Source organism: Haemaphysalis longicornis, unplaced genomic scaffold, assembly GCF_048455015.1.
Source record: "Haemaphysalis longicornis isolate Haplotype H1 unplaced genomic scaffold, Haemaphysalis longicornis Haplotype H1 scaffold_13, whole genome shotgun sequence".
NCBI classification, from domain to species: domain Eukaryota; kingdom Metazoa; phylum Arthropoda; class Arachnida; order Ixodida; family Ixodidae; genus Haemaphysalis; species Haemaphysalis longicornis.
In genome coordinates this window covers 95,086,135-95,230,313 of record NW_027526233.1, presented here as the reverse complement: position 1 = coordinate 95,230,313, position 144,179 = coordinate 95,086,135, and the positions used below count along the sequence as shown (strand labels likewise).

At 48.1% G+C, this 144,179-nt stretch overlaps 1 protein-coding gene across 4 annotated transcripts; it reads right to left on the bottom strand.

The window, feature by feature from the left end:
* Positions 1-59,850: 59,850 nt before the first annotated feature.
* On the bottom strand, positions 59,851-105,671 carry LOC144164416 (aftiphilin-like). Of its 4 annotated transcripts, none has more exons than XM_077694943.1 (7): positions 105,512-105,671; positions 101,900-102,640; positions 89,919-90,076; positions 83,501-83,615; positions 80,721-80,858; positions 66,414-66,579; positions 59,851-62,813 (listed from the first exon to the last, which is right to left on the bottom strand). In XM_077694943.1, the coding sequence occupies exons 2-7, from the start codon at positions 102,587-102,589 to the stop codon at positions 62,581-62,583; spliced, it is 1,500 nt and encodes a 499-aa protein (XP_077551069.1). In that variant the 5' UTR covers positions 102,590-102,640; positions 105,512-105,671; the 3' UTR covers positions 59,851-62,580. The 4 variants fall into 4 exon arrangements, with proteins under 4 accessions (XP_077551069.1, XP_077551071.1, XP_077551070.1 ...); XM_077694945.1 differs by having other exon boundaries at positions 89,919-90,073; XM_077694944.1 differs by lacking the exon at positions 105,512-105,671 and adding an exon at positions 105,406-105,424.
* Between the last annotated feature and the right edge of the window lie 38,508 nt (positions 105,672-144,179).

Sequence of the window (144,179 nt, the reverse complement as noted above, 5' to 3'; positions counted from 1 at the left end):
TCGAAGGAAGCGATGGGCCGGAGGACCCACGCTGCCTTTTCTGTAGTTGACTATAGCTGACTTGGAGTCGCTTAATATGGTGGTGATTGTTGGAGCACTCCTCAGGGCTAGCGCGATCGCCGCCTCTTCCGCTTGTGTAGCGTTGTCCGCTGCGAAGCTCGCCGCACTCATGGTGGTACCGTCCGTGGCTCGAATGACGGTCGCAACGTAGGCTCGGGGTCGGCGCGGGTAGCGGACCGCGTTGACGTACACCGCAGTGTTGTCGGTGCTGTATGTTTCTGCCAGCGTCCTAGCTCTCGCCGTTCGCCTTTCCCTGTTCCTCTCTGGATGCGTATTACGAGGTAAGGGTGTGACGACTATCTGTTCGCACAGCGATCGTGGTAGTCGTTCGCGTGGTCTGGCGGCGTCAGCCCCGCCTTCCACATCCTGCCTTTCCCGCGGAGCTGTTGTGGTGGCGCGGTTCGTGCTGTGGTAGTGTCCGGTCCTGTGTAGTATCTCTCTTCCGGTCGGCGTTTCCCGGAGGCGTGCGATTTGTGCAGTTCTCTGCGCTTCGCATATTTCGTCCAGGGTATTGTGGACTCCCAGGGCTTCGAGCGCCCTGTTGCTGGTGCACTGTAGTAGTCCGAGGGCGACTTTGTAGGCTTTGCGTATAGCAGCATTGATCTTGTCTCGCTCCTGCGCCAACCACGCGTGGAAGGGGCCGGTATAGGAGATCTGACCAACGACGAACGATTGTAGTAAGCGGAGAAGGTTGGCTTCGCGCATGCCTTCGTTTCTTGTGGATATTCGGCGCACCAGTCGAGCGGCGTTGTCTATGCTAGTCAATAGCCTGCTCAGGGCCGTACGGCTGGTGCTTCGTCCTTCGTCAATGTGGTACTCGAGAACTCTTATGCTCTGGACGTGTGGTATTCGTGTGCCGTCGTGCGCGTGGAGGGCGATGTGGGAAGCGTCCTCGGCGGCTTCCTTCGTGGGCCGGGCGGTGTGAGTATTAGAAGCTCAGACTTTTGCGGCGAGCACCGGAGCCCGGTGTCTGCGAGTCCGGCCTCGACCTCGTCTATCGCCCGTTGTAGTGACTCTTCTATGTGTCCGTTGGTGCCCCCAGCCATCCAGATGGTGATGTCGTCCGCATACATTGTATGTCGGACTTCTCGGATTCGTTGTAGGCGTTCTGCCACTGGTATGAGGACCAGATTGAAGAGGAGCGGGGAGATAACGGAACCCTGTGGGGTACCCGTGCTTCCTCTCTTGCGCTCCTCGAGTTGCGTGTTTCCAATTTGTATGCTTGCGGTCCTGTCCGTTAGGAAAGCCAGAATATAGTTGTAGGTTCGCTCTCGCAGTCCCAGCTTGCTGACCTGCTGGAGGATGGCTGAGTGGCGGACGTTGTCGAAGGCGCTTTTGAGGTCGAGGCCCAAGACGGCTCTGCAATCCACCTTGCTCGGCGCTACGATGATGTCGTGCCAGATCTGTAGTATTGCGTCTTGGGTGCTGAGCTTGGCCCTGAAGCCCAGCATGGTCGTGGGGTACACGTCGTGGTCCTCCATGTAATGTTGCCATCTGGTGTTGAGGATGTGCTCAAGGACCTTGCCCACGCACGATGCGAGTGATATGGGTCTGAGGTTGTGAATTCCCGGCGGCTTGTTCGGCTTTGGAATCAAGACCGTCTTTGCGGCTTTCCATTGCTTGGGTAGTGTTCCGGTGCGCCAGCACGCGTTGTAGTATTCGGTTAGCGCCTTGATGGCCGTGTCGTTTAGGTTTCTCAGCACCTTGTTGTGTATGCGATCCGGTCCCGCTGCCGATTTGCAGTTCAGGGCTTGCACTGCACTTCAGACTTCCCACTGTTGTATTTCTGCGTCCAACTCGGGGTTCTGCGGTCCGCGGTAGTCGGGGTGGGTGACGGTCGGTGTGTCCGGTAGGTACTGTTCGTTGAGTCTTTTCGCCAGTTCTCGTTCGCCGAGCGTTTTGGTCGCCGTGTGCAGGATTTGGTTGAGTCTGTGTTGTTGGTAGCCCTTACTTTTCGACTCGTCTTTCAGGTGTCGGAGCCACTTCCAGGCCTTGCTAGTGTGCAGCTTCCCGTCCATCTCGTCGCACAGGGCGTGCCACTGCTGTGTGTTTAGTTGTCGACTGTGCAATTCAATCTCTCTACCGATCTGCGCGATTTTCTTCCTCAACGATCGGAGGTGTCGGCGCTTTCTCCACCGCTTCTGCAGGGATTGGCGGGCCGCGATCAGGTGAGCGAGTTTTGAGTCGACGCTGCGGATGGTGTTGTCGGCGGTCACCGTCGTGGTGGCCGCCTCGGCCGCCTTAAGTAAGCCGCCGGTCCACTGTTCGATGTCTTGCACTTTGGGTGCGATCGTTTGTTGCCTGAAGGCGTCCCAATCCGTAATTTTGTGTTTCGTTTCATGCGTGGTTGTAGAATTTGTGGCCCGTACCGGAATCTCCACCTCTATAATGAAGTGGTCGCTGCCCAGATTCACCCCGGTGTTTCTCCACTTGGCGGGTCTGCCGTCGGGTAGGTAAGCGAAGGCGAGGTCTGGGTTGGAGTCGGGCGAGGCGGACGTGCCGATGCGCGATGGCTGTGCGGGGTCCGTGAGTAGATCGAACTGTGCTGCAGTTGCTTGTTCGAGTAGGTTCCTGCCCTTGGCTGTAGTGTTGTTGTAACCCGTTTCTCTGTGGTGTGCGTTGAAGTCACCCGCGATGACGGTGGGCGCGTTCACGACTTTCCTGAGTGTTCTTTGAAATAGCGTTCCGAAACGTTGGCTTCTGTGCTTTGGATTACTGTAGGCGTTGACGACGAACAGTGTCTCCTTCTTCTTCCCGACAACCACCTCGGTAACGCACAGTTCGAGGGCCGTGTTGTTTCCCAGGAGGTTGTCGTGTGGAATGTGTACGACTCCCTTGCGGATGAAGGTGCATACTCCTTGTGCCGTACCGGTGGAGCTGGTGCGTGCGCTCAGAGGGGTTGCTTGCGTCCGATAGCCGGGGATGGTCGGCGCTCGTTCGCTGTGCGTCTCCTCTACCATCACGATGTCCGGAGGGAAGTCGAGGCTTTGGATGTATTGTTGTAGGGCTGCTCTTCGGCACTGGAGGCCGTTGGCGTTCCAGTGCCATATTTTGATGCTGCCGTGCGTTTCTCTACCCATGGTGTTGCTGTTGTGTGGGTTGTTCGGGCACGGGTGTGCCTGTGATCTTTGCGCTCAGTAAGGCGAGCGTTCGTTGTATTTCGAGTAGGGTTTGCTCCACCCTTCCCATGCGAGCGTCCATGCGCGCTTCTAGGTCGCTCATGCGTGCGTCCATGCGTGCTTCCAGGTTGTCCATGCGAGCGACAATTCTTGCCTCGAAGTCGTCTTGTCGTTTGAGTAGGTATCCTTCTAGGCCTTTCATTGCCCTGTTGTGTGTGATGGTGCTCGTGGTGGTCTTCTTTGCGACTCTCCCAGTTGTGACTTTGTGTATTTCTTCTATCTGTAGCCATTTCCTAGGAGGCTCGATCTCCTGTGTCTCTTCTTCGTTGATTTCCTCTTCCTCCACCTCGTTTGTGGGTTGTTGTAGTGGTTGTTGGGGCGCGTCATCTGCTTCCGCGTTTTCCATCATTTCTGCGGGAGCGTTGTACGTGTCGTGGCTGTCTGCCGACCGGGATGAAGCTGCAGCGGTGGCATTAGTTTTGCCTTCGATCTTGAGTGTGAGCGTTTCTATTCGTTCGGTAAACGTGGCATTGGTAGCCTGTAGCGTTTGTATGATTTTCTTGAGCGCTGCAATTTTTTATTCTTGGTCGTCGCGCTTGCGGGTGGCAGAGCGTTGTCGTTGCGCGCGCTTCGACTGCGCGGTGGCGTTCCCTGCGTTGGCCGGAGCAGCTGTCGCTATCTTGGCTCACGTCTTCGTATTGTTCTGAGTAGAGTTCTTCAGAGCACTCCGGACCGTGCTGCCGGATCTCTGGCGACTCGCGCTTCTTGCGGACGGCGAGCGATGTGTCTTTGTTACCCCTTCGTGCTTCGGGAAGTCGTCCCTGCGTGATGGTCTGACCTTTGGTGCTGTGGTTTTGGTGGCCTCGACTGCCTTCTTTTTCTCTTCTCGTGCGTGTTTCCTCGTCTGGAATTACGTTTTGAATTGGTTCTTGCAGCGCGGGTCCCCGGTGGGGTGAGCGCCGTTACAGAGTTTGCAGTTCGGCTTGCAGTCATTGGTGTGGTCCAGCCCCGGATTACGTAACCCACATGCGAAGCACGCATTGACTTCGGGCGTGGGGCAGACGTCCCGTCTGTGCCCAACTTGGCCGCAGATCTTACACACTTCTCTGCGTTGTTTGTACGCCGTGCACTTGACCGCGACTCCGGCGTATATCACGTATTGTGGTATCTTGTCGGCTTCGAAGGCGATGACTACCGCTTTCGTCGTTCCTATGCGGCGTGCCGCTCTAAATGTGGAGTTGAAAGGGTAGCTGAGGTTCTGAATGATGTCCTCTTGCGTATCTTGTAACCCGATGTTGTGGATAACGCCCTTGACCATGTAGTCAGGTAGGGATCCGTATGCGAACACTTCGTACGCCTTGGTGTCGATCACGATGCATCGTATGCGGGCGTACTTCAGGGCTCTGTCGTCGTCGGGGGTGCTAATTACGACGATGTTCTGTGCCGTGTTGGGGTATAGTGTACCTTCCGTTGCCGTCTGACTGTCTATGCCTGCGGCGTTTACGATGGCTCGTTTGAGCGCTGTAGGTTGGAGGTCGGCTATGACTAGGCCGCCCCGTGGTCTGACTATTACTTTGGCTTCATCCCTGTACATTACGCTGGGCATGCGGGCTGCCTTTTCCATTGTAGCGTTAACTTTCTTGATGAATTGCGCTCGAGTGAGGGAGCTTGTCGACTTACATTTGGCTGCGTTGCCTTCGGCTGCTGTAGTAGTTGCTGTTGAGGGGGCCGCTTGGCTCGGCCTAGCATCCTCCCCAGTGGTGTTGTTTGGTCGACGATTGCGGCTGCGTCTGAGGAGGAGCCAGTTTGCCGAGTCGCTTGCATCGCCAATTAGCTGTCGTGTTTCTTGGACAGTGCCCTGGACAGTGATTGATGTTCTTCCTCCGTGCTGGCCTAGCAGGGGGGCCGCGTCGGAGGCGGCGGCGGGCGTCGTGTCCATCTCGACGGCGGCGGCGGTTGCAGCTGTTGTGTCGCCGGGCGCCATCTGGCGGGCGGCGGCGGCGGTGGCCGTGGCCGGTTGGTGCGTAGTCGTGGTAAGCCTCGTAGGCTTAGTTAAGTTCGCACGTTGTGCACACTTTCAGAGTCCGTGAAATGGTGAAAAATGGGTCCACTCACCAAAAATTGGTATCAACGTGTTCAGCTCGACGAACTGAATCGGCTCATAGTAAACATAAAGCCGTGAAAGTGGAATTGCCGGCAGAAATGGACATGATCGACGGAGCCGATGCGAAGTGCGTTGGGAGCGAACGCGGCAGCACGTGCCGCCCCCCAAAGGAAGACGAAGACTACACAAGCGCTTGTGTAGTCTTCGTCTTTCCTTTGTCCCGTGCTTCGCGCTGTTTTGTTAAAGTTCTCAAAGACTCAATACGAGCCATCGAAAACCTCGGAAAGGTACTCAATCAACTACCCATTCCCAAACCCATCCACGCGAAGGCTGCAACGCTTAGTTTCAATGTGAAGATTACTTGGGCCCTGGAACATCGACGCCTGAAGAGCGACAGGCGCATGCAGCGACTCGTAAACCTCCTACAACGCATAAACTGCGTACTTCTAGTTGACGCAATTTCAAGTTTGGTCACTGACAAAGAAGACGTTCGGTGCTCAACACATGTACTTATTCCACCGTGTGGATGAAACCTCCCCGGGGGGCTTACCCGCAGCGAGGAGATAGCGCTACCAAGGACTCGCGTCGGTGCTGCCTTGCACCAGCTGTCCCGCACAACTGGCCGCCAGATGGACAGGCTCCATTTGGGTGGTGGTGCGCTTTTTGCTCCACGTTGGCCTCGACCGGAGACATTCACCCTCTTCTGTGGACGTGCCGTGGCCTCCAGCATTCCCGACAGCAAGCACTAAGCAATATAACACTCAACAAGGCCGGCTTCCCGACTACAGACACTGGGTCTTTGGGCCGTATCACCAGGGCATTTTAGACTTCCTCAGTGAGAACTACCTACTCTCGAACTATTTATTTGCGTACTCACTCGTGTCGTGGCACGGGGCTAAGTGGCGGGCGGGGTCTTGACCGGACAATATAGAAGGTACCACCCAGCAATAGCTCTAGTCCTGTGTGCCTAGCGCTCCAGCGCTAGTCCTCGGCGGTCTGTTCCATATTGTCCCGTCTTTACCGCGCTACGCAACCGCGGTTCACAGCTCGAACACACTTACGCAGATTTATGAATTAAAAAGTATGCACTCATGTCCATCGCTTCATGCCGAGCAGCTAACGTTTGTAATAACAAACTCGGCTGTTAATAATGAGCCTTCATAGGCTGAAAGCTGATGGCACTGTGCCACTTACAACAACCGGGCGGAGCATATGTTGTTTTTTTAGTGGCGCGGCGTAAAAGCGAAGCAAACGCAGCTGTGTCGAGCCTTAAAACGCAAACAAGTGGAACTTGCCGAACGAGAAAATTTAATATTCTGCCCCGGCCCGTAGTTCTCGGTAAGAATAGCGAAGGCTTGCTGCCACGTTGCACGTTTGTTTAATATCAGAGGGCCAAGGGCGAAGCTATATATCCGTCTTATTGTCAGACAGCGATTCCCTTAATGGTTCGGCTGTGTTTAAAGTGGCCAACAAATTATTCGCTATGACGCGCGAGCAGCAGGTTTAGCAGCACCCCGCCTTCTCTAAAAGCCTGTAAAACTGGGAGCTTCAAATTAGAAAAGGGTGAACTGAAGGGCTTGTTGGTACATCATATCGTTTGAAAACAGCGCAGAAGACGGGACGGAGCAAGTAATAGACGACACAAGCGCTGACGAACAAATGAGCGATTTAATTCGCAAGAAAATATATACACGAAAAACTAGTAGAAGAGAAGGAAAAATACGACATAAAATTTTGACAGAAAAAGGTGTTAGCTACTGATTAGTAAGTATGACAACGACAATCTTTCGCCGCGTGACGATTTGAGGACAACTAGTCACGTAGGTACGCGATTTCCTTATTCAACAGTGCCACGGATGGTTCGCTGATACAATCGCTCCCTCTCCTCTTGATTTGGAAGGCCTCGAAGATCTCCCTCTCCCTCCGCCCGCGGTAAGAGGTGAGTGTGGCGCATTCAGTGAACCGAGGGGTGCAGCCGCACGAGGCGCAGTGTGCTGACAGCGTGCCACCGGTAGAAGACCTGACTTTGTTAGCATGCTCCCTCAAACGTTCATTCAGACAAACAGGCCGCTGCCTGAATGAACGTTTGAGGGAGCATGCTAACAAAGTCAGGTCTTCTATCGGTGGCATGCTGTCAGTACACTGCGCCTCGTGCGGCTGCACCCCTCGGTTTACTGAATGCGCCACACTCACCTCTTACCGCGGGCGGAGGGAGAGGGAGATTTTCTAGGCCTTCCAAATCAAGAGAAGAGGGAGCGATTGTATCAGCGAACCATCCGTGGCACTGTTGGATATGGAAATCGCGTACCTACGTGACTAGTTGTCTTCAAATCGTCACGCGGCGAAAGATTGTCGTTGTCATAGTTACTAATCAGTAGCTATCACCTTTTTCTGTCAAAATTTTATGTCGTATTTCTCCTTCTCTTCTACTAGTTTTTCATGTATATATTTTCTTGCGAATTAAATCGCTCAGTTGTTCGTCAGCGCTTGTGTCGTCTATTACTTGCTCCGTCCGTCTTCCACGCTGTTTTCAAACGATACTTCAAATTAGGGCTGCAGAATAGCGCACCATCTGTCAAAGCGTCTTGGCTCTGCATTTCTTGTTACTGGCTCTGCACAATCAACGATGTAAGCCAGAACTGTGTAGTTTATGCATCGAAGAATATCCTTCTCTTCTTTTTCCCGCTTGCTTGCAGGTGTGTGACGTTAAAGCGAGTCTGCCAACTTTAGAGTTTGGACTCGCCGCATTTGAAGCCACCTACGACGTCGGCGCATCTGCATGCGACCGTAAATTCCTCAAGGCCGGCAGCGACCGCCTAAAAATGATCAGAAAGCTGTTGAAATATTTTCGGGACCAGTTCAATACTTCCAAGAAGGCTGGATGCATCAGCATTAAATAATTGTAACTTGCTGCCTTCTTCGCATTTAGCTTTAATTATGTTTTGTGTCCTTCAATCTTGGAAAAAGGTTCACAGTGTGGGAGACAAGGACAAGGAAGAAGACAGGACAAGCGCTTGTCCTGTGTTCATCGTCGCCCTCGTCTATCGCGCTGTTTACCCTTTTCCAAAATGAGTCACCATTTCCAAGCTTTCACCTTGCTTGTTTCATTCAAGCTGCTGCGCTATACGAATTTATATTTCTCAGCACTCGTACAATATTTGTGGGATAAATTTCCAACATAAAACATTTGAATCGCTGTACCAAAACCCGTTACTAAACATTTGACCGAAAGCGAGAGTATGTATTGACGGAAAGAAAACTCTAAAGGTTCACTAACTGACAGCCACTGTATCTGGGCTTGTAACTTCCCCCACTCAAGAGCCGCCGTTATACTCGCAACCACAAAAATATTGGCAAAAGGTGCGCTCTATACCTCTGCAGCAAGAGTTTGACTAAACTTTTGTCGTAAGTTGGGATAAATTAATCGTCACGAACATTCGGTTCTCCCCGATCATCAGAAAATGTCTGAGCGTGTCTTGCAGCTCAGCGCAGCAGTCAATTTACAATTGTAGTAAACATTTCTTTGCGAAATATCACAAAAATAACATGAAATGGTGAAATTACCGGCAACGATACTCAACGAACTCAACGAACTCAATAATTTGGACAGCCAGACTTACTGATTGGAAGGCCTTCAGAGAAGACTCGCCTACTGAGTCAATCCAAAATACTGAGGATTGGGCCGCTGAGATTATCACGACATTCGCCAAGCACACAAAAGAACTTCCTCTTACCGAAGACAATCCGGCTATAGACAATCACCTCAAACACATATGGGATGCCAGAAACGGCCTTCAGAAGAGGTGGAAAAGGCGTAAGACCAACCGGAAACTATGCACTCCTATACCCTTACTCATACAAGAACCAGATGAACGTGCTCGACAACTAAGCCAGCAAAATTGGAACCAATTCTGCAATACGCTCTACAGAACCCTCGGAACCCGGAGAAGTTGGCGGCTTCTCCGTTCTCTCATGAGCTACAAAGATTCAAAAGCCACAACTGCACACAAGCCTAAAATAATAATCCATAACCACCCCGGAACAGATAAAGACCCGGCTGCAAGAGCTGCAGAAATGGATGAACGCGGGCATGGGGAACGCGAAAACTTTGAAGATACTTAGGTATCTCCTTGACCCTAGCACGACTAAGTCCGAAGCGCGACAGAAACTACAAACCCTTACTTATAAATTCGACGGGACCTCTAAAGAGTTGTTAGACGAAATCCGGAGCAGTACTTGAGGCCGTCCTCCCGAGAAAGTATTCCCTACTACGTGAGTTCAGTGAACGAGATTCTCGACGCCCCAATCACGATCGCGGAGGTTAGAGCCGAGATAAATCGCCGCAATACCAAAACGGCCGCCGAACCAGACAGAGTCAGCAATAAGATATTGAGGAACAGAAATGACGAATCCATCCGTGAACCCACCGGCTATTTATTTTATTTTTTATTTATTTCCGGTTTTGTTCAGACATACATTGTCTAGGATGAGAGTGCTAAAGGCAACAAGCTGCCTGACTAGGGCCCTGATACCCAAAGTACATTGCACATGAGCAATAAGCAGCAAAATGACCACTTCCCTGGCAAAAAAAGTAACATAAGCACGATGCAGAGATGCTGGGACAGGGGCGAACTTCCACCGGAATTGAAAACGGCTAATCTGGCACTCATACCGAAACCCGGCAAGAAACTAAGTTTAGACAATCTAAGCCCGATCTGCACCACATCGTGTGTTGGTGAGTTAATGTAACATGTAATTCAAACCAGACTCGGTAGGCATCTGGAATACGAGAGGATGTACCCAGACTCTATGATAGGTTTCAGGGCTAACCATTTGGTCTGTGATGTAATGCTACAAATCAAGGAAGATATAATTGACAGTACGAGTAAAGATACGAGAGTCATTGTTGGCCTTCATGTAGCCAAAGCGTTCGACAACGTCAGACATTCGGCCGTCCAGCGCCACTTGAGCGCCCTAAACGTGGGGACCAAAACATACAACTATGTCAGAGATTTCCTTTCAAATCGTACGGCTAACATAGGCTGGAACAATAGGCTCGAAAGATCGAACAATGTAACTGGGGTATGCCTCAAGGGTAGGTCCTATCTCCGACATTGTTTAACGTAGCCATGATAGGACTATCCGAGAGGCTCGATAACATAGAAGACCTGAGATGCACCATCTACGTGTACGATCTCACTCTGTGGACCAACCGTGGTAGTGACGGGCACATTGAAGATACTACAGCAAGCCATAGATGAAATTGAACACTACCTAGAAACTTCGGGACTCAGGTGCTCGTCCGAAAAATCCAAGGCACTGTTTGTCATCCGCGAGTACAAGTGGAAAGCGAGCAGGAACAGCCACAACATAAGACAAAGTAGGAGGACAGCAAATCCCCGCGAGGCACAAAGTCAGAGTACTGGGGCTATATGTCCAGGACACTGGCAGAAACACGGAGACCATACGTCGACTAGAAAATGCGGTGGCACATGTTTGGAGAATGATGAAACGCATCTCAAACAAGCATGGGGTGATGAAGGAGCCCAACCTCCTCAGGGTGTTGCAGGCCTTCGGTATCAGTAGGATCCTTTTCGTAGCCCCCTACATGAGGCTGACAAAATCCGAGAAGAATAAGTTGGACATAATAAGTAAGAGAATCACGTGTGCGCTAGGTCTTCCCCCGAACACGTCATTGGCCAACATTCTTAGATTAGGCATATCGAACACTTTAAATGAACTCATAGAGGCGGCAAATAAATGCATCGCAATAGCAGAGACTGTTGGGCAGCAGGACAGGTAGCAAAATACTCGAACGTCTGAGATACCAGACCAGTGAACTAGCCAGAAATACATGCGAGTTACCAAAGTCGATCAGGGAGAAAATTAAGGTAACACCCATGCCCAGAAACATGCATTCCGCGTATCACGAAGCTAGACGGAAGAGCAGAGCCGAAGCCCTGCAAACCAGATACGGTGGACAGACGGACGTCCTTTACACCGACGCAGCGGCATATCAGAGTAAAACCGCTTACGCAGCAGTAGCGGTTACTGAAAGCGGGGTCCCAGTCTCGTGTTGCACGTTACTGAGTAGGGACACGACGGAGGCCGAGGAGGTAGCCATTGCCTTAGCAATGACCCGGCCGGAAATTAGAACGATAGTGAGCGACTATAAATCGGCCATCAGAAATTTCGACCGAGGGAGGATCTCCAGCGCCGCTTGGAGTATCCTCGCAAACATAAAAAACTTTACAACCGAAGAGGAAACATTAGTGAGGACAGCGGCTCATCAGAGAGTCATTGGGAATGAGAAAGCACATGCGACCGCCCGAGGTCTTACAGTACGGGCGACCACCGCCAATGCCGCCGCTGCTGATGTCCAGTCGTTGGCCTCAGCCTTGAATGCCGAACCTCCTTCCCAAATGACGGCGAACCAAGGGCCGAGTGACTACAGTGAAATTACGCAATATTACAGACTGGAGAGGAAGACACTACCTCCTGCGGATCCGCAGCTAAGTAGAAAAGAGGAGATTTACTGGAGACGTTTGCAGACGGGAGTTTTCCAGAACCCAGTCCTATATAGTAAGTGGCATCCCAAACTCGTCGATTCAAGATGTAAGAAATGTAACGGTCGAGCGGACCTCGTCCACATGGTGTGGACGTGTCCTTCGTACAAGAAACCGCACCGAAACGTAGCATCCTGGGAGGCACTACTCCTCAGCCGAACCTCCGAAACCCAGCGCAACATCATCGGTCTCGCCCTAGAAGCCGCCAAGTCCCAAGGGATACCGGCCGACTGATGGGGGGAGGGAGCCCCTAACGCCCCCTTTTTGACTCGTGTGTAATAAAGATTTCACTGACTGACTGACTGGTCTGTCTGTATGTTTGTCTGTATGTATGTCTTTCTGTCTGTCTGTCACTCGATTCAACCGGCCTGCCAAAGTAAAATGCTTACTGTGCTATAGTCTTATGTACTCACAGTCAAATGTAAACGTCTAAGCCATATTTATATGTTTATACTTGTCAAATTTATTGAACAAGAACATGGCATTACGCAAATATAGGACAAGAAATTAGTACACAAGGGATATTTACAGTGTTCTTTTATTAAAATTTCTGGGTGCTTGTTGTTTTGATACCAAATGATATTCTACATCTACAACAGAAAACCTCCGCCTCCTGGCGGCATGTGAAATATCACGCGGCAACAGCAACGAAAGGTTCCACTAGGTTCCACGTTCTGCTTGGAACGCACGTGGAGCACGGCCACGGGGTTCTATAAACCTTGTAGTCGGCCGCCTCCCTTCACGCGCGTCTCCGCCGTACTGCAGCGCTGGCATCGACAAACCCCGCCTGTATCAGTGGAACGCGGTAAATTCAAATCGCCTGGAGCAAACCTTCAGTGTGTTTACTTTGCGATGGGTGCGACGGAACAAGAACAGCATGAGAGGTTAGCGGGAAAGTGAAGGGGGGCATTTCCTTGGCAAATGCCTACAAAACTATCGTCTTTTGACGGCATTTACAACGAAAGGAGCAAATAGGCGGCTAATTTTTTACATTAATGGTTTCTCGGGTAAGTTCAGTAACCTAGAGAAAAGCGCGAAACATTTTCGTAAAGTTAGCACAGGCTGCTTCGCAACAGCTTTCGAAATGAGTGCGATTATGTCAGCTTTCCGCCTGATCTTCTGTCCATACCCTTTACAGCAAAGTCCTAGCACCCCCCTCTCTTTCCGTTGATTGACTGATTGCGAGGTTCAACGCTCTGAAGCTACACAGGCGATGAAGCGCGCGCTGTAGTGGAGGGCTCCGCATTAATTTTGACCACCTGGTGATCTTTAACGCGCGCCGAAATGTCGAGCACACGGGCGTTATCGCTTTTCGCCACCATGAGAAAAGAGGCCGCCGGGGTGGGGAATCGAACCCGCGTCCTTGGGCTCGTAGCACAACACCTCAGTCAGTGAGCCACCACAGCGGGTTCCCCTCCCTCCAAAAAAATAATAATGGGAGCGTGAAATTGGCATAGCAGAGGTTTAGCAGCGGGAGCGGCCAATATCCATTTTATGCTTCGTTGTAGTTTTGACATTGTGCGCGTTCATCATTATCTCATTTCATCTTCCTTCTCGACGGGTGATCATCACCTCCGCTGCTGCAACGGTTGCTGTCCTTTTGCGGCCGTGCCCGGCGCTCGCAAATAAAGCAGTCCTCATGCGTTCTCGTCGACTCTCTTAAGTGGTGGAGGGGGCTTCTAATCCCACCCTCTACCTCTCGTGGTCGCAGCACTGGAGCTCCGATCAGGTCGGCGGCTACTACTGCCACCAGCTCTATGCAGCACGACAGCGGCCACTCGGGCAGCAACGCTGCAGCCCCGGTCCAGCCTTGCATCATAATCAGCAGCTGTCAACGTGATCCTCCGTCTTTCTCTGGCCTCCCGGGGTGACGATGTTGAAGATTGGCTGGATCAATTCAACCGAGTAAGCGCTTTCAAGCGAAGGGACGATACATTCAAGCGGAAGAATATCTCGGTTTCCCTGACTAAAGTGGCGAAGGCCTGGTTTCTCAAGAACGAGCAGACATCCCTGACGGGACCACCTTTGTAGAAGAGCTACGTAAAATTTTCGGCACGTCGTAGACTGGTTCTAATGCAGCCAAAAAGAAACCCGCGGCCAGGGTGCAGCACCCGTACGAGACCTACTCTCCGTGCATCGAAGATGTCATCGCGCTTTGCTGTCGAGTTGAAAAAGACAAGTCGGAAACCGACAAAGTACATCATGTCATGAAGGGCAACCCTTCTTTCGCCTTTAATGCTTTGTCGGTACAGAATCCTACCCCGATTGCTGACGTAGCTCGATCTGTCAGCGCATGGACGACCTGCAGTCCCATCTCATTCAACAAGATTGTCTCCCTAGCGGCTCCTTTTCGGAATCAGAGCTCCGTACTTTGATTCGGACTATCATCCATGAGGAGCTACAGCAGCGTGACAGAACCTGCCTCCAGAACGCCCACTTCCAGAACCGTCCTGCGTGACTTGATAAAGCAGGCCCTGGCATGTATGACTGCCGTTCAGCAGCCAGGTCGCCTTGCTCCCCTACACGCCCAGTCCCACTCTCAAGCTGTTACCAGACCAACCCTGCCTATGGAGCCAACCGCTATTCCGACTGATCACGGTCACTGGACCACTATTTCTGCACCTGTGCCTTCACCAACTTCCTTTCCTGCGTGGGGAGATACCCGGCCAACGAGTGAACTACCAGTGTGCTAGTATTGTGGCATACGAGGACACATTTTTTGTTTTTGCCGGCGACACCAGCTGGACGAGCGCCGAGGTTACGCACCATACGAACGCGACACCTACTTCGGCTACGCCCCTCATCAACGCAGCTACTCGCCACCTTCGCGCCAACGTTTTCCTCCTCGTGATGCTACCAACTTCTCTCAAAACTCGCACCAGGGTAAACGTCGCTCTCCTTCCCCCTACCGTCGCTCTATATCGCCATTGCGCCCGGCCTCCCGCGTTCGTGAGCACCGAGCGCTAAACTTGATGCGGACGTTTCTGGGGGTGAAACTGCGTCACAAAGGAACAGTGCAAGTCTCCCTTACCGGCCATGAAATACTCTGACTGTTAAATTTGAGGGAATCAGCTTTGCAGCACTTGTAGACACTGGCGTCAGTATATTGCCGCGAACCATACATTGGGTTTGTTTATTTGTGTTTTGCTTTTACCGCCGGCTGCGCCGGTCTGTGTTATCTCTGCGCCAAGGGAAGCGCGTGTTCCATTCTTTCTTTCTGTGCCGCATGTGTTATCTGTTGTGATAGGGAGAGCATTCCGATCTGACGTGAACAGCCCAGAATAATCTTCTTGGATCTACTATGTTCTCGATGCGAATCGACGTTTCGAGAACCACGCGCGCCAAAAGATAAAAAGCCTGCAGTGCGGACGCCGGGGCATTCGATTCTGCGACGCTCTCCGACGCACGTAACGTCACTTTGTTGACCACTGCTTCGCCGCCTCTGTATTCTTTTCAGTTGTTAGTGGAGCACAAGTTCGCTCCAATAAACTTGTTTCTTTTCCAAACAACTGCTTCGTCCTTGGCTACGTGACATCTGGTGGAGGTGCGGGGTACGCACCCTTCATGCCCACTACAACATCTGGAAGCCGCCAAGCCAGTCCAACAAGAGCCAGCCTCCGCGTGCAAGATTTACCACCCGAGTTCGGTCTACTGCCGGAGAAGACGAAGAAGAAAAACGTCGCAACCAGCACCATGCTCAACCAAGCCAATCCTCCTGTCGTTCTGCAGCAGCCACGGGAACCGCCATCATTCCGAGGAGCCCCCGCAGAAGACCCAGAAGAATGGTTGGAGAAACTGGAGCGCGCCCGGAAGTTCAACAGGTGGGACGACGCAGAAACGTTCCGGCACGTTTTCTTTTACTTGGAAGATTCGGCTCGCACTTGGTTCGAGAACCACGAGAGCTCCTTGACAAACTGGGCTCAGTTCAAAAGCGAGTTCACTAAGACCTTCACTACCGTCGTGCGGAAAGAAAGAGCCGCCCTTTTGTTGGAAACGCGCCCGCAACACCCCAATGAAGGCGTCTTGATCTTCGTTGAGGAGATGAAGCAGCTATTTCGCCGCGCGGATCCCGAAATGACGGAAGAAAAGAAGTTGCGCTTCTTAATGCGCGGAGTGAAGGAGGAACTGTTTGCCGGACTTGTCCGAAATCCGCCCAAAACCGTCGCCGAATTCGTGACCGAAGCCAGCACCATTGAGAAAGCCCTCGAAATGCGTGCTAAGCAGTATGACCGCAACTTTGTTGGCGCGGCCAATGCGAACGACTTTGGCAGCACGCGGATCCCGGCCGACAGCCTACGCGAGACTATCCGTGCAATAGTGAGAGAGGAGCTGCGGAAACTTCTCCCAACGCCGCCGCAGGCCCAAGTCGCTTCTCTCACCGACGTCATTAGAGAAGAAGTGCAACAAGCGTTGGGAACCTCTACGCCATCCGAGGTACCCCAAGAGCTACAAGCTATGACATACTCCGCGGCTGTTCGTCGACCCCGCCCTGCTCCAACACGCCGTCAAGAGGCCCCGCCGTACCGCCGCCCACTGTCACCCGCCCGACCCCCGGTAGCCCGAAACCAGACGCCGAGGAAGACGGACGTATGGCGAACTCCCGATAACCGTCCTCTGTGCTACCACTGCGGAGAGGCCGACCACATTTACCGTCGCTGCCCATACAAGAGGCTCGGTTTGCGAGGGTTCTCTGTCGACGCCCCACGCCCCCGATACGGCCAGCGCCCTGCTGAGATCGAAGAATACCTCTCCAACACCAACCGAGGACCAGCCCGCTTCAACCGTTCACCGTCGCCCTACCCGTATCAGTCACCGAACCGCCGCAGCACTGCTGACTTCTCACGTGGAAGGTCCCCCAGCCCACGCGGGGGAAACTAAAAGCAGCCACTTCGGGAGGTAAAGTTGCACAACGGCGGAAAAATGAAAACCCTCCAACGACGCAAGGACTCGCCGAAGACAGTGATTCACGACATGCCTTCATCCCGACGACCCGACCTAACCCTGACGAGACTCCCGAACACGACGACAGCTATACGCCGCGACGCTTACCCGACCTGACCGAGACGTCCGCTGAGAAGACGTGGACAACGACGACGCACAGTGCCCGACCGTCAACACGCACAAGCCGAGATGCGACGCCCCGACGCACCCGGAACTCGAGGAAGGCGGCATCCGACGTCAAGGTGTCCATCGACGGTTTTGATGTAGTCGCCCTCGTAGACACGGGAGCCGACTACTCCGTAATGAGCGGACCATTTGCGTCTAAGCTGAAGAAAGTTATGACCAGATGGGACGGTCCGCACATACGCACAGCAGGAGGCCACCTCGTGACGCCAAGTGGAACGTGCACATCGCGCGTCACCATAGACGGCACAACGTACCCTGCGGCGTTCGTCGTTCTGCCTAACTGCTCCCGCGACGTGATTCTCGGAATGGACTTTTTGACGGACAACGGCGCAATAATTGACCTGCAGACCAAGTCGATAACATTTTCCTCCGATCACTCCACGACGCCGCAGCCGAACCCCGATCACCGTGCTGCTGTCAGGATCGCCGACGATCACATCACCCTGCCACCCCGCGCAAGCTTGATGATCGCCGTCTACTGTGAGGATGCTGCTTCTGACATCGACGCTATCGTAGAGAGTGATCGAAAGTTGCTTCTCGACCGCGGTGTCTCCGTCGCAAGAGGCATTGCGCACTTTAAGCAACGCCAATCTCACGTTTTGGTCACTAATTTCACCGAAGAGTACCAGCATTTAAACAAGGGAGCTGCAGTTGCGTTCCTCGAAGAAACGCAAGAAGCAAGTGATGTGATCGCGGTCGCCGACTTTGAACGCACACCCGTAGAAACCTTCAAGCTCCCGCAGCCATTCGACGTGAATCCGGCGCTACCGCAAGAACAACGGAAAAAATTATTGGCTTTGCTGCGTCGCTATAGCGAATGTTTTTCGTCGAGCGCAAAACTACGTCAGACCCCTCTAGCGAAGCACCGAATAATAATCGAAGACGGAGCCCGACCTACCCGACAGTCATCGTACCGCGTCTCTTCACACGAACGGGAAGCCATCCGGACTCAAGTCGACGACATGCTCAGCGACGACATTATACAGCCATCGAAAAGCCCCTGGGCTGCGCCCGTCGTACTCGTAAAGAAAAAAGACGGCACATTAAGGTTTTGTGTTGACTACCGGCGACTCAACAAAATCACGAAAAAGGACGTGTACCCCCTCCCCCGAATCGACGACGCCCTCGACCACCTCTGCCACGCGAAGTACTTCTCATCGATGGACCTGAAGACCGGCTACTGGCAAATTGAAGTGGACGAGAGAGACCGAGAGAAGACTGCATTTATAACCCCAGACGGCCTATACGAGTTCAAGGTGATGCCGTTTGGGCTGTGCACAGCACCAGCGACGTTTCAAAGAGTCATGGACACTGTGCTAGCTGGCCTTAAGTGGCACACCTGCCTCGTATACCTCGACGACGTAGTGGTATTCGCCCGGACTTTCGACGAACACCTTGCAAGGTTGGAGTCTGTACTCGAGGCCATTCGTACGTCGGGGTTGACGCTGAAGCCTGAAAAGTGCCGTTTCGCATACGGGGAACTCAAGTTCTTGGGCCACGTCGTCAACACCGCGGGAGTCCTACCTGACCCGGCAAAAACATCAGCCATTGCGAACTTCCCAAGGCCGAAAGACAAGAAGGGCGTGCGAAGATTCCTCGGGCTGTGCGCATACTACCGGCGCTTCGTCGCAAACTTCGCACGAATTGCAGAGCCACTCACGCGCTTGACGAAAGATAGCACCCCTTTCAGCTGGGAAAACGACCAAGAAAAAGCATTCGGCGAGCTGCAAAAACGCCTGCAAAGCCCGCCCGTGCTCGCTCATTTCGACGAAAATGCCGAAACGGAAATGCACACCGACGCCAGTGATATAGGCTTGGGTGCCGTCCTTGTCCAAAAGCAAAGCGGCTGCGAAAGGGTAATCGCCTATGCCAGCCGTGGTCTGTCGAAGGAGGAGAAAAACTATTCTGCCTCTGAGAAAGAGTGCCTGGCTATTATATGGGCGATTTCAAAATTTCGCCCATACGTGTATGGAAGGCCATTCAAGGTTGTAACAGACCACCATGCGCTGTGTTGGCTCGCCAATTTGAAGGACCCCTCTGGCCGTCTTGGGCGGTGGAGCTTGCGCCTGCAGGAGTTCGACGTTACAGTTGTTTATAAATCCGGCAGGAAACACTCCGACGCCGACTGCCTGTCCCGCGCCCCCGTCGACCCACCACCACAAGACTCTGATGAAGACAGCGCGTTCTTCGGGATTGTGACGGAGAGCGACCTAGCCGCCCAGCAGCGTGCTGACCCCGACTTACGCGTCCTAATCGAGTACCTCGAGGGATGCAACGTTGCCGTTCCTAGGACCTTCAAACGCAGCTTACCAGCATTCAGCCTGAGAAACTCCGTCCTTGTGAAGAAGAATTTCAGCCCCGGAACAAGAGCGAATTACCTTCTCGTCATCCCCGCGGACCTTCGTGACGAAATTTTGGAAGCGTGCCACGACGACCCGTCTTCCGGACATCTGGGCACAGCCCGCACTATTGGAAAAATCAAGGCGAGGTACTACTGGCCCGGCCTTACCTCTGACGTCACCCACTACGTCCGGAGCTGCCGTGACTGCCAGCGACGAAAAACGCCGCCGACAAGACCCGCCGGACTTCTGCAACCGATCGCCGTCCCATCGAGACCATTTCAACAGATTGGAATGGATCTTTTAGGCCCGTTCCCTACGTCACGATCACAGAACAAGTGGATTGTCGTAGCGACAGACTACATGACGCGCTACGCAGAGACCGCCGCTCTTCCGAAGGGGACTGCACAAGAAGTGGCGAAGTTCTTTGTAAGCCAAGTTGTGCTGCGGCATGGAGCCCCGGAAGTCCTAATCACAGACCGTGGAACGGCATTTACTGCGGAGCTGATGCAAGGAGTATTACGCTACAGCAACACGGATCACCGAAGAACGACGGCGTACCACCCCCAAACGAACGGACTAACAGAACGTCTGAACAAGACAATCGCAGATATGCTGTCAATGTACGTTGACGTTGAACATAAGACTTGGGACGAAGTGCTCCCGTATGTCACGTTTGCGTACAACACGGCTATCCAGGAGACGACGCAGCTGACGCCGTTCGAGCTTGTCTACGGTAGAAGGCCGACTACGATGCTCGACGCCATGCTTCCGCACGTAGAAGACGACGACCTCAATGCCGACGTCCACGGATATCTTCAACGTGCGGAGGAGGCCCGCCAGCTCGCTCGAGTTCGTATAACGAACCAGCAGCTGGTGGATGCGGGCCGCTACAACCTCCGACGCCGAGACGCCGAGTACCAACCAGGGGATCGTGTGTGGGTTTGGACTCCCATCCGACGACGCGGACTCAGTGAGAAGCTCCTGCGACGGTATTTCGGACCCTACCAGATTCTACGACGTGTTGGCCAACTTTCCTACGAAGTGATCCCCGATGGTGACTCCGGCACATCACGACAACGCACGCGGCCTGAAGTCGTCCACGTGGTTCGCTTAAAACCTTTCTACGGACGATGACGAACTTTTATTTTCATTTGTTCGGACTGTCGCTTATGTTAGCATCGGGTCGATGCATTCTTAGAGGGGGGGTAATGCCGCGAACCATACATTGGGTTTGTTTATTTGTGTTTTGCTTTTACCGCCGGCTGCGCCGGTCTGTGTTATCTCTGCGCCAAGGGAAGCGCGTGTTCCATTCTTTCTTTCTGTGCCGCATGTGTTATCTGTTGTGATAGGGAGAGCATTCCGATCTGACGTGAACAGCCCAGAATAATCTTCTTGGATCTACTATGTTCTCGATGCGAATCGACGTTTCGAGAACCACGCGCGCCAAAAGATAAAAAGCCTGCAGTGCGGACGCCGGGGCATTCGATTCTGCGACGCTCTCCGACGCACGTAACGTCACTTTGTTGACCACTGCTTCGCCGCCTCTGTATTCTTTTCAGTTGTTAGTGGAGCACAAGTTCGCTCCAATAAACTTGTTTCTTTTCCAAACAACTGCTTCGTCCTTGGCTACGTGACAATATCTATCATTGATGAAAGTTTGTGCTCTAGACTACGCAAAGTGCGAACTCCTTACTCTGGTCCCGCTTTACGGGGTGTGACCGCCGCTATGCTTCAACTCTCATTACATTGTACAGCTCGTGTGATCATCAACGGAATTCCTCATCACATTCAGTTTGCAATACCCTATTCATGCCCTCATCAAATCATTTTAGGATGGGACTTTTTGCGATCCGCATCTGCTGTTATCTACTGCGGAAAGCCGATGATTGACATCACCAAAACTGACCTTGGTAGTCTCGCTGGCGATCCAGAGCTACGCTTGAACTGTAGTTCTGACTTTACCCTGTCTCCTGGCGAAGAAACCGTACTCTCCGTACCTTCAGCCGACATTGTTGATGGCAATTTGTTAATTGCACAAAACGGACATTTGTTCGTTAGAGGACTGCTAATAACTCCGTGCCTTGTATGTTTTTCAAATTGGTACGCCTTTCTAGCCGCGGTCAATACTACAACCGAAACCATTTTGGTACCTCAAAACGCCACTATTGCTTTCGTTCTCCGCCATGACGCTACATCTGTTCTTCCTCTCAGCTCCTTATCATCTACGAATATTTCATCGGATTCCAAATTGCAGTTATCAACCCTGACCTTACCACAGAGGAAACCGGACAACTGCTGACCCTGCTGGCCAAACACATCAAAATGTTCAACTCTCACACCTCGGTTCTGGGGCAGACTTCAGCGGCCACCCATCGGATTGAAACGGATGGTTCCTGTATCGTTCGCCGACACCCGTACCGCGTTTTTGCCTAAAGAGCGCCAAATATTCCAAGAAAACGACGACGACATGCTAAAGAGAAACATCGTTCGTCCTTCCGCCAGTTCCTGGTCATCACCCGTGATGCTGGTTCAAAAGAAAGACTGCTCCGTGAGATTTTGTGGGGATTATAAGGCACTCAACAAAATCACGCGCTAAGATGTGTACCCGATGCCTTTGATTGACGACGCTTTAGACACCTTGAAATGCACAGAATATTTTTCTACTTTTGGTCTTCGATCCGGGTAGCCGATCCCCATGCATGAATCCGATAAAGAGAAATCCGCTTTCGCAACACCCCATAGACCCTACGAATTTAATGTCATGCCGTTTGGGCTTTGCAACGTGCCGGCCACCTTGTAGCGTATGATAGACAATGTTTTTCATGGATTGAAATGAAAACGTGTGTGTGCTACCTCGACGACATTGTTATCTATTCTTCCACGTATAGAGAGCGCCTCTAGTGCAACTTGCCGCAGTAATGCCGGCCTGCCAGTCAATGCAAAACAATGTAACTTTCTAAGTACATCTATCAAAGCATTGGGTCAAGTTGTTAGCAAAGATGGGATTCGTTCTTATCCTATCCCGACAAAATTATGGCCGTCATAAATTTTCCCCGGCCTCTCCGTCAGAAAGCGCTGCGCAGTTTCCTTCAATTGGCGTCGTGCTTCCGTCGTTTCATTCGCAACTTTTCTACAATGGCTTCACCGTTGCGCAAACTCCTCGCCGCCAGTTCATCATTTGACGGTCGGAAGATTGCGAGACGGCGTTTACAACACTCCAGCAGGCCCTCACATCTTCTCCTGTGCTCAGCCATTTTAATGAAAACGCTACCACAATACTCCATACAGACGGAAGTGGCCATGGTATTGGGGCTGTGCTCTTGCAATGCACTGCTTCCTCTATGGAACAAGTAGTTGCGTATGCCAGCCGCACGTTGACGCAAGCCGAAAAAAACTATACCATTACCGAGCAGGAGTACCTCGCTGTCGTTTGGTCGATTCAAAAGTTCCGGCCCTACTTGTACGGACGCATTTCACTGTTGTAACCGGCCACCACGCACTCTGCTGGTTGTCGTCCACAATAAACTTAACCGGACGCCTTGGGCGCTAATACTTCGCCCACAGGAGTACAGCTTTAGCGCGACATACAAGACCGCCGAGAAACACGCTGATGCCGACGCTCTTTCACGTTGTCCACTGTCCTCCTCGGAGGACGGTTGCTTAGCGTCTGCTCAGCAAGTGGCAGCTATCCCTATTGCCGTCGCGGAACATGTTTGCCCGGTACTCCCATCTGATACGTACTATCGTCACCTGATGGACCTTTTGGACGGTTCAGCTCGACCATACAACAATCGTTCACGCCGCCAACTTAAAAAATTTAGACTGTTGAATGGTAGTGGCCTTTACTACTACAATTACCACCCTACCGGCGACAAGTGGGTCCCCGTCGTTCCGCGCTGTCTTCGGTCAAACATTTTGCGAAGTTTTCATGGCGACGCTACAGCTAGTCACCTTATCTTCCGGAAGACATATGACCGCATCAAAAGCCGTTGTTTTTGGCCCGGCCTCTCAACCAGCGTCACCTGGTATGTTGCGCCGTGGGAACCATGCCAACGCCGCAAACGACCCAATTCGGCCCCAGTGGGGACGCTCCAACCCCTTCCATGCCCTTCAGGTCCCCTCGATATTGTCGGAATGGACCTGTACGGATCTCTTCCTGTAACTGTAGCAGGCCATTGGTGGGTTGTCACAGCAGTGGACCACTTGACCCGTTACGCCGAAACTGCTGCTATTCCCTGGGGCAGCGCTTCATAAGTTGCAGACATCTTTTTGCGAGCAGTTTTCCTGCGCCCTCGACCGCCCCGTGTTCTCCTCAATTACCATGGACGAACGTTCCTTTCATTGCTACTTTCCAAAGGTCTTCCCGCTGACACCGCTCATAAAACTACGTCGAGCTACAACCCTCAAATAAACGGAGCACTTCCGTCGGACTCTTTCAGACATGCTTTCTTTCTACATTGGCCCTGACCACACCAATTGGGACACCATTTTACAGTTTGTTACCTACGCCTACAACACCACTGTGAAAAAACCACTGGATTCTTCCCATTTTTCCTCGTCTACGGCCATTCCCCTTCTTCGGTACTTGACGCGTCCTTCATCTCCGCACCTGTTGCGTCAACAAGGAATCTTCCCGATCAGTTCGTTTCAAGACTGGCTCACTGCCGCAGTCTTGCCCACTCGAACACGACACGACGAATACGACGACGGCCTGTCAAGAAAACCGCAAGTCTCGCCACGACGAGAACCATCGTTCGGTAGATTTTAAACGTGTTGAAGAAGTTCTGCGAGCCACTCCCTTTCGGGTTCCCCCGCGATACGTATGTGGTGCGGGTTGGGCTTTTATTTTATTCTATAGCCCTTTACCTTTGTCCGTTTCGGGTTCCTGAATTATCCGAGAAGCTCTTGCTCCGATCCATCGGCCCTTACAAGATACTGGAGCAAACCTCACCAATGAATTACCATGTAACGCTTACTTCCGGTGTCACTGACCGTCGGTGCCGTGCAACTGAGATCTTACATGTTTCTCGGATGAAGCCTTTCATTAGGCGTGATTCCTCTACCTGACAGTGACGGCCAGGATGGCCGCTTCAGCAGAGGGGGAGTATTAGTGTGAGCGTGAAATTGGCATACGAGACGTTTAGCAACGGGAGCGGCCAATATCCCTTTTATGCTTCGTTGTCGTTTCCACATGCTGCGCGTTCATCATCTCATTTCATCGTCCTTCTCGATGGGTGATCATCATGTAACCTGCTGGAATGGTTGCTGTCCTTTTGTGGCCGTGGCTGGCGCTTGCAAATAAAGCGGGCCTCCAGCGTTGTCGTCGACTTTGTCAATATACCGAATTTTGATTTTAAACAGAGTGGAGAGTGGTAAGTGATTGGAGTTTATAGCCAGGGAAGGGGGCCAACCCATTAGGTTAGTTATGGTGCAGCAAATAAGTAGAATAATACAGGCAAGTCGGTTGGTGACAACCGACGTCCCGATACAAATGCAGGCCCTCTAATCACAACCATCACTATCATGATCCACCTTAGACAAGCGGAACCCGCTAAATTTAAATTTACTTGAGCAATGTTCTATTGTCTCATTCTGCGAGGAACGAGACGGGAGAAGGACAGCATGACCGGTGAGCGGGAAATAAAAGGGAGGCATCAACTTAGCAAAGCGCCAGTCGGCTTTCGTATTTCGAAGCCATTTTCAACAAAAGGAGCAGATACGTAGCCATTTCTGTAGTTGTTCTTCAATATGTGATATCACTTAATTGTTATTGGCACTTTTGTGACTATATTGCCACGCCACGTGCGATATATTCCAGCAGTGCTCTGAAATATGTGTCTCAGTTCGGTGCGTGGATTTGACATGACGGTGAAAAAATACAGTACCTTTTGCAATGGATATTTGTGGTTCCGCGAAGGTGTCGTGGCTGCCTAAAATTGACGCCAGTGAGATGGAAAGTGTGCGTTCGTGTTAAGCGCCCAAGGAGTATCGTTTTCTTTATGCATCTGCCAGCTTGAAACTGTCGGCAAACTGGCTTCATGCGCCTCACATGACAAGACGTTTTAATTCTACGCAAGATACGTGCAAGTAAGAAAGTAAAAGCAAAAAAAAAAATGAAAATGGCCACTTTCAAGTGTTTAGGTGTAGCTATGTCTGGCCTTTACCATTAGTACTGTTTGGACTTTCAAAGGTGCCTTTTTGGTGCTAAAACGTAACCGTGGTGGTAATTTGCTTGGCCTGTTCTGTAGCAGCTTCCATCCTGAAATGTCACATTCATGCGAACTTTGAGCGATAATGGGTGAAGTGGTTTGCTGGGAATTGTTTTTTTTTTTTTCATGTGCGTTGCAACATGTGTGCTCCAGGGTGTTGCAGCACGTAAACTGTATGCTGCAACACCCTGCACATTTCTCATTAGGGAGAGTATTATACCTGTAGTTCATTGCGTATAGAACCATACTATTTGTAGCCAAGCCGCATGAAATACGAGTCCTTGCCCTAAACTGTCCTTGCGGCTGATCTGCGAATGCGTGCATGACCACAGAATTAGAGGCTGTTTGCACTCACTGAGATTTTATATCCACTCGTACTTTTAATTCTTCCTGTTTCTTAAGGTATGTTGGACATACCCGCAAAATATCTTAAACTGGGCACACGCCACCGTGGCTGAGTATTAGGTTTGGGAGTTGCACTCTACGACGGAAGCTCGCAAAGAACTATTGAGCGAGCAGCTGTGCACCCAGAATTTGAACAGTTTACGCGACCCTGTTCGAACGTTTAGGCTACCGCCCGACCAAGAAACCTTTGAAAAATCCGTCGAAGCGGCCGTGAGAGGAGAACGAGACGAGTGGGCTGTAAACAGCAGTCAGACACCTATTCTGAGCGCTCATGATACCGATAGGGAAAGAGTAGAACTACGTTCGCGGTTAGAAAATAACTAACGTCTTTTGTAAGCTAGAATTGAGCTGCACAACAAGAAAATGCAACTAAACGCCGGCCGTCAAGACAGCGCGCGGAGGCATGCATAATGCTATACTTGCGGTGTGTAGAGCTTGATATCTAGTGATTTCTCGCCGCGTGCACCACCCCGAAACCGGCAACAAAGGGCGAACAAGGAAAACCCCAGTACTAACAACGAAGCGGAAGCAGCGCAGAACTAGGGAAACCAGGGTGGCTCCTCCTTCTTCTCAAGGGGCCTAGGACTAAAAGGTGGCATTTGAAGCCCAAAGAAAATGTACGTGTCTAAACGAGCAAAATTTTATTCTGCCGCGTCACTGGGGCCCCTTTTGAGTGCCTTGTGGACACAGGGCCGAAAGGTAACCTTCTGCGAGAAACCTAACTCACTCAACACATCCCTTGGTGGCACGACAAATTCGGGAAGAACCCAAAGCGGTGCACCTCGTCGGCATCACCGCCGATGCCCTTGAGACGGTATCGGTTTCCGGTATAAATGTAACTCTAGGGGGACGTAACTTCACTGCGACGTTTTTTGTCTGAACCAGGTCAAAGCTTTCGCTTGACTAGCTACTTTCTACACGCTTGTGCATCTAAGGATACCCCAACTGGCATTCTTCGTCCCGTACGCCCAAACAATGGTAAGTCGTTTTTTGCTTTGTATATAGTGCCTACAAACACTGCGGAAACATAGCAGTCCCTTATTTCACATTTTACTGAGACCAACGTCTTCCTATGTGACTCGTAATTCCAGGACAAAAACTCTCGAAGAAAAAATTTCGAGCCATTACTGTTTAAAATCCAATTTAAAAGACGACACTTCACTGTATCTCACGAGAAGTGGAAAGGTAAATTTGATTTTAAATGTGGTACCGTAGCGGTGAAGAGATTGATATTGGAAACACCCTGCCATTACCCCGATCTGCACAAGACAAACCGGTGGTATCAGAACAACTATGATCAGATTGGCATCATGGGTGGCTCAAAGCTCCTGGATAAGCTCCGTAATGTGGAAAGGACTGATTGGTCCATAATAAAGTGTTCCAAGTGCAGCCTAGTGCGACGACTTACCTCTAAAACAATTCCGACACAATTGGTGTATTTTTCTTACACCATGTATTTTCAAAGCACACTCGCTCAGCAACAGCTCTGTCTTCTCTTTAACGCGAACGTTTCATCCTGATGAAAAGTACCTCCGGTAGAATAGCTTTTACGTTTGTATTTCTGATATTAAACAGGTTTCTTCAGTCCAGCCCTCTGGAGGGCCCCAATCCTAAAACAGCTTCGTGACCTAAATCTAGCCGATCTTGCAAGCGGGCAGCAACACGCCATTTGTCCCCTTCACCGTGGCCTCTGAAAAGCTTCTTATAAAACACCTCTATAGACTCTTTTCAGAAAAGTTAGCAACGTAGTTCATTCGCGAGCTTTCATGATGACAAAACTAAGTCATTCGCAAACGTCGGCCATGATAAAAAGGAAGTGCGGCTGCGCTCGCTTTCTTAGAGCCACTCGTAGTCACCTCGGCATTAAGTCTGATCGGATGGGTTTCTTAGCTTTTGCTTCGTGTTTTGATTTTATCACCACATGCGGTTACAAGTTCTGCAGGAGTCATGCCGACTCACTGCTGCTCCCTCCTCTGCAAACGGCACGGATGCGCTGGTCAGCGAGAGCAACGCATGAATTCCTGGACTAGGGTTCCACCCTCACATTTGAGCTCATTAAAATGTTTTCTCTCTCTCTCTCTCTCTCTCTCTCTCTCTCAAACGTGGTATACCAGAGAGGTTGGTCTCCCACCCGGTGATAGGAAAGACCAATCCCGGCCATGCAGACGCCATATCATCTAGTACCCCAGTATGCGAGTCCGTGAAGTCCGAGCTTAGGCGATGTGTGAGTGCGCTGAGCTAGACAGACAGACAGACAGACAGACAGACAGACAGACAGACAGACAGACAGACAGACAGACAGACAGACAGACAGACAGACAGAGAACTTTACTGAGGTCCAGAGAGAGAGAGAGAAACATCTTTAATGAACAAGTGAGGTCAGCCAGGCGGGGCGCCCGACTTGCTACACCAAATGGGGGTGAAGGTGTGATGAAGATTAATGAAAACTCTCACTTACACATGAATACTCAAACACACAAACTCGCACAAAAAGCACACACACAATCAGGCGATATAGTCATTTGTCTGAGAGTTCATAGCTCACTGATAAGTCCAGTGCTCCGGAGGAACGTTAGGAGCACTGTTGTTGCGCGACTTGCCATGCCGGTTGTAAGCCAGGGCCCAAGGAGGTGACTCGAAGATATCTGGGCGGACGCGGGAAGGCCCAGAGAAAGCTTTGCCGTGGTACGCTCAAGTTCGTAGCGAGGACATGCGCAGAGAACGTGTTTCAGGTCCTCGCGAACTGCACAGGTAGGGCACAGAGGTGAGGAAACTCGACGTAGTTTAAAAAGGAAGTGCTTAGTGTACGCCACATTCAGTCTTATTCGATGCAGGACAGCTTCATCTCGCTTGCACAGACCACTTGGCACCCGAAATCGACACTCTGGGTCTATTGTGTGCAACGGATAGTAGGTATTATTTGGGTCTGTCCACAGCAATCGCTGAGAACTCTTGGCAAGCGATGACGCCAGAGTCGCTCCGTCTCGCCTTGTGAAAGGCACTGGCGTAATAATTGGGCTGGAATGCGCTGATGCAGCAGCTCTGTCGGCTTCGTCGTTGCCAGCCACACCGCAGTGAGATGGAAGCCACTGCAGAACAATGATGTGGCGGTTGTTTATTGCCTGCGTGTGCAGGCCATTAATTTCTTGAGCAAGCTGCTCTTGTGGCAGCACCATGAGGTGCTGAAGGACTGCTCGAGAGTCGGTGAAGATTGCCCATGCCTGAACTGGAGCAGTTAAAATGTGTTCCAATGCAGCACGTAGGGCCGTAAGTTCAGTAACCATCGACAAAGTTTTGTGACCTAGTTTTGCGGTAATTTTTGTGTGGGTTGATGGGATCCATATTTCGATGGCAGATGACGTATCCATCACTGATCCATCTGTGAAAATGTGAGTATAATTTTGGTAGGTAGTAGCAATGTGCTCCAATGAAAAGAATTTAAGAGCAGGCAGAGGCAACTTTGCTTTGCTCTGGATGCCGGGAACGGTAATGTTATTTTCCAGGAGGCAAATCTCCATGGTGGCTGGGTATGCTCTGGTGGGCTCTGATACACTGCTGGTAATAAGGCACGTACCTCGGCTTCCGAGTCACAAGCCAGCGGATGGTCGACAGTCCTGGTCACAAACCGCAAGCGTGCACGAAGGAGTTCTTGCTGGCAGAGAACCGTTGGAGAGAGGCGCCTACTCTCCCTGAGAGTCCCAAGGGTTGAAGTATTTTTAGGTACCCCAAGGCACACACGAAGCACTTTCTCTTGTAAGCCTTCTAGTAGCCGTGAGTTCGTTTTTGTGAGAGGCTCGAGGGCAGGCAAGCTGTAGCGAAGCAATCCCTCACAGAGTGCATTGTAGAGCTTGATGAGAGACTCCACCGAGCAACCTCCTGCACTGCTGGAGATCATGCGAAAGATCGATGCGTACGCCTCAAGCTTGTGCCTCAGTTGTCGTATATGTGGGGACCACGTCATGTTCCTGTCAAAAGTCACTCCTAGAAATTTGTGGCTGTCAACGTAAGATATAGGCACGCCTCCGAGTACAAGAAGATACCGGGAGAGATCACGCCTGGTGAAAGCTATCGCAGCAGGCTTCTCCGCCGATATTTCGAGGCCACGTGCTGCCAAAAAGGTTGCCATTGAATTAATCGCCCTTTGAAGCCTTGCGCGCAAAATCCGCCGGTTGCTTCCTGAGCACCAAATGCATATATCATCAGCATAGAGAGAAATTTGAACGGATGGTGGCAAGCACTGCTCGATTCCAATTAGGGAAATGTTAAACAACGTCGGGCTTAAAATTCCTCCCTGGGGGACACCTCGACGCACAGTGTGAAGTCCAGTGTCACCATCCTTAGTAGACATGTACAGTGACCTGTCGGATAAATAATTGCAGAGCCAGGCATACATTCGGCCTTGAACTCCGACGGACTTCAAGGCTATCTGGATAGCTTCGTGCGACACAGAATCAAACGCTGCTTTAACATCGACAAACACTGCAATGGTGATGCGACTCAAGGCTTTGGCTCGCTTGACATGGCTCACGAGGGCGAGGACATTGTCAATGCTGCTCCTGCCTTTTCTGAAACCAGACATCTGCTGAGGATATATTTGTCTGTTCGTCAAGTCCCAATTGAGGCGTAGGAGCACCATTTTCTCCATTAGTTTACCGACACAACTCAGTAGAGTAATCGGTCTGTAAGAGTCCAGAAATCCAGAAATCCGTAAGACTGAGGTCCAGAAATCCGTGGCAGTCTTAGTGACTGCATCCTGCGGACATGGGCCGCACTTCTGCAGGGGGCGGAAGTCCTTGTTCCTCCGCTCTCTCGCAAGCAGTCTGAACAGACCGGAGTTGAGTCACGTACTCTTCACTTTGTAGGGCTTCTTCCCACTCTTCATCTGTTATAAAGTCACCGGGCCGTAACGCAGGGCATTGCCAGAGCATTTGGTGCTACTACATTTTTTGCAGTGTGGTTGGATGTCGTGTATGAAGTGGCTAAATACGCTTCTCGAGGGAAGTGTAAACGTTTGGAGCATTCTAAAGGCAGTGGATTGTGCTCGCTAAAGCTTGGTGTGGGGGGCTCCGTGTAGTGTGCCGTGATCTCGTTGAAAGTTTGCCGAGGATCTCTACACTCTTCCCAATCATTGGTCGTCGATCGTCCTACGCTACTGCGGCGGGTGATTTCACGTGCGCAGTCCTGGGCCATCTCGTTGGTGTTAAGGATGTTCTAGTGTATTTCATGTCCCATGTGGGCAGGGAACCACGTAATGTAGTGATAGTCGTCCTCACTTCTGTTGTTAATGATTCGCGCTGCTTGCTTGCCTATCGTTCCTTTGAGGAACACACGGACTGCTGCCCTTGAGTCTCTGTACATGTTCGGTCTCGAAGGGTCCGCCATAGCCAGGGCAATCGCCACTTGCTCTGCGATAGCGGGCTTGTGAGTAACTACGGATGTTGCGTTCAGTAGTTTGCCAGCAGCGTCGGTTACGACCACCACGTATTTGGTGAACGGCCGTATTATGCTGCATCCACGAACGTCGATGTTCGCCACCCTTGTGCGATTTTCAGTAGCGCCTTGGCTCTGGCCGCCCTCCTGCCTTCGTTGAATTGCGAATGTATGTTGCGAGGAATAGGCCTAGTTTCGAATGTCTCCCTGGTTTTCCCATCGAGTTTTACTTCGTAGGCTTCAAAATCTTCGGGGATGTGCCCCGTGGTGATGAGTATGGCCCTCCCTGCTCTCGTAGTTAGGAGTCGTTGCCTTTGGTCTTCCCTTTGTGCCTCGATGATCTCTGCTATTTTGTTGTGTACGCCCAGTCTTTCAAGCTTTTCTGTGCTGGTACTAATAGGGAGACCAAGAACCCTCTTGACGCATTTCCTAATAAGCGTGTCGACTTCGACCCCCTCGGTTTTGGCCCAGTACACCGCTGCTGCGACGTAGTGTACGTCACTCATTAGGAAGGCGTTGTATAGTCTGAGGAGGTTGTGTTCCGTTAAGCCCCCTCGTCTTTTCGATACTCGTGCGAAGAGTCGGAATGTGTGTTTCGATTTTTTGGCGAGCTTTTCAATAGTTATCATGTTCTGTCCTCGGGATTGTATCATTAGTCTGAGGACCCTCAGTGTGTCTATGATGGGGATGGCTTGCCCGTATTGTGTCACGATGCGTATGTTCGCTTGATTAGGGGGTGGCTGACCTCTACCGCCCTTTCTATTAGATCCGTACAGGAGTAGGTCCGGTTTCGCCGGTGACAGCTTGAGACCCGAGTCAGGGATGTAGTTTTCCGTTTTCTCAGGGCAGTCTGCAGGGCGTGCTCTGTTTCTGCTTCAGATCCTCCAAGGCTGCATACCAAGATGTCGTCTGCATATATGGCGTGGTTGATTCCTTTAATTGTACTTAATCTATCTGACAGTCTTTTCTTGGTCAGGTTAAATAGCAAGGGATTCACGACGGCCCCTTGCGGTGTTCCCTGCGGCCCCAGCTTGAATTGTCGTGATTGGAGGAGTCTGACCTTGATCGTTCCTGAGCCAAGCAGACGGCACAATCGCTGTGTTTCCTTCATCATGGCCGCGCGCAATGTTGTTCGACTGGCCTTCCGCTTATCCGCTATACCTGATAGCACTTTGAAAAGGGTCTCATAATGGTTTTCTGTTCCTTCACTTCGTTATCGCCACGGGTTTCGCGTCGAAGGTCTTGTTAGAACTTAATGTCCTTGGGAGTTTCTTTCAAAGCATCATGAAGATAACATGAACATTAGGTTTTTTTCCCGCTTTGAATTGCAAATTTGACGTAAACACCTTTTTGTGCACACAAAAAGAACAAATCCGGATTACGTTTTGTGTGAACCACAAAATATACAATGACGGCCCATTTACGAACCCAGATGTACAATATATCGTCTTAAATGCCAGCCAATTGTCGCAATAATAGTCCCACCTAAGAAAAGCGAGGGTGTTTCTTCGAAAAGTATAAAATAGTGATGATATCATGGTTCCATTCCTTTGAAAAATGTTGTCTCTTTTTACCACACCATATGATCTGCCGTGTATTCGTTCGTCCTTACCGTTTCAATGCAGCATAAGTTGCTGCCATATGTAGGCGCTGTTTACAGGAGGCGTGCCGTTAGCCCTCATTATATGGGGGTTTCTCTTATTAGTGTTCAGGTAATTTTTAACATTAGGTAAATTTAGGCAATGGATGAACACACAGGAGGTTCCCTTGAATAACAATTTGTATACCTTCCCGTAAGTGTGTGATGGTTCGTTGTAATGCGCTATGCATTATCAAGTACTTATCAGGATTGCGAGCCCATTATTGCAAGAAAGAGAAAACGTTTTGCACCTTTTATAGCTTTGAAACGGAGTAAAACGTTGCTTGCGCACGGAAAAATTATAACGGAAAAAACGTGCTATATTTGTTGTTTCCATCTTTTACGAGGTGCTGTAATTGCAGGTGTTCAGTTTTCGGGATTTAAGTTTAATTGCGGGAAACGTGTTACACTACATTTCGGGCACCTCCCGTTCAAAATTCTCTTGGGGTAATAAACAGTTCAGGTTTTTGCAGGAAACCGGAGTCTCACACGATCTACACGACAAAAGGGCCGGTAGAAAAGCTAGAAATTAGAAAAGAGTAGAAATTACGTCCTTGGCTTTCTTAAGTTTACATTATTTTTAATATAACCCAGCACGAGGTACAAAGTACAAAAATGCACCCAAAAAGTTCTGGTATTTTTAAAAAAAAGGTAGGTTTCGAACAAACTGTTTCAATAGGTACATGTTGCGTCTGAGACTTCGATTACAGAAAGTACGTTCCGAATGTTTATTGTGCTCTATCTAATGGCGGATTCGCGACCCTTAAGGAAATTGGGTTCGCCCCACTTCTGCGGTAATGCCGCGCGTGGCATCTCCTCAATGATTGCCGACATCATCAATTTTGGGAGCAGGTACTTCAACGAGGTAAGACTATAACAGTTCAGGCTAATTGGCAGAGCTAAGTCTTAAATGGGCGCTAAACAGAACTGCAAAGGTTGTGATTCACATTGAAATTCCCTAAGAACATGTGTAAGACATCTGCCAAACATTACACACCTGCAGACTTCAGGGTTGTACAAACATGCAAGTAAAAATATCTGGTTCTTACCCCGTTTACCGTTTTTTCCTTGTCGCTGTTCAAAAATGAAAGTGACGTGGTAGCCGCTACGGCTGTGACACCCCAGCCACTGCGGCACTACAGCGCTAGGTATTGTGGGTACATCAAACGCGGCAGTCAATTTTCATCACGAGGCTGGGACAGAGAAGCTTGTGGCGATTCCGGCTACCGTCTTTGCCCTACTCCCGTCGTTAACCCAGTCATCGAGTTTCTGCGTGAACGTGGCACTAACGAAGGTTCCGGCTGCTTTTCCAGTTCAGCTATAACTGAGGGAAGATATATTAGATTAGTTATTACCTCAATAAATCTTTCAAAATGAATGAATGAAGCTCGAGCTCATGAAGCGTTTCATTCTGGCAGAAATATCACGCACACGGCAGCAGTGGGACGGGGGTGCCTCAGCGCTGTCAACACCGCCGCATTCCCGCATGATGAGCCAGAACCGACTTAGCGGCTTCAAATTCGCCTTGTCGGAGCTCACAAGAATGAATCTCAGAGCAAAATCGGTTATACACGCATGGAAGTGGGGATATGGTCGCGAAAATTATCATAAGGATGAGCATTCGATATACTGGTGAAACCGTCGAATAAAGTGTTGCCGCAATGCGGAGCCACAGGTTCTCCCGGTCGGCTGCCCCCCCCCCCCCCCCCCCAAAGTATCTGTCGGATCAAAGGGCTTCGGAGCCGAGCCCTGTGCACACTGAGTACTTTCATGCATTTTCAATTTGAAAGCTTCCTCTGCTGCAACCAAGCTACCTGCGAGAAACTCAAGCCTGCCGAGGGCCTCTGGGTGTAGTTAGAGAACAGGAGAAAATCTTTGATCGCCCGCCGCCGGGAAGCGCTTGTTGTGAAGCATCAAGCTAGATTCTGTGTTCCCCTGCCATCTCACACAAAAATATCGTATAAGTCGCGATAGCAAATCTTTTTCTCGTTATCTATGGCTATTTGGTGGAAGTAGTTACAGCCGTTTATATGGCTGCCTTTAGCTAGTCATACCGACTTTCCTATAGGTGTCTAGCTTCTTTTATAGATGTCTTTAAATATTCCTATTGACATTATTATAGCTACTTTACCTCCTTCCTTAGCCGGTTCCGTGGCTATCTGTAGCTCTTCTCAAAATCTACTTGGGTATCTTCAGCTTCTTTCATGCTTATCAATGCTTCACCTATATTCGTTTTTATGGCTGTGTTTAGCACGTCTTATTTCCATCCCTATGGATGTCTTTTGCGTTTTCTATATTCCTATCAGCGCGCCTCTATAGGCATCAAAGTTTTTGTACACATGGCTGGCTAGAATATAATGTATTGAGGAGGGCCGCACCATCTGGTATGGACGCGTTTTAGAACCACAAAGGGAGACTTACGATACCGGAAAGGTGGCGGGATCAGAGAAGGGGAATTTATTGGCATTGCTTTTGGCTTTACCTGCTGGCCCACCCTTGTGCGACTCTTGTGTACTTCATTAGAATAATTTGTTGTGTGATGTCATCTCCCAACATCGAAGGCTGCCGTATATTTTAAAAGCCACGTGCCTCAATCTGAAGGTCCTACCCCCCCAGCAGCAAATTTTGAGAAAAAGTTAAAACAGTTTCTTTTTTGCACACTCTAGTTTTACTTCACCAAGCTGGTTAATTTTTGTCCTGTAATATTAGATGAACGATGACAGGGCCTAGTATCAAAATATCAATTGTTTAAAAATTATCACTAATTTCTCCTCATTTCAGAGCACAAATAACGAAGCGTGCAGTTGTAACATACGGCACCTTGGTAACCAATTTTGACGTGCCGTTTGCGAAAGCTCCTTGCATATGCTATTGAAATAACCTCCAGAATTCTCAAATTGTACATACTCGTCGGAGCTTTCTATCCTTCGTTCACATTGACATTGTTACATGCTTGGGTCTCAGCCATTATTAGCCTAAAAATGCAACTGTAATATACAGTAATAACTTGGGTGTCTCCTTATTGCCTTTTTATCTGCAAGATTGCTATCTAGGTTTTCCTTGTCCTCGCAGCATTGTCCCATTTTATTCTGGCTTTTTAACACTGTCTCTTTGGGGATATCGTGGTTAGTTAAACCTTTTAGTAAAGTTGGTCGCGCTTTTATTAGAGTTGGGGAAAAGAAGACAACATTATACATAGTACATGAGTAGTAAGAAAAGGTGGTTGTATTCAAACCCTTGGTAAAGAACCGTGCCCCTTTTTCAGTGCGCTATATTAACGCTTGAGACATGAAGACGCATGAGCTCCCTTCCGGCTGATTTGACGATCTCATTTTGAACGGGAAGGATCGTTACCTATGAGGTATTCCTACAACATTCTCTGCATATCTGCATATTAGGCTGCAGAGTATTGTCCGTCCATACCTGAACAGAACCCGTTGCACTAACTTAGCGTAAAATCTACTTTATTGTAGACGCTTCGCCGAGGATTTCAAATCCGAAAGAGAGGTTTCCATAACATTAAAAATTTCTTCTTCACGCTAGGCTCTAATTTTCCCATTTCAAATCATATGGCAGCTAACAGCATTTTTTTAAAGCTAGAAAAATGCAAGAACAGCAAATATCAATGGGAAGATGTTCTTTATAAAGAACTGTTTTTATGGTAGCAAAACAACGTGTGGGTTATGTAATTCAGTAAAATCGACAGTTTGGCTAGTTGGTGTTTGCACATTGTTAAGTAGCGCTCGAGACAGGACGAAAGATAAGGAGACACATATCGGCGCTGTCCTCTAATCATTTATCTTGTCTCAAGCGTTACTGAACAATGTAGCGTGTGGGATGCCTAATAAGCAACATTTCTTCCTGGAGTCAAGGGTACTGTTGCACGTGCGCCATGTATCAGCAGAGGTATTTCTGACAAACTATTCCATTCGATTAGGCAAGTTGCCTTTATGGGGACAAATCGCTGACTCTAAAATTTTCAAGTAATATTTTAAAGATATTGCTCTTACGCAATAACATTTACTTAGCCTCATTATTAGTTGTTGCTTCTAAGTTTAATAGTCTTAGAAACTACACACACATGCAACACTACTGGGCGTTATTTCTAGTCACTGTGCTGGCCCAATCCTAAAGAAAGTACTGCACATTTGTAATGAGTATCGGAGGAGAAGAGCATTTTGCCTGAAGGCAAGAATTTCTTGAGTGTCTGTGTAGCATTACCTCATTCATTGTTCAGGAAGAAGCCGTAGTGCTCCACATTACAAAGACGTGAGGCTTAGGCAATGGCTGTGAGGCACGTGGAATGTCACAGGTAATCGGAACGCACACCGAGATGCTCCCACAACGGCGGTGTCGAAGAGAGAATATGCCAGCAGCAACGATAAGGGGAAGCGCAGTGGAAGCGCTGTGGAGTAAGAGCGAAATGTCGGCGCCGGACCCGTAGAACGTAAGAGAGATGGTGGGAACATGCCCAAAGTGTGGTCGCGCTCCCTGCATGCTGTCGCTAGGGCTCAGAAATTCACTTCACATCGCTAAGGGCGAGGAGCATCAGGCCGTAAACGCGGGTAGTGAATCCAGAGAAAGTACGCTAAGCAATACCCGGAATGATAAGCACCCCTTCAAGAGAAATGACCTCTTATGGACAATCCTGTAGCCAGAGAGTTGCCCATAGGCGCTCACGTGTCAACTGCCGAGGCCGCGACAGCCTATCTGCCCACGCCAAGAATTATACAAAAACGCCGCACCGAAACGAGATACCAGTGGCTAAATAGAACTTCTTCCCCCGGCTAGTACACTGTACCCCGGCGTCAGTCGCATGCATTACCTGCCTTAAGGCGCGCCACCTGCCTACAGTAATGAAGACATCTTGCGCAAACCTCTTCGGGAGTACTAATTCTCTTTTAAGGACAGATCACAACCACACATGACCAGAGAATCAGTTTATGACATTAGGGCAGTCGGACATAGATAGTGTCCCCTTCTCTCGCAAGTCAAACTCTGCAACAAGGTCATTCATCTACTGCGTCCTCTTCCTCCTTCACCTAAAATAAATCATCGGTCACCACTAAGGGTGAGTAGTTACTGATGAGTGGCCCGAAAATAACAATACCCAGATGCATTCCAGTTATCACGTCCCCCCCTTGGAACAGTGGGGACTGAAGGGGCAGTCAATGTACCATTGCGCGCCGTTGCACGACTGAAGGCACAAGCTTAACAATTATTCTGCAGAAGAGTGAAAGAGATGTTGAATCAAGAAGAATTAGCAGCTGAGTGAAGAATGAAGGCAACTGAAGGGGACCATGTCCACTTACTGGCCTTTCTCGCTACTGAGAACTACCTCAGGGAGAAATGCTGGTGTGTGTTAGCATGGCTTAACTAAACCTGCCGTTGCATTCAGTCATTGCAATCAATAATAGCAACCTAAAATCCTAGAAATTGCCTTTATTTTTTGCCTAAGTTTCATAATTGTACGTCCTATGTAGGAAATGTCTGAAGTTCGTGCCGTCTTCTCATGTGCATATCGTCTGTTTCCTCCGTATCGCAACCTTTGCAGACTTCATGAACCCAGTGTTTTAACAGCACAAATGCAACTAAACCGCACGCAAGCACAACTTTGGGGATAATTTCCGCTTAATGCTGGGCAGGTACATTTGACAGTGGGATGTTCCAAACCGAGTTTATAATTCTGCTTTTGGAATGATACGGAATGATACGTTTGCATGTTTTGTATATTTTGGCCAATGTTTCTTAAAGAAATATGTCGATAATTCTGAAACAATGATCTATTTCTGTTATTTGCCTCTTTTCAGCTCGTAAAGTCGAAGAAATTCCAAAAATTTGAATACGGAGCACCTTAAAACAAAAATTATCTTGGAAAGGTTTGTATCATTACACGCAGTATCACAAGGTACTAATCAAGCATAGTTGCTGATTTTTAACTTATTTTGACATATTATAGCGCCTCGCAAAGCAGTTTCACATCCTTGGTTTTGTGTTACGCAGTAGAAGGTTTGACTTCGTGTGATTTCAGTATTGCTTGCACTATAACTATGCCCCGAAAGTTGGTTTCTTAGCTAAATTAACGATTAAACCTACTAGCCCAGGTAAGCAAAGGCATAAGGTCTTGGGTATAAATATCAAATATTGCTTAACGAGAGGGTTTGTGCTGGCGCAGGTGGTGGAAAACTCCTAGGAAACAATGACTGGGGTCGAGATTCTGCTACTCATCCTTCGCGATAGGAAAGAGTAGGTTAAAAAACTTTTATCACAAGGTTTGCAATGTAGGCATCTGAGGGGTAGTTCCATCCTTCTGAAGCTGACTTATAAAAATCATATGGCTGCGATTGTCGCACCCAGACTAGCCTTCCGACCTGAATAGTTTCATAGTTTCAAAACTTGCAGCTTCACTGTGGTTGTGCATAAATGTTCCAGCTTAAAGGGCTACTGAAGTGCTTTTAAAACCGGGCAAAAGTATACTTTTTACAATTATTACATTGGTCAGTTTATGCCTGTAAAGTTTTTTTCGTCATTTTTAGCTTGGGGACAGCGGTATTCGTCGTTAAAGTTGACCCTACGCTCCGCCCACTGCTCCCTGCCGCATCGCCGGAAGAGCGAGAAACTGAGCGGCAGCGACCGGAAGTAGCGTCATATTCAGAAGACGACCGGCGACGTGCGCCGCCGCTTCGCTGTGTCCCAGTTTTCTGGGCGAAGTTCCGAATTAAGTAGGCGTGCAATCTGCACTTTATTAATCATCATTGTCTAGAGTTGATTCCGCGTCGATTTTTAACCGTAATGGTACTGCGTGGTTCCCTGAAGCGACTCCTACATACCAGAGATTTCCTACCCGAGCACCCGTGGCTACGACGTTGCCTTCACGAGTAGTCGTGGGGCCGGCCGTGTCGTCGGGTGCTCTGTGCTTCAAACGCGAAGCGACGGGCTCATACAAATACGGAGGTACCCCAAGTTCCTGATCCATTATTATAAGGGAATTAGAAAATTTGTGGGACCACAGCGCTCTGGGCTTCCCGAACTTCTTGCTCGCTTTCCCGATCAACGTTGTTGGCTGTTACGACAGCTTCGCTGCATAGCTAGATTTTAAGAAGAAATCAAGCAAGCTGAAAGCATGAAGCGTTTTCTGCGCGCGGAAGCGCTCCGCACACTCGCCGGTCGCGCAAGCCGTGCAAGCCATTACGGCGCACGAAACGGCTCGCACAACACATGCCGCGGCAGCGACCGCTCTTCGCTACCGTCCAGAATCAAGGCCGTCGCGAAAAGCAAGGTAAACATGCAAGAGAGGATGATAGTGTGGGGAAAAATTGTGCTAGGGATTGTCATCCAAGGTGATTTTGAAAGAGGTGATCGAATTTGTATCGCGATGCGGAGCGCCGACCGGTCGCGGAGGCTCGTCGACGGCAGGCAAACGAACCCGAGCATGAGATGCGGCGAGAGGCCGATGGATGGCGTTACCTGCGCGCAAGAATGAGCACAGCACCGATCGCTAGAATGACTGTCAACGTAGGAATAAGGTTCCACATGCGAGAAAGGGGATGATAGTGTGGTGAAAAACTGTGTTAAGGATAGTCATTCGTAATGGTAGAGATAGCAGCGACCAACCATCTCCCTTGGTGCTAAGCCTGAAGTTCCCAACATAGCGGCGATCCGTGCAACCTGAGCCGGCAGGAGCTGTTGGGGAAGGCGTTCTAAAGCTCGTCGGGGACCAGCGTGCTGCGCTTGGGTTCCTGCACCTTTTGGTGGACGACCAAAGTTCGGCTCCCCTATTCTAAAACATGCGTATGTGCAGCAATGCCACGTTCCGCTGACCGGCCGAGCATCGACCCGGCACCACCACCTCTGCGCGACGCGGCGACGGGCGGCGGCTGCGCTGCCTGTGCGCATCGCAGACCGCTGCACAGAGCTTGTTGCCGCCTGTCCGATTGTGAAAACAAAGTTCCACATTCGAGGATGGGGATGATGGTGGGTTGAAAAATTGTGCTAGGAATTGTGACTAGCGCTGGTAGTGAAAGCGGCGAACCAATATCTGCGCAACTTCCCTGCACCCGAGAAACAAGTCGGCCATGAGTCATCGGGGGTGAACACCTTTCTAAAGCTCGCCGAAGGCGAACCTGTTGTGTTTATACTTCCCTCAGGCTCTCCTATTCTAAGGGAAGATTGTGTGAGCCCTCCATTCACGAGAGGACATTCTATAGCCCGTATCTGAACGGGAACAGAATGAAATATTCTGACCGAGCGGTCTCCGCAGCGCCGGCACTTCCGAATATGACGTCATCTGCCGCCAGCCAATCGCGAAAGGCAGCCAGGGCTCTCACCGTGCCCGCGGACGGGGGTCGTTTGTTTTGACGAAAAAAGATGGTTTTGGTGTATTTACACATAAAATAAACATGTTTTTCGAATTCAGCGTCAGGAAAACCATAATGTAATGCCCCCAACAAAATTTTTTTGAAAAGCTCTTCACCAGCCCTTTAAGGCATTTTCTTTTCACACAGCTATTAGAAAGGTTGTCATGAGTAGAGGCCGGAGTGTTAGGCACGCAAAATAGTCTTTATGCGCCCATAATGGGCACTAAAAACTGCCATTTGGATAACTATATGGTCTAAATATTGCTGTTTAAGCACGCGTATGCTCAATTCGTATTTACTTCAGCAGCATATATCACAACAAATGTTTGACTCGCAGTAAAAGAGTGGATGGGTCTTGTGATGTCGGAAAGTGGTTTTATTTTCTTGGTGAAATGGCGCCGCACAAGGGGGTTTTTGCTATTTTTACATATTTACGTGAAATTCAGGGTGATTCCACAACAACCGAGAGGCCTAAAAGGCATCACAAACCAGACACATCTCAATGATTCGCTGCTTGATGTTGTACAAACGGACTGTGCAGTGTTTGCCTTGCCTTTTTTTTCTTAAGTACAGCTTGTTTCTCGTCGTAATGTCGATAAAAATGTAAAGCTCTTGTCACTAAAGCGTAAGAGTAGAGCGAAGTTGGATTTCGCATGTCAACGAAGAACACTAACGGTGTGCGGTGGTCGTTCGCCGGCGCCTTTCCAAGCAAGGAGTAGCAGACGACGCGCCGAGACCGATCTCAACTATATATGACTTTAATCTCAACGCTACCGCAGCGCCACCGCCTGGTCGGCGACAGACCCGGCCCGCGCCGCTGTGCTTGGAAGGCCGCGCTCTTTGCCAACTGACCTAATCTAAAAACGTTGGCACACATCGAGCGCATTAATGGCCGATTGAACACCATTCCCATTGTGATGCAACTTCAAAACGGCATTCACCCTTCCGCAACACGCGATTAGAATGGAATCGCTTCGTCGTGAGGCATTCCCTTGAGAATCAACAAAAATGTCCGCAGCGGCGAGGTGCACGTGGTGAAAGATGGGTCGGGCGGCGGCCCGGATAGTATTTTTAAATGTTAGGCGGGTGCTACACATCTCCAACACTTCTCGATGACGTGATGCGCACGCTTTCTTCCATGTCAGGCGTTCGTTACACAGCATAGCAGAAGGAGCAAAGATGTTCGAAGCGGCGAGGTGCATGACGGGTCCAAGATGGGTTGCGCGGCGGCCTGGTTCATACTTGCCAAAGTTATGCGAGCGTTAGACACATCTCCAACACTTCTCGATGACGCGATGCACACGCGTCTGATGTGAAATAATGCTACAAGCTGTTTGCTTCTAGCCGTCTTCTTCCTGAACGTTCACAAACGCCAACCGCACTTTGATGTTTGTCGCCATATTGGCTACCCAACGAAGACTAACTCTATGACTATGGTCCCTAGAATAGGAGCTAGTCTGCCGTCCGCGCGCCTTCTCTATGGGGAGGCGTGTCCGCGCCGCTGATGCACGCACCGCGCTGCGCAGAGGGCGCTGCCAGCAATCGGAGCGCCCGAGCGGCAGGAGCGAGAGAAGGAGCGTGCAAAAAAGCTGTAGTGAAATGCTTTACCAAAAAACCCGTTCCTAAATACTTCTGGCCGAGCCCTCCTACTTCCCCTAGGGAGCGGGGATGTTAAAGCAAGGCATATGGTCATTGAAATAAATAAGCCTTAAGAGCTGATCTTTTTAATTTCAAACAGCCGCAAGTAAAATGATTGGACATAACACAGATGTTCTCCCTTGTTGCTTTCCCTGCGTGCGTCTCGCGATTCACTCCGAGTATGCGGGTGATCAAAAAAAGAAAAAAATAAAGCCCTGCGTAATGAATGCAAGCGCAGTTACTGTTTGGTAGCCTGATTCTAGTGAAAAAGTTTCCCGCACTCTTCAAGTTAGCGAATTTTCCAAATCGTGGAATTCACAAAAATTACAGGCGCGCAAAATAGAAGCTAGTACCACAGTTTCTGTCTGTTGATTGAAAGTGCCAAATACATCATATGCGTGCGTACATTCCTATTACTTTTATTCGGCATTTACATTTAACAGATATTCCCAACTGAGGAGGCAGCGTTCGGCGTGCGATGGGGCCTAATTAATGAACGATGCGAATTGGTCAGATTCCGTTCAAGCTTCAAAGCGTATACATAATTCCTCGTTATAACGAAGTCAGCAGAACGGCGGACAATTTCGTTATAAGCGGTATTTCGATATAAGCAACCGCACGAGAAGAGCTTAAGCAATTGAGCTTTAATTGCCCCACAACTGCAAGGAACCAAAACACAATGTATTCAGAGAACAACAACTTTATTCGGGTGCAAAAAAAATCCCCACCTCCCCGAAGGGGATCGTGCGGAAATGCGAATGCATTGGGTGCACCGATGAGTGCGGGGCGAGTAATTATTATTAATGGCGTACTTAATGAAGAGACACGAGAGTGTGAGTCCTCCAACCAATGATGACGTTGAAGCAACTGCAGTGACGTCACCGCCAGCGGGAGGTGTAATGCTCAGGTTGCATTGTGTTACACTCCGTGCTTGCGGTATCGTTGCCGCGAGGGATTCGACTTCACCGACTTCCATCGCTATCAAGGCGCCAGGCGCGCGCTCCACTGCATTAGACAGATTTAGTTGGGCGTTCCGGGCGTTAGCGTATTGCTGGGCGTAAAGCGGAGCGTACGCTCGTCGCGACGCGCCCATGTATAGTTTTAGTACAGCGTTTTTCGTAGCGTGCGCTAACGCTTGTGGCGCCACCTGTTGAACCCAACGCGAAGTACCCAAATTTAACTTTTTTACGTGGCTAACCAAGGCAAACTGTAACTGGACGGCGTTTATTATTTTTTTTTTTTTCAATGCGTTAACGCTGGTTTCGATTGTAAAAATCTTGCAAGTACGATAAAATATACCCTCTTACCTTGATTCAGTATTAGGAAAAAATGTGATACACCCGTCGCATTGTTTTGCTCAACCGCGCGACGCCGAAGTTTTGAAGCAACACGCAGTGCTCGGGATACTCACTTTATTCAGCGATGAAATACGGCAGGACCATGCGACAAATACAACTGAGCATGGCACGCGACGCTAATGCGACGCGCAAAATGAAACAGCGGGTAGGCTGGCACGGCGGTTTAGTGATACACTTCACCCGGGTGTAGCAACTCAATAAGATACACGATGCGTTCCTATTACTCACTTCCTCTTATTCGTGGGGTCCAACTAGAAATCCTTCACGTTTCACACGGTAGCGCAACGTCCTCGGCTCGCACCCGAGGGCGCGACGACGGCGCAGGCGAGAAAATTCTTGAATTCCCTAAATGGAGGCCGCCGATCTGCACCAATACTGCGCGCATTCCACCGCCGCGACACGCACACAAACAGCGCCGCCCGCTTCGGTAGCCATCCAGGTTGTCCTTGGTCGCTCATTTCTGGTCTGCACGCCTGTTGGAACTGAAACGTTGTCGCCTAACGAGAAAAACACGCGACGGTCCGCGTTTTCAGTCGGGGAACCTCCTGCCACGACCGGCCGCCGACATCGCCGAGGCAGCAGCCATTTTGAAAGCAAGGGGCCTCCCAGCAGGTCCGCAGCGCCCCGCAAGCGCCCCGGAGCATACGCTCCCAGCCGTTGCGTGCGTAGCACCGCATCGCCGGGGCGTTTACGTAGCGTACTGCGCATGCGCAGTCGCGAGCCGCCCCGCCGGGGCGTACGCTCGTCCGGAGCGCGCGCCCAACTAAATCTGTCTATTATATAGATTCCGAGCGTAGCGAGCGGAGAGAGGGTACGCGGAGAGGAGAGAGAGCCCGCCGAGCTCCGCGATGCGAGCGCCCTCACACGCCCGAGCGCGCTCCTCCTCTCCACTCACTCTCCGCTACTCCGCCCGAGCTCCGCGATGCGAGCGCGGCGGGTCCGCCGCGCCGAGACGACGACGACGACGACGACGACGAAGGCAGAACTACGAGGCGCGCGCTCACGTGCGCTCGCGCTGGAAGAATACAGGCGTACGCCGACGGAGCACGACAACCCCCGACTAAAAAATGCATTCGCATTTAAAAGGGAAGTGAGTTTTGGCTGTTTCAAGTTTTTGTCGTGCACGAGTATCCCCATCTCCGACTTGACCAGCAACGCATGAGGCCGTGGTCGTCGCCCATAAAAGTGGCAGTGGCTGTGGCCAATTTATAGGGAGGCATGCGGGCGCCACGGAATGATACGCGAATTTCGCGCTGGAAACCGCCGCAAATGCCGTGGCTAGGGTCTAGGGTTGTGCTTATTGCGCTCAAAAAACGATTACCCGGTCACTCTGGGTACACAGCGCAATCATAAAAACTGACGGTTTTCGCACTAGAGGCTTAGCATGATCACTGGGCAAATTTTCTTCGAGGTGTGCAGCCGTGAAGTTTGCAAAACAAGGGCTTTTCAGCGTTCCCTCGTCAACGACACTGCAAATTCTACTGTTCGAGTGTCGGTGTTCGCACACCGTCGCGCCCACGCCATTGACCAATGTCTAGGAACAAAGTTTAAGCACCATACCACTAAGTTGACACGTTTGTCTAAAGTCGGTTGACGCAAATCGAGCATGAACTGACTCCAGAAAATCGCCCGGGGAAAGACCAGTTAGCGTTGACCGGCTATGTTGACCGCTTGACTTGCCGACGGGATCGCCGCCAATGGGCGACGCCTCCGCTCGACACTTCGCTCTGTCTCTTCGAGCGCTTCGAGTAATGCGGCTTAAAAATCAGGCGTTTGGGTTGGGACCAGAAGAAATTTCGAATAAAGCGATATTTCGAATAAAGCGATCTCGTTATAACGAGGGAATACTGTATTTGACTCCCAAGCAAAGAGGAGTGAGGATGGTTCCAAAGCGCCTCAAAACAAATTACGGGGCGCCCACACACAACACAAATATTTTCACGCGCTATATATCCACGAGGTCGCGGGTTTGATTCCGGGCCGTGGCGGCCGCTTTTCTGATGGAGGCAACAAGCAAAAACGCCCGTGTGTACGTGATTTCAGCGCATATTAAAGATCCCCAGGTGGTAAAAATTAATCCGGAGCCCTCCACTACGGCGCGCCTCATCGCCTGCGTTGCGTCGGCGCGTTAAACCCTACAATCAATCAATTATATATCCACGGCAGTGTACGGCGGGGTATACACAAAAAGCTTCTTTGTTAGGTAACTTAGTCGAAATACCGCGTGATGTGCCCCAGCTAGCAAAAGGTTCCGTGCCGACAGTGTTTCCGATGCCCCCCAGAATGTGTCGAAACCTTTTCCCTTGAAGAGGATATTGAGGATAGAGCGCAGTGACACGATTCCATGGTTTGGCGGCTCGATCGTTCTTAATTCGCAAAAAACATACTGGCATTATTTCATGCTTCGGTAACAAACTCTTCGTATTCGTAGGAACCAATTTATTTGGCTAATCTGTTTTGTAGAGGACGAAAGTGCGCCCTTAAAACCGGCTGAAAGCGCCCATACCTACGAATGCAGCACAGCGAAGCGCCGTCCGCTGCACTGCTCCCCAGGCCGACACTGGCCGGCCACGCTCCGACTGCGTGCAGCGCCGCCGCTGCATGCATCACGGAGGAGCCCCCTTCGCGGCCGACGGACGGCAGACTAGCAAATATTTCTAGGGACCATACTATGACGAAGACCATGGCATGGCTTGGCTTGACTTCGTTGCAGTCTTTCCGGGTTAGATTTCTTGCTCTTCTTGCGGCCTCACAGGCCTCACAGGCGCAGCACTTTTAGCGCTCTTAGCTCCCATCAGCTCTTTTCATGTCCGATAGCAGCGCATTTTTTAGGAGCGAAAGTGAAAAAAAAAATGTTGACCTATTTTGCATAATAATTTGGTTAGAGATTTACGGAGATTTAAAACTGAACAATACGCTTCATAATGTTATACCAAATAAATTTTTCATTTCAACCTTTTGTCGCGTGATTTTCGGGAAAAAATAAAATTCAGGAAATCTCACTTTGTGGGTCCATTTGTATTAGTTTTTCTTTAAACCAATACGTCTCTACGTATTACACTCATACAAATTCATAGCTCTTAAAGGAGCACTGACACCAAATTTCGGGGTTAATATTATTGCACAGTTCGCTTCCTTCACTCAACAGAATACCCTGGCTGAAATATGAGCGGCCTGCGACGCGAAGAACATAGTTCAATTGGATATCATTTATCGCGCCGACGGAGGAGCGCGCGGAGCGGCACTCAGCAAATGAACATCAGCGTGACATCACTCCAGGAGAGGAAAAAGAAGTGACGCGACAGCGCTCGTCAAAAACTCGTGACGTCACTTCACGCGCGAGGCCCCACGAGCGGCGAGCGGGCGCAACACCCTCTCAAGCGGGCGCCGGTGACGTCCGCACAAAGCGGTGAGGTCAGGCAGGGAGTCTGTCATATGCGCCGTTCGGGATGAAAGCGTGGGAATTTGAAACAAACAATTATCAGGCCGTTCAATGTAATTAACAATCGCGCGCTGAAGTATCTGAAGTGCCGTTTCAGGTTGGCCAGACCATTAAGCATCGATAAAAGCAATAAAAGTGTAACATAAAATTTTCGTGTCAGTGCTCCTTTAAGTCTATTAGCGGTCTATCAGATCGATTTGTATTTGTAAACTAATACAACCTTATAGGTTCATTTGTATTAGACTAATACATCTTATACGCGAAACTTATAAAACTGATACAAGTTTGTATAAGACTTAATACACGTCTTATACACCCAATACAAAAATGTATAAGACTAATACAAGTTTCTATCAGAATTTTTGCTAGGGATACGAGTGTAATAGCCTTTCCTCCATGGTAACGGCAGCGTCAGACGTCCATACGGATTGTGATCCAAAAGAAGTAATACAACGGATCATCTAGGGATCATTCGCAATCCACTGTGGTCCAAAATAAGCTCTAGGATGGACCATTGAGGGATCATTTACAATATCTAACCCTGTGGATGTCCCCTGGACGCCCAGTAAAGGATCCAGGACGTTTAGACCATTTGAGGACGTCCTCAGGACGTTTTGCGTTTACTGGGTCATGTCGGCCCGCTCTGGGCTTTCTCATGCGGGCGAAGATTTTAAAAAATTACCCCACCTTCCCGCGAGAGGAACCCTGTGGAGATGCGACGCATCTTGGGGGTTCACTTGGTGTTTCCGTTGGGTTGATTCTCTAATTGCGTGAAACGTGTGAGGAACGCGTATGATGTATTCTTTAACACGCGGCGTAACGTTAACGATGACGGCCTTGTGGTCGCTGAAGTGTACGGGTAGTGGATGGTGAAGTAACGGGACCACCGTGCAATTTGCAGCGAAGATCAAGTCTATGCACGTGCCCGAAATCGGAACGCCGGTGCTGGAACGACCGCGGCTATGACGCAACGTGGCGCGGCTATGACGCAACACAATCCAACACAATCCACTTTAATCCAATCCAAGCCAAGCCAATGCAATCCAATGCCCCTCGCGAGAGAGTGTTCGCTATCGGAGAGGAGAGGGGGTGAGCGGCGAGGAGAATGGGGGAGGGGTGTGGACGGACAACAACAACGCCGTATGGAGGGACAAGGCGAGTGAATGAGATGCAGTCGCATCTAAAATGGATTTTAAGTATGTTTTGCTCAACGGCTGCTGTTAAAACTTTCTGGGAGATATCTCCCAATAAAAAGGCAGCAGTTATCCAAGCTTTGACATTCTGTGTCAGTACTCCATTAAATTACGCTCCATTCTTCTCAACTATTATTCCACCGGTTACATTCGTAATAGACTGCTAACTTAACTGCACCATTTATAAATCAACGAGCCCATGGGAAAAGAGCTGAATGAACCAGATGAATGCTCCAAACCGCAAGTGGTGTCGTGGCGTTCAACGTGTTCGTGCAAACTAGAAATAAATGTTCGCGTGTGGCATGAGAACGAAAAATAAAAAAAAATGGTCGCACGACGCCACGTACCAACGAAAAGCAAAAATTGTTAGCATGAGAAGTGCAAACGGAGACACCCGGTTTGCTACTGGCTGATTGATTGTATTGATTGATGATATTATCCCTTTGTAGTGGGGTGATGATGTGTGATTTAAGAAATAATCTAATTTATCTCTGTTGTACTCTTGGTTTAATTCCAACAGTGCTTCTCGGCCACGCACAAAACAAAATTTGTCTGTGGCATGTGATAGCTATCCTTGACAATATTATAAACGGCTTTAAATAACTTTACTAATTCATCATCTAACCTCTAGTACCACCCTTCACACCAGTCCTGTTTACATTCTCATATAATGTCCATAACGTTCCCATCATGAGCTATTCTCACCTTTCGAAATTTCATTCCACTGTGTTATCACGAACAAATTATCATCTAAGTGCCAGTCTTGGCTAAATCCATTCAGCGGATACCCTAGGATTTCATTTTCTTCCGTCCATGCTTGAATTTTTTGTTTTATCACCTGCAGTATGGAAGTATACACCTCTGTTACTGTAAGTGGTCTGTATGAACCAATACTGGCTTTGGCTTTGCTGCCAGGCGTTCCGGTGTCCACCCCTAGGTGTGACAATTTACGCCTGCTGGTGGTCTTTCCTTTCCTTTTTCTTGACAATAAATTCATTCATTGCTGCCTCTGCCTTTATGTTAATTCATCCTGCTCTTGAGCCAATCCTTTAACTGTAGGTATTAGGCCGCGCTCCAAGTGGCATATAGTTGTGCAATAGGACTGGGGTAAGCATTCGGTTCGACAAGAGCTTCACCGGTGCAGCATAGGGAAAACAAAGCTATGTGTCGTCCCCGGCCGAGCCTACTTTCACCATCAGAATGCTCAGTGGCAATCGCTGCGTGCAACTGTGCTTGCCATAGAGCTTCATACTTCAAAGTCTACTGTACTGGCCAACATGTACGTTTGTGCCGTTTCCTATAGAGCTCACTTTAGCTATGCTAAATGTGAAGCCCTATTCACACGACTACCTTACTGACGAGGGTGCGGCGAATGTTTATCTTCACACCCAAATTCAGAATTCACTTGCACAAACAATAGGGGCACGTTTCTCCTTCCACCTCTGCTTTTAACCTGCCGGTTGTAATCACCTCAAATCAGATCGACTGCTTGACTTCCATCTTATGCCTGCAGTGGACTGTTCTGAAAATCTCTTACATGGATCACTTACCCGACGTAAATACTTCCCTACTATGCCTGCCCCGTGGATGTGACAGTCGCACCGCGCAGTGACAAAATTTGAGAACATTGCGAAATTATTAGTTTCTGTGATAATGTCATGCAAGCACGAAAAGCCGCCAGTTTGTATTTACAGCACTCATTGTGTTTTCTCCCCTTCTGTGTACGTTCAACGCTACGTTCTTTTGTAACCTGCTGGACCACCAACTTACCTTACTGTTCATCTTTCTGCTATAAATGCAGCAATTTTGATGTGGCAAGTCTGACGTAGCCGCATCTTTTATCCGTTTTCTCTTTAATACTCTGCACTTACCTTCCTTCCCCTCCTCCCCCCACGCCACACTGGGTTGTACGGCTCCCTAGGTTGTACGCAGGTGGGTCCCTCCCGGAGTCCCACTGCGCTTACTTTTCCCTTTCCCTCAATCCACAAACAAGTTGATCTGCTATTTTTCTGCCGTGTTGTTTTCAGCAACTTAAAAACTCCGCCTTTGCAAGTGAGCGAGCTTTCCAAGCCTACTTCAATGTCTACGACACAGGAAAATGACCGCCTGGTCAGTTTCCTTAGCCATAGTATTCTGAAAACAAATTAAAAGAAGCAGCCATTTTGATTAAAAGTGTCAATGATTGTTTACATTTAAAAGACTGTTGGCTCTTTTTTAAGCACAATTCAGTTGTATGAGCGCACCACCGGAAATAGGGAATGAATTGGCGGGTCTTTATTTTGTCACATTTATTTAAAGGATGCTCACTTCCTGGATACAACAGCGGCATTTTGCATGCGGCCTGCAGAAATTATAAGATGCTGCACACGTTTATTTTATTTTCTTTATTTATTGGCACCAATTAGTGTTCGTAAAATAACCTTTGTTGCGGCTCTGTGTGGTAAAATGGTGCGCATGGACCTTGTCAGCCATAGCTTGACGAAGGCTCCAAGAAACAGCGTTCAAGGCTCCTTCCCGACGCACTACAATTCTTCACCACAGACGGTCACAGCGCCAGTGTGGCAGCCGCGGTGTCGCTACTCACCATCACCAAGACTGCTCGAGGTCTCCCAAGTGGTGTATTTCACTTGCAGTAACCATCCACTGTGGATTCGGTACGGATGAACTTTTAGCTTGCGCGCTGAGGACGACGCAGCGCGAAATGGAACGGAAGATGATAGGTGTAACATTAAGGGACAAGAAGAGAGCGGAGTGGGTCAGGGAACAAACGCGTGTTAAGGACATATTAGTAGAAATCAAGAAGAAGAAATGGACCTGGGCAGGGCATGTAACGCGAAGGCAAGATAACCGTTGGTCATTAAAGGGACACTGAAGTGAATTTGTCAAGCTCCCGTTTTAAGAGCGAATGCTCTTTATAAGCGACCCCAAACCATCCACCGCCGGCGTCGGCGGCGGCGGCGGCGGCGTCCGCAGTGCTCTTTAAAGAAAAAACAGCATCCGGCGCCAGGTTTCGATCCGAGGACTTTGCGGGCCGCAGCGCGACGCGCTACCGACCAAGCCACGGACGCGACGGTGATATCAGTGTTAGACGCGCGTTATATCTTTAATGCATTCAAACTACGTCGTCAGCGGCGTGCGTTGGCGACTCAGCGGCGTTATAGCGGCTTGATAACTGCGTGGTGTACACGTGATACTACAAACCCGATGGAAGAGATGGAAGAGAAGGCGGCGAGGCGGTGGGCTGCGGGGGCCGAGCGCAAGCGCCGCAAGCGGGCCGACAACCGTGCATTCGCACTTTCACATTCTCCCCCTCGGGGAAATGCGGGGGAATTTTTTTGCTTGCACTGCGTAGACTGGCTCAAATTAGCACACTTTTCATCGTTTATCCGGTTGACAAATCGGTAATTATTTTACAGAGCGCGAAAGAAGAAAAACTACCATGCGCGGTTTGCGGCGGCCGCACCAACTAAGGCTGTGACGTTGGGAGGAGGGGCGCCGTGATTGGACGATGCCCAAGGTTAGCAATCACACAAGTTTCGGTTCCGGTTTCGGTTCTGTAAAACATAACAATGGCGTTGTTGGATGGGCATTCTCAATATCTCAGTAATCATCGTACCGCGCTTCTGCCATGTTGTCGGCTGTAAAATGCACAAGATAAGCCTCCCAGGACGGCTTGTAGTCGTAGCATTCACTAGCCTAGACCTACGCAGTGCATGAACGCCCTCCGCGTACCCGCAGACGCCCAAATGTCATGCGCTTTTCCCCGGAGCTTGCCTCCCTCATGCCTGTACCGTAAAAAGCGTGTTCGCACCAGGCCAAGGGTCTGTTCATTCTGGCCTGTGCCCACTGCCTGCAAGCAGTCGGTGCTTATGGCAACAGCACGCCAACGAGAACTCGCTAGCGCGCCAGTGCCAGCCTGCGCGCGTTTTGTGAACTAGTTCGTGTAGCCATGAACGTTGCGGCCCAAAAAAAGGTGAATTCAATATAGAAAACATCGGCGGAAAACAAAAAAGTTAACTTAAAAAAAAAAGCGCGTACCCGCGGGGATTCGAACTCATGACTTGCAAAATACTCGCGGTGGCACACCCAGCAACCCAGACCGCTCGGCCACGGAGCGGGCTTCGCTGGCTTTGGTAATATAGGGTATATATTGTACAACCAGTTTACACTTTTCTTTAGTTTTGGCATTTCAAGCAGCTTAGGTGACTATTTGTTGTACTGCGATCGTGCAGTAAGCGTCGCCCGAGTTTCCACAGTAGCTCACGTCTAGCAATTGCATTTCGTAGACGGAAAAGCGCTCGCAGATGCGTAGTCGTGCTTCTGACCGCTGTGCTTGTTCGCCAAGCGCAAAAAAGTGCTTCCCGCGCCCTAGTTTTACGCTGTACGGTAAAAATATCAGTTGATTTTATTTCCTTAGTACCTATATTGACTTCGCTGACTCTTCTCCCGCCTTCAAGAGGCCTTATATTTTCCTACTGGCGTACCAGTCAGCGAAGCGTCGCATGTGCGCTTGTGCAGCGCTTGTGTGAAGCGACCTTGACTTGGAGCTAGATACAGTGTACTAACAAACCAAGTAAAGAAAGGCACATTCTTCCATTCACAGACGTGTCCTGGCTTCGTTTCAACTAAGCGAACGAATTGCGACCAAGCAATTTTTTTTAACCTCCTTGATTGCGACGACCCGCCGGCGGCCGGCGGACGAAACGCTGGTCCGGCTGGCTCTGTCGGCCGGGGAGCCGTGCAGTAGCCCAGCCGTGGCGCAGCCAATGGACCTCTCCCGGGGTACGTCACGCGGCGGCCGTGACGTCACGGCGAGCGCACGTGCTGGGTGTGGCCGGGAGGGTGGTTGGCAAAACATTCGGACCCGCGCGCGGCGCGTATGCAGTGAGGCTGCATTAGACGCGCGCAAAAGTGGAGTTTGTGTTTATGTGTTCGGTTTTCTGATGCCGGTGGGTTTCTGTGCTCTCGGCTAAGCAAATCGTGCGAGCAAAATCAGCGGCATCAGGCTTTGCCGCGTCCCCAAACAGGTAAATTCGGCAGGTATTGTGGATGCGCGCAATGCGCCGAAGAGGCTAGCAGCCCAAGCAGCGACATCGTCCGCTCTTACTCATAGCAACGTTTCTCATTCTCGAACTTCTGCTGTTCTTCAAAGCGCAGTCATATCGTCTACATTAGCAGTCCGCGCTGATTACTGCCATGAAATGATGCTGTTTATTAACCATCTGCTATCATGTAGTACCAGCAGAAATAGTACTGGGGGTTGGGGTCAGATGGAAACTTTCTTGCTGGGAAATATTGTCATGTTTTGATGAGATAGAGTACTGTATTAAAAATACAGTGAATGCCTGACCTGCTATAGCTACGCGAAATAAATGTTTCGAAGAAGTATCCGCGATAGCCGCCTGCCGCCAAATCGACCACGACAAGTTTGGTTGTATGGGGAGATCTGTTCAAGACGAACGAAATTCATTGCTTGTAAATGCAATAAAGTTTTACCTTGATCAATAATATTATGCCTTGAGGACGCGGCAAAACTGACATGCTTGCCGTGCTCACATGCATGTAGCATCATGCCTTCGGCGTGAGATGGGCCGCTCACGCGTCTCGAAAAAACTCGATATCTGCTGGCCCTAAGCGAACGGACTCAGTGAATGTATTTGTTTGTTGCGGCCTCCCGACGCCGGCGTATTCAGCGGGTGTACAAGGACACTAACTTTAACTATCATGAAATAACGAGTACGGATAATTATTTCAGTGCCACTGTCGCAAGCTATACGCACTAACAATATGTGGCTGCTATGTTACTCTCACAATGGCGATAAGCCGTTTCGCGATTTTACTGGGGAAAATTGTAACAAAGCAATCGGTCACCTACGTAGAGCACGACATCGCGATAATTTTATTTGAATAATTTTTGGTTTTTGCTCTTTATATTTTTGTTTTGTTGCTGCTAATTTTACTTTTTAATCTTTTCATGCTTTGCCTTCTTTTTAATCTTTTCATGCTTTACCTTTCCTTTCCCCCCTCGATATGAAATCGTTCGTAAGCCACTGTATCCGGGCGACGCAGAGATACCAAGAACAGGGAGCGTATACGCTGCCTGAGGCACCGCGCTCAGCTTAAGCGGACCTCGAAAACAACAATGAATGAGCTTTCCTTGGTATGTGTCCTAACATAAAGCATCATAACAAAACATTCTTGGAACGCGTCTCAAACGCATCAATCTTCAGAATGACTCGTTAATGCTGTCACGCACTGATTATCCGAAAGCGTCACTCGTCATATACGAAAGTGTTGCGGAGGTTGTTGGTGCAGAAAGCTACATGGAGGTGCGACGTCCGCAGCTAGGATAGCTAGACCCCCCCCTGTAATGTAGGCGGCCAGCGACTGCCCGAACCATCGGCCCATCGTTCTTTTCGGGCACCGCGCGGCCAGGCCGGGCCGGCGGCGCAGGCGCGTTCTGCCAACCGAAGCCGCATTTCGCGGCCGCCAGCAGGCGCCACCCGTCGCGCACGTGCGCTTCGTGACGTCACGGTGTTTACATACAGGGAGAGGTCCATTGCCAGCTCATCCCCTCCTGACGTCACACGAAAATGCCACAGAAAATGGGCGAGCGTAAAGAGAGGAGGACAGCATTTTCGAATTAGTTTTTCTACTAAATAAAATCGCGTAAACGCGCCTAGAGTGGTCGAAACATGGCGTGAGGACTCCGGACTACAATTTGCGCTAGTAATCCCGCAATGTTTACATATCACTTCAGTGTCCCTTTAAGGGTAACACAGCGGATCCTCTAGCTAGAACGCATCCCCAGAGAAGGCAAGCGTGGCAGGGGGTGGCAGAGAGTTAAATGAGCTGATGAGATCAAGAAGTCTGCGGAGATCAATTGTTTGCAGTTAGCACAGGACTGGGATAATTGGAGATTAATGGGAGAGGTCTTTGGCCTGCAGTGGGCGTAGATAAGCTGGTGATGATGATGATGAACTTTTAGTTCGAAGTCCTCTTCATCTTTCCTTCAGCTCGATCCCACCAAGAAGTCCAGACAGGGTAAAAACATGCGAATCTTATTTTTTGTCCATTTCGATTCGATTATTGTGCTCCTAGATGTAATGGCCCTCGGGGAACGCTCCTCCTCCTCTCTCCGCCTCTTGCTAGAAAGCTGCCGCCACTGCTGCAAGACGAGACTAACGTGTGTGTCTCACGTGGTGGGAGATTTCTCGCGCGTGTGCTTTCTCAGACATTATGGTGCACAAATGAGGACGCCAAGAACACCTGGACGAATCGCAATAAGGAGTTGTTTTTGCGTCCGGGTAACGAAAGGGGAGAAACTCGTGTGGGTGCTGTGAAGCTGAGCTGAAGAATGAATTAGTGTCGCGCATGTGCTGTGCTTGATGACAACTCTGTCTATTTTGCACTGTGCATCAGTTTTTCTCGCCGCACGTTGCACCGCTCACTTAATGCGAATAAAGTGTTCGAGTGCGATTTAAGCTGGCATCGTTACTGTGCAAACGGCTTACGGCACCTAGGCGCGGCTGTGATGACTGTGCATGGGTCGCAGTGGAGCTGTCCCAGCAAAGGCAACGGTTGCCGCATGGGCGGGGGGTGGCAGAAATAAAGATGATATCTGCACAACGAGATCTTCAAAAAGCACACAAGACAGACACAACGACACGACGAGTGGGCATCCTGTTGTTCTGCCTGTCTTTCGTATTTCAGTGTTGCGCCTTCCGACGGTCTCGTCATGCATATACACCAACTAGCCCAGCTCGCCATTCTGCGGCAGAAAGGTGACATCACAGTCCCAATGGGATGAGAACATCACCAAATCCCACTGAGCTGCAACCCCTCTCGTCGCCAAAACAATATTGGTGACAGGGACGACATAGCAGCGGCATTACGGCAATTACAACGCACAAATATTTTCCGACGTTCTTCAGGAGAGGATGTGGCACTAGTTAGCCTGGATGCTGGGTTGAAAGTTACCCTTTTCAGCCCTGAATGTTTTGTTTCAAGTGAAAATTGTTTTTCTGCGTGTTTCCGTGCAGCTTTGGACCTCAGAAGAACAGAAATGAAAAATTGCGCCAGTACTGCAAGTATTTAATAATTTACAAGTGTGACAATTAGTTAGATTATTAGGCAATTAAAATTTCTCTAATTTTCTTTCTTTTTGTCGTAAAATCATGACATCCTGATCTTACAGAAAAAATATAAAGCTGGTAATACTAGTGTTTACAGATTTATAGACATTTCGACAAACCCGCCCTGTCGTCATACGCTGTGTCCATAGAAGCTTCCTGTTTCATATCGTCCAGCCCCACGAAAACTCAACAATGGTGATGTCTATCGCAAGAGGAACACTTGAGCACAGAAAACAAGCAGTTTTCATTTTGTTCTTAAGGCGACAGAGAACGTTTTGTGTTGCCTCGTCAAATGACGACGCCAGGGCTGAAAGGTTTAAAGGGGCCCTGAGATGGATTTCAAAGTGTTTTTGTTTGTGTCAGAAAACTACTCTATAGTTCTTGTAGAAACAAGTCCAAAAATAGTAAGCATATTCGCTCACGCTAACAAAAGTTATTACCCCGACGAGACAGCACTATTTGTTGGCTCGGCAACTTGCGATGACGACATAGTCCGACCTCGTCCGAGGCGAAGCACTCATTTCATGGTTGGCCACCGGAATGTCAGCGATTTTTGACGGCGGCGGTCGTTGGTTTACAGCGTCGTCATTACCATAGTTACTTCAGCGACTTCATTGAGTGGGTCGCACATGAGAAGACGACGCCCTTTTTTTTTTTAAGCTACCTTTTCAGTCCTTACGGACTTTGAGCAGGATATACTGGTAATTGCGGAAGTCGACCTTGCATGTGCGAGAGTTTCGGTGAACGGTAACTTATTTTTACCGTCGCTATGTAGCCCCCTGCGCCAGCAAAATGTACGCTCGCGTCGTGATTAGATTACCGGAAAGTTCCGAGTGAACACCCTCCCCCGAAACATCGCCCACCCCCTTTTACGGGTGAAATATTCAATTTACTGAAAAACGCCCCCCCCCCCTCCCCCCTTGTAAAATCCCTGGCTTTAGCGCCGATGAGTGAACAACAGAAACCCGAATCATCTCTTCATGTGTAGATGCGGCCACTTATTCGTCCTTTCCGCGCCTGACCCGAAAGCTCGCCCATCTCGTATTTTTCACTTGATATCACTGTGCTTAAATTTGGGTGGCGCTCTTCCGGAACTTTATGGCACAGCAAATGCGCTGCGTTCGGCACTTCATGCACGCAATCTTAGTTGATGTTGTTTACTACATGTCTTGCTAAATGATGATTACGAGCACGATAAATGACAATGTTTTTCAGAATGAGCGAGCAAAATCTCCGCGCCTACTCCAGCCTCCCGCGCTTCCAATGGCCTTTATGAACTAGCATAGCTCTTTTATACTTTTAAAATTAAAATCGTGTTGGGCAAGGTAATATAATTGCGGAATCATTACAATATATCTTACTCATTTTATATCGAAATATTTAGCGGTGGCGTGAATTCTGGTTAATGCAATACTTGGTCCTAATTGTTCCCACTAGATGGCGGCGTCAACGTCATGTTTTCTATTTTTTTTAAGCTCTACAGCAGAAGTATACCGCTGTTTTAAAAGAAAATTATTGTATTTTGAGAGTTCAATCTAAAACGTCCAAGATTCAAGCTATTTAAAGCGTAAGCGAACAATTCTCGGCAACAAACTTTTGTGTCATTTGCTTTGAGACAAAAAATTCGCCAGATGTCGCTACTTGGCAGAGCCGAAATGCAGAAACTGCAGAGTGCAATCCTTTCGTTTTCAGCGGCAAACGGCTACTCTTGCTTCATTTAACACGGTAAACGGTAAAGCGCGCTAAGGACACTAGGCAACACAGTTCATTCAGAAGGCCGGGCGCACCAAACCACACTTTCCTGCGATCATGACTTGATGGGAAGCAATGAAATGAATCTCTCCGGCAGGAGTTGTCGTTACAGGATGCGCATGCTCTTGCCCTTGTCGCAACCGCCGCAGAGAATCAGCTGCGACAGCGTTTGGGCTTGAACTGATTTATTCAGCCCGCGTGAGCGCACTTGAGCGTGCGCCTCGTGATCACGAGCAGTGCCCGGCGTCGTCCAAGCCATAGAGTTAATACTACTGTCCAAGCGCTGCATGCGGAGCTCCGCCTTCGTCGTCGGCGCGGCGCTCCCTTGGCGCGCCGTTCGTTAACTACCACCCCATAACTGAAACAACGTCGAGGCTACGCTCGAAACACAGATGGCGCAAAGAATCCTTTCAGGTACAACGTCTAAGAAAGCAAATGCAAAGAAAACTGATGATAGATCAAACACCAGACACGGAGCGCTGAGCGATCACACTGGCTGCAAGCGTCGTTGCTCCTGCGCTCACTGTATCCTTCTGCCGAGAACGGAGGAGCGTCAAGCCTGGTTTGGTCTGGTGTGCAAGTGCTTTACACTCCGGTATAAAACAAATATGTGCGACTGTGTAAACACACACACACAAAAGATGTTTTTTGTAGCTTTCTGGTGTTTTTAAGCTCGTAAAAAATTGATTAAATCAAGAGTGCACTGTTACGTCACGATTAGTTCAAGAAATAGCCGTTGTGCTCCGATACCATCGACCCCCAAAAAAACCCCATCTCAGGGGCCCTTTAAGAAGCCACCTCATATAATGGCATGGGTTCTCACTCAGTAATTTGGCCTAATTTACCACTTGGGCCCAGAATACCAGTTGTGTCGCTAGGATTGATACGGTTCAGATAAACTCGCCGACAACCATCCCATGAAAATGCTCCTCAGCTGGTGATTGTGCAGTATAGACGAAATAAGACGCATTGAATTCGAATTGATCTTTTTTATTACTGTGTTTCAGTAGCTCCCTTTGTGTGGACACATGCAAATGTTGAATCGGCTCTTATATGGCATCATGCTCAGTAATGAGCTCACACTCTACACTCCGTAAAGAGCACAGTAATTCATACGCAGAATACCTACGAGTGCTCAACAAACAACAGTGATGTGGTTGCCTGAGTGGTCTACAGAAGTACAGTGTAGACCGATTATAACGTATGTCGCGGGAGCCGCAAAAATCCGCACTATAAGCGGTACCGCACTATAACCAAAACGTGCGCGAATTCAACCAAATCGCCACCTACCTCTCAAGTCATCCTAAATTTTTTGTCACCCTAACGCACAGCACCTAAAAACGAAGGCAGGGTCTTTATTTCGTATTATTTTTAACATCAGCCGCTGCTGCAGGGTCTCACATTGCAAAAGTGCAGTCTTACAAACGGCGAGTGCGGCTTTAACTTCCGTTGTGTTTGTGTTTTGAAAGACCATGGCTGCGTTTTTTGCGTCTATGAAGATGCCGCAGGACATGATAAGAAAGGCCAGCGGAATTTTTTTTTACCCCACCTTGTGTTCACGATGCCGAAGGCGGCTGCTTATCAATAAGCGCAACTTATTGGTGGTGGAAATGCGGCTCGCTTGTTCGGGAAGAGCGGTGGCTTATCTGCACAATGTTCTAAACCGTGAACCACATGGAGCGATTTCTCGCGAAAACGTGCAGCGCACGCCGCAGGCGCGGCGACGCCAGCGCAGATACAACTGGCGTAATGTGTGCGGCGCAGTAAGAGGCGGCAACATGGCGTCGGCACTGGCCGTGAAGCAGTGCAGGCAGCTTCAGCGACAACTTCTAACCGCTCGCTGAAATGCCGCACGAGGTGCAAGCGAAGATGCTCATGCAAGAAAAGAGCAGATAATGTGACCGCAAAGTGGAATATAAACTGCCATCCACGCTGCTTGTGAAAGCGCCCATCAAAAAATACCGCGGTGTTAAGCCTAAACTAAAGTCCCTTCATCTGATCAAGGGACTTTAGCCTAAACACCTCTGGCGCGGCTAGCCGGCTCGGGGCGCTCCAAATCTCCCGCCATTAGGAGCGCGTCTTCACATTGGTGCAATTCGTCAGGCTCCTCCCACTGCCACGCGAAGAAGCCACCGCGAGCGCGGAATCGTAGACACGAGCATGAAAAAAAACGCACGCACAACGCCGATGTGCAAAATTCGTGTGCGAAAACGGGCCATGCGGTTCACGATTAATAGAAAAAACTTGCCAGGCGCGGACGGGGAGTCGGTCGCTATCTTCCGAGGTGCATCAAGCAAGGACAGCTGTGGTTATCACGCACGCGCAAACTAATGGGTGCCTATTTTTTTTTTCTTCTGTGTTGAAGTTAGAGAGCAAGGGGTGCGCGCTGCGTCAGATGGCCGATTTCATCATCTCTTTTGCTACCCTAAAACGATGCCCCAGCTGCACCGGTCGATCAGCAGACCCGCTGAAAAACCGCACTATAAATGGTATTGTGGTTCGGCCAACCGCATCTTAAGCGGTATGCTTATGCATTGAGTTCTATGGGAGGCAAACCGGTAGTCACAAAAACCCGCGTTATATCCGGTCCCGCACTATAAGCGGTTACGTTATAAATGGTCTACACTGTACATCAATGTGGACCGTTGATCACCTGGTACAGTCAAGCGATGGTGCTCCAAGCATAGTTGATACCCGGGGCAAATGACCAACAATGGCTGAAACGCGGTTCAGCCGAAGGAGCGGCTACGTCAGCGCCTACTTAAATTATCAACGCAAACATCTTGCTGCACTTTGAGGCATACCACCCGCCTCAACACTCACACCCACAAACCTTCGTGAAGCAAGCACCTACCTAGCTGCATCAAAAAATTCTATTTCGGGGGGGCTTTCGTCCGCAGCCGCCGCTCATCGAACACTAATACAGCTGGAACACATATTTATCACCAGTACGCACTAACCTCTCAAAATTGGAATGTTCAAGTCACCTGCCGTAGTTACAGGCCTCAAAGTTTATGCGTGACCTGCTTCGAGGAAAGGCACCACAATCCTGGCACAGTAAAACGTGCAACATTTTGCAGGTGCAACCTCTTGTTCACTGCCTAAGCAACACGGAACAAATAAATAAAAGCCTCAAGCTTCTACGCAGTAAAACTACCAACGCCAAAAAAAAACGTACGTTCACGTCTGTCATTCACGTATTGCTCGGTGACACAGCGAATACTGTTGGCACAAAAACAAAAAGCCAGATGTATTCGAATCATTCAAAATAAAATCAAAAGAAAACGACAGCGCTGAACTGCAAAACAAACTCGGGGCACATAAAAAGTCGGAACACAATTTACGACGCTTACGCAGTTTACCTGAAATTATAAATGCGTAGTTAAAGATAATAATAATAATAAAAAAAACAATTGTCCTTCAACAGATAAGGAAGAGATGTTTATAAATGCAGTACGTGTTCAGGGGTGGTCACTACAAGCGAACATCGAATTGCTAACAAAAACATCTAGCAATCCATAAAAAAATTTGCTTCGGCATTCAGTGCTCTTTGCATGCACCACAGGTCGCACGAATGTCCTAATACCTCGCTGGCTTGCGCGAACCCACCGGTTCGCGAACTCGCCAAACGCACATTGCAATGAAAATCAATCCGGAGTCCTCAGCTTCTCCTGGGTTTGGAAATGGTGGCGAACAAACGCGGATCAGTCCAAGTGCACAGGAAACATAAGAACTCGCGCCTGCATGAAGGACAAGTCAGGTAGCCTGTCCAGGATGCTCTGGGCTTCGCTGCTCAGCATCGAGGGTCGGCGGCGCGTAGACGACAGCGTCGAAACGTTGTTCCGCAAGAGCTCCTGCAGCTTCGACGGCGCAGACGGTGTTGGCGCTGCCATTGTGGCCGAACCGTTCCCCAGTTCCAGGAACTCCTTCTCCAGACCTGGGCAGAACAAGGAGGCGAGAGGTAAAGGAATTCAGTGGTTTTCTACACCAACGCACCTAAAAAAGACTATTATGATTGCGTGCACATGTGCCACTTGTGCACTGATACACGAAAACAACAATTTTGATTAGGCGTTGCGCTGCTGAGTACAAGGAGGCGGGTACGATTCCCGGCCGCGGCAGCCGCTTTTCTGATGGAGGCGAAAAGCGAAGACGCCCGTGTGTACGAGATTTGGGCGCACGTTAAAGATCCCCAGGTGGTCAAAATTAATCCGGAGCCCTCCACTACGGCGTGACTCATCGCCTGCGCTGCGTCGGTGCATTAAACCCTACAATCAATCAAATGAATCAATTGTAATGTGCATGCGATTTTAGGACCTATTTTTCAAAAAGAAAAAGGTGCGTGCTAGATTCGGGTGCATACGGTATACCTCCTGTAAAACACCTGATCCAAAACTTTGCTGCTTTTAAACAGCACGCCTTCCACCAGGTGGATGCCCTAATACCACAACCTGGACTCTGACCAGTAAAGTTTATCCACCATTATCACCTGTAGTAGTGCAAAATTAGCAGGCAAAAAAAAGAAGAAGAGGAGTGAGAAAAAGACAGGGAAGTGAGGAGTCGAATCCCGTCGCCCTCCTTTTCAGGGGTGGTTCCAGCCGTGGCCTCTGCTGTGCCCACCATACTGCGTGCAGCTAAGCGGCCAGAGGCCAGCCATGGCCCACAAGCCCTGCCGGTTGCAGGCCCCCCCGCCCAGGCAGTCCTTACCAAGGGCAGGCGGAGGATAGACTTCGGAGGCCCACCGCCTCGGAGCACGGGCTCCCGCTGCTCCGTGGCAACACCAGTGCTCTTACTGCAGTGTACGTGGAAGGACCTACTTATATGTGAGAGTGAAGCAAAGGTGGGGGAGGGAGACCCTTGGCCAAGGAGAAAAAAAGAATATATGTAGGAGGCGAAACGGCCTAGTGTGGAAAATTGTGGGAGAGCGACCGGATAACGACACGAGGAAAAACAACATGGACTACAAAGCACCGCAGCTGAGATGGCGAAGGAGAGGGCAGTGACAAGTGATGGGCGAAACGACAGCGGCCACAATTCATTCCGGGACAGCGCATCGAAATGCCGATTGCAGTGGCCACGCAGTTTCTGTTCCCGCGTGACAGATTCCGCTGGCTTAGCCTGGGCCAGGTGCTTGCGATGCTATCTGGCCACTCTAGAAACCGACGTTTCCCCTCCTCCTTCCTTGTTCTCCCTCCATGCCTCAGCGGAACGAGGGATCGACCCACTCAAAAAAAGCCAATACAGCTCCTAGTCCTGCATGTGTTTCCCTTGGACAATCGTCAGCTGATTACCCAGTAATCAGTTGGAAATAATAGGGGCCTCAACAGCAGCTGACTCTTCGAATACACAGGAACCAGTGGCAGTCGCACTGTATTCAATAGCCCTTCTTTGTTTCTGCTTTGTGGTTTTCAGTCAAGAAGAGGCTATGCATGAGGTAGGAGAATGCTCATCCGTCGCTCAACAGCTGTGAACGGTAGCACACGTGAACACTAAATGTGGAGTGGGACCCCAAGTATCTGTTGAGAAGACATGCCGTTATGTCAGCTTTACTGCATGACACTGCAGCTGTGCAACAAAGTCAGACAGATTCCGCATTTATTCGAATTTAGGTCAATCTTTTTCCTGGGAGAAGACAATACCCAAACTTATTATTACGATTTTGAGGGCCAGCAGCCACGCGTCTCACAGAGCATCGCTGGTGCCTGCAAGCATAGCAACTCAACTCAAGCTGGACATGAACACCATGCCGCGAATAATAAAGTAACGTATGAAACAACCTACTGTGACAGTGGATCCCTGACGCTCCGTACTTGGCCTAACTAGCTTCATTCGCAGTTTTCTTTATTCCTCCTGCCTTGTGCGACCGTGTTGCGTGACACCCTGCATTTTCTGTTGCGTAACCGACTTGATTATCTTCCCTGTTCAGCGAATTCGTTGCCGGCAGTTTGTTGCAATGAATTCGTTGAGAGTTTGTTGCAAATGATAAAGTAGATTGATTGTAGGGTTTTAACGCGCCGACGCAGCACAGGCGATGAGGCGCGCCATAGTGGAGGGCCCTTATGGATTAATTTTGACCACCTGGGGATCTTTAACATGCGCCAAAATCTCAACACATGCATGTTTTCACTTTTCACCTCCATCGAAAAAACAGCCACCGCAGCCAGGAATCGAACACGAAATGACCTTGGGTTCAGCAGCATGACCTTAGCCTGTCACACGGCAAATCTAATTTCATTCAAAGTGCTAAGGACATTACCTGTTAATGGCATTCGGTTTCGCCGTGCGGGTCTACACGGTGAAACAAATGCCAGTCGATAGTGACAGAGGTGACGATTAGCGAGCTCGGAAAAGTGCAAAAAAATAGTTCAAGCGCGTGTAGAATTGTTTCAAATATAGTAGTTTTTGGGAACAAAACCAAGAACTCTTTTGTTAACATAAAAATAAAATCCCCGTTTTAGCTGACCTAAGTAGACATCAGAAGCCAAGAAGACAAGAGTGCGAGAAATCCACATCAGCATAGCACGCGCATTGGAGATTAGATCTTTTTTGCAAGTACTTGTTGGTCTGTCTTTATTTAATACAGAAGATCATTAAGGGAAAAATATAAGTTTACCAACAGCTTGCATAACTGAACTTTCTTGGCCAGTGAGGTGCCAGTGCTGTTGAGCCTACTCTTTTGGTTGCTGAATGAGCTCCCCAACCTCATTTAGCTGCTAAATGCCATTCGCTTCGAATGTCATTTGGTATTCTCACAAGTGCCGAACTAATGACATTTAGAGCAAATGAGCTTTGATCGAAATGTCAGTAAATCTGCCGCGTGACAGGGGTATTAGCCACTGAGCCACCGCATGAGTCACTGGCACGCCTATTAGCTACCTAGCAGCAACGCAAATCAAAATGGTGGGTAATACCCCTGCTACACTAGCGTCCGAATGTCCTTTGGACCAAATGTCATTTGACTCAAATGCCAAGCTGTGCTGCTACACTAGGTTTTGAAATGACATTCGAGCCAAATGAGCACCGAGGGAGACATTTGGGATTTTAAATGCCATTGCTAGCACTCCCGCACGCAGCGTCTTCGATCGGCAATAAAAAATTTAATATTTACGTACTTAAAACAAAATATTTTTGTTTGTGGAACTTTGTTCAGTGTTCATTTACTTAAAATATGAAATCAAGACATTCAATTTTCATACTCTCAAAACCAGTGGGTCAGTTGCAAAAAAAATAAATAAAAATATGCAAGCAGCCAAAACATTAGAAACAAAACTGGTGTCTCTTCTAATTTTATACCATTTTACGGCCTTAGACTGCTCCTAAATTGGATTGTTGTATTACTGTACGAAAATGGAACGGGGCAACAACACTACAGCACGGCGAGCAATTGTGAGAGCTTTCAAATGCCATCAAAATTGCCGTGTGGCATGGCGGATTCTGAACGGCATTCGAAGCACCCCATTTGAGTCTAACGACATGTGGTTCAAATGACATAAGAACCCTGGTGTAGCCGGGGAATAAGTACGTGCTCTGCACTCACTGCTGGTGGGTGGGCTGCGGCCGACAGGCGTGGCGGTGGACGAGGCCAGGCTGGAGAGGAACTCGAGGTCGAGGAGGGTCGAGGCGGCCGGCTGCTCCAGAGGGTTCACCAGGCCGCTCGACGTCCAGTCAAACTGCGCTGGCGGGATGAGGCTGTCCGCTCCCGCCTGCTTGGGTGGCGCGCATGAAAGAACAGAGACGGCACAAAATGCATGTAGAAGAGTCGACAAATTGGCCCACAGTTGGTGGCGGTGCTCTTACATCTCCGCGAAAGGGAAAACTCAACACGCACGCAGGCAGAAAGTAGACGGAAAGAAGTAGAAGCACGGCGCACTCGGCCGCGCATACACGCACGTGTCGTTGTGTCCCGTGTTTTGATGGCGCAACAGTTCTAGCCAAGCACCGAGATAGACTCACGCGAGAGATTACTGAGGCGCACGCAATGGCCAAGCAGCATGAAAAATGTATCAGTTGTCCATCTGCCACCCTTTCTAAAAGAGAAGTTGCGCATCTTGATCGCGTATGACTGCCGTGTCTATCGCTTAATGTAGTAGTCAGTTTTAACTGGTTTTATCTCTTTCTTTCTTGTTTGTGTTTTTGGTGATGCACACTGTAAGTATGGCTGTTTTTCTTCATTAAAATCTTCAGTTGCGAGTCAGCGCCGTGTTTGTGTTTTCCCTTCCCTGTCTTCGTCTTGGATGCGCTGTTTTCACCATGAACATTCACCAACTTGCCCAGTTCGCCGCACTCGTAAAGAAGTAGAAGCAGGTCACAAGGGTACGAGATTTTCAGTGCTTAAGTTTGTGAAAGTTCTAATAAAATTTCAGTAACGAGTCAGCGCTGTGGTGTGTGTCTACTACTTTTTTTTTGCCTCTGTGCTGAGTGTGCACTAATTCAAGATGTTCAAAACGACACACAAGAGGCGTGCTCACTCACAATGAGTGCACCTGCCCACAATCATCTGTACAGTCTTTGTCAAAATTCCCCAGGCCAAGCCGGAAGTGCGCAGGCCACGAAAAATTCAATGTACAGGCTTACGTCCCAAGCGGGGATGAAACATTTGACGCCGGAAAGCTAGAGAAAACATCTGTCTTTCTTACTGTAAAAGTATTTTTCTCACATTCTGAGGTAAAGCTTATTCTTTGAATTCTCTGTGGTCGAGAAGGCTTAGGATCGGAGTAGAAAATTTCGACAAAGCGTGTACATGAGGGTGGTGACCGGTGGGTGCCGGGACGAAAAAATTCCTCAAGGTTCTGTTCACTTTGAAGGTGAAGTACATGTCTACTTAGTATCTACTTTCAAGACGAAAGTTGTTCGGCTTCCCCTGGAAATGCTTATCAAAGACTGGTTTATTGCTACACTGTGCTTGTGTCTCTCTTTTTCCTTCAACCTGTTTTTTTTTTTTGCACCAATTGCTTCTGCGGGCAGAGTGGCAGCACCTAACGCTACAGCTGTACTCTTGTTTGGTGTTGCTTTTGGCCTGTATTTTCCCCTTCGGGACGCTGCACTCATGTACAGCATCTATGCCTTCATTGTTCTGCTCCAACCTGAAAATATTTCGTACTTCTGAATGTGGCATCACACAATCTCCCCCTACGAAATGTCCACAAGGGCGTTCAGGGTGTTTACATATAAATAAACAAACAATTGGAAGAAAAGTGGTTGGAACAAGTTGAGTTGATTGACTGTGGGGTTTAACGCACCGAACTTACACCTGGCCTACGTGGCGTGCTGTACTGGAAGGATCCGACTTAATTTTGACCACCTGGGGACCTCACCACACGGTGGTTCCACTCTTCACCAACCCTAGAAAAGCAGCCACTGCAGCCCGGGCCCCTGAACTCAGCAGAACAAGCTCGCCATGAACAAGTTGAGTGCATTAGGCTTTTTATCAGGCGAGATACAACAAAACACTGAGGCAAGAGTATTTTTACCTCGAAAGCTGCCCGCCAGGTTCAGTTTGAGAATCACAAATTAAACACCAATGCCCGGGACTCTATTCAAGACAGCATTTCTACAGGCCTTTATTACTGTTGCGCAAAAACTTTTGCAGCAGAGCTTTTGCTGAAAACACGCGCACCGCATTCAAACATAGGTGTGGTCATCTTCTCAACTCTTTGTGGTCCAGAGAGCGAATTAAAGGTCTGGACCGGAACGTCCAGACCTTTGACCTATTAGTGAGAAAGAAGTAAGAACCACCGCGGAAGTTAACCTTGAATGCCCACGTCCAATGTCAGGCCGTAGCAGTTCCAACAGCGTAGGTCACTCAGGCTGTGTTGCTGTGTGCAGCCGTATCAGGCAGGGCCCGACAAAGGGTTGAAGGACACGAGGAGGTTACCGTATTTTCGCGCGTATAACCCGCCTCTGCATATAACCTGCACCCCTACTTTCAGCCCGTTGGAAAAGAAAAAAAGGATCCTCGCGTATTGCCCACACATTTGATACAGGAAAGGCTGCACCAAAGCCACTGCTCAAGCAACGCATCACATGCTATGCAGACAGAAAAAGCGTCTATTTAGCAAGTAGAATACACTGGCTGCAAGGCTAAAGTTGCAATTCACTAATAAAATTCCATTGTTAGAGTGCGCTCGTCTTTGTTTTTTCTTCCTTGTATGTTTTGTGCAATCACTGCCATGAAAGGCTTAGTAAGCGTTACTGCGTAGGAGCTTCATGGCGCAACGTACACTGCCGTGAAGCTGCACTGAAGGAAACAGCCCCGCATATTATCCGCACCCGTACTACTTCACCACTGAAATTTTCGCATTTTTAGTGCGGGTTGTAGGCGCAAAAATACGGTAATTTCCCGTGCCAACCCGAGAGGGTGGAAGAAACGAGACTGCGACTTTTGATGGCTGGAGTAGAGCAAGAGCTCCTCACGGGCCCTTTTTGCCGCCTCCCAAAGAGAGACGCTGAATGCCTGTCTGAGAATGGCATGATGAAAAGATGACCCTGGACGAGCGCTCACAGCACTACCATCAGCCCGACGACGACAGACCACACCAACGTTACGGAAATTACGTCAGACACACCGCGTGAAACCATTCATGGCGTCGTCCACATAGAACTTGGCAAACTCTTAGCAACGTCGCCACGGCCTGAAGTAGCACTGCTAACCGGTGTACTACAAGAAGAAAAGCAACAGGTACTATACTCGTGCAAAACTTAAAAACGATAATGGAAGTTGGTCCTGCACTTGATCCCCGGAGCTGGCTATTCCCACGCACGCTGCAATGAGTGCATTACTGCAAATGTCTTGAAAATGACACAAGCAGTTTCCACGATTCTTGGGGCTTAATCTTCTTCTGAACAACTGCACCAACAACAACAAAAAAAACTACACGAGGAAAAGCGAACGATGTCGCGCATTAAGCCAACCTTTCTTTAAAATGCATGCACGCATCAATGTCACACGTCTGCTGCGTCAGCGGAGTGGTACACTACATGAGTTATTGCCGCTCTTCACTTGTACCTGAGCCTCAAGACATGGCCATGCCAGGATGCCCAGTCATACTGCCGTCCACTGTCCACAGCGCGTCCACATTACGATGCAACGACACACCTAAAGAAAGGTGCGCGGCAAACTCCCCATTACAGTCCACTGTGCTACCATTACAAGAACACCCAGCCACATCCATCAATGCTGCCCTATGGTCTGCAATGTTTCCCAGGTGACGGAACCAACAATTTCCCTAGTGAGCACTAGAGTGAAATCGGCAAGTACCTGCCTCAGAACAGCCAGTGATTGTCACCCTTTCAGAAAATTTTTATATTTCAAGCAAAACAATGGTTTCTCTGTATTTTCTTAAATTTTAGGGACCCATTAGTCCAGAAAAAAGTGGAGCTGGTAGTGCAAGTATTAACTCGTTCGTTACCACGCCTATTCAAATCGATCACCCGTGATCGATTATTTATATTGCTAATTTCAACATGTTGTATAGTTGTTTCTTGTACACCTAATGCGGCCAGTGGTTAGACTAGGCACTGCACTTATAGAATCAGTTTAAATTTTCCCGCTCTGGCGAGATTAAGATTTTTGACAGCGTTTTTTTTTTTTTTGCGAGCTAAGGTGTGTGTTTTGAGGAACTGGGCGTGGCTGCTGCACTTGACGAAAAAGATGGTGCTCGTGGTTAGGCTGCATTACCATAATTTTTTTTTGTCAAAGGGCTCCTGACAAGTCAAGTACCAAAAATGTAGTCAGCTTTGTAATCCGACAGCGCTGAGAGGTGATAATTACTTGAAAATGACAATAGCTATTCACTAGCGATCTTTGATTCAGAGATTCTTCTGCCAAAGCTTATTTCTGGCGGTCCCCCGCATGTCTAAAAAGTTTGCCTGGCATTTTCAGCCAGTTTCCAGCAGTTTCGGTTTCGTTTTTGCTTTGTGAAATTCATATTTGGCGCTACTACATTACCTACTAGTTACCCAACTACTAGTTGGGTAACTAGTTACCCAACTACATCACTAGTTACCCAAATACAAGCTCATTCGCCATGGCGCCTCCGTTGCCCGCTACTGTTCCTCGAAAAAAAGCATGCCGCTCGTGCTTCCACTTTACCGATGCCTTACTTCAGCGATAACAGCTTCAGCTCAGAGTCGAAAGATAACACCAAGTCGACGGGTATCAGTTCAGACGAGGAGAACGCTTCCAATCAGCCTTGAACACCGCCAGCTGTCCACCGGCCAGTTTCGTTTCCGTACAAAGGTAGTCTAGTGTCGCTTCTTAGTAGAACTGTCTATTTGACAGTCTCCAACATGCTTGTAATTGTTTCTTTCTGAAATTGTTAGGTGGCGCTGCAATGTAGTAGGCCTGTAGTGCTGAACTCACTTCACTGCGCGACTGCGGCTTGGTGAAAGCCTGCTGGGCACGATTCTAGCGCATCGCACCTTATTCCTACAAGCAGGGCTACCAGAGTGAGTCAGAACATGATTACAAACTGCAAATGAAAGTTCCGACTTATAATTGATGATCAGAACGTCAACAAGCATCCACCACAGAGTTTGGTTTTCAACTCCAAGCGGATTTTTTCGCATCGCTTGCTTGCCTTCAATATTGCGCTGGTCATAATCATTTACAAGGTGTTTTCACATCCCGTGGGGACAAATTGGGGCCTTTAATAATGTCAAACCACCAGATTTCTTCCAGAGAACCATCCAAAATAGCAATATTTCTAATACAGGTTGGGCTTCACCACAAGGCACAAGCAGCATGCATGATAACGTTTTCTTTTATATATGACAAATTGTACCGCGCAACTCAATTTTTTTTCTAGTACAGGTTTTTGAAATGTCTACCTACAAAATGTGTACTCCAGATTTTTTCTACTACTGGTGGTTATTATACACAACTTCCTTTTTTTTATTTTCTTCCGATGCCTGGACAAAAATTTCGAATTCAATCATTTTTTTCGCAATCATTATTTATGAACGCACTATTAAAACTGGTGTCGTTAAAAAGCGCGTGGAATCATCTGCATTTTATGTCACTGCAATACGTGCCTAACCAATATGTATAGGCCAGAAAAAATGTTTTGTTAGACCCCTCGAAATCGGTCAATTTCTCGCGGTAACGAAAGAGTTAACCGATTTATTAATGAGGCAATTAACTAGGTCATTTGGCAATTAGAATTTAATGTTGAGCAGTAACATCTTTTTTGCTTGTTTTCCTGGCCAATTAGCCTACAAACAAAAAAAATAGCTTTAAAGTGCATGTATTTATAGATTTACAAGCTTGGGAATAAAATAAGGATCTCCGTCTTCTTCAGCCTAAAGGTCACACTTTTGTTTCCACCAGAGCTGCTGCTGCTTCTTCATAGCGTGAAGCTAGTGCTAAAATAGTGATCAAATGTAGCGCAGCAGAAACACACATGGGACGGAAAGAGTACACACGGACGATCGCTCACTTCCAACTGATTCTTTATTCACATTACGGCAAATATATACGCTTAGCCTTAGCAGGAACAATAAAAAGAGGGAACAAAACAAACAAAAAAAAAAAAACTCCCACCTCCCCTCGCGGGAACCCCTGTGTAGATGCAACGCATAGGGGGTTCACGTTGCAGCGTTGGAGAGCGGAGGAACGGCGCTGGAACGATGGAGTGGAGCAGCGCAGGCACCGCGTTTTATAGCGCGCATAACGGTGAGGAGACGCGCCGGCGCCAGTGCGTCTGCCGCGGCTATGACGCAACACAATCCAACACAATCCACTTTAATCCAATCTAATCCAAATCCAACCCAAGCCAATGCCACTCGCGAGAGAGTGTTCGCTATCGGAGAGGAGAGGGGGTGAGCGGCGGAGAGCGCAGCTGGCGCGGCGAGCAGAATGGGGGAGGGGCGGATGCCGACGACGCCGGATGGATGCAGGGACAAGGCGGGTGAATGAGATGCGGTCGCATCTAAAATACTGACAAAGAAAAAGCGAGTACATCCAACACGCACCAAACATTTTGACAATCACAGCGGCCTGTCGCGTATGGCGTCACATTGCAGGAGATGTGTCTTTCTGCTGCGCTACGCTTGATCACTATGAATTACCAAGTAGCCCAGTCTACAGCTATACGTGCTAAAATACAACAATGCGTATGTCTATCGCCATAGGCACCCTTGAAGAACAATTCTCCGGAAAAATAGTGTTCTGGCTTCATTCTCTAGGCACTATAGGAACTTTTATGTGGTGGCATCAATTGACACTAGCAGGGCCGATAGGGTTAAAGGGGCCCTGAAGACAAAACAGAAGTTTGGTTCCCTGTAAAGAGTGGTTTGTCCCAATGACAATGGTACCACTTTTATTGCAAACTTCAAACAAATAATTAAGATATTAACCCATTAGCCAGCAGATCAACAATATTGTGGACCTCAGAAAGACCTCTGTTATTCAAAACGCTTACCGAAACTATGTGTGCTTTGCTAAATTTTAAGTTTTTAGACGCAATAATAGAGGGCACTGCATGACGCTTTGAGTACAGAAATTGTGCGGTTTAACGTTTACCGACGGTCTCGACCTCGATGGAATTCCGGTTTATGCAGCAAAAGCTACTCTGAAATACGCAAAGTGATATTTTTTACATTTGTAGAACCAAGTGTGAGGAAAGTGCCGTGTGAGGATCTTGATTTCTGCAGTCCGAGAAACGAAGCAAGCCGCCCGTCAGCACAGTAGACAAACTTGTTGAGCTGCCAGGCAAGGGTAAACAAATGCAGTGCGTGCCGTGCCGCACAAACGTGTGTTTCCCCCCCGGTGCTTCCACTATTGTGGCAGCTGTGGCATTTTCGTCACAACTGAAGTACAAGAAAATGTTTAGCGTGCCCTTGAAACCAAAATTATGCAGTTCTTTTTCACCAGCAAGGTCTTATAGTTCGAACAGGATACGTCTCCGGGTAGAACAACGCGCGTGTATTCCGGTCTAACTACGAAATGTTTCAGAGCGAAGCTTGGTATCCTCACCGATGCCATTGTACGCCAAAATGCCCTGCAGGAAAGCCAACTTTCTCCGACACCGATGATGAATGATCGTGGGTGAAGTGAAGGAACAAATCACTTCCTGTGGCCACAACTGAACGTACGTCCTGTGTGTTTTGAAGCCGCCATCTCTTTGATTGATTGCCCCATTTCGACATGGTCGAAGCGAATGCCAAGCAGCAGGTATGAACTCATGGCCTACACACCAAACGCAACCATTAGGCCTACGGACTGCACACCTGAGGGTTGCTATGGCCACTCCAGAATAGCAATATATGCGCAATGTGGGACTGGTCAACCAAAGAACCCATCACGAGAAAGCTTCACGTTCAACCCCTGTCATCGTGAGACCGACGGGCGCATGATTTCTCTTGGTAAGCATGGACAGAGGTCTCTTCTATGAATAACGGGGAGCCGACAAAGGTGTTGCACTTATTCCGCTGCATACAAGGGACTCACTGCATACTCACTGTAGCGACTCGCTTCAGCGTAACGATGATTACGAAAGTGACAAAACTGGGCACCACCACGCCAGTCATCGCTCGGTGGGAAGCAGTCGAGTGCGCTGTAGACGCTCACTGTCGGCTACTAGCGCCATCTCTCCGTAAAAGAAAGCAAAGAGGCCACAAACGCACACGGATGCACGTGGGTGGCATTGATTCGTCTGAGGTGCTGGTTCCCCTTTACAACGTGTCACCAAAATTGCTCTGGTGGCACTTTCCGCTTTTGGCATGCACTGAATGTTAGCACAATGAATGCTTCGAAGGAGAAACAGCTGCTGGAGAAGAAACAGCTGGATGGAGAAACAGCTGCTCAGGGATTCTTCGGTACCTGTCACCAAGAATATGGAGAACCAGGCCATCCATTTGGAAGACCTCTCTTTTTGACTCTCCGGCTCCTTGTCGCTGGGAGAAAAGGTAAAAAAATGCCACATTATGACGCACGCGATGAAAACATTAGCCACTGGCCAGTCGTGGCTCGAAAACATGCCTTTGGACCTCTGGCACATGGTGGAAACAAGACAAGGGGCCGCTGAGCCTTGCGCCACATACCAATCTCCACGTTCCAGTCCACCGGACACAGTGTTTTCCTGTTCCAGAGGGGCGGTAGCAACCGTTTTCTGATTTTCCACACCCGCTAATGTTGCGTGGAAGGTGACAAAGCTCTGAGAAGGCTACACACGTGACGAGGCTGCATAAAAACTCAGGCACCCCTCTGTCTAACGACGACGATGGTTGAACACGAGCTTTCTCCTGATGGATTTCTTGGTTGTCCAATCCCACACTGCAAGCATGTCCTACTCTGGAGGTACGCCCCACTTTTCTAAAATATCCACACCAACTCCCGGATGTGTACTCCGTAGGCCTAACGTTTGAGGTCGGGGTGTGCGGCGCGAATTGATACCTGCTGCTTGGCGTTCGCTTCTACCATGTCGAAATGGAGCAATCGGATAGGCACCGGGTTCATAACGCGATGGACTAAGTTCGATTCCTGCCACGGGAAGTGGTTCTCTCTATTACTTCACCCACAAACGTTCATCATCGTCGTCAGAGAAAGCTGGCTTTCCTGCAAGACATGATGGCGTTACAGACACCATCAATGAAGACACTAACACTTTGCTTTAATAAAAGTTGGTTTATGAGCCCCATTTTGCCACCGTTAAGCAGATCAACAAAATTGTTGTCGTCCTATACGTTTGGTTTTCCACAAAACATTACGATACTTGTTTTGGTTGATCCCAGCATGTTCTAAGGAACAAATCAAGCAGCAAAAAAGTTTGGCCTAGCTTTCTCTAATCTTGCCAGTTAAAGGGGTTAAAGAAAAGACATCAAACAGGGGCATGCCACTCTCTCTATGAAGTCGGGCAATCTGGTTCGTGCGACTGGCAGCCGCCGACGAAATCCGCTGCCCCGAAACATGACTGGGCTAGTGTAGTGGGGCCGTTAGTTCCACTCGGCCCTATCACTTGAATGCAAACAGGGAGTTAACACACCCGAAACAACGTGTTAGATTCACGCCCATATCGCATCACTCCGGCCCATAACACACTTGAACCAACAAATATGAAAGTTTTTCAACATTTCTTTCATTTTAAAGTGAATCTTTCTTAGTCCAGTCATCGTGGTGTCGAAAACAAAATGCACTGCAGGAAAGCCAAGTTTACCGAATGAGATGGGGCACAGGATGATGATGATGATGAAGCCTGAAAATAAAAAAACAGGGATGCCTCTCGTGGTGAGAATCGAACCTAGGTTTCTAGCGTTTGTAGCCGACGTCTATCCGATTGCACCATCATCGCATTTGGGCCGCTCAGCATTTCCTTTGAGTTCGTCGTGTGGGCCAGGGCTTTGAACTCTGAGTTTAGGTTGACTTTGACTTTGGACTTTGGCAGTTTCGGTTTTGGTCTTTGCGAGCATGAATTCTGTACTTTGATTTGACTCAGTTTGATTTGACTCATTTTAACCATCTTTCACCAAAAGCGGCGTCTTTGATTTTTTTTTTTTTCTATTTTGCTAAAAATGTCTTTTGTGGCTAGAATGGAAGGAACAAAGCAGTATGTTGTCGTCTTGGCCCTTTTAATTGCTCTCCGTCACAGTACCCATTCAGGTCTGAAGGCCACTGCGCCCCGGCCAATTTCCCCCTTCGTTAGTCCTCCATCCACGTAGGAAAACGTTATTATGGAGTTCCATGACATTCATCTTGTAAGGTAGGTCTGCGTCTTTTAAATACAGTTGAATCTCGATGATAGAGATCTCGCACGACCGCGAAGAATATTTGTACCATTCGAAATTTCTACGAACCAACACCGACCAAAAAATTGAGCACTAAAGAAAAAGGTTTCATTTATTTCTTTTCTTAGTTTCGCGTGCAGAAATCCGTGATTTTTTTCTGCTTTTTTTTAACCTCCGTGTCGCCAAGCAGCACTTTCTGGAGCGTGTAAAACTTTGCATTCGTCTTTGAAGGCATGAAGGCATTCGTCTTTGAACAGTCAAGGCATGAACAACATGGCGCGTTTTTGCACGCGATTCGTGCACGTTGGCGTGGGGCGTGCGATCTTTTCACGCCCGCTTTGGCAATTCCGACACTTGCGGCAGCTTTTGCCTTGGTCAGAAAATTACATGCAACACGAGTGGCAGTGCAAGGAGCCTGACGACTTGCGTCAATGGGGAGGCGCGCGCCTCGTGTCGGCAGTTTCAAACCGCTCAAGACAGCCGGCTGGCTATGCCAGAGGTGTTAAGGCTTACCACCCTGGCCGATATTTCATTGGCGCTTTCACTCGCGGCGCGGATGATGTTTTATAGTATCGTTCGCAACCACATTATCAGCTCCTTTACAACACCAGCAACTTCGCGTGTGCTTTGAGCGGCATTTTGAAAAGCGGTTAGAATCGGTCGCTCAAGTGCCCCCGCACCACTTCACGAGAGAAGCCGCCGCCATGTTGCCGCTGTAGCGAAAGAAGACCAGCGTCTGCTTGCAATGTGGTGATCGAGTCGATTAGCGAGGCAGTGAGCGCCCCCGATCCTCCTCTTCCTCTTCTCCAACTGTCGCCCCCTGCCTGCGCTTCTTTATTTCTCAACAGCCGCTGCAGGCTGCGCTGCGCGCAGCATGCGGGTGGTTCTGCAACAGCGTCGGCATGCCTGTGGCGTGCGCGGCGTGTTTTCGTGAGAAGACACAACAGCCTGGCCATTCCTGGAGAAAGAATGACCAAGAGGGGAGAGAGAGCCCGTACGTTGCCGTCGCTTGCACGCTCGGCAGTCGGGAGCCTCGCTGGATCGTTCGTACCACCTGCCAGGCTGCGCAGGTCCGTTCGTAACAGCCGAAATTTTGCCCATCGCTTGATTTGATCGATTGTAGGGTTGAACGCGCCAACGCAACGCAGGCGATGAGGCGCGCCGTAGTGGAGGGCTCCGGGTTAATTGTGGCCACCTGGGGATCTTTAACGTGCGCTGAAATCTTGCACACACAGGCGTTTTCGCTTTTCACCCCCATCAGAAAAGCGGCCGCCGCGACCGGGAATCGAACCCGCACCCTCGTGCATTTTGCCAGTTTGCAAGTTTGCCTATCGCAAACAATGCAATTTCACCAGGACTTCCAAGAAATTCATATTGTCCCAAACGTCGTATCAGACAGAATTGCATCATCGAGATTTCACTGTAGTATGACCTCACGGAAAGCTTTGATTTACGTTTATTTCACGTATTCAACCACTGGGGTACTGTTTATTGCGAGGAAACATTTACCAATGCCTCTTCACTGAGCCCTCACTGTACACAACTTTTGCGAGTCACAAGCCATAGTACTGAAAAGTGTACAGGGCGCCCATTATTTTTAAACAGCTGCTGGTTGCAAGAATGGTGTACTTAGATTCTCAGCACCATAATCTACCGCTACAAGCCAACTTGTTTCCACCCTTTCATGTCCCTTCAGAGATTTCCATAATGATGTTAAGATGTCCTTAACTCTTTTATGACCGCGTGAAAATTGACCGATTTTTAGGGGTCCAAGAAAACATTTTTTTTCTGCTAAACAAATTGGTTAGGCACTAATTCCAGGAACACAAAAAGCCGATTATTTGACGGCCTTTCTAATAACACCAGTTTTTTTAAATGTTTTCAAACATCATAGCTGCAAAAAAAAATCAAAATAAAAACTTGTCAAGTTGTCGAAGGAAATGTTAAAAAAGGAGTTGTGTATAACAAACGACCAGTAGTAAAAAAACTGAATATACATTTTGCAAGGAAATATTTCAAAAACCCGCCCTAGAAAAAAATGTCGACTTGCATGTAGCAGTTTGTAAAATATATATAAAAAAATTTTGCACGCGTGGTGCTCACCGCATGCGGGGAAGCCCAACCTCCATTTCAAAATGAACAATTTCGGGTGGTTCCCTCGGAGAAATCTGGCAGTTTGACATTATCAGAGGCACCAATTTGCCCCCACACAACGTTAAAACATCTTATCTATGATTAACTTCGCATTTACGACCAGCACAGTATATAAGACAAGCACGCGATGCAGAAAAACATGCATGAAGTTGAAAATGGAACGCCGTGGTTGATGCTTGTTGACGTTCACTGTCAGTTATCTCTCAAAACATGAATTTGCGCTTCATTATCATCTTCTGACTTGCTATTCTAGCCTTGCTTCCAGGAATGAGGTGCGATGTGCTAGAATCATGCACTGCAAACATTGGCCGAGCAGCTGTTGCGCGATAAAAAAGATCAGCACTATGAGCCTCCTCCGTTGCTGCGCCAACAAACATTTTTGAAATGGAACAGTACAAAAACTTACTCGAGACTACGTCCGAATAGACAGTTAAACTAAGCAGCAACACTAGACACCCGGAGAAACCCTCGTATGGAAACAAAACTGGCAGGCGAACAGCTGCCAGTGTGTAAGGCCGGTTTGATGCGCTGTCCTCGTCGGAACTCATATCTGGCGACTGGGTGTGATCTTTTGACTTGCATCGGAAGTTCTTATCGCAGACATTGGGTTAGGGTTGGGTGAAATCAGGAGCGGCATGCTTTGTTCGAGGATCAGTCGCGGACGCTCAAGGCACCATGGCAGGTAGCCTTGAAGTTGGGTAACTGCGTAGTAGCGCCAAGTATGAATTTCGCGATGCGGAAACGAAACCAAAATTGTTGAAAACTGTTTGCGAATGGTCCTCTGGTAAGTAGAACTAAAACACAACTTGGAACAACGTGCGCAAAAACAATAAACTGCCTAAAATCATAAAGTAGCTTTGAAAACAAGCACTGCTTGACATTTTCAGCCGATTTCAGGGATTATTACTGTCAGAGTGCAAACCTGACGATTTAAAATCATTATCTGATTCACCATTCCTGCCCCGATAACAAAAACCAAACGCTGATGCAGAGCAATTACGAGTGGCACGCATTCTTCGTTGGTAGCAGTGTCGCGCGATGACCACGCTCCTTTTCCACACTCAGGTGATTCAAAAGCGTGTCAAAAATCACGTTTCCGTCGCAAAAATGAAAACAAAACTGATTTCGAAAGGGCATTTTCCGAGCTAACTCCAAATAGCTTGACTTGTTCCAGCAACGCCTGGAATGCTCAGAAAAGGGGCTCCCAAGGTGTCGTTCAGCCTGAACGATTTTGAATAGGCTCAGTAATGACACAGTTAACGAGTCTTCATCCAAAACTTACGTTGATTTCGGTAATCAGCACTCCCATAGACAACCACTCAGCTGAAACGGCATTCTGCTAAAGCTGCGAGCAACTAGAACGCGAGTGCACTTCACTACCAGTGCACCAGGCCACCAGCAACGCCAAACTGGGCTAAGGTCACCAGGTGTTGAGGATGTTCGAGAATGTCCCTATGTAATGCTTCTATATCTGAATTTTGAAAAACAATATGGTTCAGTCTATGAATACCAACAGCGGAGCAGTGCAGAACAAGATGGTCCGTGTTTGCTTCACACACAGTGCGACAAAAGGTACATGCGCAGGGGGCAGTGGTGCCAATGCCCTTCTTCCGGTCAGCAGCATGATTTGGAAGGCGTCTACCTCCCTCCCTATTCCCCCTCTTCCCCCTGCAGCGACCTTCGGTCCCCCCCTTCCTGATTAAAAGAATTTATCATCATCACTGCCAGTGCATGCAGCAGCGACAGACGATGGCGGGGTAAGCACCATGCAGAAAGGACCTTAGTGTAAGCCCAGTGCAGGCGAGTGCACTTCACATCAGTGACAGCACTGCATCGTGCTGCCCCTGTGAGCCGGTCATGCAGCAGTGACGGATGGCAGGGCAAGCACCGTGTGGAAAGGACCTTAGTGCGACCCCAGTGCAGCCCCAGTGCGACCCCAGGGCATGCACCCATGCGCGACCGTGTTTACCTCGGTGGACGGAGGGGCCGAGGCCGCTGGTTCGTCCTCCGCAGAAGCCGAGTGGGAGGGGCTGGCCCCTCCTCCTCCCCTCTGTGGTTCCAGCAGGCCCAGGTGGGAGGCAAAGAGCGGCACTGACGGGTTACGCAGCTGGCCCCGCCCAACCGCAGGGCAAGGAGGGGTGGCGTGCCGGCGGTAGTAGTTAGTGGCATGGTTAGCGGCGTGGCAGGCGGTGGTGGTGGTTAGTGGCGCACACAGGCAGCAAAGGACGAGGAGGAGGAGGAGAGGAAAAACAGTGCTGTTAGAAAGCTGCGGAGGTCCGTGTTCTTGTCGGCTACTGTTTCAACACGACACAAAATGCGGTAGCATGTCGACCTACCTCGACAATTGCGCGACGCATGTCCAGCCAGCTGCGCGGTTTGATTTTTTTACACAGCCCATTATTGAACACTTTTCGCACCTGCTGTCACAGTGCTGTTAAGAGCTGCAAAAAGTTCACTCTTTGACCCACTGCTTTACCTTAACGGAGGGATTCAGAGACCCGACTAAAGGGGGAAAGTGCTTTTAAAGTTTGTTGAACAAAGGGATGAGGACAGTGCAGAGAAACAACACCGGATGATAATTCATCACTGACAACTGATGTATTTACCTACACCTGACACACACATACAGTGCTTTTAAAGAAAGAAAGATAAATCTGAAACACGTGTGATTGCCACCGTACGTGTCATCCGTGAAGTGCACACCCAGTTATTATTATGGCAGGATTGACAGGTTATAACAGTGGAATTCCTTCCATAACAGTGGTCGCACCAGGTAGTTGGGCGTGACCGGTAATCCAGGCACCCAAGCTTTTCACCAGGGACCCTCGCCTCGCGTCAAGTAATCAAGGAATTTTTTGGTTCATCTACCACTCCTGCCAGTCATGGCAGAGGCACCAGAAGACCCAGAATGCTACACTACAGCCACCAAGCACCCCAGAATTCGAAGCTGCCGGGGAAGTATCTACTTTTCAACCATGCATGCGCCTGACGACGCACCTGTAGAAGAACTGTGGGCTAGTTCTTTTTCTTAGTAGTGACATTTAGCGGGTCGTGGAAGTGCTATTGTTTCTACCAAGACCATTTCTTTCTGTAAAGTGTGCGTTTAGTGCCAATGGCGGCACAGTCGTTGGCGAGCAGCTTGGCTTCCTGAACGGGTTGTGCCACCTATCTTAGCACACACAGTGGCTCTCGCCATGTCGTGTACAAGTGCCACCAAAAGAAACTGAAACACGGTGTCGTAAATTTACAGGAATTTCCTCTTCCACAAACTGCCTGGATGCATTGGTGTGCGTTTAAAGGAGTCCTTCCGCATAGAAAACGCTTTCCAAAAACCAGTAATGTCTGTCATAAAGCCAGTAAGACCAATACTTTGTGATATTCGCAAATCCCTGTTCTAATTACTCGTGACGGTACCTGTACATTTTTATCAGTGTCCGTCAGGCTTTTTCAGATATGTTCTCCTTCTCACAGAAACGGAGTTTTCGCTTTGAAATGCGGCCCGGCAGTGTACACCGCCAAAAATAATGTTCACGAGAATTTGAGGTACATGCATGTACGTACCGATTTGTTGGCCTAGATTTACCAACGGCCTTGCTATTTATGTAAGGTTATGTGTATATACGCGCCACCGCAACTAAAAAGTTGTAGAAGAAGTAACATGAGGAGTACTCGATTACTCTAAGGTAATTTTTTGGTTACTTTTTAAAGTGACGCTTCCTTTGCTTCACTGATGGTGACTTCAGAAAATGCACTCCAGATTACGTCATCACCGCAAGTATGCCCTGGTTGTAGATTTTTATTTTCCGTGACAGAGGTAGCTTACTTTTCATTATTTGGGAACGCTCCCCAACCCATAGCTATTCTGCGCCGGATTTCTCTTTCGTGGCTGCAGTCAGCAGTACCCATCTGTCCAAGGCCATTGTAGTCTTTTACTTCTTCTAGCGTTTCCTTACCCAAGCTGAGGAGGACGTTTGTGGCATGCTGATTCCTCATTACTTTAAAGTTATACATATCGCTAGATGTGGAAAAAAAAAAGCTCGACGCATCAACAAGCCGATACGTTCCAATCCACCAGCCGAGTTGAAGTGTTCTGACACAGCGAAGCAGACGCCATCCCATGACGCACTGATCCCTTGTGCTTACCCGCTGGCACGCATGCAGGTAAGCACAAGGAGAGAAATTGCTCCCTGATAATTGATTGATTGATTGATTGATTGTGGGGTTTAACGCGCCGACGCAACGCAGGCGATGAGGCGCGCCGTAGTGGAGGGCTCCGGGTTAATTTTGACCACCTGGGGATCTTTATCGTGCGCCGAAATCTCGTACACACGGGCGTTTTTGCTTTTCGCCTCCATCAGAAAAGCGGCCGCCGCGGCCGGGAATCGAACCCGCGACCTCATGCTCAGCAGCGCAACGCCTTAGCCACTGAGCCACCGCGGCGGGTTGCTCCCTGATAAACACGTTGCAGCAGAGGCCGTCTTTGCCCGTGGTCGTTGCCGAGGGCTGCACAAAGCTGCATTTCCCGAAGCGGAGGAAAATCCGAGTGAAAGCCGTGGTTTGGCTGTGACAATGCAAGTCTGGCATATAAAGGCCCGACGGTTTGAAGCAGATATCGGCATCTCCAGATCCCAAACCAACGCCACCCAAGGCTGGGCACCTTCCAATCACGTGGCCTTGCGCTGCCAACAACCTGCTCAGCAAGAAAACCTTCGAGCAAGGCCACCTTCCCTCCCCTCCCCCTGCACTCACGATGTTCCTGGAGTCGATGGACAGGCTCTGCAGCAGGTGCTGGCATGACAGTGAGCCATTCCAGCTGAACTTGAGCGACGGGGCACGGTCCAGGTCCTGCAGCTCCTCCCACAGCCTGCAGCCGAGCCGAGCCGAGCCAAGACAAGCACACAACACCTCGTCACTCCCCAACCGCACCACACCGAGTTGGCGCAGCCAACGGTCCCACAAAACAGTGCAAAACCCGCCTCTTTCACAATGCTACTGCGCATGCGCGTGGCCCTGGCGGAGGAGGCCAGAAAAAGTCTGGTAGGAATCGGCCGGCCTGGTTGACTAATTGTGGGGGTTTAACGCGCCAATGCAACGCAGGCGATGAGGCACGCCGTAGTGGAGGGTTCCGGACTAATTTGGACCACATGGGGATCTTTAACGTGCGCCGAAATTTCGTACACACTGGTGTTCTTGCTTTTCGTCTCCCTCAGAAAAGCGGCCACCGTGGCTGGGAATCAAAGCCGCGTCCTTGTGCCCAGCAGCACAACGCCTTAGCCACTGAGCCACTGTGGCGGGTGAATTGGCCGGTGACCACACTGCTGTTTGCCGCTGTAACTGAGACCGTGTTGTGAAAGCATGCAACTGGGTTCGGCCCCCACAGAGAAAACAAAATGCAGTACGTCTTACAAATGGAACTGTCGGGAAAACCCTAACATGAAGGGCGAAACTTGTTTCTATCGACACACACCAACCCCGAAACAACAGTGCTGTCTGCCATGGAACCACGCACAGGGTTTGTACGGGCTTCAAAAGCAAAAATTCAAGGGTTTTCAAGGACTCTCAAGCAAGGACCCGAAAACACATTTTCAAGGTCCCCATCTTATGTTTTATCTGGGATTATTTATGACTTTTTCAACCCAATGCAAAATTTTGATATTGCCCAATACCTAAGAACATTAATGCACATTTAGATAGGCGCTATGGGTTCATGAATGCTCCCCCAGCTTTATTTTTTATTTCATAGTTTGTATTTAGACGTTTTTTCTTTTTCCTTGGTGTTTTGCTGAGTCTGTTTGATTGCAAAACTTATTTAATGTTGCCTGCATCTCCTGCTTTGTCAGCGAGAGTATCAGCTGAAATTATCTCAGCAAGTGTTGCTGCAAGGCAGGATGAACTATGTACACGTCCACCATTTGCACGTAAAAGCAAACGCAGATGGAGCGTACGAGGCACAGCAAACATGCAATGAGCGAGCGTCCATAGACTAGATGGAACATGCAAGATAGAGAACAGAAGCCAGCTTTCACGGGATTGTATCATGACATGAATTCTATTGAGCAGTGCTGCTCCCAATGTTGCCTCGTAATAATGAGAATCCACAACTCGTAATTTCACGCAATACACTGAAACTTGATTGTTATAATGTTTCCTTACATTTGTAACCCCTAAAATTCATGACAAACACTTTAAATTCTTGTGAAAAGATTAGGGTCATTGGTTCTCTCCAGAAAAATCAAGGGTTTTTAAGGACCCTTTAAAAATTCCAGGACTTTCCAGGCCTTGAAATTTACACTTCTAAATTCGAGGGTTTTCAAGGGCCTGTGCAAACCTTGCATGCATAAACGCCCCATTCTGCGTCCCGTCGCTGCCACACCAGGCGTTCACACCACCGGTGACAACAATCTGCTGGCACGGCCAAATCCAGAGATCGCCTCGTCATCTTACGCCGACAATACAAAGAACACACCGGCCGACCAAATGCTGCTGAAGTATGACAGGCTTGTTGACCAAAGTGACCAGTCGTCCCCGACAAGATTCAGGCTGCTATACATATGCATCTACTTTGTTACTTCGTACACCTAACAAACTTTGCAAGGTTAACGAAGCAAAAGTACCTTCACACTGTGTGTGTGATCTATCGAGAGACAAAAATATTGAATCTGATCTAACATGGGCTGAAAAGTAAGCCTGTTCCTTCATAAAGTGAGGAACACAATGCATGTTGTTGACCCCAACGCACATGCTAGATTGAATGTTTTATCTACACTGTGAAAGTGCCATTCGTCTGCATAATTGCCGTTTAAGAGTCGAAAAGCAAGTGATGAAGTGCTCTCTGGTCCAGTGATAAGGCAATGCTTGAGTGTACAGTGTACAGTGAGCTAAAGCGGGGATCCCTGAAGCATGCAACGGTAGGGGGCATCAAAATGAAATCTGAGTTACACACGCAAACTTTTTTTCCTTTTTTTGCCGCAATCGTATTATGACCGACGCAGCCACAAATCGTATCCGCAACCTTGGGCACGCCCATAGAGTTTCTTAGTAAGTATACTAGAGAGGAAACTGCGCCTTGAAAGCCATGTCGTCGTGGGGGTTCATGGGAAGACACCCTATTTGGCTTGGGCTTGGCATGACAACTGGATTCTTAAGAGGTTTTTGGGATTTGCTTTCTTCACTATGCATTTACACATTTACGAGCTACAAGGAAGCCGAAATCCTCCTTGTTCTGTGGTAGCCGTGTTCGGTGAAACGGCAGGCAGTGCGTGATCGCACCTGACGTTGCTCATGCCGCAGTCGAAGGATGCATGACTGAGCGCGTAATATGCCGCCGCAAAATTTGTAGCCGACGAAAAGAAGAAACAAAACATACTTTAACGAAGACAAGATACGACCACGGGGATACGACAGATACGGGCACTTGTATGCATCCTATCTTGTCATCGTGCATGACTGTTTTACGCCACGTTTTCTTTTTCCTTGTTAAACTAGTTGGCAGTCGGTGCACCGGTTCATCACGAAGGCAACGTTTTAATACGGACGCTCAAAAAACTTTCCAAACTCTTCAAGCAACTTATTATTTGCAATAATGGTAAAATTAATAAAATCAGAGTCTCTAATGAGTTTCCCCCCCAAATATTAACCTTGTTCGAACTACAACTTCGGCCTGCGGAATAGCAGGCACGACCGTTCCGGCAAAAATACGCTTTACTTACTTTTTCCTAACAGCCTGTTTTTATTTTCCACTTACATAATTGCGCACTATTCTTCGCGTTTTTGTGGCACTTTGTTTAAATTTACCGTGACTAACGCGTTTCAATCCAAGCCAATGATGGAACTAAGGCGAGCGCGATGTATAATGGCGGCCCATGACGACACAGACAGCCTTGACGTGAGCCGCATAGACGCTAGCGCCAGATTCCTCTCTAGTGTATACTGTAAGAAACTCTATGGGCACGCCATCCACTACAACACCACAGCAAGATCAGAGTGATCTTTGGGCCTAAAAAATATGTATCGACTTGGGTTTCTTTTTTTTTTTTAATAAACTGCTGTTCCCAGCGTGTTTCTCAACATATTCAGGTTACGAACAGCTACTTCGTAAATAACCCATCAAACAAACAGCTCCTGTGTTGCAACAACAGGACTGCAACACCAGTCATCAACTTCTCTACTCCTTACGCAAAAAATTTTGCTGGACAAGCTGATGCACACCCTTTCAGAATGATCCATTTCCATCTGAATCACCAGACTGAACATGCACCAAATGGTCCCAAAGTGTGACAGCCGGAGTAAATAGCTGGCTTGGAGTGACCTCTGCCTAGGCCCCATCATTCTTCCATTTTCTATTATGGCAACCCTCACCGGCACGATACTGTAGGAGCATGAGTGATTCTTTCGGCTGAAGCGAAACGGAGCCACAGCGGTAGGGAACAACAGGCGAGTCATTGATTGACTGATTGATTGTATGGTTTAGCGCGCCGACGCAACGCAGGCGATGAGGCGCGCCATAGTGGAGGGCTACCATGAATTAATTTTGACCACCTGAGGGGGATCTTTAACGTGCACCCAAATCTCGTACACACGGGCGTTTTTGCTTTTCGCCTCCATCAGAAAAGTGGCCGCGGCGGCCAGGAATCGAACCCGCGACCTCGTGCTCAGCAGCACAATGCCTTAGCCACTCACCCACCACGGCGGGTAACAGGCGAGTCGTGATTGCAAAACAGAAGCTCTGGTAAATACAATAGCCGAACCACAGGGCGACTGCATCATAAACAGACATCTTGGCGGCAGTAAAGAGGACACCGAAAAAAAAAACAAAAAAAAACTAAACAAGCATACGCAGAAGCATGGTTTAGACTCAATTGCCCAAAAGCAATCTGTGGGCACTTTTTCTTTCCTTTTGTTAAAAGCACGTTGTCCGCAGATTTAGATGGACTGCGGTTCATCGAGTGGTTAAACTACTACCAATAATGCTGCCGCTGTGTTGTGCCTCTCTTGTCACCGGAGGCTCTTTCTTCAAACAATTCCCTCTGCTTGGTTGAAAAAAAGTTAAGCTTTCTGAAACATTGCCACAATTGGCCTTTCATAGCACACACTAAGATTCAGCCCTCCCTCCAGGTAAAGTTTTTTTACAGCTCTGCCACTCAAGCACTTCCATCTTTTCGGATAAAAAGAGTTTTCCTCCATCCTTTCTTAATTTATTTATTTATTTATTTATTTATTCAGGTACCCCTAAAGGCCCTCCGTAGGAGGGTATTACATAGGGGGGAGCATGCGCATACATCGAACATAACATGAATGGGTACTAACAGAATGATAAATTACAAACGTAGCAAAAAAATACAAGCAATAAGAATTTTAAAACAAATAACTACAAAAAACATAACTACAAGGCAAGCACAACAAAAAATAAAAAAGGTCAATATATGCAAGCAAGAACAGAATTAGGTCACTTCATTTTTTAAAAAGTCTTGAAATTTTGTTAGGTTAGCTTCTGTGGCAATGTGCAGTGGTAGGTTATTCCAGTCTATTATCGTGCGCGGAATGAATGAGTTTGCGAACGTAAATGAATGGCAAGTGATGCGCTTAACTTTACAAGAATGGTCGCGCCGTGGAAATGTAACAGCGGGTGAGTGAAAAAAATCGTCACGAAGGCGCTCATGATGATACAGTTTATGAAAAAGTGTTAGGCGAGCATGCCGGCGGCGAAGTGATAATGAAGCCAACTCGGCGCGATTTTTCAGCGCTGTGACGCTTGCGTATGGGGAATAATCAGAAAAAATAAAACGAACAGCACGGTTTTGAAGGGATTCAATATCACGCATAATGTATTCTTGACTTGGATCCCAGATGGCAGATGCGTATTCAATTTTAGGGCGAATGACAGTGAGGTATGCAAGTTTTCTAATGTGTGATGGTGCCTGCTTTAGGTTATGTTTTATTACGCCTAGTGTACGATTGGCAGATGCGAGCGTTTGATTAATATGGTTATGCCATTTTAAATTTGATTGAAAATGCACTCCAAGGTATTTGTAAGTAGAAACCAGTTCAAGTGTATTGTTATTCAGAAAATATGTAGTTGGAATTCTAGTTGAGGAACGGGTGAATGACGGTAGACATTTGCCATTTTCATATTCTACTTTATCAGCCTTCACTCCCCATTCTTCGCAAACAGCTCTGAACAGATTAAAAAAAAAACAGCAGTTTCTTCAGCGTGCAGTAAAGACACACGCTTCTAAATTCTGGTTATTCACCTTCCCTCGCGACGCGCATAGTCAGATCAACACATAAGAGTGCCCAGAATGTATCCAAAGCTTAAAGTACCTGCTTCTGGCAATACACGACTCAATAAAGCAACGCTAAGATGTTGCAAACGTAACACACAATGGCTTTCTTTTAATGAACTGTAAAAGGGGGGTAACGTTCACTGTTTTTCCGTTTGAGGGCAAAGCTTAAACGGGAAGTGTAAAACTTAAACGGAAGAACAGGGCTAAAGACAGGACAAGGGGAAGACTAGACACATGCAGCCCTGAGTGCCAACCAAGTTTTATTGGAAAGAAAGGGGGGTTTTTAAACACATGTATCAGAAAGAACACATACAAAAAAAACAACAACAAAACTAGCGATTATGAAGTGAGAAACCTAATCTCCCTATCCTTCAACTCCAACGAAAAGCTGCTGATGCAAACTTTTTACTGTATGACTAATGCTTCAAAAAAACTCCCGCTTGCATTGCTCACGGTATTACCTTAAAAAGGCCACTTTCTCGAAGGCCAGCGTGAAAAACCACTGCACTCTGAACAGCGTGGAGCAAGGTTGCTGCCCGTGCTCTGTTTTAGGCTGTACGCATGTTCTCTTAGACAACAAACATCAATGCATCAACCTGTTTGGCCAATATAGGACTGGCCGCATAACAGTTTGATTTCATAGACAACATCTACGGTGGAGCTGACGTAACGTTTTGCACTCTTAATGCCGCAACCAGCTCTCCTTTCTCTGTTACTCACAGCACAGCCCAGACTACCAAGCCTATTTGGTGCACAATTCGTACCCCACTCAAGCTGCCCCGAAACATTTTCCTCACCCCGTCAAACAAGGGAATCAAATTCCACGCATACAGTTGCATCATAAAACGCTGCCCGTGAAACACTGCTGCCCTTTGCTCTCCTACCTGAGGTGCGCTTCGCAGCAGGCCAGGGCAACGAACTCCTCAGCATCGTCGGCCAGGAGAGAGGACGGATCGCTCTCCAGGGCGTAGGCGCTCCTCAGCAAGACCTCGAAGGAACCCACCTCGCCACACGGCTGTTGCTGCTGTTGCTGCTGCTGCTGCTGGAATGGGAGAAGGAAAGAGACATTACCATCTCTATACGTATGGCTCCTCCATATGAAAGTTGACTTGGCACCACCCTTCAAGACATGCGTTGCTCCCCCGAGTATCTTCCTCTCCACAAGGAAATGCTGCAGGGGGGAGAAGCAAGGTGCCGTCGTACATTGATGGTGCGAATACACAGGCAACCACTTCCCCCAGCACAAGCCAGTGTTTGTTGCAGCTAAAAAAGCTGTTGCAATCACATGCCACCAAGAAAATGACTCCTTGTATAACCAGTACTCGTTTCTTTTGATTTGAAAATACCTACCCAACTTCCAAATATTATTCAACCGAAAATATCAGTAAGTTATCACGCTAGCTGGTCTCTCCCCCCCCCCCCCCCCCCCCCCCCCCCACTTGCTCTACCAGCCACTTCCTGCAGTTATTCCTTGAAGGTTAAACCACGCCTATTGCTATCGTTAGTACGTTATCGATGAATACAAATTCAAATTTTGGCGGTCTACGAGCGCTTCTGGACAGCTAATGCCATCCAAAGGGTAAAAGAGGAAGCATCTCACAAGTTTCGCTTCAGAGTGTCTTTTCTCCACCACGGGACGGGATTTTTAAAGGTCTTTCGCAGTCGGGCGCACGTGGTTTCAGTTGCGGCGTCGATGCCGCCTGCCGATCGGCGAATTTTGATGGATTCCGATGAATCTGAGCTATAATCTCTGGATGATGGTAGCGGCACAGACAGGTCAGTTGCCTTCGGTTCGTCAGGCCTCAGCACAGACAACAAAAAAGCATCAAACTGCCCCGGAACGTCAGCAGCTATCTGCCCGCAACAAGTTTCGCGCTCCCCTCAGGTCGTTCCATCAGTGCCCTGCATTCATGTAAAAACTAACTGGCCTGTTATAAAGGTCACAGCTCTTATCTGCACGGTGTCGACTTCGTTTGGGCGGGACCACTTGGTGTCGACTGTGGAGCCAACCATTGTTTCACCGCGCCGAGAAACTGCTTCGCGCGGTGGCATGATAGGCAACTAGTGCTTATATTTTTGTATCTGTGTTAATAACTTCTGTACTTATTATTTGCAGCATTATTTTACAAGTGCCTTGTATTCGAAGTGTGTACTATTTCAATATTTTTTTAATGTTTACTCTGTGGAAAGCAGCATTGATGTTTTCATCAATTTGTTTTTATTTTTGTTACTTTTTTTAATTTTGCGATAATAGTCATAACTAATTCGTTGTTTCAAATTCATACTGTTGGAAAGCCCTACTCTTCTTCTATCGTTTCATACCTTACACCTTAGCGTCGGTCATTCTCTGTGGCAGGAAAAAAACACTTCTTGGACTACCCAGAAACAACGAAAGCGACAGCGGACAGTCACGACAGTCACGACAGCGGACCGCTACGGCCGTGTTGCGTTTTCAGGCAAGGCCCGACGACAGACCGCAAAAAGTTTTATTAAATACCCACCCCGGAGTTCAGGATCACTGTGTTCACCGCGCCAGCCTAAGAAATGGCAACATCTTCACACAAAGAACCTTTGTGCATTTTCAAAAAGCGTGCGTTTCAACTCACGTCCTCTGCACAGAGACCACTAACTTATCAAGTTACAAAAGACTGTACAACACCTCTTTCTTTTCTTCTTTCATTCGCGGCCTTTCCCAGAAACTGAAAACCCTTCACAGCTCTGCCCCGCTCATTACTGCCCACATTTCTTTTTTGTGTTCACCGTAAATCTGTCGATTTCCTGAAATAGTCAAAATGCGGCACTTTTTTTTTCCTTTTGACAGATGTGTGTTTTTTAGATGTATAGTTGCACATGGTTAAAAAAAGCCAAGGGAAGCCCAAATTCCTTTGTTCAAATATAAAAATAAAACACCATTCCTCTGTTGCAACAGTTTGACATATGTGCTGCCAATAGAACAAATTGAAATTAGTACTAGTTTTCAAATACTCAAAACTTCCTAACATCCCATTACATTACAAAATTAAACTGTACTAGTACATCAAACCTTGGTATAAGAAATTTGGTTTATTCAAAATAAATGGCTTGCAAGCTAAACTTTTTCCTTTTTTTTTTCTTTCTGCTACAAGGGCAAAGCTAGCAATGTTATCTACTTCAAGTCCTCATCCACTCAAACCAATCAAGGTTGCAAAAAAAAAGGACCAAAAAATCTGGTTACTCAGGCAAGGAACAATTCTTGCCCACAGGTGAACCCCAAAGTGAACTAGTTCGTAGTGCCTTTCCTCCGCAACTTCTTGTACGCAATGGCAAAGCCATAAAGCTACAGGAATGCCAGTTTTCAGAAAAAGGAACCCCAAAAAATTCATGCACATTACAACTGATAAGGATTGCAGGCTCTCCTCTTCAGTTGCCAAAGAAAGAGATTGAGCTTAGGGCTTCCCATAGGCATTTTTTTTTTCTAAAACAGCTTTGAAAGGTAGCACTGTTTTCGTGCTGATGATTATTAACCTATAGCTACCGATTCATCCAAAATCTCGTTACTTTTTCCCCGCAAGTTCTTCTGTTGTCTCCGACGCTCAGCAGCGCATCAAAAACCTTTGAAGAGCGCTCCACTTATGCCTCCTCCTGCTTTCACCCCCGCGGTGTGCTCTTATCTCAAACGTACCTTATCACCTCACTTGAGCCTCTTTAGGCGCAAGGAATCGACATGGAACTCGGGCCCTGCCATTGCTCTCTCAGCCTACGAACACTTGAAAGGAACCGAGGGCATGAGACTTCATCCACTTGCAAGCCTCCAGCTCTTCACTGGTTGATTGATTGTAGGGTTTAACGTGCTGATGCAATGCAGGCGACGAGGCGCGCCGTAGTGGAGGGCTCCGGGGTACTTTTCACCAGCTGGGGATCTTTAACGTGCAGAAAAATCCCCAACACACAGGCGCTTTCTCTTTTCGTGTCCATCAGAAAAGCGGCCGCTGCAACCGGAAACCGAACCCGCATCCTCGTGCTCAGCAGCACAGCACAACGCCTTAGCCACTGAGCCACCGCGGCAGGTAGCTCTTCACTGGTTAGTACAAACGGCATGGTCAAGGACGCAATAAGGGCCTCCAATGTCAGCCCCACAAGGCATACTTAAATGTCGTCTGGCGTAAACAAACTAGCAAAGAGCACAACGCTTGAACAAATTACCTGACATTCACGCTTTGCAGTTAATGAGCAGTGCCTAAAGCTGTTCCTCATTGGTTTTCTTTCATGCCAGCACCGGGTAACCAGCGCTAGCTATTGCCCTTCATCCAAGATCACATTCAACTGGCCCTGTAACTAAAAAGATAGATGGTAGGGAAACACTTCTCAAGTAGCTTGTAGGCGTGACACATTCACTCCAGCTGCGCAAGCGATTGGCATTTCCCAACCGAGTCGAATTTCCACCTCCGTGCGCAAACCTACACTCGACTGTGATTCATGGCGGGAGTGTCTATTCCCAGGTGAAAACAATTGCCTCATGCACTGCCCTTTCAATGAGGATATCAGGTGTGCGGCACAACACAATATCCCCAGAGGTGAATCACCGGTCAGCGGCTGACTGTACGCTGCCTGCGTAAAAAACAAGGACAGATAAGGACCATCCTCTCAGCAGACTGGTCATCTCGGGAAACTCAGGGACAGTGACTCATAACCCCATTAAGCACCTGTAAACAAGGTGCATATACAAGAGTGATAGTATAATCCGTATGTTATTAAGGGGTTCTACATATAGGTCATCAGAACTATAAATGAGCATCTTTACAACAATCCTTTTTTTTTTTATAAAAGGCTGGCTAGATTTTACCCAAACATTGCACAAACGTCACTTTTTGTGGTGTTCTTTTTAGGTAAATATGGGAAACCATACTTCCCCAAACCTACTTTTTTTTTTCAATCTTGAAAAAATAAGTTTTCGTCTATTTTTGTGTTTTCCGAAAAGAATCGGCACTGCTAAAGTCTGAGACAAATACTAACCGTCCATTTCCAGCGCCCTTAAAGTCACTCATTGGTGTAGTTCATTTCTTGCAAATTCTTTTTCCCTCTTGACGCTGCCTCTCTGTTTCCCCGGTCAGAAACGATGATAAATCCGCGATAGAGTTGGCAACACTGTCTACACCTTTCTCTTGTGTTTGCATGCCACACCCATCCCACTGCTCTCTCGAGTATTGCCACTAGATACGGTGCGCACGCATTCCCGCAAATAGCATTATTGATGAAGGAAAAAAAACTTCGGCAAAAAAACCATGGTCTGGTGAAGGAAAAGGGGCAAGCGTGGAGAAAGCAGCGCGGCAGCCTGATACGGCCCCCACAGTGTTTTCCCTATCTTCCAGCCAAGCTTGGACTATGTCCTCCTCCTCCTCCTCCTCCTCACCACCACCACCACCACCACCACCACCACCAGCCTATCTACGCCCACTGCAGGGCAAAGGCCCCTCCCATGGATCTCCAATTATTTCGGTCCTGAGCTAACTGCGAAAAATTTATCCCCGCAGACTTATTGATCTCATCTGCCCAACTAACTTTCTGACACCCCCTCCCACACTTGCCTTCTCGAGGGATCCCCTCTGTTACCCTTAGAGACCAACAGTTAATCTCGCCTTCGCATTACATGTCCTGCCCCCGTCCATTTCTTCTTCTTAATTTCTACTAATTTGTCCTTAACACGCGTTTGTTCCCTGACCCACTCCACTCTCTTCTTCTCATCATAGACCTCCATCTGTATCACCATCTCTACCGTGATTTGAGTTACATTTGCGAACGGTGTAACACAATAATTCTTTACTCGTTTTCTTTTCTCTTTCTTTTTTTCGAATTGAAAAAAGAAAAGAGAAACAGATAATCGGGGTTCAAGAAGCTAAAGCTAAGCTAACAAGCTATGACGTAGTGGAGGGCTCCGGATTAATTTTGACCACGTGGGGACCTTTGACGTGCACTGAAATCTCACTACACGGCCATTTTCGCTTTTCACCTCCCCCCAAAAAGCGCCTGCCGCGTCCGGGAATCGAACCCGCTTCCTTGGCCCGAGCAGCACAACGGCTTAGCCACTGAACCACCATGGCAGGTAGGTTTATCTTCTCTGCAATATACGTTATCTAAGACGCTGCTTTATTTGTGCACTCCGATTTGTGTCAGCAGTACACACCTGCGCATACTGACTCATCCTTTGTATTCACTGCCCACTGAGGGCACGTTCCACTGGTTGAGAATGTGCGTCTTTTTAAACTCCCAATCACAATAGCTCATCTTGCAAATTCCACGTAGGGCTGCACAGGCCATCAGTATAGGAAGCTAAGCAAGCGGCTTTGTGGAATGCAGCTATCTGCAACACTGAGTCAGCACCGCAAACGATAGCCTACCAGACATCTTTTATCTGAGCAGAAACAATAACACGAGCGTCGAGTGCCCCACCGGGAGGTGAAGCAATGCCCCCGGCCGACCCTTGTTGTTCTCATGCTGCGCTTCTGATAAGGCCATGCCTGCAAATGTATTTGCGCTCTTCATTCACTGTCATTGCCTCGAGCAATCATGCACAGGAATGACCTTCCTGAACGAATTGCATTCCCACTTAGTCACGATAGCTTTAATGAAAATCTTCACCGACATTTTTCTTAGTTTGTGGAACGATACATTGCCAGCATAATATTGTTACTGTTTAGGGACATTTTCCCCTTGTATTTGGGTGTTTCCTGTTGCTTTAGACTCCGAAAAAAAACCTTGTGCGTTTGTGATAATTGTTTATTAGGAACATGTACTACGTGTTTTATTGACTTTTGTAAGATGATTACTCAAACTTTATATTGTGTACTTGTTTTTTTCTTTTTCATCTTTTTCCCCCACTATTTGTTAACGCTCTCCCGAAAATGTAACCCCCGAACTCAATGCTCTTCAATAGGCCTCTAAGGTATAATAAATAAATAAGGCAAGTTTCTTACACTCTGACAGGTTACTGGAAAGCTGCTGCCTTGATAGCACAGAAGCTGTTCTACAAATACAATGCTTTTTAAAAGTCGGACACCATTACACAACACTGCCGACCAGCATGATGACACCACGGACATTTTTTGTAAATAAACCAATGGTTCCACTTCATCTGTACTTTAGAATTAAACTGAACCTTTAGACATCTACTAAACAACAAAGAAACCCAAATGCAAAACAACAAACAAACCCATGATTTCGGCAGAAACTAGCCCAATAGAAGCTTGAAAAAAAGAAAAAAAAAAAGTCCCCGTATCTGCTTGCTTTGTGGCAAGTGTCAGTGAAAGACCATAGTGTTCTGTGGCCCCTCCGAAATAAGAACCATCCCTCTCATTTCTCCTATGGTGAATCTATAGAAGCTTGCTGAGCCCAACTCAATCTTCCACTATCGCGCTCCTCACTTGCCGTTTTGTTAGCACCTCTTCTTTCCAATGCTCTTGCACTAGCCTGAGATGACATCTTTTGTTTTTGTGTCCGCTTTTATCGCATCTCCTTTCAACATCGCTTTCAAGCAGGCTGTTCCACATTTGGTACCGCGAAACCACTCGTTAAAAGAATGGCAGTGCTCTCGGTAATGCGTCCACATTTTGCCTCAAACCTCATTTTGCTTGGAGATTGTTTTTGTGGAGAATGATGTGGACAGGTAGCAATTTTAGTAGAACGGAACTGCCTTGCCCATACTTCCTGTTAAAGCATTCTTTCTGCTGCCCTATGGCCCGGCGGTTGAATCCCGCAACAGACACACAGACCAAGTTTTTTCAACAGCGAAGCTGCTTAGCAAATCGTAATTTCTCAAGTTCGTGGTTAAAAGTACCAAGAACTTGTCGAGCGCGTGCACGTGAGTACAGGCCACGCGGCGACTGCCCGGCAGTTAACAAAGCCAAGAAAATGCCAAGCGCACATGCGACCATGCCGTGCGACGACCGCCCAGCGTCCCTGGAGCACAATGGTCAAGCCAAGCATGCCCACTTCGGGAGATCGGCCAAGATTGGTAAAAAAAAAAACCCTCCAGCATTCACCGTAATCATGGCAACACTGGCTCAGAAGAAAGACACGTCACAGCGCACGCCCTCCAAGGTGACGTCCGATAATTATCACATCCAAAAAAAATGAAAGACGCTCACACTTGTAGCAACAACAGTGGAGTAAAGGTCGCTGCGGCAGTGAGGAAGAGGCAAATCGGCTGCAATCGTGGACTCACACCTGCGTGACGGTCGTGACGGTTGCGTACAGCCTCTCTACTTTCGTCTTGTGTATTAAAGGGACACTGAAGTGATATGTAAACATTGCGGGATTACTAGCGCAAATTGTAGTCCGGAGTCCCCAGGCCATGTTTCGACCACTCTAGGCGCGTTTACGCGAGTTTATTTAGTAGAAAAACTAATTCGAAAACGCTGTCCTCCTCTCCTTACGCTCGCCCATTTTCTGTGGCGTTTTCGTGTGACGTCAGGAGGGGATGAGCTGGCAATTGGCTGCGCCACGGCTGCGCTACTGCACGGCTCCCCGGCCGACAGAGTCAGTCGGCCCAGCGTCTCGTCCGCCGGCCGCCGGCGGGTCGTCGCAATCAAGGAGGTTAAAAAAAAATTGCTTGGTCGCAATTCGTTCTCTTAGTTGAAACGAAGCCAGGACACGTTTGTGAATGGAAGAATGTGCCTTTATTTACTTGGTTTGTTTCTACACTGTATCTAGCGCCAAGTCAAGGTCGCTTCACACAAGCGCTGCACATGCGACGCTTCGCTGACTGGTACGCCAGTAGGAAAATATAAGGTCTCTTGAAGGCGGGAGAAGAGTCAGCGAAGTCAATATAGGTACTAAGCAAATAAAATCAACTGATATTTTTACCGTACAGCGTAAAACTAGGGCGCGGGAAGCACTTTTTTGCGCTGGGCGAACAAGCACAGCGGCCAGCAGCACGACTACGCATCTGCGAACGCTTTTCCGTCTATGAAATGCAATTGCTAGACGTGAGCTACTGTGGAAACTCGGGCGACACTTACTGCACGATCGCAGTACAACAAATAGTCACCTAAGCGGCTTGAAATGCCAAAACTAAATAAAAGTGTAAACCGGTTGTACATTATATACCCTATATTAGCAAGGCTTCCGCGTCCCGCTCCGTAGCCTAGCAGTCTGGGGCGCTAGGAATTCACCGTAAGTATTTTGCGAGTCACGAGTTCGAATCCCCGCGGGTACGTGCTTTTTTTTTTTTTGTAAGTTAACTTTTTTGTTTTCCGCCGATGTTTTCTATATTGAGTTCACCTTTTTTGGGGCCGCAACGTTCATGGCTACACGAACTAGTTCACAAAACGCGCGCAGGCTGGCACTGGCGCGCTAGCGAGTTCTCGTTGGCGTGCTGTTGCCATAAGCACCGACTGCTTGCAGGCAGTGGGCACAGGCCAGAATGAACAGACCCTTGGCCTGGTGCGAACACGCTTTTTACGATACAGGCATGAGGGAGGCAAGCTCCAAATATGGGGGGAAAGCGCATGACATTTGGGCGTCTGCGGGTACGCGGAGGGCGTTCATGCACTGCGTAGGTCTCGGCTAGTGAATGCTACGACTACAAGCCGTCCTGGGAGGCTTATCTTGTGCATTTTACAGCCGACAACATGGCAGAAGCACGGTACGATGATTACTGAGATATTGAGAATGCCCATCCAACAAAGCCATTGGTTATGTTTTACAGAACCGAAACCGAAACCGAAACTTGTGTGATTGCTAACCTTGGGCATCGTCCAATCACGGCGCCCCTCCTCTCAACGTCACAGCCTTAGTTGGTGCGGCCGCCGCAAACCGCGCATGGTAGTTTTTCTTCTTTCGCACTTTGTAAAATAATTACCGATTTGTCAACCGGATAAACGATGAAAAGTGTGCTAATTTGAGCCAGTCTACGCAGTGCAAGCAAAAACGGGAGCTTGACAAATTCACTTCAGTGTCCCTTTAAAGGGGCACTGACACAAAATTTTGCAGGCGAGATAACTTCGGAGATAGATTGGTGGGAACACATATACATCATCTGCAAAATATCAGCGGCGAATACAGCCTAGAACATATTTGAAATCAATTTTGAAGTGTGCAAAACGCAACCGAGCAGCCAGCAGAGGACCACGCACAATTGTAAATAAACAACATCCAAACACGTCACGAGTTTGTGTTTGCCGCTTCCGCACTACTGGCGTTTTTCGCCGGCTCGCCCAGCTCGCCGCTCCAATCGGAGGGCCGGAGGGCGGAGCTTCTGCTCTCGAGAACGAACGACCCGATCGTTGGCGGCGGAGGCGCCGTGATTTCGTCAGCTCATCGGGCAGCTGGCCGCGACCAAAGTTCTACAGCGATTCCAGGCACTCTGTTTCTATTACTGTTTATTACCATTGGATGCGAAAACGCGCCGGAGGCACGAAAAGCCCACTGGGCTAGCCGCACGGTCGCTGTGCAGGCGGCAGCCACAACCGCGAAGTGGCCCAGGCCGGCGCAGGTAGCTCGAGTGATAGCTTGTTACCGCTGCACGAAATTGTCCCCAAGTCCCGACCATGGTGGCTGACATGAGAAAGGAGTTAATGATGCGATTGCGGGTTGCATTAAAAATTGTCATCTGCACCGCTTACGAGAGCGGCACTCGAATATCCGCCGCAGTGCTGAGCCGAACACATCTGTAGGCGGACCTGTAGGCAGACCGGCCGGCTGCTCCCACCGTCTCGAGCGTCGCGCGCCGTTCTTTAGCCGCGGTAGCATTTGCACTCGCAGCGCCTGCGTCACATCCACGGTCGCTTTTTAATTAAGCGCCTCATGAGATCAGTACGTGGGGGCATTCGCAGAAACTGCCGTCGATGCGGATTCGACAGTGCTACGGCGGCTCTGCTCTGTGATATCCCTCCGACGGTCACGTGGTCAGCTTTGTTCACACAAAATCCACAAAATCCATCGTTTCGCGGCACTCGCTGAAACTGCGACTGGCCGCATTGAAAATGCCTCTAATTAAACAACCGTCGCACGCTGAAGCAAATGAGGTTTCTACAGGTTATAAGTAGGTCACTAGCTACTTATCGCAACAAAAAAAACAAGATGCAAAATTTTTGTGTCAGTGCCCCTTTAAAGGAGCCATGAAGAGAAAACACAAGTTTGGTTCATTCGAAAGATTGCCTCGTTAGAACCATAACGACACCACTTATAACGCAAACTTCGCTCAAATAAGCTACATAATTAGGAAAAAAGGAAATGACCATGCGACCCACCAGCTTATTTTCCGCAACAGAACCTGTGATGTCACTGGGGAATGCTCTGCGATTGGCGGAGGCCGGCAAAAGCAAACGCATGTTAGGCAGGGCTTACAGTTTGCATAGCGAGCTAAATGCCCCTGAAACATTCTGCACATTCTTTTTATGACAAAGAACGGTGGAGTAAACGGTTGAAGGTCCGAACGAACACGCAAGCGTGTGCGCCAATGCGTACGAAACTAGGCGCCGGCCGAGCTCGACATCTCGCCGTCGCGCAGACGAATTTTCGGGTTCGAGGCTCTTCGGGGCCAACGAACCGTTCCAGCACGCACAGCCGCGACTTGCTTCGTATCGTAATCCCTTCACAGGAGGTTGGCCGTCATATCGCCAACCAGCAAAGGTAAAAATAGAAACGAGGGGAGTAAGGAACAGCAAGAAGCGACGAGATAGTGCCAGTCGTCGCGTAAGTTTCGAATGGTGTTGGCTTGCTGCTGTCGTTACGAGCTCGTTTCCAGTTTACAACCACTGAAAACTTCAGTTTGTTCGAGTACTTTACAATGAAATTTCGTTGCTGCGTTTTGAAATGCCCATGTAGTACGGGCAAATCGTCAAGGGAGTGCGACATCCCCGCCGGTGAGGAGATCTCCTTTCATGTGCTGCCCAACGACGAACCTCGGCGAAGCAAGTGGCTACGTTTTGTGAACTTTGCAAACGGAGGAGAAAGAGAGCTAAAGGAAGTACGAGTGTGCTCGCTTCATTTCCGAGGAAGTGATTACGGCAGGGACCCTTACGTTAGCTCACTCCTGGGACATGCTGGCGCTCGTCGCCGACTTCGTCAAATCGCTCTGACCTTGGGGAAACAAATGCCGTAAACACCGCGCATTGACGCTCGTATCTTTCTGGTCGAAGCAGAGAGCTCGCGCGAACGGCTTTCCATACACGACACCGGCCAACTGGCATAAGTGATACTGCTACTGAAATTGAACTATTATTAACCGTAATCAAAATACGGCACATACGTACCAGTCTATATTCGTCCGTCGCGACGGGGCTGACGAGGCAGCGGTGCCGACGGCTGGGCGTTCGTCTGTTGTGGCTATCGCGGAATGGTCGCTTTCCCGTCCACCGCGTATCCCACAACTCTTGCCGCTCGTGCACTTGGAAGCATTGAGCGTTTTAGTGGTGTGAGGTTGTTAAATGCAAGCCCGAGCTCCTCGGCGAGAGTTTTGTTCTCCGGATCAGGCGATTCCATTACTAGGGCTGCGGGTGCACTAGGTTTTACTAGTATTTTTAAAATGGCCGCCGTCTCGAGCGACTCCCGCGTGTGGGTGCTATATGGAGTCGACATACTAAGTATCTGTTTCATGGACCGGCGCTATGACGCCATTGTACACGTCACGGAATGTTCAATTTTAGCGGGAGATTTAAAATTTTGGCTTAAATTGCCTTATTTCTCAGTGAATAAAGCATCATTTGCTTCCGGGAAAGCACTTGGGGTACTATGAAACACCTAATCTTTCGAATAAAACAAACTTTTGTTTTCTCTTCATGGCTCCTTTAAGTGTGAGCTTCCTTCATTTTCTAATTTTTTTGGTTTGCATTTACGTAAACCACGAATGACTACCACCTTTAAACAACACCAGAAAAGCACTTCTTACCTGCCCAGGAGCTGCGTCTGGCTTACAAGGCGCAACAGGGCCCGAAGCTGCGGAGTTCTCCGCACCAGTGAACGCCTCCCAGCCGTCATCGGCCCAGTCGTCCTCACCACCTTCCGACACAACCGTTGTCGTCATCGCGGGGGCGTCTCCAAACGCCGCAAAGTCCGCAAACTCTCCCCCCCCGGAGTCGCCCTCCTCACAACCACTTCCCCTCACCACCACACACTCATCCCTCCCGGCATGCTGCTCAAAGTCCGCAAAGTCCGTATACTCGTCATCCGGAACCGTTTCCAGTGCCGGCTCGAAGGACGGCACAACCATCGCTTGTTGGAAGTCGTCGAAGCTGTCCTCCCGCTCAGGTAGCCGCCCACAATCACCATCTTGTTCGAGGGCTGTTGGAGGTGCGTTCGCGGACTGGCCTGATTGTACAGAGTCCTGACTAGCATCGTCGCTCCACGCAGTCGCACATGGAGCGGCGGGAAGCGTCACTGGAATGTGGTTCGTGTCCGACGACGTCGTCGTCGTCACGGGCGGCGGAACCGTGACGGCGGCAGCGAAATTTCCAAATTCGTCCTCGTCTTCATCGTCGAAGTGCTCGTGGTTGAAAGTGCCGGCGTCAATTTTTTTCAGGGCTCCTGCCACGGCCTGCGTGGCGCCGCCATCGGGCACTGCCTCGAAGAGGTCTGCCATGGTCGAGGGCGATGGCGTCCCACTAGCCTAGGCCCACCCGGGGACAGGATTCTGCGATTGTGGAGAGTTGTCGGGGCTGAGAGCTCGAGAAACGGGAAATATACCGGGAAACACAAGCACTGGCACTAATAACAGGCAGCTGCCTCCATAAAGAGTCTGACAATCAGCCTCAGCCTTGTCGCTACCATTTGATTGGTGTTTGCGGACAGACATTCATTGGCTGTTGTTTTTTTTCTTTCAGATTACATATATTGCTGGTAGGTGAAAAACTGCATGAGCTGTTTTTCCAATGAATACTGCTCGGTGCAAGCCAAAATAGAAGCCTTGATAACAAACGTGCGTAGGTGATGACTAGCTTCAATATAACGCATGAACATAATAAATGCCAAATTGATAAAGGAGCCTTTTTAATAGGCTGCCAATCAGCTTGTAGCTGCCATTTGATGAACATTCATGGTCAAAAGATCACTGCGTGTTCGCTCATATTAAAGACGATGGTATTAGGTGAAGAGGAATGCCTGAGCTGTCGCTGCGATTGGCAGTGCTAGGTGCAAGGCACAAAACGAAGCTGAATGTGATAGCATTGTGGTGCATTGGCACTGACTAGTCCTAATGAGGCAGAGGAACCTAATATTTGCTGATTCTGTTAAAGGGCCAATGAATGCTGGATGATTTGTTTTTAATTAAAAGTTAACCCCTTCAAAACTCTTTTGCAGTTTCTTGTTCAGTGCCAAAAAATGCTTTGTCTCTTTAGGAATAATTGAAGCTCGTATTTTGCTCCCTTGCTTGCCTTCCATTTTTCTGCAATTCGAAAGGGCACGTAGTCACACATGGTGAACGGGGGCTTCCCACAAAGTTGTTGAAGCCTTTCGGCCTTCGCATTTGTATTTTGTACTGCACTGTTTTGTACCTCAGAAGCGTAGAAACGAAAACATCGAGATGCTAGTGCAAGCCTTTATTAATTTACAGGCACGACAATTAGGTCATTCCGCATTTAAATTTTTTCAGGCAGAAAACAATTTTGTCCTTGTTTTCTATTTTTCCTTGTCTCCTGTGCCATCTAGTCCTCTAGCATGATTTCGCTGCTCATCGGCTTGCTGTATTGTTCAGCATCAACGTCACAGAGAACTGCTTCCACCTACATGTCTGTGTGATGTCATTATTTCTGTGGTGTATCGCTCACCCCAGCCAAGTAACTTGTTTTGAAGGTCGGAAGTATTGCGCAAATAAATAAAACACTTCACCGCACCTCCAGTTAATACCACCCAACGCAGAGCTAGACAAACCAGATTGTTTGCCAGAAAACCTGCTATTTCCCCAGACGGCCATGTTCCACACTAAAGCACCTGCACCCGATCTGAGGCTGTTCGCTTACTGTAAAATTATTGCCCAGTTTATCTCCACTGTTCCGACTACCAAAGTTACACACCCCTAAAATGAAGAATGGTTCCATCTGAATCATTTTCTTTGGCAAGACAAACAAAACATCTGACGGTCGTCACTCTAGTAACATTGCCAATAGAAATCGCTTGGAGGTGCGCAAAATTATTCCAGGAGCTTAACAATTCACTTGCGCCCCCAATTTCCCCTAACTCAAACTCTGGCAAACTTTTCGACAGCAAAAAAAAAAAAAAAAAGAAAGAAAAAAATTCCCAGTTGCGGTTAAAGCATTTGAGCCCAAGAATCCCGCAATTCGTAGAATGCAGCGTTTGTTCGCAAGGGAAAAAACCACAACTGGGCGCTAATTTGACACCGCAGCGATTATTACAGCACTTTGTTCATTCAAGACCTCGTCAAAACCAAAGCAAGCCGCTTTGCAACATCAGTCCCACACGCCAACCGCTGATTGACAGGCACGCCTTAAATGCCGATTGACTTTTCTGACACTGTACCAAAAGCGATTACGCTACGTCTGCCCGTCATTTCGGCGCGTTAACGCAGCAACCACTGCCTGCTTTGAACATATAACAACGACCGGTTTAAACGACTTGTGAAAACTGAGCGGCAAATCAGAAGCCCATAAATGCTACGTGCGTGCAAACAATGTCCTACACAGAAATACACTCACGACGCGCAACAGCTGCCGTTTTTAAAGGTAGGGCAAAAAAAGAAATCAAAATACGATTGGAAGCAGTTCGCAGCTGTGCCAGGACGTTACCATGACGTTAGGGTCCCCAGTATATCCCACAGCTAGCACGGAGCAGCTGTTCCGAATTGGGGGAAACGTCGCCCGCAGCGCGGATCTGTGATACCGAACATAACCGCCTACACGTTTTTACGCTGAACACAAAAGTGAAACAGAGAGCTGTTTAGGCCACCGAACATCTTTAAAGACGAGGTTTCGGCTGCCGTATGGCCGGGACAAAACGGGCAAGTAGCAGCTCGCTTGAGACTTGGGTGCGTCAGCTGTTCCATAACTGACGCCCGATTGATAGTACAGTCCGGTTGGACCCCACGATCCTTCAGCCAGTGTAGATTAGAGAACTTTACAATAAACTCTAAAATCGTTATGTGTCCTCAACCAAAACTGGCAATCGCAGCTGCAAGAGTGGCCCAGGTAAGGTTGCGGCATCGGCAATTATCGTCCAGCCTCACGAAAGACCCCCCCGTCTGCTAGAAGAGACTGATGTTACGAAGCGAAACAGAAAAGCTACATGCCCGCTCTCTTGCACTGCTGTAGACAAGCTGACCTTTTCAGGATAACATGAGTAGAACTGTGACCTAGCCAACCGGCGGTGCTTTCAGAGCAGTAACGTCAAAGCGGATTTCGGCAAACCCTAGTACACGGCTAATAGCGAAAACCAAAATCAGCCAACCATCCATCTGCTGACTAAACGTATCCGGAGGTACGTGGTGCATTCGATAACAAATAGGTTGCAGAAGCAGCATACAACGACGCTCACAAAATCTAGGCGTACTCACTTTTCGTGCGCTTGAAAGCCATTTTTGTTTGCTCTCCGCTCTCGGTGCTGGTGACCCCTTGTGTCAAAAGTGAGAAGTAACTAAGGACAAAAAATAAATATTTTATTAAGTGAATTATTGACCTCAAATTAGGGCAGTCATTAGTATTTTTATTTTATTTTTCGCTAAAACAAACTTTGTGTTTTTAAGCATTGAGAGCGCAACCAGCACTAGCGATGAAACGATGAAACCAAAACGTTTACAGACACTTTTTCAGTTGCGTGTCTCCCCGCCGCGGTCACGATGAGAAGGCGGCAGGCCGCGACTCTCACCACCGCGGCGCTGCGGTTGCGAGTTGCGCTAGGAAGAAAGCGAGTGTTGTCTGCTAGCGGGGAGCGTTCCGCTCGGCATCTCCGGTTCCCACCACTTCTGGCTGCGTACTGCAAAAGAAATAACTGTTCGCGGACGTTTCATCATTTTGTTGCGGCCGTTGCAGTTCGAGATATATTTGAAACGGACGGTATTATGCAAGGGATTTGAAGCGGTGGCTAAAATATCAAGAACGACAGCGTTTTAAATGAACTTTCGCGTTGCAGTGGCTGTCAAGCGTGCACACAAATTGTCTTGCCATGCCAACTGCGCAAATTTATTGCACCACGAATGATATTCCCTCACAGGACTATTGGAGCAACTTTCCGTTTCGTGGACAACATAGGTGCACATGATATCGTCCCTTAACGCTCGTCAGTGTAGGATCCCGCTTTCATTCCGGTCACGTAAAGAACAATTTGCCGACGCTGCCTGGGTTCTTTTTCGAGTGCCGCCGTTCTCCAGTTGGCTGGGAGCCGTATTGCCGCAGTATTCTCGATTATCTCAGCAAAATCGGTGCACTGCAGGGGAACAAGCGCCTCGTGGTTCATCAAAGGCTCATGAAAGACGTAGGAGTCAACGAAATCCTCGTTGAAATCGGCACTGTTCAATAGCGTCACAAACTGAACGCACTGAAAGGGCAAGGCTCGCGCACGGGGGTAAAAAACAAACGCAAACGAAAGGAAGAAACTTGCAGAGAAACGCAATTACTCAGCCTACTGGAGCATGCTCTTCTGGAGGAATGGACTCATACAAGGGGCAAAAAAAAATTTGATTGCCTTCCGTTTATTGTAGCAGTTTGCTTCCAAGAATGTACACAATTACCAGATGTGTGCGTCCACCCACGCTCGGAAGGAAAACATAACTGAAACCGCATGTGAGCGCCGGGATGTCAGCGCGCAAGAAAAGCTCGGTGCGCTTGAACCTAGAGCAGGCACGGAGAAGAGAGAGAGAAATCGTCGGTTTGAGGCCAGCGGCGACGTCGTCAGCGCGGCTGACCAGAAGTATCTGGACCACTGGGTCCGAGCTGCCCAGCGCTCCCTCCCACTGCTCTTCATTAATTATGGAGGGAAAGGGGTCTTGAGGACAGGCCCACATAGAGTGGACTAGCATGGCTGGGTCCCCACAGAGTGGACAGTTGGGCGAGGGGAATTGCGAGGGGTGAATGCGATGCAGTAGTGCTCGGCAGGCCAAGGAGTGCGTCTGCAGGAGTCTCCATAAGCGCTCCTGATGATTAGTTAGCTCAGGGTGGGCAGGAGGGTATCGACGGCGAGAGAGGCGGGAATGCGTAGTGACATCATGGTACGTGATTAACCGATCCCTGGCTGACCCGGCGCCGTGGTAGGGGACGAGGCTGGCACCGGCACGGATATATAGTGAATCCTCGTGCTGCGTTGTGCGCTGCCTCATTTCCCCCCAACCCAGTGTGCGCCGGGGTCCAGACGATGTCTACCAGGGAGTTCGGGGGATTTTGAACGAGAATTTTGGACGCCACGGACGATATGTACCCGCGGGCGAAGTTTTGGATGGCCGTTTTCGAATCGGTGATTATAATTGTAGGTGACGGCCGAGTTGTTAGTGCGAGCGCTATCGCCGCCTCCTCTGCCGCTGAAGGGGTGCTAGTGCGGACGCTTAGAGAGTTCACAGGGGGGTCATTCGGGCTATTAATGACTGCGAGGGCAAAAGCGTCGGGCCCATTCGGTCGCATCCACGTACATAATGTCAGGTTTGATGGGGAATTTCTTGGTGAGCGCCCGCGCCCGTTGCTCCCTTCTGCCTCGGTGGTAGGTGGGATGCATGTTCCTCGGAAGAGGGCGGACGCGGAGGAAGTCACGGATAGGCCGGGGGATAGGAATAGCCGGTTCGGAACAGACTGGGGCCCCGATACCAAGTCGACGGACCAGTATATGTTGTCCTGTGGACGTAGTTGAGAGGCGACGGAGCTGATTGATATGATGTGCCTTGACCAGTTCCTGGGCAGTATTATGAACCCCTAGATGCTCCAGTCTGGCAGTGGATGCAATCATAGGAATTTGTAGTGCAGCTTTGTAGGCCTTTCTGATCATACAATCAATTTTGTTCATTTCTGCGTTCGAAACTCGAAGGTAGGGGAGAGAATATGTTATACGACAAATTGTAAATGCTTGGACAAGCCTGATCCTCTCCGTTTCCTTGAGACCATGGTGGCGTCCGGTAATTCCTCGGATGGGTCCAATTGTCTGATTAACGTGTGAGCCTAACTGCGAGACAAATTTTGTGTTGGGGCGATTATGCTGAATGACAAGACCGAGGACCTTGAGGGTGCGCACCTCTGGGATGAAATGTTCCTTCAAGTAAATTTTGATGTCGGTACAATTTCGAGACGCCGGTTTAGCTGGTAGGACGAGAAGCTCCGATTTTGCAGGAGAGCACTCCAGGCCCGCCAAATGTGCTTTCTCATTCACGACACGTGCACCTTGCTGTAGTGTGCTTTCAATTAATGCGTCGCTACCACCAGTGACCCATAGCGTAATATCATCCGCATATAGGCTAAAATGAAGGTGCGGAATTGTTTCAAGTTTCTTTCAAGATGTTAAGTTTCAAGTTTAAGTTTCAAGATTAAGTTTCTTTCAAGATGTTAAGTTCAAGTTTCTTTCAAGATGTTAAGGAGAGCCAAGTTAAATAATAGAGGTGACAGAACAGCCCCTTGTGGAGTTCCTATGGAAGGGAGAGTTAGAACGTCAGATTTAAGGTCCCCTATTTGAACTAACGCTGTACGCGCCGTTAGAAAGTTACTCACGTAGTTGTACGCACGCTCTCCAGGGGATACTGATTCCAAGCCACGCAAGATGGCGCTGTGGGTGACTCGGTCAAATGCTTTGGTGAGATCAAATGCTTTGGTGAGAGCCAGAATGTCAGCCGTATCAAGTCGTGCAGTAGTGGTGATTACCTCACGGGAAAGTTGTAGATGGACGTCCTGAGTAGAGAGTCCAGGGCGGAAGCCAATCATCTAGTGTGGAAGGGCGCGGGAATTAAGGTGGAGCGTTAGGCGGGCTAGGATGATGTGCTCCAGTACCTTACCAACACATGAGGTTAGAGATATGGGTCGGAGATGATCAATAGTGATGAGCTTTCCAGGTTTCGGAATAAGCGTGACCTTGGCATGTTTCCATGCGACAGGGAGGGCCCCGAGTTCCCAAACATAATTGAAATATTGCGTTAGAGCCGAGATTGAGGGATCATCAAGGTTGCGCAGCATTTTATTGGTCACTCCATCTGGCCCCGGTGCCGAGCCTGGGCGGATAGACAGAAGAGCGCTGAGCACGGAGAAGAATAATCAGCACCACATGAGAACGTCGACTTGCCGGAGCGCGCGTGCAACGCCGTGAAAACGCACAGCGCGCGCGCGAGAAAAAAAAAAAATGTCAGAAAAATATAACAAAATTACATTGCGTAACACGTTACGTAAGGTTGGTGGTCACGTAATTTTTTTCGCTATTGGGCTCCTTCGCCCTCATGCAAATGCCGCCCTCCTCCTCCCGTAGCGTTCCGGCCCGGCCTTTCGGGTTGTGACCAGCAAGCTCTGGCTGCATGCGTATATACTCGAAAAGAAATAACTGTTTTCGGAAGTTGCTCAACGTTGTTGCTGCGCTATTCCAGTTCACGATTTATTTGAAACGGGCCTATTATGCAAGGAGATGTACGTACACCCAGTGATTTTTAGCGGGGGCTAAAATACCAATAAGAACGACAGCAGTTTAAATGAATTTTCACGTAGCAGTAGTTGCTAAGTTTTCGCTTACCATGCCAATCACGCAAATTTGTTGCAGCACGAATCATATTTCCTGATAGCCATGCGTAGCAATTACATGCTTTCTTTATGAAAGGCATCAGCGTATCCTTTGTAGTTTCAAAGAAATCAAATTGTTCCGCCGGTTAAAGCTAACCCGAAATCCTGGATATATTAGGAAGTTTTGTATAGTGATTTGAATTGCATGTTTTACGGTTATATTGTTAGCATTAAGATTTTTTGTTTTTGTTCACTAGTCTGTTTTGGTTTAATAATAGTTTTTTAGCATGAGGAGCTATATATACATTCCGTCCTCTTCACAGTTGTACATTTTGTAAAGGGCACGTGCCCCATGCACGATGCATGTGCCCAGCCTCCTCACAAGCATCACTGCTAAAGTGGGCTGGGAAATCTCGTACAGCCGACTGCGAATTGAAGCAAGTCGGCTTCTGCACCAAGCCCAGCACATGGATGTTGACAGAGTCACGAAATGCTTTCACCCGCGGCCGCGCGCCCTGTTAAATAGCATCCCAAACCGAATGCCTTGAAAAGGAGGAGAATGAGATAGCCTTTATTACATCAGGAAGACGCTAGGTCAAGTGGGGGAAGTGGGAGTAGAGGGTGGGATATTCGAGGCTTGGGACACCTTGAAAATAAACCGTTCAAGTTGAAGCTGGTTGGCTCCTTACGAAGGCGGAAGAGGCCACGTGGGGTGAGGAGAGCAGGCTCACGGCTCTAAACTGCTCGCGCTAGACCGCTTTCTAGAGAGTAGTGCGCAATTAAAGTCAGCGTGGAGGGTTCCAGTGTTCGAGGGTCGATGTATGAGGAGGAGGCATTTGGAGGAGGCTTGAAGTTTCTGTAACGCGTAAATTTCGGACAGTGCGAAATTAGGTGCTGGAAATTGGCGGGTGTGAGGGAGGCGCAGAAGGGACATCGAGGCGGCAGGGATGGGGTGTACCATTTACGGAATGTCTCCGGGGTTAAGCTAGCATTTGCAAAATATTTGTTCAAAAAAATTTCGGCTGATCTTGGGAGCGGGGGTAGATCAGATAAAAAGTAAATTTCTCGCGCAAGGGTGAAGACAAACGCAAGAGAAAAGAAGAAACTCGTAGAGCAGATACTGAACTACACCGCGGCCCCATCGGATTTATGCAGAATTTCGATTGGGGGGGGGGGGGGGGGGGAGGGGTCGGTGGGATGTTTAGGGGGGTTGTATAAATCCCTAGGCAGGGTGCTTATGGTTGTGGAATCTTTTGGGGGGGTGTCGAAGTCCTTCTGGGGGTGTGTTGGGGGGTGTTAGGGGGGGGGTATAAATCCCTGTCTGCCCGGCAGTAACTCTGAGCCCAGCGGACCGGCCGCGTACGCCGTCAACGCTCCCGCCCGAGCCGCCGCTGCAGCCGCCCGACACAGCGCAACTCGCGACTTGTCATCCCCGCAGACCTTCGTGTCGTGACAAAATTTTGGAAACGTGGTGCCACGACGACTCGTCTTCCGGACATCTCGGAACAACTCGCATTATTGCAAAAATCAAGGCGAAGTACTTCTGGCCCCGCCTTGCATCGGAGCTGCCGTGACTGCCAACAACGAAAAACGCCACCGACGATACCTGCCGGACTTCTGCAGCCGATCCCAGTCCCATCGAGGCCCTTCCAAATGATTGGAATGGACCTTCTGGGCCCGTTCTCTGCGTCACGATCCGAGAAGTGGATTGTCGAAGCAACAGACTACATGACGCGCTAGGCAGAGACCGCCGCTCTTCCGAGGGGGACTGCACAAGAAGTCGCCAAGTTCTTCATAAACCAAGTTGTGCTGCGACATGGAGCCCCTGAAGCCATAATCACGGACCGCGGAACGGCCTTCACTGCGGAGCTTATGCAAGGGATCTTACGCTACAGCAACACGGATCACGAAGAACGACGGCGTACTTCCCCCAAACGAACGGACCTACGGAACGTCTGAACAAGACGATCGCGGATATGCTTTCTATGTACGTCGACGTTGAACATAAGTCTTGGGACGAAGTCCTCCCGTATGTCACGTTTACGTACCACACGGCGATCCAGGAAACTACGCAGATGAAACCATTCGAACTTGTCTACGGAAGACGGCCTACTACGATGCTCGACGCCATGCTTCCCCACTTAGAACACGACGACCTCAACGCCGACGTCCAAGGATACCTTCAACGTGCGGAGGAGGCCCGCCAGCTCGCTCGAGTTCGTATAACGGACGAGCAGCTCGTGGATGCCAGACGCTAAAATCTCCGACGCCGAGACGCCGATTACCACCCTGGGTATCGTGTGTGAGTGTGGAGTTTCATCCGACGACGCGGACTCAGTGAGAAGCTTCTGCGATGGTATTTCGGACTATACCAGCTTGTACGACGTGTTGGCCTACTTACCTGCGAGGTGGTCCCCGATGGTGACTCCGGCACATCACGACGACGCACGCGACCGGAAGTCGTCCACGTGGTTCGCCTCAAACCTTACTGCGCATGATGATGGACTTTTTTGTTGTTTTTGTTGTTGTTTGTTCAGACTGTCATTTTATTTTAGCATCGGGTCGATGCACTCTTAGAGGGGGACATGCTGCAAACCGTGCGTTGGGTTTGTTTATTTATGCTTTGCTTTTACTGCCCGGCTGCGCCGGTCTGTGTTATATCTGTGCCAAGGGAAGCGCGTGTTCCATTCTTTCTTTCTGTGCGGCATGTGCTATCTCTTCTGATAGGGAGAGCGTTCCGAACTAACGTGAACAGCCTAGAATAACCTTCTTGGATCTACAATGTTCTAGATTTGAATCGACGGTTAGAGAAACCACGCACGCCGAAAGATAAAAATCCCGTGGCGCAGACGCCGGAGTACTCGACTCGACGACGCTCGCCTACGCAAGTCACTGTTGACTGCTGCTTCGCCGCCTGTGTATTTCTTGAGTTGTTAGGGGAGCACAAGTTCGCTCCAATAAAGTTGTTTTTCCTTGAAGACGACTGTGTCATCTTTGACTTCGTGGCATTATTACGAGCTCAAAGACCAGAAGGCCCTGAACTCTTGGGCGACTGCAGCAGACACTCAAACGGACTGAGATGAGCACCTGCTGCTTCTTATCCCACATCAATTTCCTCCATCGTTTCAATAAATGTTTAAACGTCACTACATCTGTGTGTTTAATCTTTGCCCTGAAAATTTATACCTGCAATTTATCTCTGAAGTGAAGGTAGTCCCAGCAAAAGTGATAGTGACCATGCTGCAATGAGAAACTGATACCTGCTTTTGAGCAGCTGTGCAGTGTCAGGCTGTTTATAAGGCAGACCACACTTTTTCGGCATGCAAGGTTGAGAGGAATGAATGCCCTGAGGGCAGAGTGCTGCCTCTGCTGAAACATCTCACCTCAAAGATATTAAATGCAGAGCATTTCTTAGCCTCGCCTCTTCCTGCGTCGGACGGCGTCCACAGCTCCGCGTCCACAGCAGGTGCGCCTCTCCTCCTTCCCTCCTCTCTCTCAAGAGCAGCTGGCGCGCGCAAGTGTCGTAGTCAGCCCGTTCGCTCCGTCGCGGTCTCGGCGTAACAGGTGCGTGATAGCAGCGCGGTGGGGTGTGGAAGGGCGCGCGCTGCTTGCGCATGCGCACTCTCCCCCCCGTACTGCTGTCCCTCTACTGCGCGCGCTGCAAATATAAAGCGGCTAGCAGTCGCTCGTGCTTCAGTCACTGCGTTGCACCTTCCTTCCTTGGTTGAAGCTCACTCCACCCTAACGCGACTTTACTCTCCTCTCTCTACCCCAAACCAACACCAACGCAACTATGACCCAACTACACACCCTAACGCGACTTTACGCGGCGTTAACGACCCCCAATGCTCTGCATTTACTCGTGTTCCCCTCGCGGGAAGGCGCGGGAATTTTTTTTAAAAGACTCAGTAGCTATTTGAGGATGGATGAATTAAGAGACCGAATCAGCTGTGTTTTTCCCAGAACCAGCCGGAAAGATAGTCTCCGTGCCTCCGCTGAAGAAAACGTCCACAGGGGCAGCCTGCATATGAATAAAATCAAACCACGGGGAAGAACAGCAGCATAAAGAATTTATGTCTCACACAAGAAAACGAATATGCATACTAGAAAATGAAGACCTAAAAAGGGTAAAAAAATATGAGCGCATGTGTGCAAGGCAATGATGAGAGTATTTTATTGGAAGAAAATGAACAGGTCAGGTGGTGGAAAAGCGCTGGCAAGTTGATCTTTGTGTTGTTTGGGGGTGGAAAATTAAAGCTCTTTCTAAAGTTACATCCGACAAACCCACAAATTTCGTAAATATGCGTCAGATGTACCTGCAAAATTTCTTAAGGACATGTCAGACATATAGCAAACTTTCTTTTAACGTATGCCGGTGCACTATGTTGAAGTCTGATGGGTTTGAATCTTCACGAGTTTTTTTTTTTTTTTTTGTGCCCGTGGCTAGCATTTTGTACTAGCTATACCTAATGCCCATTTCACAATTCACATGGTGATAGCAGTCGGTCTTGATTTTTTGCGCAATTGCTCACTAAAGCCAAGGCTGATAGCCATCGCTAGAGTTAATTGATTGATTGATTGTTGGGTTTAACGCGCCGACGCAACGCAGGCGATGAGGCGCGCCGTAGTGGAGGGCTCCGGATTAATTTTGACCACCTGGGGATCTTTAACGTGCGCCGAAATCTCGTACACATCGCTAGAGTTAAGCTCGATCATCTGCATTAATAGTAATTAATAACAGTGACTCACTTGAGTCAGTCAGTGGAAGCAGTTCGGCCGGCTGGATAAAATCAAGGCAGACTGCTCACGCTATGTATTGTGAAACGTGTTTATGGTAGCGGGTTGGAGTGTTCCCCACATATTAAGCTACAGTAAGTCCAACCATCAGTAATAATGGTGAATAATAATTAACAGCGACTTTGGCTAGTCAGCGACAAAACGCATTTTGGCAGTTTGAGCGAATATCAAAAAAGACTGGTCTTGCTGCATGTTGTGAAGCGGGCCTGGGTTAGCAGCGTGTAGTTCCGTACGGACAGAACAAGAGTTAGTTTAATCATCTGTACAGTTGAACCTCGTTAAAGCGATCTCGGATATAGCGAATTATCCGCTTGATTGAACATTCGCACTTGCGAAGTTCGCAATGCCTGGAAATGTCGTCTACATGGGGCCTGCGAACGCCGCGATTTTCGCATTTCAGATGCGCCTTGTTTGCAGACTGAATTAAGTTTGCCACCAGCAAAGGTTGTTGTGATTTTAACAAGGGTGGTTTTATTTTACTTTCTTGGCAAGTTGTTTCTGCCTGGTTTGCGGTAAATATAAGTTTTTTTGCGATTTTATATAAGAATCGCCAATTCTTTATCAATATACGCACACACAGCAGAGAAGACAAACGTTTTGGTGTGCCCGCGCTTTTGTCGCGCTCATACAAGCAACTCCATCTGGTTTCCAAGCGTGGAAGTGGTGCCGAGCTGTGCTCCTATTGGCCGCAGGTCCGGCCCCTCTACACCGCACACGCCGCAGCCGCACGAGCGGCGTTTGCTCGACCGCTTCAAATGTTTGGCACTTTGCCGCAGCAACGAAAAAAGGCGTTTTTGCCGCACGAGCGGCGCCGCATCAGCGAATTCGCAGGCGAAATCGCTCCATGTAGTACGGGCTGCAAGGGAACGATGCACCCAAGGCGGAAAGAAAACGGAGCAGCAGCATCGGCGGAGTGGGACGAGGGCGCGTGCTGCTAAGGCGTCATCTCCCAACCCGTAGCCAACAACGTTTCTACACTCTAAAAAAGTTGGAGGCCACGGCTCAGTATGACTCACTGCCTCTGGCTCACACTTTCGCCATGGGTTCCTCCTCTTCGGGCGTTCATACGAACCACGTGATATTCGGCGGAAGGTTCAAGCAGGATTTTCAACAACCTCACAGTAGCGCGTGCCGCTGTGCATTGTTGGCTCCCGCGATCAGTTCTCCTTAGACGCACCAGCTATGCGACGTGTCCGAAAAGGCTGCAGTGCGCGCTACATACGAATTTCGCCGTAGGGTGTATAGTGATCGTCGTGTGATTGTTTTCGCGTGGTTTTTTAAAGCAAAGCTTCTTACCTCTACCCCCAAGTGTTCTTTCGCGACCGTTGGTATCAACAGAAAACTCCCATGAACAAATAACGGAATTTACTAGCACCACCAGGAATCTAGCCTGGAACTAACAGATTAACAAAGCGAAAGCCCGTTGTCTTACCGATTCAGCTACGAGCCCACGCGGAGACGGGGAAGACAGGTGGTGCACTCACCAAACACATCTACGGGTTTACCTCCTGCATTCTTCCTTAATGCCACGTGATAGCGTCACGTGGCCTCTCGCGCCGCTGTGCGCTCCGACCGCGGCACGTTGCTCTGTGCGTGCGTTGCGCGTGTGCTAGGAATTACAAAAAATTAAAGGAAGATCACACGAAAGCATGGCATCTTACTTCAAGTACGCCATTGTGCTAAAGCCTGTGGACTCCAGTGCCCACGTAAAAAATCACAGCTCCTTGTCGTCCGACCTCACGTAAAACGACACATGAATGAACACATTCAAATCCATCACTCCAAGCTCCAGCATCATGATCCCGGGCCTACATCTCCAGGCCAACACCAAGAGTGACGAATCTTTGCAGCGCCTTAAAGGGGCACTGACACAAAAATTTTGCATCTTGTTTTTTTTTGTTGCGATAAGTAGCTAGTGACCTACTTACAACCTGTAGAAACCTCATTTGCTTCAGCATGCGACGGTTGTTTAATTAAAGGCAGTTTTAATGCGGCCAGTCGCAGTTTCGGTTTCAGCGAGTGCCGCGAAACGATGGATTTTGTGGATTTTGTGTGAACAAAGCTGACCACGTGACCGTCGGAGGGATATCACAGAGCAGAGCCGCCGTAGCACTGTCGAATCCGCATCGAGGGCAGTTTCTGCGAATGCCCCCACGTACTGATCTCGTGAGGCGCTTAATTAAAAAGCGACCGTGGATGTGACGCAGGCGCTGCGAGTGCAAATGCTACCGCGGCTAAAGAACGACGCGCGACGCTCGAGACGGTGGGTGGCAAGACGCGCGCTGGGAGCAGCCGGCCGGTCTGCCTACAGGTCCGCCTACAGATGTGTTCGGCTTAGCACTGCGGCGGATATTCGAGTGCCGCTCTTGTAAGCGGTGCAGATGACAATTTTTAATGCAACCCGCCATCGCATCATTAACTCCTTTCTCATGTAAGCCACCATGGTCGGGACTTGGGGACAATTTCGTGCAGCGGTAACAAGCTATCACTCGAGCTACCTGCGCCGGCCTGGGCCACTTCGCGGCCGTGGCCGCCGCCTGCACAGCGACCGTGCGGCTAGCTCAGTGGGCTTTTCGTGCCTCGGGCGCGTTTTCGCATCCAATGGTAATAAACAGTAATAGAAACAGAGTGCCTGGAATCGCTGTAGAACTTTGGTCACGGCCAGCTGCCCGATGAGCTGACGAAATCATGGCGCCTCCGCCGCCAACGATCGGGTCGTTCGTTCTCGAGAGCAGAAGCTCCGCCCTCCGGCCCTCCGATTGGAGTGGCGAGCCGGGCGAGCCGGCGAAAAACGCCGGCAATGCGGAAGCGGAAAACACAAACTCGTGACATGTTTGGACGTTGTTTATTTACACAATAACCTCGGGATGTCGATTGCGCGTGGTCCTCTGATGGCTGCTCGGTTGCGTTTCGCACACTTTAAAATTGATTTTAAATATGTTCTAGGCTGTATTCGCCGCTGATATTTTGCAGATGATGTAAATGTGTTCCCACCAATCTATCTCCGGAGCTATCTCGCCTTCAAAATTTTGTGTCAGTGCCTCTTTAAGCACAGCATCAATCAAAAAATTACACCCACCTCCCCTCGCGGGAACCCTGGTGTGATGCGACGCTGAGGGGGGGTTCAAGCGCAAGCGGAAATCAACCATCGACCGAAAGGCCGCCGGAGGGCGGCACACCGGTTATATGCGCAGCGCGCCCGAATAAGAGGAGACCGCGGAGAGAGAGAGTACTGCACATCCGCAGCACTGCGCGCAGCGCCGCCCACCGGTGGAGTGAGAGCGCGCTGGGCCGCACACCCGCAGATGTTGAGAGAGAGTGTTCGCTCTCACCTGGGCACGCGCCGGCGCCAGTGCGTCTGCCGCGGCTATGACGCAACAAAATCCAACACAATGCACTTTAATCCAATCCAATCCAAATCCAATCTAAGCCAAGCCAAGCCAAGCCAAGCCAAGCTAATCGAATCCATCCAATGCCCCACGCGAGACAGTGTTCGCTATCGGAGAGGAGAGGGGGTGAGCGGAGGAGAGTGCGGACGCCAACGACGGACGCACGCAGGAAGGACAGGGCCGCCGACAAGAGATGCTCTCAGCGTCGCATCTAATAATACACATGATGAGGCGATTTGCCACCAAGAAGCGAGGCCTCAAAGAATTCGAAACCTTTCGATTAATTCAAGTTTTTGCCCTTTCGAGAATCACTCACATAAACCCCCTATAATCTTCTCGGCAAGGATCAAATAACGACGCTTTGTATAACGATTAGAAAGACGGTTGAGCAGGCCATTCGTCTTCCCATGAGTGCGTCTCCGGAAAAGCTGCTTAGGATGGGGCTACACTACACCGTGGAAGAGATGATAGTGGGCCATTTTTCTATTGTATCTGTTTGTTTTATGGCGCAAGGGCAACGATGGCCAAAGAGCGCCAACGCAATGGTTGATCATTTTGAATGATGTTTTAGTAAAATGGTGCTGTAAATGTGACGATAATAAAATAGGTTAGTGTGGGGGTGTATACAGCCCCTCCCCCCATTTAAAACAACAATAAAATTGGGGAAATGGGAATGGCAGAGTAAGAATGTAAAAAAATAAATAGACACTCATAGCTCCCTCCCACTCTGAGGGGCCCCGAGGTTACACGTGGTGTGATATGTGGTTTAAAAAGCCAACGCCTCCCAGGTAAGCAAAAAGGTGTTTACTATAGAATTAAGGGTTGATCAGCTAAAAACATCGAGGGATGAAGAGGAATCATGTGAGTGTAGAGTTCCCGGAAGTGCTTTCTCCTTGCCTTGTGGAAGCACCCACACTCAACTAAGACATGGCTGACGGATAGGCGATGTCCGCACCTGTCACATTGTGGTGGTGGTTTGCCCTGCAGAAGGTGCGAGTGAGTAGCGTATGTATGGCCTATTCGTAATCTGCATATGTATACTTCTGTTGTTCTGTTGTGTTTTTTTGTGTAGTAGCTGCCTAATTGGGGTTTTATAGTGTGGAGTTTGTTATCTGTCTGAGTGTCCCAGTGTTGCTGCCAGCGTTGTAGGATTGCCTTTCGAATGAATGGTTTCCAGTCAAGATAGGGAAGCTGCTGAACGTCGACGCTACAGCGAAGTGCTGCCACAGCAGCGCTCTGGTCTGCGAGTTCATTACCAGGAATGCCACTGCGTCCAGGCACCCAACACACGACTATGACCTGCTTTAAAGCGTAGGCTGCCATTATCTCTTTAACTAACCTGTTCAGCACAATGTTCCTACTTGGTTTTCCATAATTCAGTGCTGTCATAACACTCCATGAGTCTGTGTATATAATGGATTGTTTGGTCTTTGTTTGTATTATGTGTTCTAGCGTAATTAATATAGCATGTGCCTCAGCCGTAAATATACTTGTGTTTCTGTTTAGTGTCCTTGTGCTGGTAAAGTTGGGACCGTGTGCAGCACATGCCACAGCAGTGGCAGTTTTGGAGGCATCTGTGTAAAAAGCAGTGTATTGGACTTTGTTTTGCAAGTGCGGGAAGTGCTGTCGGATGAGTTTTGTGGGTGAATGTTTTTTGTAAATTTTCTTGAACGACATGTCACAAATGACAGGGCGCAGTTGCCAAGGCGGCATGAACTCAACGAAGTCAGTTTTGTAAGATTGAGATAAAATAACCCCAAGTTCCTCTGCCTCCACCTTCACTCGGAGAGAGAAAGGCAGAGGAAGCGACGGACGGGTCAAAAACAGCCTTTCGGATGCTTTGTTTTCAAGAATAGCATTTAGCGAATGACTATTTAAGGATGTTGCCCTTACGCAGTACACAAGTGCCATGTATGTACGCTGGTGCTCTAAGCAGCACTGATCCATTTCTGCATAGAGGCTTTCAATAGCACTTGTCCGGAAAGCCCCGGACGCCAGGCGGAGCCCAAAGTGTGCACTGCGTCCAGCATTTTTAGAGCTGTTTTTGAGGCAGACCCATACACTACACTTCCGTAGTCCATACGGGACCTGACAAGACTGTTAAAAACACGTAAAAGACATGTTGTATTTGCACCGTATGACTGGTGGGAAAGAACTTTTAAGATGTTCATAGTCTTCATGCATTTCATTTTAAGTTGTTTAATATGTGGGATAAATGTAAGCTTATCATCTAAAACTACTCCAAGAAACTTGTGTTCTCTTTTTACAGGTATGTCAACTCCCTTAAATTGTATGGTTGGTTGCAGATGAATCCCACGCTTCCTGGAAAAGAGAACACAAATGCTTTTCTGCGGATTTAGGATAAAACCACTTTTGTCTGCCCACTTGGCTAGTCTGTTCACAGCAACTTGGATCTGCCGTTCACAGATAGAGGAGTTGCATGACCTGAAGCTAATGTGAACGTCGTCTACATATATTGAATAAAAAATGGTGGGTGGCAGTGCTCTCCCTAGCGTATTCATTTTTACAATGAAAAGTGTGCAGCTAAGCGCTCCACCCTCGGGAACGCCATTTTCTTGTGTATGCGTCCTGGATAACGCTGCACCAACTCGTACCCGGAATGTTCTATCTGAAAAGTAGCTTTAAAGTGTGTTTAACATGTTTCCACAAATGCCGAAAGATTTAAGGTCATGCAGGATGCCATACCGCCAAGTGGTGTCATAGGCCTTTTCGATGTAAAAAAATACAGATATACAGTGTTGTTTATGGGCAAAAGCTTCTTTAACATAAGATTCAACAGCTATAAGATTGTCAGTTGTTGACCTGCCCAAGCGAAATCCTGCCTGGTAGCTATCAAGGACGCCATGATATTACAAGAAAAAGATTAGCCGTCTATTGATCATCTTCTCAAAGAGCTTGCTCAAGCAGCTTGACAAAGCAATAGGGCGATAGCTTGTCACAGAAGAGGCATCTTTCCCCTCTTTCAATATAGCCAACACAATTGCCTCTTTCCAAGCATGAGGAAAGTACCCAGCACACCATATCTTGTTGTACAAGAAGAGAAGAGTATTGAGGGTATCTATGTGCAGGTGCTGAATCATTGTGTATGTTATTTTATCAGATCCTGGCGCCGAAGCACGGCATGTGTTGAGGGCTACCATAAGTTCCTGCAGCGAAAAAGGAGAGTTATACCCATCATTAGATTTCTTGTTGTGACGAATAGGCTTTCTTTCAACAGATTATTTGTATCGCAGGAATGTCTCAGTGTAGTGGGAGGAGCTGGAAATATGTTCAAAGTGCTGTCCCAGGGTGTTTGCTTGGTCTTCAGGTGTATCGCCAGCAGAGGTCGGCAAACTCACTCATGAGTCCGCTCACTCAGACTCATTTGGACTCAAACTCACGCGTGAGTTTGAGTTTGAGTGAGCGCGAGGCTAGTGTGGCATGGTGAGTTTGAGCTTGAGTGAGTTTGAGCCGAGTGATCACGACTGAGTTTGAGTCCGATTGAGTTTGAGTCCATTTTGAGTTCTGAGTACATTTTGAGTTTGAGTCCATTTTGAGTTCTGAGTACATTTTGAGTTTGAGTCCATTTTGAGTTCTGAGTACATTTTGAGTTTGAGTCCATTTTGAGTTCTGAGTACATTTTGAGTTTGAGTCCATTTTGAGTTCTGAGTACAATTTGAGTTTGAGTCCACTTTGAGTTCTGAGTACATTTTGAGTTTGAGTCCATTTTGAGTTCTGAGTACACTTTCAGTTTGAGTCCATTTTGAGTTCTGAGTACATTTCGAGTTTGAGTCCATTTTGAGTTTGAGTTCATTTTGAGTTCTGAGTACAATTTGAGTTTGAGCTCATTTTGAGTTCTGAGTACATTTTGAGTTTGAGTCCATTTTGAGTTCTGAGTACATTTTGAGTTTGAGTCCATTTTGAGTTCTTAGTACATTTTGAGTTTGAGAACATTTTGAGTTTGATTACATATTGAGTTTTGAGTACATTTTGAGTTCTGAGTAAATAGGAGTTTTAAGTCCATTTGGAGTTTGAGTACATATGAGTAGCCTAGCAGGCAGCTATGGTTGGCTGTTAAGTTTCATGCGTCACTGTGGGCTCGGAATTCAAGTTTCCTGCGGGTATGGCACCAATCGCGATCTGCATGATCGGTTGGGAGGGAGGTGGTCTGATTTTTTTTAGTTTCTTGTTGAATTTTTATGGCCATAAGCACTTGCTGTATACCTAATTTTCGCGGCTGGGCGCGTGAGTGATAATTGACTGGTGAGGTCATAAAAAAGGGTTGTCTTAACTTTTCCTCCTGACGGATCCACTAAGAGCGTGGGAAAGGGTGGTGGGAAAGCACACGGCGGCCCTGGCGTGCTGGTTGTTCGCCTGCTACTGTTAACGGCTTGATATACTAGGGGTCACAAAGGAAGAGGTGAGAGCCGGGGGGAAATGGGGGCGGGGGCTGTCCTTTCTACTGTTTCAAATGAATTAGCTGAATTGACTGGGCAGCGCCCCTTAAGGCAGAATAATGACCACATTAGATTGGGTGAAAAGTGAAACTGATGAGGCTAAGGCGTGTAAGGTATCAAATGAAAGGTCCGGATTAACGGAATCACGCGGGGTAAATAAAAAAAATGCTTCCTGATTGTAGTCATCAGGCAGTCATAATGAGTCATAGATTGGGTTAAAATTCAAAATGACACTGCGAGGGCATGTGGGGAATCAAATTCAAGGTCTCGATGTGGGGAATCATTCGGGACGAACATGAGATATGGATATATCATGACGTAGTCATGGTAAATCAAAGATTCGGTTAAAATTCAGGTTCATGACGCTAGGGCGTATCAAATTAAAGGTCTCGATGAGGGTAATCGCGTGCTTCCTGATTATTATCATGACATAGTCAAAATGGGTCATAAATTAGGTTAAAATTCACAATGATGCCACTGGGTGTCCGGGGTATCGAATTGAAGGTTCCGATAAGGAAAATCACGTGGGACAAAAATATGGTAGGGCTTTATCATGAGATAGTCATGGTTAGTCATTGATTGGTTTAACGTTCAAATTGATTCCGCTAGGATGTGATGGGCATCAAATCAATGGTCTTGATGAGCCGAATCACGTAGGAGAAATACAAAAATGCTTCCTGGTTATAACCATTTGATTGTCATGGCGAGTCTTATATTGGGGTAAAATTCGAAGTGACCCCGCTAGGGAGTGTAGGGTATCAAATTTACGGTCTTGAAGAGGGGAATCACGTGGTACAAATAAAAAAAAGGCTTCGTAGTTCGAATCATGAGATGGTCATTATGAGTCATAGATGGGGTTAAATTCAAGGTGAGGCCGCTGAAGCATGTGGGGCGTCAAATTGAAGGTTCCAGTTAGGGGAATCATGTCGGACACCTAAATAATGCGTCCTGGTTACAGTCATGAGTCATGGTTAGTTTGACTGGTATGAATTCTATATGACCCTGCTAGGGTGTGTGGGGTATCAAATTAAAGGTCTCGTCGAGGGGGTCACGTGGGACAAATATGAAAATGCTTTCTGGTTATAATTAAGAGGATATCGCAAAAGGTATACAGCAAAAGGTACACACTCACACTCTCCCTCACGCTCACACTCACACTCTCACTCACACTCTCACTCACACTCACTCCCACTCTCACTCCCACTCTCACTCTCAGTCGCACTCTCACTCAGTCACACTCTCACTCTCACACTCTCAATCTCACACTCTCAAACTCTCACTCTCACTCTTTGACTGTCTCAATCTCTGTGAGGCCATGTGAGTTCTGAATTCATTTTGAGTTCTCAGCCCATTTTGAGTTCTCAGTTCATTTTGAGTTTTGAGTACATTTTGAGTTTTGAGTCCATTTTGAGTTTGAGTACATTTTGAGTTTGAGTACATTTTGAGGTTTGAGTACATTTTGAGTATTGACTTCACTTTGAGTTTGAGTACATTTTGAGTTTTTAGTCCATTTTGAGTTTGAGTTCACTTTGAGTTTGAGTACATTTTGAGTTTTGAGTCCATTTTGAGTTTGAGTACATTTTGAGTTTTGAGTACATTTTGAGTTTTGAGTCCAAATTGAGTTTGAGTACATTTTGAGTTTGAGTACATTTTGAGTTTTGAGTTCATTTTGAGTTTGAGTACATTTTGAGTTTTGAGTCCATTTTGAGTTTGAGTACATTTTGAGTTTTGAGTACATTTTGAGTTTTGAGTTCATTTTGAGTTTGAGTACATTTTGAGTTTTGAGTACATTTTGAGTTTTGAGTCCATTTTGAGTTTGAGTTCACTTTGAGTTTGAGTACATTTTGAGTTTTGAGTTCATTTTGAGTTTTGAGTTCATTTTGAGTTTGAGTACATTTTGAGTTTTGAGTCCATTTTGAGTTTGAGTACATTTTGAGTTTTGAGTACATTTTGAGTTTTGAGTTCATTTTGAGTTTGAGTACATTTTGAGTTTTGAGTACATTTTGAGTTTTGAGTCCATTTTGAGTTTGAGTTCACTTTGAGTTTGAGTACATTTTGAGTTTTGAGTCCATTTTGAGTTTTGAGTTCATTTTGAGTTTGAGTACATTTTGAGTTTTGAGTCCATTTTGAGTTTGAGTACATTTTGAGTTTTGAGTACATTTTGAGTTTTGAGTCCAAATTGAGTTTGAGTACGAGTTTGAGTACATTTTGAGTTTTGATTACATTTTGAGTTTGAGTACATTTTGAGTTGTGAGTACATTTTGAGTTTTGAGTCCGAGTGAGTTCTGAGTTTTGAGCTCAATGTGAGTTTGAGTTTGAGTGAGCGCAGATGTGCTGCTCAGCATTGAGTCTGAGTTTGAGTGAGTGGTGATTCGAAAAAAAAAATTGTGAGTGAGTTTGAGTGAGCCGCGCCAACTTTGCCGAGGTATGATCGCCAGTGGTGCTGAAGAGGTGTGACATATGTTTTCTGCCCCTGCAGTTTCCGTATCCTGTTCCCAACTTTTGCGCGCATCTGTATAGGAATTTATTGATGATAGAAAAGACTTCCAACTATCTGTTTTTGCCTGACGTCCCATTCGCCATCCCATGGCTTTTGCGCGCTTGAAGGAAATTAGGTTTTCTGTAGTAGGATACCTGCGGAGGGCCCCCCCAGGCCTTATTCTGAGCATTTCTGGCCTTCTTGCAATCGTCATTCCACTAGGGCCTCTGAAGATTACGTGTGGTACCGGAGGTCTGAGGAACAGAAACGCTAGCAGCATCAAGTATATGTGCTGTGATGAAGAAGCACGCTTCATCAATACCTAAATGTGTTATTGATGTGTAAGTAAGTTTCGACATCTCTTTAAACGTTGCCCAGTCCGCACCAACTTCTTTTAATTTTCATGTGAAGTGTAACTGCAGGGGCATTTTTATAAATATCTGAGGGTGACTGGGAAGTGGTCGCTCCCGTAGGGATTCGTATCCACTTCCCATTCGATGGACGGAAAAAGAACGGGGAAGCCTATAGCAAGATCAATGTGTGAATATGTATGGTGTGCTATATTGTAGTATGTCGCCTGCTTTTTATTAAAGAGACAAGCTCCGGATGACAAGAGAAAGTTTTCTATCAACCGGCCCCGGGAATCTGTGCGTTCCGACCCCCATAGTGGGCTGTGCGCATTAAGGTCACCAACTAGTAAAAACGGTTCTGGCAGTTGATCTATAAGGGACTCAAATTCGTAACTGGGCAGACGATATTCAGGGGGAATGTACAGAGAGCAAATTGTTGTTAACTTATTGAAGATAATTGCTTGAACAGCAACCGCTTCTAGGTCGGGGCTCAAATGAATAGATTGACAAGGGACAGCTTTTTGTATAGCTATTGCCACGCCACCAGAGCAGTGCGAGCAGCTGTCTCTGTCTCTTCTAAATACTAAGTATTGGTTTAGGAAGTTGGTATGCTTAGAGTTCAAGTGAGTCTCTTGTAAACACAGGACAGTTGTTTGAGTTTTGTGTAGGGTTTCATATTATATCATGTAGGTTTTTAATTAATCCTCTACAGTTCCCCTGCGTAACTATTTGTGCTACCATAAACGTTTAAAGAAGATTTTGGCTGGTGAAGACTAGGGATGGATGCATCACCTACCACACGCAGGTATGATCTGGGCCAGTGACACGGGGGGGCTGCCAGCTGGTGCCAGCTGGTGCTGGCTTTTTTCCCCGCCCCGCCATGGAGCGCTGTTCTTTCACCGCCTTTGGTGCTGGCCGAGACGGTGTCATGTCTTTGTCCTCGTCTGAGTGCTGGGACAGCGACGAGATGGAGTCCTTGCGGCCTCCGACACGGAATATGTTCGAAGTGGAGGAAGGATTCCTTCCCACCATCGTTTGTTGCATGTTGGACGCAGAGGCGGTCGAAGGACCTGCCACATCTACATCCATGGCCACCTGAGGTCTGGTAGCCGGAAGAAGGGGACCAACGGCAGAGCCGTCACTCCTGGCGTTCGTGGCCGACGCAACACTTGCGGGTGCCACAGGTGTTGTGTCAGCTGGTTGGGCTGCCTTAGGCAGCACCTTGGGGGGCTGGGGCGGCACCAAGTCTGCTTCGCAGTACTGGGTGGCCGCAGTGACAAGACGCCGCTCCGCCCCCCGGTGAGCTGGGTCGGCATACTTCGCAGAAGCAAAGGCGCTGAGCCTTTTACGTGCTTCTAGGTAAGAGATGTTCTCGCTGACTTTAAGATTGAGTATTTTCTTCTCAAGTTTGAATGTTTCACACGTCCTTGAGTACGCTGTGTGCGGGCCACTGCAGTTGGGACACTTAATCAAAGTTCTGTTGCAATTCTCTTTGGGGTGGTCGTGCTCTGGGCACTTTGCACACTTTAAACGCCCACGGCAGTTGTTAGTACTGTGCCCATAACGTTGGCACTTAAAGCACCGACGCGGGTTGGGGATATATGGTCGGACGGTACATCGAAGTAAGCCTGCATTCACACATTCGGGTAAGGTATACTGCAGTCAAAGGTGAGGATAACATGTTTGGTTTTGATTTCCTGATTTTCTCGACTCATAGTGATCCTCCTTACTGCAATGACGCCCCGGTCGCGCAGGCCCTCGAGGATGTCAGAGTCAGTTTCATTGCAGAGATCAGATTCGGATATCACACCTTGGGATGTATTTAGCGTTCGGTGGGGAGTGACTTTGACTTTCAGGTCGCCAATGAGGGTTTGTTCAAGAAGCTTTTTTGATTGTGCCGGGTTGTTTACTTCTACAAGGATCTCTCCAGAGGTCAGTTTCTTGGCTCTGTAGTGTTTTCCCACAACACGTTCAATGCACTTAGCTATTAAGAAAACGGATGTTGATGTCACTGGCTTTGTATTGTCTTCGAATGCAATGATCAAGAACCGGGAAAAGTTGTCAGGTATTTGGAACGATAAGGCAGGCAATGGGGGAAAGTTCGCTTCGCGAAGTGTGGCCCCTGTTGGGGGGCCGATCAGTGGGTGTAGAAAATTTTGAAAGAACCATGCAGCATGGAAAAAAGGCAGGGAACGGGGGTACTTCCTTCGCTCGGTTTACCCTGATGCCGAGAGAGGTCCCGGAGCTCCCTGCCTGGTAAACAGACAGGGAGCCCATCCGCCGGAGCTTGACCACGGCTCCGACAGCCACCGTTTGTGGTTTCTACCCTTCACCTTAAAACTCCTAGCCAAGGTAGGATACAGCGTGAGTATATGGGGGCTCGGGGTGCGTGGTATCGCCAGTACCGTCACCAAGATTGCTCAAGGTGCCCCGTGCGGGGGAACGTTTGAAGTAAAGGAGTTGCTGTATTCAATTATTTTGAATGTTCGAAAATGACCGATTTTTTGTTATAATTCTGATCGAATAGGCGGACGGGCCGATTTTGTAACTGTTACACCAGTCTGTGAGTTCTACTAGTCGAGTAGTGCTCTAGAGTACGCGGTTTTGTAACGCATCATTGAATACCTTTCTTTTCAAAACTGTTATGCTTCCTCATGTTGTTGCGTGAGACCATATACGACTAATTTTGTTCGGTTGAATTGGTTTCCCTTCTCAACACGTCTTTTAAACCGTTGTGCAACATAGAATTCTAGGAATGATTTAATCGATTTTGCAAATCCTTATTAGGCACATCAACTCAAGATGATCTGCAGAACCTTCGCAACTTTACTACCTATTCGGCAAAGGCATGCAGCGAAACTCCGTCCCGGCTCGTTGTGCTTTATCTCGTCAATGCATTTAAGAATGACCTGTCTGCGTTCATAACGTTAACTCTGCTCGGATCAGGGTTTGACTTAACGTCCGCCCGAAAAAGTGGTTTGATAACTCGGTCAGCGTCACTTAAAATGGTCAAAACATAAAAGTAGGCTAGGCAGCATACTAATGAACCTATTACTAAATTTTACACCGCAGTGTGAAGAGCTTCCAAATAAAAAGGGAATTGGGTTAGTAAAAATAGCTGTTGTCTTCAGTTCGAAATGTCCAATTACATACAAAAAAATATTGTAGGCCGACGTTTATAGCGCACAATTTAAAGAAGCTTTAGTTTGTTTTTGCTACGTTTGATAGTGAGGCGGCTGCTGCTCCAGTCTGACGGAGTGCGCTTTGGGTTTTATTGCCTCCCAGATAGTGCTTCCTGGCCGGTATCGTAGCCACACGGACCTTAAAGGAATTAATCTGGAGGGTGGCGGGCGGCGCACAGAGAAGTTTTATGAAATAGCGCCCCCATACCCGTACCGCGCACGACGGTTTGGCCATGAGTGCCAATCACAGTGCGAGGGTGTATTCTCTTATGTGCACTTGGAGGTGGTGGCGGCGTAAACAGACAGGTTGAAAAGTTTAACATTTCTTATACGTCGGGTATTTCTCAGCACACTCCCACTGCTCTCAGTTTTGAACGATCCGCAAATACAGTAATCACAATAACAAAGGTGAAAATGCCGCACACGAGAAATTACAATCCACGTATGCCCTCTTGAAATCTTTTATTTCGACGGTTGCATTGGTAGATATTTGTGTCTCACTTTTTTCCTTCTCACAAAACTATGCGCCCGTGAAAGACTGCGGCACGGTGGTAGCGATTACCAAGGAGCGATGAGCCGCCATACATTCGAAGGCTACCTCGCTGCGAACCCAAATCAGGGCTGTCATTTATCTACCTCTCGTAACCTCCACCACAAAAAAGGAGAGCGGTCAGCCACCAGCACTGGCTCAGACCCTGCCTTACCAATGATACACATAGTCAGAGGCGGCAGAAGATGCAACTTGCTGGGGCGCACGTACATAGACCCCTACTTAGGGGGCGGAAGAGGAATCTATGTTGATCGAGGCAATGTTAAACGGAACGTCTGAGTTGTACGGGTGACGGGCAAAGTGGTGGTATTGAGGCTAAAAAGGCTCTTGGGCTGTGCATCGCAGAAGTGCGGTTTTTATGTAATCACACTTGAGGCAATCGATTGAAGCTGCGGTGCATTGGCGCTAACGCGAGGGGTGTAGATCTTAGCGAATGTAATCACGATATGGGGCTGGTGTACGTTGGTTCAACTGCCCAATGGGGACAGTAGGTACGAGTACAAACCTGCTATAAAGACTACAACGAAGTTAAGTGGATTTACGGTAACACAGCTGTGTTGTTTAAAGGCGGGAATGGCGGAAAAGCTGGGGTAAGTAATAGCCTTACACGAGCGAGGTGGGCGAGAGATATTGGGCGCTTTGCAGGCGCAAAGTAGTCTGCAGAGAACTCAGTGCCGCGCCGTTGCTCATGCCAGATGCCGAATAGCGAAGTTGTTTGGTGAAAGCTTTCTGGAGGGGGAAAAAACTCACGTTTGATGACCGCCTGCCAGCACACACCCTACTATGTATTATAGTAAACTTGACGTCCTCTACTTTTACCGATTTATACGCCGGACCGCAAGCTAAAATCGTCCGGTGAAACCCTATAAACCGTACCGTGTAATTTGCGTGAAGGAGCTCTACCCGCCTGCAACAACATAGGCACGTCGAATATACAGGGAGCTCTGAGAAGACCGGCAGAGCAGAGTGAAACTGACAGTTTCGGAGTTGTGGGCTGCCAAGGGACGCAGTCTTGTGAAAGCAATGTTACACACACCACGCCATACGCAAAAGCTATCTCTGTAGGAAATTACAGTAAGGGCAAGCAAGTCGACTATGAAGGGATCCGTAGTGGCTGAAAGTTGGTTTCGGATAGTCAAACACCACACCGCCAGGGTTTCGCACGGTTGGATTGCAGTCCTATTGGATGGAATGGTTTAATATGACCGTGTATCGGAATAAAGCCAGTTCGCATAATGTCACGTAGACACAGATGACGCAGCTAGCGGTCTTAAAAGAAAAACAAGTTTATTGGAGCGAACTTGTGCTCCCCTAACAAGTCAAAGAATGCACAGGCGGCGAAGCAGCAGTCAATAATGTGACGTGCGTAGGCGAGTCTCGGCGAATCGAATGCCGCAACATCGGCTTCGCGGGAATACATCTTTGGGCGCGAGTGTTTTTGGAATCGTCGATTTACATCCAGAACAAAGAAGATTATTCTAGGCTGGTCACTTTAGTTCGGAACGCTCTCCCTATCAGAAGAGATAACACATATGGTATAGAAAGAAAGAATGGAACACGTTCTTCCCTTGGCACACAGATAATGCAGACCGGCGCAGACGGGCGGTAAAAGCAACACATAAATAAGCAAACCCAATGCATGGTGGGCGGCAATAAAACAACACCTAAATGTTGCCCTCATTTTGGACCAGTCGAAAGCATTGGGGTGAATAAAAAAACGAATGAGATTATTGTGTCTCCCACAATTGTGCTAGCATGCGACAGGGTTGTCTGATAAGAAAGTGGTTTTTTTTGCCTGGCTATGGTATGGATGTATATCTTAGCACCGTAGAAAAAAGACTGGGAGTCGGAGTAGCATCGGTAAACTCATCAGCGCAAAATGGCGTGAAAGTAAAGAAATGGCTCACGGCCAAACGTGCAGCCACAAGCGGTAGCAGCTGCGATCTCCGGGTTAAAGAACAACTTTTTCGCTTAGAACGCCTCGTCAGCCTATGCAATAACTTGTTAAATCACTATAGCTGCAGCTTCCCCGCGATTTACTTCTTAATTGTCCAGGAGAACTGCAGACCTTCAAAGAGTGATTTAGAGAAAAAGAGTGGAAGGTGACTGATTTTTATTTTTTACCCCCGTTTCATGTAATGAAACAGCAAAAATATTTTGTTTCATGATTGAAATAACAGCGCTATCGTTATATTTCTCACGGCACTGAAAATTTATAGGGTTAGTACGAAACTACGAAAACGTGACTTCAAAAAGCAAAGCACAAAGAATCAACAAATAATAAACCGCAATTTTAATTCTCCAACGTTTTGAACTGACCCCTAATTTGGGCACACTGAACTGCCCACGTTTGCTTTTGCTACACTCAGAATCTCAGTGAAACCCCTCTTCACTTTCACCGCACGGGTAGTTGGCGGTCCCCTTTACGACGAGGTGTTATTCCCCCCCACCCCCCAAAAAAAACGTATGCACATAAGAGGTCGGCGAACTCACTTATGCGTCCACTCACTCAGACTCATTTGGATTTAAACTCACGCGTGAGTTTGAGTTTGAGTGACCGCGAGGCTAGTGTGGCATGGTGAGTTTGATCTTGAGTGAGGTTGAGCGAGTGAGCCCGACTGAGTTTGAGTACGCCTGAGACCTAGTGAACTCTGAGTCCATTTTGAGTTCTGAGTACATTTTGAGTTTGAGTACATTTTGAGTACTGAGTCCATTTTGAGTTCTGAGTACTTTTTTAGTTTGAGTGCATTTTGAGTTCTCAGTACATTTTGAGTTTGTGTCTATTTTCAGTTCTGAGTACATTTTGAGTTTGAGTCCATTTTGAGTTCTGAGTACATTTTGAGTTTGAGTCCATTTTGAGTTCTGAGTACATTTTGAGTTTGAGTCTTTTTTGAGTTCAGAGTACATGTTGAATTTGAGTCCATTTTTAGTTCTCAGTACATTTTCAGTTTTAGTACATTTTGAGTTTGAGTACATATTGAGTTTTGAGTACATTTTGTTTTCTGAGTACACATGAGTTTTGAATCTATTTTGAGTTTGAGTACATATGAATAGCCTAGCAGGCAGCTATGGTTGGCTGTTAAGTTTCATGCGTCGCTGTGGGCTCAGAATTCAGGTTACCGGCGGGTACGGCACCATTCGGGATCCGCAAGATCGGATGGGAGGGAGGAGTGTCTGATTTTTTTTAGTTCCTTGTTGAATTTTCATGACCCTAAGCAATAGCTGTATACCAAGTTTTCGCGGCTGTGCGCGTGAGTGATAATTAACCGGTGAGGTCATAAAAGAGGTTTGTCAACTTTTCCTCCTGATGGATCCAGTAAGAGGATGGGAAAGGGTGGTGGAAAGCACACTGCCGCGCTTGCTTGCTGGTTGTTCGCCTGCTAGTGTTACGGCTTGATATACCAGGGGTCACAAAGGAAGAGGTGACAGCCGGGGGGAAATGGGGGCGGGGGCTGTCCTTTCTGCTGTTTCAAATGAATTATCTGAATTGACTGCGCAACGCCCCTTCAGACAGAATAATGACCGCATTAGATTGGGTGAAAAGTCAAACTGATGACGCTAACGCGTGTAAGGTATCAAAAGAAAGGTCCCGATTAACGGAATCACGCGGGGTAAATAAAAAAAATTCTTCCTGATTTTAGTCATCAGGCAGTCATAATGAGTCATAGATTGGGTTAAAATTCAAAATGACGCTGGGAGGGCATGTGGGGAATCAAATTCAAGGTCTCGATGTGGGGAATCATTCTGGACAAAAATGTTCTATGGTTATATCAAGACGAAGTCATGGTAAGTCATACACTCTGTTAAAATTCAAGTTCATGACGCTAGGGCGTGTGGCGTATCAAAATAAAGATCTTGATGAAGGTAATCACGTGTTTTGTGATTATTATCATGATATACTCAAGGTGGGTCATAAATTAGGTTAAAATTCACTATGACGCAACTGGGTGTGCGAGGCATCAAAATGAAGGTTCCGATGAGGGAAATCACGTGGGCCAAAAATGCGGTATGGCCATATCATGAGGTAGTCATGGTTAGTCATTGATCAGTTTAACAGTCAAATTGATTCCGCTAGGATGTGATGGGTATCAAATTAATGGTTTTGATGAGCGGAATCACGTGGGAGAAATACAAAAATGCTTTCTGGTTATAACCATGAGATAGTCATGGCGAGTCTTATGTTGGGTTAAAATTCGAAGTGACCCCGCTAGGGCGTGTAGGGTATCAAATTTACTGTCTTGGCGAGGGGCATCACGTGGTACAAATAAAAAAGGCTTCGTGGTAGTAATCATGAGATAGTCATTATGAGTCATAGATTGGGTGAAATTCAAGGTGAGGTCGCTAAAGCATGTGGGGTGTCAAGTTGAAGGTTTCAGTTAGGGGAATCACTTTGGAAATTTAAATGTTGCGTCCTAGTTACAGTCATGAGAGTCATGGTTAGTTTGACTGGTATGAATTCCATATGGTTAAAATTATGGTTAAGGGTAATCACTTCGGACATTTAAATATTGCGTCCTAGTTACAGTCATGAGAGTCATGGTTAGTTCTACTGGTATGAATTCCATATGGTCCGGCTAGGGTGTGTGGGGTATCAAATTAAAAGTCTGGTCGAGGGGGATCACGTGGGACAAATATAAAATGCTTTCTGGTTATAGTTATGAGGATATAGCAAAAGGTATCTTTCTCTAATTGCTGGGTCGGGTTTAAGCAAAATTCCTAGCCAACCCGTATAGCAGTTGTGCTATATACATGCGAATGCTTGTCCAGAGATGTCCATCAATGCGGTATATAGTAATAAAATTATTTGGCGTCTGATTGCTGAATCATAGACGCAGGATGGCATGAGGTAAAAACAAAAGCCATGCCAAGCTCTCGAACATAAATCACCAGACTCAAAAATTCTGATGACTGCCATTCAAACGTTACCTCCTCCATTTCCCGTGTCCCAACAAAGAAGCAAATCCTTCGACACATATGGTGTTGTGGAAATTGTGGACGACCACAGGTAACCGGGGGCATCAGAGCTCATCAGAAAGGCGAATTTCACATTTGTTTATGAATAAGCTTTGCGGTCGCGTTTCGTGTCAGTACATTCCTTCCCACAGTGTACCAACGTGCACTCGAATCCAGAATTGGCCAATTACATGTGAGACATTAACTCCTTGCTAGAGTGTAGGAGATAGAGAGGCAATAGAGCCACCAAGACATAAATAGACATTGCGACAGAAGGAAAACACTTCAGAAAAACAAGCAAGCGCAGTTTGTTTGTGCACTCGAACTGCTTTTAATACAATATGAAATCAGCGCAAGATATAAAATGTAACACATAATATAAATGTAAAGGAAAAGAATTAACTCGGGCTCTGCAGTTCTCCAACGACTACATGTCAAACACAATGAAAGAACGGATGACTGACGCAACACACACACACACACACACACACACACACACACACACACACACACACACACACACACACACACACACACACACACACACACACACACACACACACACGCACACGCACACGCACACGCACACGCACACGCACACACATGCGCGCGCGCACACGCACACGCACACACACACATGCGCGCGCGCACACGCACACGCACACATACGCGCACGCGCACTCGCACTCGCACGCGCACACGCGTGAATGCTGGAATTTAAGAGCTGGGTACAGTGGCGGTAATTGCTGACAATGATAGCGTGGTGCTTTTCCGAGCTACGAGAGCTCATCCCACCTAGCAAATGCTAATAAAATATAATACAAGTGCCTCAGCAAACAACGTGGCACTTTTTTGTTTGTCCCACGTGATTTCCCTCTTCGAGGCTCTCAATTTCATACCCCACATTCTTTAGCGCCACATGTCTCTGAATTTTAACCAAATCTGAGACTACCCACGACTCCCGTGTTACACGATTCGCCATTTTCGATATTTTTTCTTATTACTTCGTTTTTTAGTTTTTTAACATTTTGTTTAATCAATTGTCTACATTTACGCTTTTACAATGATTACAGGTTGAACTTCCGTGATATCTGCATTTTTGTGTAAATGCAGGGTGTTACACAATCCGGACGGCGGTAGGACGAGGGGTACTCGGAAAAGAATGCTACGCATTAAAAAAGCAAAGGCATATTCATGAACGCCTCTCGCTTCAGAGATTCTCCGGGACAGTTCGCTTTGACACAACCCGTTTTTTTACGATGCAGAGCAAGAATGCACAGAACCGTAACCCTAAATTGCTTCGACGTAAATGAACGGAGCAGTGAGTTTAATTTACGGTTATCATCAGCCATGTGCACGTCTTTTGCACATTATGGCAGAGATAATGTAAGCACGCCACCGAAGGGAGTGGTTATGAAAATGGAAGGGGTTGAAATATTGACCCCACCTGTAGCAAATCTCATGGCAAAGGATAACAAACTCGGTCTTTATTGTAGGAAACGGCGAAGCACCACTACCTACATACTCATCTAAGGATCGGGGCACTAAGCTTTTGTCTCAGCCCCTGGACGCCTTCTAGCATGTGGGCACAGCTAAATGGTATGCCTACCGTTGTCCTAGAAGGTATTTTACACGCAAGGGTACACGATTTACTTTCCACGCAATCTCTGCTGGCGCCAGCCCCCTGCCGAAGCCATTTTCGCTTATCGGCTGTGTGAACATCAGACACGGCCATGAAATGTGACTGCCTAGAAAACACTGCTAGTGAATGCGCATTGTTCGTCGTTCGCATAATCCGGCCCACGACTGGAGCACGGCACAGCGTCTTTTGAGTGAAAGGCACCAATTACCTCCACAGAGAGGAAAACCTAGGTAGATGTGCCAAAACGGCAATTGGGAAAAGTTTGAAGTTTCAAGTTCCGATCGGACATTAAATCGTAACTAGATCTCGGATTCAAAGCCAGGTTGCGCGGCGTCATCCTTTTCATTGTGATGGTTTCGAATTTCGTTGCAAATGGCAATACCAATAGCAAAGCCCTTTTTTAATAGTAGTTGCGGTCGACTCCACCGTTTGTGGTTCTCCGCATTGGCCGCTATCAGTTCGGGGTTGGTACAACTATGGAACACGCCTTCGTGCCGTAGTCGTCGAAGTTGGCAGTGCTCTTTCTCGTGTTATTATCAAGATGCCAAACCAGCCACGCACACTGAAGCGTTGCGCGGCCGGACAAGCTCCTGTGGCGAGTTGTGAGCAGACGAGCAAGACAAGCGGCATTCAAGGTGCAAATGATCAAGCTCTTCAGGCTTCACCACATTTATTCGTCATTTATCAACATTATTACCGCAGCGGGTCGTAAACTATCGGATAGGAGTTACGATGTTTCTCTCTACAGTGACCACTATTTCTGTACCATTTCTAGTTCAAATACTGAAAAATTGGCTTCGATGTCTTCCCACTTGTCATAATACTGCATTTCGTTGTTAAAAAATGGAAGCTGGTAAGAACACAATAAAAAAAAATTGGCCGCTTATCTGCTCCTTCGTTGCAAATGTCGTCAAAAGACGATAGCCTTTCTAGACATTTGCCAAGGAAATCCCCGTTTCAGTGTTCTGTAGCAAGGACGTTCTGGAGGCTGATGTGCAGGATGTTTCAAGTACTCCTAGGGGAGCGCACATAATTTCGCGATCCCCTAGTGAATTTTCTGTGTGTGTGGGGGCCCTGGTTGCGTGGAGGCGTCGTGGTGTCGCGGCACTCCGGTCCCGACCTCACAAGGCTGTGTTCCCAATGCTGCTGCGCATGCGCACGCGTCTGTTCGAACACCTGGAAGCGGAACTCGCCACGCTAGGGGAAGAGACGCTCCTCCTGCGTTGGTCGTGCCGCTTCAAGGTGAACAACGCACGTTTGGAAATACGAATAGTCGAATATTAGCCTTGTAACTGTACTAAAACAAATTAGAATGTTAACCTTGTAACCAGACTACATGCCATACATAGTTATCTGCAGTGTTCACTTTAGCATGTATGTATCTGTAACTATCTAAGACCGTTGCACTGCTACCCACCTTCGTGGTGTTTCGGCACTGAAGCTACCGTTGGCGTTTGTCGACATCTCAACTTTCCACTCTGTCTATGTTGTACCCTGCGTGGTACTAATTGTGACAACTTCTATGTAGGCCAGCGGCAGCCACTTCTGGATTGTTGTTTTTGTGTGTGTTTCCCTTTTGTAATGTGTATTTGTTACCCGCGATGCATAGTTCCATCAAGGCATGTTATGTATCTGCTACGATGGACAAATAAACCTCTTCATAGACAGGCAGACAGACAGACAGGCCAAAATATCTGCGTTTCAGTTGCCCAAGAAAGACCATCGTCTTTAAAAGCCCCCAATTTTCAACTCCGTGTCCGCTTTGGAAGCGACACTCAGAAATGGTGCAGCGCCTTTGGAGCTGCTCAGTTCGCGTGTGGGAAATTTCAAGTGCCGTGTTCTCTTCCAGCTTCAGTGGTTGCTACGCGTCGTAACATGTCATTCGTGTAATTCAAACCAAAATGATGTTACTTGATAACCAGACTTTATTTTTTTCATAGTTGTTGAGAGTACCCGCCCATTAGGAAACACACAGGTGAACGGCTAGGAGTTTTGAAGCGCCACCTTTGTTGACTGCCTTTACGTTATATACATTAAATGTAGCATCCGTGTTTTTAATGTACCAGACATAAAAACGAAACTTTAGTACAAAGACAACACATTACTGCAATAGTGCAACTTTACATTCACACCTTACGGACCCTCGCAGCGACTTCCAATGTGTGAAATGTATGTTTGAATTCCTGCGTAATTCTAAAACAACTTCACCACAAAAAGTATGGGCTATCATTGCTTTTACAACATGTGTATTTGACGCACCGGAAAACATTTTTCGCAGTAAAATGGCATCATTTTGTTTTATTCTAAGCATGGGTTTTTTATTTACGGATAATAGTCATTTTTACGAATACTTCTAAGTTTGCTCACTACTGCGTGCGCCAACAGAAAACAATTCCTGCGTTATTTTCGGTTATGCGGCGAACTGAAGAGAGGCAGAAGAATTACAGACGCCTGCAGTGCGCCCAAGCAAGACGTCCCTTGCCTTCTGAGGCATTGCTACTGTAAGGCGAGTAAAAAAATGATACGCGCAGAAAAATGTATAAAGAATTGCTATTGAATTTTAGTATTGTCCGACAGGGTTTTGGATAAGTTGTGTCGTCAGAAATGTTTTCTTCGAATTGGCAAGAATTTTTCTTCCCCGGCGATTAGGCTATCCGCGGCATGTTTGGTTTTTCCTTAGAGGCAGCAAGAACATGATGGGAGAGCGGTATGAAAATAGCACCACACATAGGCCTTCTGAGCGGCAAAGAATACCGCTATACAGGAAGCAGTGAATGGTTAGCACCCCCCATTCCGGAAGTAAGCTTGGTCGGCTATTTAACCTTCGCGGATTACCTCAAAAATAAAAATGCTGGTTGACGACAATTAGTAAAATATCTTTGTATACGAGGCTTAAGTCAATTGTTTGGTAGTCTTGTGACTACCGGTACTGATTAAGACATCTTAGGTGCAGATAAAAGAGTTCTCGACAAAGGAACATTGGGTTAAAATATCATATTGGCTGAACATACTTCCTAGGCTTAAAGGGACCGTGCAACACTTGCCATCGATTACTCAGAATGCGTTTTGGGGGGAGGCTTATTGTCCCAGCGATCTCCGCCTCCCGCAAGAATTTTTAAAATCCGCTCACTATCCCCGGAAGTACGCACAACGAGAAATCGCGCGAAATTGTTCCCTGTCAACTCGATCGCGGACAACGCGCCGAAAGCTGCACGCTCTCTCCCGGACATCGGCGCTGCTCTCCGCGTTCTCTTCGGCGCTCTTCGATATATCACAGGCCGGGGAGTGTTGTCCTTTTCTCCTCTGCGTGCAGGGGTCTATTTCAGGTCTTGTCCCGCAAAAAAGCAGGCATGGCCGCCTGCTCGAAAGCAAGCAATAAACGTTTGTTGTGGAATGGTATTATTAAAAGGGGAGTATTGAGTTTGTCACTCAAACTCCGCGCACACTCAACAAACAAAAGACGCGCCAAAACTGAGCGTACAGTTTTAGACATAGAAGAGGTTGGTACAACACGTCGACGAATGCGGACCGTCACGGGAAATGCGCGAAATAAGCCGGGACGTTTAACAGCGACAGCCAATAGGACAACCGTGGCCGCAATGACATCTTTTAGGCCTTGCCAGAGGTGCATAATGACGAAAATTGAAGAGAGCCTCGTTGGTTTTTCGACGTCTTTCACAGCGATTTGTCGCTCCCTGTTCCGCGTGGACGGCTAATATTTGGTTCAGGTATTCCTGCCAGTGTAATCCAAACGTCGTGCAGGTTTACTTGCACTGCTCAAAGAATGTTGCAGGATCCCTTTAGAGATGCACATAGTGAAGTTTAGATTTGGACAATGGAAAGAGAGTACAGATGGGCATTACTGCTTCGTCCGTCCTTCAGCCTTGAGTAAATATCGTTGGAAAAGGATATGTACAAGTTTCATCAATCCCACTTCCAATATGTGTTAGTATTTTGTGTTCGCGTAGAAATTTATTATTGAGAGAAGGGATGACCTGCGTTCTTGGCTTTCCACAGGAATAGTGGATCGGACTTTTGAAAGGACTGGCCGCCCGTTTTTTCAAACTTATCGGGTTTCAAAGTACGAAATACTGCTAGGAACTTATCATGTGTCACACAAAAGCGAGAAACGGCATGTTTTGAACATCGACGGTGCTAAGAAAGTTTTCTTTTATTTTTCGATTGAGGAGGAGTGATTCAACACATAACACCTACATCAAAAGTCAGATGGACAGTCCTCCACCCCTGTTGAAAAAGCAAAGGTAGACAAATATAAATGACATACTCTTGTACTATTCGCACAATGAAACAAGAGAGGCATTCACTAAATTTTTTCGTCACGAGTGTAAAGCTTTTTCATACAACTGATTTAACAGATTAACCTGTATTAGTTTATTGAGCCTGTACAAAACCAATTAAACAGTTTCTTTTATGATAGTAACTGATTTCCCGCGTCAAACAGTTAAGGGGTTGTGTTTGACAAACCAAGCCGTTTTTGACTACCACGTCTTTTGGTAGTTTATTTCACTGCCAAGAAATGCGCTTGCTAGACTCGCCATTTCGTGTTTTAGTAATGACAGCAGCACCTTCACCATAGTAATTTTGTGCCAGATAGCGCAATGTTTCTCAAGAACCTTTATGTTAGGTTGCGTTTGTCGATGGAAACGTGTACTGGTAAAAATAAGAAAAAACTTGGTAAGGTAGGGCGGAAGCTACATCTATGAACATTTACTCCCGTCTACTTAGCTCGATTAGGCGGGTAGTCCTCCTGACGTTGGTCATACTAATTTTCGTATGGTATAAAATGTGTTTCCATGATATTTTTATTGGACACTGTGTAACGTTGTCGAGGAGTGCAATAATATGAGGTCAGTTTATTTTGTCCTGGAATAGCTTAAACATAGACATGTATTTTTCTTGGTGGGTAACAACTAACCTCATTGTGCATTCCTGTTAGATTGCTCACAACTGAAGCAAAATGACGTGGTCTTCTTTTGTTTCTCCGATGGTTTCGTGGTTCAAAATGATATTAGAAAGATTCTAAGGACAGGCCAGCAGGTGAAAAATGGCAGATTATCCTTATTCTCTGCTCTGTATTAAGGGAAACAACCTATTGGATAAAATCATAACGGCAAAGCAGCAACCTGGCACAAGCAAGGAGAAAAGGTCCTGTCGTGCAGAAGATGTCAAATGGGTTGAGGAATATGGCAATGCCCATCGATGTCAGGGTGGCTTCTATGGCTCGTGGGCAAATTTACAGCATTTGTCTGGCTGTACGGAAACGTTACGACAAGATGACTCTCGATGGCAGAAGTCAATGTTGTATCACGCCTGTTGAGCACTTTGTTTCATGCATCATAAGCAAAGCTTATCAAAAATCTGTCATTTGGGGCGTCGCCATCGGTGTACTTGATGGTGTGTTAACGGAAGGCTGCGAGAGCAATAAACCCTATCAAAGAAAAGCGAGCGCACAATACGTTACGTTTCCAAGTTCAATTGCATCAATAAGAAAAAAAGTGGATGTATCAGCCATGCTCGGTAAACCATTTTGGATAGGTTTCTGGATAACAATATGTGTTTAGTTGAATAAAAATAACAGTTAGTCGGCAGATCTTGTGTGCCTTTTTCATTGCTCTCTCCTTGTGTGCGCGAACTGCAGTGCACCACCTAGCTGAAATTACTTGCTTAATCAATAAAATATGTCGTGAGGTCTCATGTTTCGGTAATTGAGGCATAGCCCTAACTGCCCTTAGCGGATTATTTAGGCCTTGTCGGCCATTTTAATGGGGCCAATCGCGAAGCTTGAAAACCATTACAAACTGCTTCAAGTAGGCGCGTCATTTAAAGGTGTACTGTTCTGTTCCCGTGCATGTGCAGGCACTCTGACTGAAACACTAACTCCTACATTTATTCTGTCGCCGTGAAATAAAACGTAGTACAGTATCTGAGCGGGTAGACGTTTCGTGATTAGGATGCCTGCATAGGAAGGTGTGTTTTATATTTCTGGCCTGTAATTTATGGTAAGAGTAAGGTTAAAATCAAAGAATTCCACGACTAGACGCCCATGTGAGGTGCCTGACATCAGGCTATTTATTTAGCTAGAACAACGGGTAAGTATACACGGGCATGCAGGATTCGTTATCCAGGCATTGACTATAGGAAAAGTGACTCAGATTTATTCAGAAAGACAACTCTTTTGCAAGTGTTTTTGGGAAGTCTTTTCGTTCTAACTTGTTTTAATAAAGTGCTCTTTTGTCAGATTGCAATGGAACCTGTTTCAACTGTAGAGGATTTATTCCTATTCAGATAGTGGCTCCAACTTGTGTCTGAGTACCAGTGCCAGTTACTAAGGCATTGTGCAGGCTTAGCAACGGACTTTTTTAGTGGAGGCATAAAGTAGATACGTCAGTGTATTGAGATTTCAGTACAAGGTAAGATATTCTAATGTCAAGATGAAGGCGGAACACACCATTATGTCCCGCTTGTTAGCTCAAGGGATGCTTTGGCGTCATAAAGGGGTGACCATGCAGAAAAGAAAAGTGTGTTTTATTCGACAGATTTGGTGTACTATAGTGACCGCAATGCTTTTCCAGCAGCAAACAATGCTTCATTTAGTGAGGAACTAATCAATTTACGTTAAAATTTTGATTCTCCCGCCAAATCATGTGTTTCGTGACGTCTGCGATATCGTAACAAGGACGGGTCTTTTAGTGAACGTTAGTGCGCGGTTTGTTACTGTTGGTAGTAATTGTTCCGTAAAGCACGCGGTATACTCGACAACCACGGTCACGTAATATGATGTCGCTTAGGCCAATCGCCCTGTGCTGCGTGAGACAACCCAAAAGCTTCGGACTGGTGTGCAGCTTTGACAAGCATAGTGCGTCAATACCAACAGCACTACGCCCTCGTATTTTTATGTATGCGTGTACTTTCGTCACTTCCATTTTTCCTCCACCATTCTTATTGCTGTAAAAAGAATGAGCATTACATTTACTTTTAATACCTGACTAACATGCCTTCGCTTTTGCCGTTCGCAGCAATCTCGCCGCTGTGCACATTACGTCGTAGGTGTCAGTGCGGTAAATTAGCAAGAAGGTCGCATGGCCCTTTACTTTTTTCCTAATTATGTAGTTTATTTCAGCGAGGTTTACGTTAAGAATGATATCATATTGATTCATACGAGGCAATCTTTTGAATAAACCAGAGTTTTCTGGTTTGCAACTCTCAAGATTAAATTTTGTGTGCAGAAGCATATATTTCACCTTGCTGGTAACTGGACACGTCAAATCATTCATGTTTGTGTTGGCACAACAGCCCGAAGTATATGCGTGGTCCTGCAACGTTTTATTGTATTATGCTACCGTAAAAATCGCTGGTCATGCTCCAGCCAACAATAATATGAATAGTGTGAGAAGTGATCCGTCCACCCAGTGCATGGTCGAAACCTTTAAATTAAGATAGGTGTAATGCTAGGGCAAGCAAATGAAGCGGCTTGTCTATCATTCTCAAAGTTGAAGTAGTGCTGCAAAGCATGTTATCAACAAAGCACTGAACTTTAGAGAAAGTACAAATTCTCCCTGATTTGAATAAAAAATACGATTAGAACTGGTTGTCCATCGGACTCGTAGAATGCGTGTTTATCCCCTAAATTGCGACTGTACATTTCTGTGGAAGTCCGACTCGGACGTCTCTAGGATGTTCCTAGAATAAGCAATTCCAAATGTCTGTCCGATTGTCCGTCGAAATGTCCGTCACGTGATGTCTAACGGAGGTTGATGGACATCTGTGGTCCGATGGGTGCCGACTAACGCTTTCACTGAATCGTGCATGGAAGCTCCGCGACAGCGGTACTACTCACCAGCGCAAAACTGCACCGAGTGATTGGTTTTACGCAGCAAGTACGCCTTCTATCTTGTGCTTTGTCTTGGTTTGGATTTTCTTGAAAGTGGGTAGCGAATTGGTTCACGGCTACCACTGATTGATTGTGTGCTGATAGTGGCGGCATCGTTCTAATGCGATCATTCTTGCTCGCTGTTGATGTCAAGACACCGAAAGATGAAAACATCTTTTTATAAAGTTGCTAAACTATCGCACGAGTGCAGTGCAGTAATGTTTCACTGATGTCTTTTGGCATGTCCTATGTAAGGTACTAAATGCAATTGTTCCCTATCTTCTTAAAAAAATTCAGATTTGGAAAAGAAGATAAATATGTGTTTTAGATTATCTTAAACAACTAAAACGCCAACAAGGATGCGCCTTTATCTAATGGCAATAATTTGCGTAGCGTAAATGAAGCAGATGGGTTCACTCCAATCACCCCAACGTTTGATTCAGCAAAGCACAGAAGTTGCCGTGAACTGTTGGTGCGAGCGAGAACTGCGTTTGCGACGTTGTCCATGCCGAGGTGCTAACGTCGATCTTGGTACAGGGAGGATTCAGTGGCGTTTACAAGGGGTTAACCCCCCCCTCCTCCCCCCCCCCCCCCCCCCCCAACACCGGCTGCTCTTCGTCCCCATGGGTCTACCCCTCCATACCCATCTCCACCCAGTCGCCTCCACAAACCCGTTTCCTGTGTCACCAACGTAATGTTCTGAGCATCACGTTGTGCTTAGAACTGGGGTGCGTCGACTTCGCACCATCTCACATTTCACCCCACGGAGGCTCGTTCATTGGTGCCGATGGATTCCTGCTGATTTCGCTGCAAGCTCTGCAGCAGAAGCAGCAACCTTGGCCCTTACTTTGGAGTACGGCT

Excerpts from the sequence above, each read along its gene's own strand:
- LOC144164416 (XM_077694943.1), bottom strand. The coding sequence starts at position 102,589 with ATGGCAGACCTCTTCGAGGCAGTGCCCGATGGCGGCGCCACGCAGGCC. Across the intron at positions 80,859-83,500 it reads CCATCGACTCCAGGAACATC|CTGCGTAACCCGTCAGTGCC; the intron begins GTGAGTGCAGGG and ends GGGCGGGGCCAG. Across the intron at positions 66,580-80,720 it reads CGGCCCCTCCGTCCACCGAG|GCGGGAGCGGACAGCCTCAT; the intron begins GTAAACACGGTC and ends CCACCCAAGCAG.